Source organism: Gorilla gorilla, chromosome 10 (assembly GCF_029281585.2).
Source record: "Gorilla gorilla gorilla isolate KB3781 chromosome 10, NHGRI_mGorGor1-v2.1_pri, whole genome shotgun sequence".
NCBI classification, from domain to species: Eukaryota; Metazoa; Chordata; class Mammalia; order Primates; family Hominidae; genus Gorilla; species Gorilla gorilla.
Window position 1 is genome coordinate 45104066 of NC_073234.2, and position 114728 is coordinate 45218793.

The 114728-nt window shown below is 50.3% G+C and overlaps 7 protein-coding genes and 1 non-coding gene across 34 annotated transcripts; 3 read left to right on the plus strand and 5 right to left on the minus strand.

Annotated features, from left to right (window-relative positions):
- Positions 1-4389: 4389 nt before the first annotated feature.
- On the plus strand, positions 4390-25437 carry ANKRD52 (ankyrin repeat domain 52). 3 transcript variants are annotated; one of them, XM_055359372.2, is made up of 29 exons: positions 4390-4567; positions 4899-4982; positions 5449-5527; positions 5725-5795; positions 6829-7029; positions 7869-7956; positions 8101-8243; positions 8542-8754; positions 9021-9099; positions 9419-9533; positions 9735-9817; positions 9924-10041; positions 10251-10319; positions 10506-10646; positions 10726-10806; positions 13950-14061; positions 14254-14325; positions 14595-14796; positions 15045-15132; positions 15209-15326; positions 17180-17399; positions 17586-17673; positions 17784-17867; positions 17976-18121; positions 18338-18420; positions 18640-18722; positions 18897-18988; positions 19381-19535; positions 24803-25437. In XM_055359372.2, exons 1-29 carry the CDS (start codon positions 4541-4543, stop codon positions 25064-25066), a joined length of 3399 nt encoding a protein of 1132 aa, XP_055215347.1. In that variant the 5' UTR covers positions 4390-4540; the 3' UTR covers positions 25067-25437. The 3 variants fall into 3 exon arrangements, with proteins under 3 accessions (XP_055215347.1, XP_030856457.1, XP_063549960.1); XM_031000597.3 differs by having other exon boundaries at positions 4393-4567; positions 19381-24964; XM_063693890.1 differs by lacking the exons at positions 4390-4567; positions 4899-4982 and adding an exon at positions 4993-5291.
- Positions 24925-32697, minus strand: SLC39A5 (solute carrier family 39 member 5). 2 transcript variants are annotated; one of them, XM_063693891.1, is made up of 12 exons: positions 32605-32697; positions 31854-32487; positions 31165-31522; positions 29865-30048; positions 27785-27947; positions 27445-27614; positions 27071-27211; positions 26279-26375; positions 26025-26189; positions 25760-25840; positions 25431-25621; positions 24925-25183 (listed from the first exon to the last, which is right to left on the minus strand). In XM_063693891.1, exons 3-12 carry the CDS (start codon positions 31449-31451, stop codon positions 25040-25042), a joined length of 1623 nt encoding a protein of 540 aa, XP_063549961.1. In that variant the 5' UTR covers positions 31452-31522; positions 31854-32487; positions 32605-32697; the 3' UTR covers positions 24925-25039. The 2 variants fall into 2 exon arrangements, with proteins under 2 accessions (XP_063549961.1, XP_018893760.1); XM_019038215.3 differs by lacking the exon at positions 31854-32487 and having other exon boundaries at positions 25040-25183; positions 32605-32691.
- Positions 32698-32872: 175 nt separating this feature from the next.
- NABP2 (nucleic acid binding protein 2) lies at positions 32873-40736 on the minus strand. Of its 4 annotated transcripts, XM_055359376.2 has the most exons (8): positions 40534-40702; positions 39138-39158; positions 37808-37909; positions 37228-37366; positions 37042-37113; positions 36469-36550; positions 36310-36373; positions 32873-33707 (listed from the first exon to the last, which is right to left on the minus strand). In XM_055359376.2, the coding sequence occupies exons 3-8, from the start codon at positions 37884-37886 to the stop codon at positions 33508-33510; spliced, it is 636 nt and encodes a 211-aa protein (XP_055215351.1). In that variant the 5' UTR covers positions 37887-37909; positions 39138-39158; positions 40534-40702; the 3' UTR covers positions 32873-33507. The 4 variants fall into 4 exon arrangements, with proteins under 4 accessions (XP_055215351.1, XP_018893766.1, XP_055215350.1 ...); XM_019038221.3 differs by lacking the exon at positions 39138-39158 and having other exon boundaries at positions 40534-40736; XM_055359375.1 differs by lacking the exon at positions 40534-40702 and having other exon boundaries at positions 39030-39158.
- A 19-nt stretch (positions 40737-40755) lies between these two features.
- Positions 40756-58153, plus strand: RNF41 (ring finger protein 41). 4 transcript variants are annotated; one of them, XM_004053361.4, is made up of 7 exons: positions 40756-40830; positions 46157-46341; positions 48699-48811; positions 52072-52343; positions 54355-54490; positions 54904-55007; positions 55855-58153. In XM_004053361.4, the coding sequence occupies exons 3-7, from the start codon at positions 48722-48724 to the stop codon at positions 56204-56206; spliced, it is 954 nt and encodes a 317-aa protein (XP_004053409.1). In that variant the 5' UTR covers positions 40756-40830; positions 46157-46341; positions 48699-48721; the 3' UTR covers positions 56207-58153. The 4 variants fall into 4 exon arrangements, with proteins under 4 accessions (XP_004053409.1, XP_004053410.1, XP_055215349.1 ...); XM_004053362.5 differs by having other exon boundaries at positions 40769-40973; XM_055359373.1 differs by lacking the exon at positions 40756-40830 and adding an exon at positions 41031-41141.
- Positions 58154-72215: 14062 nt separating this feature from the next.
- On the minus strand, positions 72216-72297 carry TRNAS-CGA (transfer RNA serine (anticodon CGA)). The gene has a single exon. It is a non-coding gene; the product is annotated as a tRNA-Ser (tRNA).
- Positions 72298-73093: 796 nt separating this feature from the next.
- Positions 73094-99383, plus strand: SMARCC2 (SWI/SNF related BAF chromatin remodeling complex subunit C2). 14 transcript variants are annotated; one of them, XM_019038289.4, is made up of 30 exons: positions 73098-73309; positions 75357-75476; positions 76422-76507; positions 77546-77627; positions 77725-77817; positions 78417-78486; positions 78731-78800; positions 80585-80660; positions 80829-80960; positions 81067-81182; positions 81563-81687; positions 83309-83368; positions 83518-83555; positions 83831-83961; positions 84272-84343; positions 87602-87715; positions 88512-88665; positions 89331-89423; positions 89659-89775; positions 89870-89932; positions 90423-90681; positions 90928-91089; positions 92163-92227; positions 92460-92595; positions 92678-92844; positions 94184-94318; positions 96668-97049; positions 97632-97715; positions 97995-98060; positions 98598-99383. In XM_019038289.4, the coding sequence occupies exons 1-30, from the start codon at positions 73199-73201 to the stop codon at positions 98672-98674; spliced, it is 3456 nt and encodes a 1151-aa protein (XP_018893834.2). In that variant the 5' UTR covers positions 73098-73198; the 3' UTR covers positions 98675-99383. The 14 variants fall into 14 exon arrangements, with proteins under 14 accessions (XP_063549963.1, XP_063549962.1, XP_063549965.1 ...); XM_019038288.4 differs by having other exon boundaries at positions 73099-73309; positions 89656-89775; XM_019038286.4 differs by having other exon boundaries at positions 73097-73309; positions 89656-89775; positions 97632-98060.
- Positions 99384-100791: 1408 nt separating this feature from the next.
- On the minus strand, positions 100792-104285 carry MYL6 (myosin light chain 6). Of its 4 annotated transcripts, none has more exons than XM_004053355.5 (7): positions 103946-104164; positions 103653-103680; positions 102636-102779; positions 102218-102391; positions 102046-102123; positions 101696-101740; positions 100792-100979 (listed from the first exon to the last, which is right to left on the minus strand). In XM_004053355.5, exons 1-6 carry the CDS (start codon positions 103946-103948, stop codon positions 101712-101714), a joined length of 456 nt encoding a protein of 151 aa, XP_004053403.1. In that variant the 5' UTR covers positions 103949-104164; the 3' UTR covers positions 100792-100979; positions 101696-101711. The 4 variants fall into 4 exon arrangements, with proteins under 4 accessions (XP_004053403.1, XP_055215366.1, XP_004053404.1 ...); XM_055359391.2 differs by lacking the exon at positions 101696-101740 and adding an exon at positions 103444-103462 and having other exon boundaries at positions 103946-103986; XM_004053356.5 differs by lacking the exon at positions 101696-101740 and having other exon boundaries at positions 103946-104285.
- Positions 104286-104323: 38 nt separating this feature from the next.
- MYL6B (myosin light chain 6B) lies at positions 104324-110038 on the minus strand. 2 transcript variants are annotated; one of them, XM_004053353.5, is made up of 8 exons: positions 109708-110038; positions 108236-108455; positions 107488-107515; positions 107130-107273; positions 106736-106909; positions 104766-104843; positions 104576-104613; positions 104324-104429 (listed from the first exon to the last, which is right to left on the minus strand). In XM_004053353.5, exons 2-7 carry the CDS (start codon positions 108407-108409, stop codon positions 104585-104587), a joined length of 627 nt encoding a protein of 208 aa, XP_004053401.1. In that variant the 5' UTR covers positions 108410-108455; positions 109708-110038; the 3' UTR covers positions 104324-104429; positions 104576-104584. The 2 variants fall into 2 exon arrangements, with proteins under 2 accessions (XP_004053401.1, XP_063549967.1); XM_063693897.1 differs by having other exon boundaries at positions 108236-108842; positions 109708-109726.
- Positions 110039-114728: the final 4690 nt, after the last annotated feature.

The following is a 114728-nucleotide window of genomic DNA, read 5'->3' on the forward strand; positions in this document are numbered from 1 at the left end:
CAAGTGATATTCCCACCTCAGCCTCCCAAATAGCTGCGACCACAGGGGCACACTACCACATTTTTGGTAGAGACAGGGTTTCATCATCTTGCCCAGGTTGGTCTCGAACTCCTGAACTCAAGCAATATGTCCACGTTGGCCTTCCAAAGTGCTGGGATTACAGGCATGAGCCACCATGCCTGGACTATAAATGTGTTTTGTCAACTTTTCTTTTTTTTTTTAATTTTTTTTTTTTTTTTTAATTTTGAGACAGAGTTTCGCTCTTGTTGCCCATGCTGGAGTGCAATGGCACGATCTCGGCTCACTGCAACCTCAGCCTCCTAGGTTCAAGCGATTCTCCTACCTCAGCCTCCCAAGTAGTTGGGATTACAGGCATGCACCACCACACCCGGCTAATTTTGTATTTTTAGTAGAGACGGGGTTTCTCCATGTTGATCAGGCTGGTCTCAAACTCCCAACCTCAGGTGATCCACCTGCTTGGTCTCCCAAAGTGCTGGGATTACAGGCATGAGCCACCGTGCCCGGCCGCCACCTTTCCGTTTATCCTCTTCCGTGAAACCCCAAGTTGGGTGATGATCTCACTTATTTTCTTTCCTAACATCTCTTCTTTTCGCCTCTGCACTCCAGAGAGAGTCTGTTAAAATGTCCACATCCCCCAGTCCTCCTTTCCACTACTGTAGTACAGTGCCTCCTTCCAGTTCACAAATGGTAATCTGGAGCCACCTTCAGATGGGCACTTGACCTTAAAGGACAGATTTACTCTTTCCAATTCCACTCTCTTGTCCAGCCCCACCCGCCTCTGACTAAGGGCTTATACATGTGAGACAGCTGCTTTGAATGAGGAGTAAGGATCTGGTTGGTTAAAAGACAGAAATTAACAGGGATACATAACTGAACTGTGACCTCATTATCACTCTGCCTTAACCAAGTTGACTGCTACAGAATCCCCAAGGTCCAATAGGCCTACCAAGCCAATTTGCTTACTGTCCCCTACTAGTTTAACTAATTACTGCCATTTAAACTTTCCTAGTTTAGTCCCTATACTTGAAACAACCGATTTCTTCCCATGTCTCCACCATTCTACATCAATAACTTCCTTCAAGTACTGACTCAAAACACACCTCCTCCAGGAAGACCCCCTTGACTGAACCCTTCCTTCAACATTACTCTGAACACATAATGCCATGTAATCTAGCATGTATCCTATATTGTGTAGTTGTTTCACATGTATATGTATGTTCATCTACTAAGTTATAAGCTCCTCATAAAGAGACACCATTACTTCTAATTTTTGACCTCCCGACCAGTTAGTACAGGGCTGTACATCGGGTGAGTCCTCACATTTAGTCAGAAGAAGGAAAACTGAGGCTTAAAAATAGGCAGCCATCTGTCTAGAGTTACCCAAATATGAATGCTTGTAGTTCAATCCAGAGGGACTGTCCATATAAGAAGGTTTTATCACCACTTCTGGCCTCCTCCTCCCATACCCTGTGTGTCTCCCTGAGCCCTGAAAGTATCAGTGTTCCCTACATCAAATCCCTTTTTTTCCTACTGGGAAATCCTCTTTTGATGCTCTAAATAATATTAAAAATAACTCTTCTAGCCCGTCCTCCTCCCTCCAATTGCCCTGAGAACCAGGCTGGCAACCTCTCTTGTTCACCTCCATCCCCTAGCCAGAACCGGGCACGTGACCCCAGCTCAACCCCTGACTCCAATTCCTCAGGTTACCTAGAGTTATTTTGGGCAATGGATACCATGTATGCCCCTCCTCCTTATCCTCTGGGCCATATCCTAGTTTAGCCCTTCCTGGAAGGCCCATCATACCCAATAGCCAAGTCCCAACACCCATATCCATTTGATCCTTTGCTACCTTTGGTTTCTGCTGCTGCTTCATCATCATCATCAATCATCAAATATTAAATGCCTGTTTCTCTATACTGATATTCTGGAGTTTAAAAAAAACTATACCTGGCTGGGCACGGTGGCTCACGCCTGTAATCCCAGCACTTTGGGAGGCCGAGGCGGGCGGATCACGAGGTCAGCAGATTGAAACCTCCTGGCTAACATGGTGAAACCCCATCTCTACTCAAAGTTAGCCGGGCATGGTGGCAGCACCTGTAGTCCCAGCTATTGGGGAGGCTGAGGCAGGAGAATGGCATGAACCCCAGAGGCGGAGCTTGCAGTGAGCCGAGATCCCGCCACAGCACTCCAGCCTGGGCGGCGACAGAGCGACACTCGTCTCCAAAAAAAAAGGTGAAATGAGAAACAAAGGTGTACAATTTAACCAGATTGTGGCAGTATAAACTAAGTATGTAAGTGTTAAGGAGAACTAACAAAAGGAAAAGAGCCTATTAGCCAGAGGAGACTTCCTGGAAGAGGTAAGTTTAAATTTCTTCATGATTTTTGTGTGTGCATGGAATCACGGAGTGATTGCTCCTAAGCAATATTTTAACTTTTATTTTCAATATGGTAAAAATTTTAAAAATTCTAAAAGGTATATAGTGATAGGTAAATTTCTCTCATTCCTTATTTCCTGTACCCCAGTTTTTCTTTCCGGGAAAAAAGGACTGTTACTAGTGTCTTAAGTATCTTTCTAGCAGGAAGGCAAGGGAAGGCTTTTTTTTTTTTTTTGACACGGAGTCTGGCTCTGTCACCCAGGCTGGAGAGTAGTGGCTCCATCTCGGCTCACTGCAACCTCCTCCTCCCTGGTTCAAGTGATTCTCCTGCCTCAGCCTCTCCAGTAGCTGGGATTACAGGCGCGCACCACCACACCAGGCTACTTTTTTATATTTTTGGTAGAGATGGGGTTTCACCATGTTGGCTGGGAAGGCTTTTTTTTTTTTTTTTTTTTTTGAGACGGAGTCTCGCTCTGTCGCCCAGGCTGGAGTGCAGTGGCGCAATCTCGGCTCACTGCAAGCTCCACCTCCCGGGTTCACGCCATTCTCCTGCCTCAGCCTCCCAAGCAGCTGGGACTACAGGCGCCCGCCACCCTGCCCGGCTAATTTTTGTATTTTAGTAGAGACGGGGTTTCGCCGTGTTAGCCAGGATGGTCTCGATCTCCTGACCTCGTGATCCACCCCCCTCGGACTCCCAAAGTGCTGGGATTACAGGCGTGAGCCACCGCGCCCGGCCGGGAAGCCTTTTTTGAAATGTATTTTCGCCGGGGGCGGTGGCTCACGCCGGTAATCCTAGCTCTTTGGGATGCCGTGGCAGGTGGATCACCTGAGGTCAGGAGTTCGAGACCAGCCTGACCAACATGGTGAAACCCCGTCTCTACTAAAATACAAAAATTGGCCGGGCAGGGTGGCGGGCGCCTGTATTCTCAGCTACTTGGGAGTCTGAGACAGGATAATCACTGAACCCGGGAGGCGGAGGTTGCAGTGAGCCGAGATCGTGCCACCGCACTCCAGCCTGGGGGACGAGAGTGAAACTCCGTCTCAAAAAATAAAATAACATGTACTTTTATTTTTTAATTTTTTTCCTCTCCCCGCAAGGGAGGATTTTTATATATAAAGGCTTGACAGGACGCCAGCATGCTGCACTTCGTCCATTTCGTGTTCTCTTCAATGTGTATTGAGTTGTGAAACTCTGAACAGGACCCTGGATCACCTTTTATAAATTGTATCAATTTTTCAATCTCCACTTTTCGTCTTCCTCCTTTTTCCGTTTCTAGGTTGAGATAACCTCCATTCATTTCTTCTCTAATTGTCGACTCTCTGGCCTCTCCATTGGAGGAGGGGAAGCGCCACAGGCTGTTCTGGGGAGAAATTGTTGAGTGTTTTCCACTTTAACCTTGCAATGGAATCAGTAAGGAGTTGGAAAATGCCCCTTCTGTTGGTCTTGGCGGCCTTTTCCAGCTGCCAGTTGTCATGGCCTCTTTGTGGGTGTTTTCTGCAGTAGAATCCTCCTTGGGGTTTCTCTGCAGTTTGAGCACTTTTGCTATTTCTTCTCTACCGAACTCACGCCTCCGCCAGTGGAGATACACGCTTTCTCTCCCTCTGGGGCTATTGCCATACATAATTCCCAGTTCTCCACCCGCCAGTTCCCCCTAGTCTGTGGGGGATTTCGGGGTGTGGAATCGCTGACGGGAGGAGTTAGCTCGGGCGGGAGCATTGTGGGCTGGGTAAGATCTGGCCAGCCGTTCGGTCCTCAGTTTGGGAAGTACCGCGGGACCAAGGCCCAGGTTTCCGCTAGGGTCTTGTGGGGAACCCTTTGGGCCGCCAGACTGGAGCGGAGAGCACAGCGCGGCCAGCTGCGTGAGCCGGGGAGCCGGCGCGCGAGTTCGGGGGTGCAGGGGCTGCTGGGGCCGCCAGGGTGGGGCGGAGGGCGCTGCGGCCGGGGTCCGTTTGCGCGGGGAGCGCCGGGACCAGGACGGCCGCCAGGGAGCGCTGCGGCCTCCAACTCGCCCGCCCCCCGGTAGGCGGGGCCGCGCTCTCCCTGCAGCCGCCGCCGCAGCCGCCGCCTGGGCCGCTCCGTGTCCCCGCTGGAGCCGCCGCCGCCGCCGCCGGGAGCTCGATGCGGACGGAGCCCGGGCCGAGCCATGGGGATCCTCAGCATCACGGACCAGGTCAGCCCTCCTGCCCTTTCCCGCTTCCTCCTTCCAGGGCTCGGCGCTGCCGTCACGCGAGCCCGGGGATGTGCGGCCTAGGCTGGGCCTGAGCCCGGGGCTCCCGCAGCTCCCGCCCCGCCCCATGCCGCGCTCCCCTCAACCAAGCCGGTGTCCTTGGGGACCTGGCAACCGGCGGAGGCACCGCGGGAGCCCGCTCCAGCCAGAATCCCTAGAGTGGAGACCCTCCACGGACGCCCCCCACTCAAACCTAGGTGCTCCCCCACCCCCACCCCCACACCGGTTTCGCTCCGGCTCCAGCCCGCTCTCAGAATGCCGGTTCTCTCTGCAGCCGCCCCTGGTCCAGGCCATCTTTAGCCGAGATGTGGAGGAAGTGCGTTCCCTACTCTCGCAGAAGGAGAACATCAATGTGCTGGTGAGTTGGGAGCAGGGAGGATGGCGAGACCGGAATCCTGGCTCCCGTGTTCTGGACCCCTCCCCACCGGTGGGGCGGCTCCGTGTCTCCTCTGCTCAGATGAGGCCGCAGTTCTTTCCATCCTGGAGTGAAAGCCTACTCTGCATTTGGGGATGGAGAGCAGGTCAGGCTTGAAGCCCAGATCACTTGGGCTGTGAATGCCCAGGAACGTTGTTCTCTTCTCAACCTCCGGAGTCTGCAGCGCCCCCACCCCTCCGGGAAAAAGGAGCCGGCTTCTCAGCCCATTGGCCCTGACTCCACCCTCCCTAGGTGCTTGCCTTTGACTCCCAGTACCGGGACTTAGGACGCTGCAGAAACTATGGGAAGAGGTTGTGGGGAAGGGCCTGGAGCTCTGAGGCTTGGGCTGGGGTCCTTGATAGCCCCCTTACCCCGCGCCCATAGTCCCTGCTCTTTTTTGCCTTCCCAGGACCAAGAGAGGCGAACTCCATTGCATGCTGCTGCCTACGTAGGCGATGTCCCCATCCTCCAGTTGCTACTGATGTCAGGTGAAAGTGGGGAGCTGGAAGGTGTGGCACATAGGGAGCGAAGGGAGGGGAGGAGTCTTTTTTGATATTCAAGGATTGCTCTCCCGGGCTTGGTCCAGGCGAGGCTCCAGCTCCATTCAGATTTCCTGGCCTGATTACTGGCTTCCTTCATACCTCCTCCCCACCTTCCATCAAAATAGGAAATTATATCCCCACAGGTGCTAATGTCAATGCTAAGGACACACTGTGGCTGACCCCTCTTCATCGTGCTGCTGCCTCCCGAAACGAGGTATGCACCCCCACCTTCTTTTACCCTTTCAAAAAGGATAAGTTGCTTAAAGGTGGAGGTTAAGGGTTAAGGAGCCTCAGTCCTCAGCCCTACAAGCTGTTCTACCCCAGGTAGTGAGGAGATCAAATCTTGGCCCCTTCCTCCTACCCCTAGAACTGGCCGGTAAGGGGGCTGAGTGCTGCCAGCTGATGTGACTCAGGAAGAGCTTAACACTGGGCTGGCAGACTGCGGGGGCCCTGCTGCCAGGCCTGAGTGACTCATCCCTCCCTGGGGGGCCACCTTGAGTCTGATCCCCCTCTGGGCACTGAGATTTCTTTTCCTTGTGATGGAGGATGGGTATAGTAATCTGTTGCATCCTTGGTCCTCAAGCAGCTTGAAAGTTGACAGCACAGGGGCCAAACATATTTCATCAGCTGGGTCCTTTATCCTATTCCCATCAGCCCTGAAGACAGGGAAAGGGGGACCTCCTCCTCAGTTCATCAGTTCCCTGGCTGCAGCCACCAGGGGGAGGGGCCGAGGCCAGTGGGAATGAGGTGGGTGGTGGTTAGGAGGGGCATTTTAGCTCGGGTTTTGCAAAGGAACCAGTATCTGTTTGCTTATTGAGATACTGAAAATAATTTTGGTGCCTATGAGAAGGCTAAAGAGGGTGTTCAGGGCAAGATGTAGCAAGAGCATTTAGTTTTCCTAGAAGTAGTGGGGGGTTGGGATGTGTGGATCTCCACGTGTGGATTTGTTTGGGAATGGATGTATGTGTGAGTGAAGATTTTCAGGGTCTAAGTTGGCGAGTCAGGTGGCTTGAAGAAGAGCAAAGGGTCCTTGTTTTAATCAGCAAGGTAAGGAAGAGCTTAAGTTCTAAGAAGATCCAGAAGATGGAAAGTAGGTATTCAGAGGCTAGGTATGTTGGAAAAATGAGAAGAGACTCTGTGCTGGGGAAAACAGGGCTGTAGATGCTATGCTGACCTATTCCTCCTTCCATTTCCTGTTGTTTTACCTCCTGCTCCCACTCTCTCTTTTGTCCCCTGCCCCTCAACAGAAGGTGCTGGGGCTGCTGCTGGCACATTCAGCAGATGTGAATGCCCGGGACAAGCTGTGGCAGACACCACTGCATGTGGCTGCTGCCAACCGGGCCACCAAGTGTGCTGAGGCTCTGGCACCCCTGTTGAGCAGCCTCAACGTGGCTGACAGGAGCGGGCGCAGTGCTCTGCACCATGCAGTGCATAGTGGGCATCTTGAGGTGAGGACTGTTCCCATCCAGGCCCAGCTGGGGCTTTCCCTTTTCTTACCTTCCTACTCACGTTTCCCTGCTTCTGGGCCCTCAAGCCTGAAGGAGAAGCAGCCCGGATGGTTATATAAACACTTAAGCTGAAGCACTAAATGAATGGTCAGACTAGATTAAAATTCTTAACTTGGACTTCAGGAGGTTGATAAAACCTTGGATTTTGCGTGGAAAATATTTGCATACACGCCTTTCTGAAGAGAGTCCATGTCTTTCAGCACATTTGCAAAGACTTACAAGAGTTTAAGAACCGGCCGGGCACAGCAGCTCACGCCTGTAATCCCAGCACTTTGGGAGGCTAAGGCGGGTGGATCATGAGATCAGGAGATCGAGATCATCCTGGCTAACATGGTGAAACCCCGTCTCTACTAAAAATACAAAAAATTAGCCGGGCGTGGTGGCGGCCGCCTGTAGTCCCAGCTACTCGGGAGGCTGAGGCAGGAGAATGGCGTGAACCCGGGAGGCGGAGCTCGCAATGAGCCAAAATCATGCCACTGAACTCCAGCCTGGGTAACAGAGCGAGACTCTGTCTCAAACAAAAAAAAAAAAAAAAAAAGAGTTTAAGAACCACCAGATCACCTGAAGAGACTCCCTTGTTTCCCTTAAAGTTCCAAATCTCTCCAGTATCTCCTCCTTAGTGCCTGCTTCTGCTGTTCCCTCGAGTCCTCCAGGTTGTTTTGCTCATGGAAAAAGGCATTAGGCTGCCTCAGCCTTTTCAGGAGATGAGGCCTCTGCTCTTAGGTAGGTTGAGGGCACGAATCTGGCTCTGAACAGGTGTCTTTCATATCCTGATACAGACGGTGAACCTGCTCCTCAACAAGGGAGCCAGCCTGAATGTCTGTGACAAAAAGGAGCGGCAGCCTCTGCATTGGGCAGCTTTTCTAGGTGAGAGAGAATACACGGGAAAATCAGAAATTTGACATTTAGGATTCCTAGGGCAGGGATGTGGGGTTGCAGCCTTTGAAGAGAGGAGTGTAGGGCCTTAGAGTTTACCTTCTACTTCCTTTAGAGTGTCTTCTCTTTTCTCAGGGCACTTGGAGGTCCTAAAACTGCTGGTGGCACGGGGAGCAGACCTCGGCTGCAAGGACCGCAAGGGCTATGGGCTGCTCCATACAGCTGCTGCCAGTGGCCAGATTGAAGTGGTGAAGTACCTGCTTCGGATGGGAGCAGAGGTCAGGGCTTTGAGCTCTGGGGTTGGGAACTATGGGCAGCAAGTAGGAGATTATAGTCTGTTACGGAGATATGAGGTATTGGGATGTTGGTATAGTTTTGGGAAGTTGGAAGGACGTGGTAGAGAGGGTCTGAATAATGCTTACCTTAGCCATAGTGCCCTTAGTACCTTAGTACCTTGGGTCATAAACCCGAGAGGAAATGAGGCAGTCGTTGGATTTCTGGGATCTGTAGGCTACATGTGCTGGCTTCTACTTTGTTTAAACTGATACCACCTTACTCTCACCCCTGAATATCCAGATCGATGAGCCCAACGCTTTTGGAAACACAGCTTTGCACATCGCCTGCTACCTGGGCCAGGATGCTGTGGCTATTGAGCTGGTGAATGCCGGAGCCAATGTCAACCAGCCGAATGACAAGGGCTTCACGCCACTGCATGTGGCTGCAGTCTCCACCAATGGCGCTCTCTGCTTGGAGCTACTGGTTAATAATGGGGCTGACGTCAACTACCAGGTGCCTGAAGGGATAAGGCTTAGACCAGTGGGGAGCGAAACTTGGATCTAGGGGTCCTGACTGTATCTGGATAGCTCTCTTGGGGAATTATCCACTTGCTTCCTAGGGTAATCAGACCTTGCCAGGGACTCAGGAAAGAGTGGGCTAAGAAGGTGCCATATGACCCTTTTGTCCTTAGAGATATGTCCTTGGAAGGGAGGTAGGGCATTCTCTGTGCTTTGCACTGGAAAAAAAAACAAAAACAAAAACCCACCATGTTTCCACAGAGCAAAGAAGGGAAAAGTCCTCTGCACATGGCTGCAATCCATGGCCGTTTCACACGCTCCCAGATCCTCATCCAGAATGGTATGGACCTGGGAGACTTTGTGCTCTCATCCCCTCCTCCCCCAAGGAACTCATTTCTAGAATCTAGGGAGGTTCCTAACTTCCTTCTCCTGCCCTCTTCCAGTAGGATAGGCCCTTGGAACTCTGACCAAGGGACCTGTGGAAATGGCCCTGCTCTGCCCTGCCCAGTCTCCTAAGGCCTAGAAACAGGATAAAACACGTAGAATCCTGGGCCTGGCACCTGATGCATACATAGTAGGCACTCAAATCGTGGCTAGCTCGCAAAAGTGGTCTTAAGCCTGAGGTCTGCCTGAGCTTGTGTGTGTGCATCCCCTCACAGGCAGCGAGATTGATTGTGCCGACAAATTTGGGAACACGCCACTGCATGTGGCTGCTCGCTATGGACACGAGCTGCTCATCAGCACCCTCATGACCAATGGCGCAGATACCGCCCGGTGAGTCAGGGCCCCGACTCCACTTCTGGGCTGCCCAGATCTGCACAGACTGCTCACATCAACCATGGAGGCACAGATAAGCTTGCCAAAGGGCACCTTGGAGAACCTCCTACCCTGACTCTAGGGTGGTGGTAGGTCACAGAAGAGGTCTTACTTGGTCCCTCCTTGACCCAAGGACTGAGTCCCTCAACTTCTCTCTAGGCGTGGCATCCATGACATGTTCCCCCTGCACTTAGCTGTTCTCTTTGGATTCTCTGACTGTTGTCGTAAGCTTCTTTCCTCAGGTATGTGCTGATGGGCTGGGGATTGGCAGGTGTATAGGAGAGCAAAGGCCTTTCCCTCCCTGCTGAACACTCTCAGATGTGACCTGTGGCTGTTCTGTGCCTCCAGGTCAGTTGTACAGCATTGTGTCTTCACTCAGCAATGAGCATGTGCTTTCAGCTGGGTTTGACATCAATACACCTGACAACCTTGGCCGTACCTGTCTTCATGCTGCTGCTTCCGGAGGGTGAGTTCTCTTTCTCTCTCCCATGCTTTGAGCAGGGAGCTGGGCAAAGGTCTGGGCCCCTCATTCTTGCCTGTCCAGATCTATTCCCCCTCTCACAATGAAAGCAGTCACAGAAGAAAGGGCTTGCTAGTTCCATCCTTCCTTAGCCCCACTCTGGGCCTGTGGCTTCCCTTTGAGGCTGTAACTCTCTTAACACATCTTTCTTTTAGGAATGTTGAATGTCTTAATTTGCTGTTGAGCAGTGGAGCTGACTTGAGGAGGAGGGACAAATTTGGCAGGTATGCTAATATGCAGGGGTAAACATAGGGAATATCTGATTAGAGAAACAAATGGTAGAGGGAGGAAGGGTTGAGATTGGAGAGTTAAATAAGGAGAATGTTACAAAGCAGCATTTGGCTGCACATCTGATTGCATTCGTATCTGTCTCTGATTCTCTTCCCCACCCTCCTTCACTTCTTCCCCAGGACCCCACTGCACTATGCAGCTGCTAACGGTAGCTACCAGTGTGCAGTAACATTGGTGACTGCTGGGGCAGGTGTCAACGAGGCCGACTGTAAAGGCTGCTCTCCCCTCCATTACGCTGCCGCTTCCGACACTTACAGGAGGTGAGGCTACCAGTCTGGTCCTTCTCAGCCCCATTCACCTCCTTGAGCCTGGCCCTAACTTTCTCTCTCTCTTCCCCAGAGCGGAACCCCATACACCTTCCAGCCATGATGCCGAAGAGGACGAGCCACTGAAGGAGTCCCGCAGGAAGGAGGCCTTCTTGTGAGTAGCAGAGAGGGCCCCTGGGATGTGCTTTCCCCAACCCATGCAAGCTCTGGCCCTACTGTCCTCCTACCTAATCTGAACCTCTACCCTATACTGCTGCTGTCCTGCCGGTCAGCCAGCAGTGTGTCTTGAGCCCTCTGGGTGTAGTCCATAGTGGGCAAAGACAAAAGTATGAGATTGAAGCTCAGGAGCTTCAGGGGGAAAAAAAAAAACCCCAAAGTATGAGACATAGTTCCTTCCCTAAAGGAATGGATTTTTTTTTTTTTTTTTTTTTTTGGAGACAGAGTCTCATTCTGTTGCCCAGGCTGGAATGCAGTGGTGTGATCTCAGCTCACCGTGCCCGGCTGGTCTTCTTGAGAGGATTAGAAAAGCTAAATGTACAAAATAATTTGTTTATTCCGCAAGCATTAATTAAATATTTACTTACTAGGTTCCAAGCACTGTGCTAGATACTAAGGATAAAAGATGAGGCTGGGCGTAGTGGCTCAAGCTTGTAATCCTAGCACTTTGGGAGGCTGAGGTAGGCAGATCACCTGAAGTTAGGAGTTCAAGACCAGCTTGACCAACATGGTGAAACCCCGTCTCTACTAAAAATACAAAAAATTAACCAGGTGTGGTGGCACACGCCTGTAATCCCAGCTACTCAGGAGGCCGAGGCAGAGAATTGCTTGAACCAGGGAGGTGGAGGTTGTAGTGAGCCGAGATCACGCCACTGCACTCCAGCCTGGGCAACCGAACAAGACTCTGTCTCAAAAAAATTAAAATTAAAAATAGGCCGGGTGCGGTGGTTCACGCCTATAATCCCAGCACTTTGGGAGGCAGAGGCAGGCAGATCATCTGAGGTCAAGAGTTCAAGACCAGCCTGGCCAACGTGGTGAAACCCCGTCTCTACTAAAAATATAAAAATTAGCCGGTCATGGTGGCAGGCACCTGTAATCCCAGCTACTCGGGTGGCTGAGGCAGGAGAATCACTTGAACCAGGGAGGTGGAGGTTGCAGTGAGTCAAGATCACGCCAATCCACTCCAACCTGGGCGACAGAGTGAGACTCTGTCTCCAAAAAAACAAATAAATAAATAAAATTAAATAAAAATTTAAAAAGGATGAATTGTCCCAAATTTCTGTCTTTTGAAAGCTAATAATCTATTGGGAAAGATAAATAAAAGGACACTTATGCATACTAATGTAAGATGTTAATGACGGGGAACTAGGTATAGGTTATGTGAGAACTCCCTGTACTATCTTCACAATTTCTCTTTTTCTTTCTTTTTTTTTTTTTAATTAATTTATTTTGTAGGTCAGGGATCTCTCTGTGTTGCCCACACTGGTCTCGAACTCCTGGGCTCAAGCAATCCTCCTACCTTAGACTCCCAAAGTGCTGGGATTACAGATATGAGCCACCACACCTAGCCCACAATTTTTCTATAAATCTAATAATATTCTAAAACAAAAAGTTTATTTTTTGCTGGGCACGGTGGCACATGCATATATTCCCAGTTATTCAGGAGGCAGGTGCAGGTAAGGCAAGAGGACCATGCAAACCCAGGAGTTTGAGGCTGTAGTGCACTATGATCATGTCTATGAATAGCCACTGCACCCCAGCCTGGGCAGCATAGTGAGACCCCGTCTCTAAAAAAAAAAACCCACAAAAATCAGGTAGGCACAGTGACTCATGCCTGTAATTCCAGCACTGAGGTGGGAGGATTGCTTGAGCCCAGGAGTATGAGACCAGCCTGGCTAACACATAATGAGAACTCATCTCTATTTTATTTAATTAAATTAATTAATTAATTCATTAATTAATTTATTTATTTGAGATGGAGTCTTGCTCTGTCACCCAGGCTCTAGTGCAGTTGCGTGATCTCAGCTCACTGCAACCTCTACCTCCGGGGTTCAAGCGATTCTCCTGCCTCTTCCTCCTGAGTAGCTGGGATTACAGGTGCCTACCACCATGCCCAGCTAATTGTTTTTTTGAAGACCAAGTCTCACTCTGTTGCCCAGGCTGGAGTGCAGTGGCATGAACTTGGCTCACTGCAACCTCCACCTCCTGGGTTCAAGCAATTCTGCCTCAGCCTCCTGAGTAGCTGGGACTACTGGTGCATGCTGCCACGCCTGGCTAATTTTTTGTATTTTAGTACAGACGGGGTTTCACCATGTTGCCCAGGCTGGTCTTGAACTCCTGAGCTCAGGCGATCCACCTGCCTTGGCCTCCCAAAGTGCTAGGATTGCAGGCGTGAGCCACCACGCCCAGCCTAATTTTTGTATTTTTAGTAGAGACAGGGTTTCTCCATGTTGGCGAGGCTGGCCACGAACTCCTGACTGCGGGTGATCTGCCCACCTCAGCCTCCCAAAGTGCTGGAATTACAGATGTGAGCAACCGAGCCAGGTCCCTGTCTCCATTTAAAATAAGTAAATTAAATAATTTTTTTTTTAAGATTTATTTTTTTAAAAAGGACACTAAAATCCAAGAGGCTCAGCTATTACCTTCAGCAAGTTACTTCTCTATGCCTCAATTTCATCACCCACAGTAAGGATAAAAATAGTATCTACTTCATGGGATCTTTATGAGGATTAAATTATTTAATATACATGAAGTACTTAGAACTGTGCTTGACAGTAAGTGCTACTTTATTATTATTACTACTACAACTACTACTAAGGTATGAGAAGACTGCCAAGGGAGCACAGAGGAAGAGGCATCTTCCCCAGGGAAGGCTGGGAAAGGCCCCACAGAGGAGAGAAGCTGGGACTGAGTTTGAGATGAACAGGACTTATTCGGGTGGGCTGGGAGGAGAAAGCATCCTAGGGCAGGGGTTGACGTGCCTGGAGGTGGGGAAAGCATGTTGGTCAGGAGAAGGCTGATAACTGAACATCATGCTCTAGGTTCTCTAGGAGAGCATTCAGAGGATAAAGGAGGGCATTGAAGCCAGAGGGGTTCAGGGCAGACCTTGAGAAGGTAAAGTGGGTCTGGAGCTGGCATTGAAGAATGGGTAGGATTTAGAGAACCTACCGAGAGCTGAAGACGGGTGGCGGCCAGGTAGGCCTGGAGGGGTTCCCTTGGTCCTCTCCTCTGGCCCTCCCAGAACTGTGCCCTCCTGGGCTGGGCCTGTCCCTGTCTCACAGTCTACCCCCGGCTCCCCAGCTGTCTGGAGTTCTTACTGGATAACGGTGCAGACCCCTCCCTGCGGGACAGGCAGGGCTACACAGCTGTGCACTATGCAGCCGCCTATGGCAACAGACAGAACCTCGAACTGGTATGTGTTGGGGCCCGGCCTACAGGAGGGGAGGCAGGGGCAGGGCACAGGGTTTGTGGATTCCAAAACTAAGGGTTCAATCAAATGTGGTCTTTAGATCCAGAGGCTTAGTGGGGATTACTGCGAGTCGGGGACTGGGGTACTATCTTGGGAGTTCCAGAGTCTCAGCACCTACTTTCCTGTCCTTTGCAGCTCTTAGAAATGTCCTTTAACTGCCTGGAGGATGTGGAGAGCACCATTCCAGTCAGCCCTTTGCACTTAGCTGTGAGTCCCACGTCTTTTTCTGTTGCCTTCCTTGTCCTACCTGTTCCCAGGCCCTAACAAAGGTGCCAGCACTTGTGAAGTTATCCTTCCTTCTGCCTTTTTGTGGGAGAGGGGATAAGCACAGTGCAGGGTAGGAAGCCTTAAGGGGCCCAAGGAGCTTGTCAAGGACTAAGACCTTGAGCTTCCCAGGGACCCCAAGAGCAGAGAAGGGGAAGGGAGGAGCAGGGAAGGTCCCGAGCTGTGTGCACTGGTTGCCTGCACCTTGCCAGGCCTACAACGGTCACTGTGAAGCCTTGAAGACGCTGGCGGAGACGCTGGTGAATCTGGACGTAAGGGACCACAAGGGCCGGACCGCACTCTTCCTGGCCACGGAGCGCGGCTCTACTGAGTGTGTGGAGGTGCTTACAGCCCACGGCGCCTCTGCCCTCATCAAGGAGCGCAAGCGCAAGTGGACGCCCCTGCACGCTGCTGGTTAGTGCCCACTTTAGGCTGCTGCCCTACCCTTGCCATGCCAGATCCCTCCTGGATGGGAATGGGGCTGGAAAGTGGAGTGGGGTGAGGAGAATGGAGACTTCAAGCCCTGATTCATAGCTTCCTATCCTCAGAGATTTCTCCCTGGCCCAGGTCTTTCTGTAACATTGACCCCAAGTCCTTTAGGCTTGACCTTGCCTCCCTTCTTCCTCCTGGCCCTGCCCTGACACGGGGTCCCTTTCCCCTAGCTGCCTCTGGCCACACTGACTCCCTGCACTTGCTGATCGACAGTGGGGAACGAGCTGACATCACAGATGTCATGGATGCCTATGGACAGTGAGTGTGGGCCAGGGTGGGGTGCAGGTTTTCCAGTCCTTGCGGGATCCTCACTCCTCCTCCTGCCCTTCTGTAGGACCCCACTGATGCTGGCCATCATGAATGGCCATGTGGACTGTGTACATCTGCTGCTAGAGAAAGGATCCACAGCTGATGCTGCTGACCTCCGGGGCCGCACTGCCCTCCACCGCGGGGTGAGTGAGCTTCTGGGGGGATTGTTTGCACATGGGCCTCAGTGTGGGAGCATGGGACTCACCAGCAGTAGGGAATTCAATTGTCTAGGAGGCAAGCTAGGATTTTGTGCCGTCTTTTTTCTTTTTCTTTTTTTTTTTTTTTTGAGACAGGGTCTCACTCCCATTGCCCAGGTTAGAGTGCAGTGACACTATCACAGCTCACTGCAGCCTTGACTTCCTGGGCTCAGGTGATTCTCACATCTCAGCCTCCTAAGTAGCTGAAACTATAGGCACATGCCATCATGGCCAGCTAATTTTTGTATTTTTTGTAGATATGGGGGTCTTACCATCTTGCCCAAGCTGGTCTTGAACTCCTGGGTTCAAGTGATCCCCCCACCTTGGCCTCCCAAAGTGCTGGGATTACAGGCACGAGCCACCAGACCCACGCTGTGCCCAGGATCTTATTGAGCTTTGTGCTTGCTCCAGGATGAGTCCCTGACGTCCCCAGCTGATTTCCCTGATATCTGTGCTTTGTTTATTATTAATTATTATTATTATTATTTTGAGATAGAGTCTCGCTCTGTCGCCCAGGCTGGAGTGCAGTGGCGTGATCTCGGCTCACTGCAACCTCCGCCTCCTGGGTTCAAGCGATTCTCCTGCCTCAGCCTCCCGAGTAGCTGGGATTACAGGCGTCTGCCACCACGCCTGGCTAATTTTTGTATTTTTAGTAGAGACAGGGTTTCACTGTGTTAGCCAGGGTAGTCTCAATCTCCTGATGATGAGATCCACCCACCTTGGCCTCCCAAAGGGTTGGGATTACAGGCGTGAGCCACTGTGCCTGGCCAATATCTGCTTTGTAATCACGTACAACTGAGTGCTCACCACCCAGACTCTACCTGGGATACCCTGCTGGCCCCAACCCATCGCATAATGTCGCCACAACCTAGATCCTCTTCCGTGACCACCTGTCCTAAGCTGCCTCCTCCTCACATAAGATTTTTTGATCCCTTAGTCTCCTTCTCTCCATTTAGTCTTTCCAGTATTAACTCCAGAGCTCCAGTATTAACTCTTAGTATCCTGATTGTCTGCTGGCATAGAGAGAGTCAAGGAGGGAGATGTGGGTCCCTAATACTTAGAATTGTTGTTGTAAAGGGCCGGGCATGGTGGCTCACGTCTGTAATCCCAGCACTTTGGAAGGCCAAGGCAGGCAGATCACCTGAAGTCAGGAGTTTGAGACCAGCCTGGCCAACATGGTGAAACTTCGCCTCTACTAAAAATACAAAAATTAATTGGGCGTGGTGGTGCATGCCTATAATCCCAGCTACTTGGGAGGCTGAGACAGGAGAATTGCTGGAACCTGGGAGGCAGAGGTTGCAGTGAGCCAAGATCGCACCATTGCACTCCAGCCTGGGTGACAGAGTGAGACTCCGTCTCAAAAAAAAACAAGAATTATTGTTGTAAAGACAAGGATTGAGGCCAGTGGCTCATGCCTGTAATCCCAGCACTTTGGGAGGCCGAGGCAGGCGGATCACGAGGTGAGGAGATCAAGACCATCCTGGCTAACATGGTGAAACCCTGTCTCTACTAAAAATACAAAAAAATTAGCCGGGCATGGTGGCACCTGCCTGTAATCCCAGCTACTTGGGAGGCTGAGGCAGGAGAATCGCTTGAACCGGGGAGGCAGAGGTTGCAGTGAGCCGAGATTACGCCACTGCACTCCAGCCTGGGCGACAGAGCAAGACTCCGACTCCAAAAAAAAAAAAAAAAAAGACAAGGATTGGAGCCCTGCAAGTGGTTCTTACTCCTGAGCCAGCAACAGGCTAGTGGAAAAGGAGGAGCTTTTCATCCCCCTCACACCCCCATGTTACTCACAGGCAGTGACTGGCTGTGAGGACTGCCTGGCTGCCCTGCTGGACCACGACGCATTTGTGCTGTGCCGAGACTTTAAGGGCCGCACACCCATTCACCTGGCCTCAGCCTGTGGCCACACTGCAGTACTGCGGACCCTGCTGCAGGCTGCCCTTTCCACAGATCCCCTGGATGCCGGGGTGGATTACAGCGGATACTCACCCATGCACTGGGCCTCCTACACTGGTACTAGACTGGGGCCTCCACAGGCACAGGAGTGTGTGTTGGAGTGTGTGTAGAGGAGGACAGGTGGGTTGTTGGGGGGGACCTGGGTTGATCTGAATCTGGAAGTGGAATGGAGTGTCAAGACACAGGACAGACAGGGAACCTTGCCGTTTTTCTCCATCACTACTCTTCCTTCCTCGTGCCCAGGACATGAAGATTGTCTGGAGTTGTTACTTGAACACAGCCCGTTTTCATACTTGGAAGGAAACCCCTTCACTCCTTTGCACTGTGCAGTGTAAGTCCCTTTTGCTGCATCAGCCCTTCTCGCGAGGGCCCATGACTTGAGCTTAGGACAGGTAGTCTACTTCCCTTGTCCTTCCTGATGACCCCTCTTCCCTCTTCTAGGATTAATAACCAAGACAGCACCACAGAGATGCTGCTGGGAGCTCTGGGTGCCAAGATTGTGAACAGCCGAGATGCCAAAGGACGGTGAGTGATGGAAGACTTGGGAAGAATCCCAGTTGCCTCTGGCTTCCCCTTTCTGCTTGGGCAGTATACTCTTCCCTATTTTAATCTACCCTGATCCCTGCCTTACAGGACCCCCCTTCACGCCGCTGCCTTCGCGGACAATGTCTCTGGGCTCCGGATGCTGCTGCAGCATCAAGCCGAGGTGAACGCCACTGACCACACTGGCCGCACTGCGCTCATGACGGCGGCTGAGAACGGGCAGACCGCTGCTGTGGGTGTGTAGGGGCCACTTGTGGAAGGGAGGAGCTCCCCTGGGGCATTTGCAGGATGGGTCAGCCCTGCCTGTGGAGGCTAGCTGGGGCTGGGGTTCAGAAAGCAGGAGGGTTGTCTTTGGATATCTCGCCATCTGCAGACGGGATGCAAAGTGGAGAGCCAGGATGGCTGCTGCTCTGGTGGGAGGGGTCAGTCCCTCTATCACATTTCTCTTGTAGAATTTCTGCTGTATCGAGGGAAGGCAGACCTTACTGTGTTGGATGAGAACAAGAACACGGCCCTCCACTTGGCTTGTAGCAAGGTACTTACCTGAAGTGATTGGGGGACTGCATAAGGGGCAGAGCTTGATGAAGAGAGGTAGGTCTCGGTTGCAGAGGGTACTGGGGCAGAAGTGAGGATTGTCCAGCCTATCCGACTGGTTGGGCAGCTATTTGTCCTCCTGTTACTCTCCCCAACTCCTGCCCTGCACCCTGCCACATTTCTACTTCACAAGTCTCCACTCTCTGTTCCCCTCCCTCAGGGCCATGAGAAATGTGCCCTCATTATCCTGGCAGAAACCCAAGACCTTGGCCTTATCAATGCTACCAACAGTGCGCTGCAGATGTGAGTGCCTGGGGAAGGGGGCTCCTGGCTGGGGGAGGCCAGTGGGTGATGAAAGAGTGGCCGCTGTTTAGAGGCTCTCTGGAGCCCATTGTATTTGTTCAGCACCCTTGCCACCCTGTCTGGAGGTGGAAGGGCAGCTTAGCATCAAGCTCCTTCTTTTTCCTTTTTTCCAAGGCCACTCCACATTGCTGCCCGGAATGGTCTAGCTTCTGTGGTACAGGCCCTGCTGAGTCGTGGGGCCACAGTGCTGGCTGTGGATGAAGAAGGTGGGTGGGGTCTGGGGCCCCATGCCTGTCTTGGGTTTGGGGTCAGGGACATTCTTCAGGAGGTGACTTCTTAATCTTGCTATACATGGGATTTTCTTCCCAAGGGAACTCTTCAGAGAAGGGAGCCCACACCAGTACTCTGGAGTCTCAGAGGGGAGCCTGCAGGGTCAGGAGGACTCCACACCCTAGGCTTTGACTCCCATGCCCGCCCTTTAACCCGTACTTAGAGAATCTGCCTGTCAGCCTTCCTGGGCCCTCGTCACCCTTGGATTCTGCCGCTGCTGGGTACCTGCCTGCCTTGGCTCCCTCCACAGAGAAGAGACTTCAGGGCTTGGGGGAGGCTAGCTAGGATACAGGACTCTATGCCTCAGTTCTCCCCCTTGGCCCTGCAGGTCACACCCCAGCACTGGCCTGTGCCCCCAACAAAGATGTGGCAGACTGCCTGGCCTTGATCCTTTCCACCATGAAGCCTTTCCCACCCAAGGACGCCGTCAGTCCTTTCAGCTTCAGCCTGCTCAAGAACTGCAGCATTGCAGCCGCCAAGACGGTGGGTGGCTGCGGCGCCCTGCCCCATGGGGCCTCCTGCCCCTACAGCCAGGAGCGGCCCGGCGCCATTGGGTTAGATGGCTGCTACTCTGAGTAGCCCCCTCCAGTGTCCCTCCCCCGCCGGTGGCTTGATATCTAATTCTATTTATTTAGAAAAAGTCTAAACATTTAGGGCACTTTAAAGGAGAACACGACTGGGTGGAGGGGGCGGAGGGGAAGGAAGCCCTGGGGAGCAGCTGCTCTCACCCCTTTGCCACACCATCTTGGCCTGGCAGGGGTCTGGGACTGACAGGGAGCACCCCAGGCCCTTGGTACCCCCAGGGCGACCCCTTCTGCCAAGTGTCCCAAAATGATTGCTAAATGCCTGGCTCCCCTACTCTTTGACTCCATCTCTTGGTTCCCTCTTTCTGCTGCCAGCTCCCCTGACTCTTCCCTGGGGACTCCTCTCTGTGTCCCCCTTCTCCCCTGCCCCTACTGCCAGGCAGATCCCCTCTTCTTCCATACCCATCACTGCCTCCCTGCTCGGCCGGTCCCTCCATCCCCGCAGCAGTGAGAAGCCTTAATTTCTGGTACTGTGTGAGCACTCTGGGGGTGTCCCCCTCCCCCTTCAGGGGCAGCTAGAGGATGAGGGGGGAGGATATTTAGCACTGGGGCCTGGAGCTTTTTCCCCACTTCTGTACCCTATCACCCCTAAAGTTCAAATGCAAAACACTTGAAGCAGCAACTACTGTACCTGGGCCCCAATCCTGCACTCTCCCCTGGCTCCTCATATGCAAATCAAGGGCTGGTTCTGCCCCCACAGCCTGCCCCCTCCCCATTCCCTCCCACTCCTAGCCTGGCCCCTAACCACGCACTTTAACCTTGCTTCTTTCTTTTATCTTCTTTTGGGAGGGCAGAGCCTGTGGTCATTCCTGCCCTGGCTCTCCTTCCCTTGAACTTTGAGGCTTGTCATGAATTTTTAAGTAAGCGTTTTATCCTTTAGGGGAAGAAACAAATTAATTTCCTGCCCATTTCAAAACCACAGCCCTAGTATGTCCACTGTGTTTCAGGCATGTGTTTGCATGTATATGGAGGGAGGGACCATGTTCTTCCTCCTGTGCCAAGCCCATAGTTTATCTGTGCTCCCTATCTGCCTCCGCCTTCCGTTATGTCCAAGAGTACCCACTGCCCCAGTCACTCCTGATCTGAAGCCAAAGATGGTAGGAGGGGCAGGGCCGACAAGGGACCGTAGCTACTCGGGACCCAGGCTTCCCCTCCAGTGTGAGGAAGAAGCTCTGACCTAGAGAGAGATGAATAGGTACTGGGGCTTGGTCCCTGCCTTCCCAGCAGGGAGGAAAGATGGGATTGAGCTGGGGGCTGCACTGATAAGATTTCTAAAGTCGCACCCCAAAAGCCAAACTGGGCTGGAGTGAAGAGGGGGCAGTTTTCTCTCTAAATGTAGCATTGAATTTGGCCCTGGTCCCTTTAAGTGCTCTGTCCACCCATCTCCTAGTGCAGCCTCCTGGACAGTTGGACCCACTCCTGCAGCCCAGTGTTCCCTTCCTCACACTCAATACCTCAGCCAGGGGCCAAGACACAGAACTTGAATAGAGGTCATGCCCCCTCCGCCCCCACACTGCATCCTTGCCCAGTTTGGCTGCCATCAGTATTGTCCCCTGAGAACTGGACAGGCTTCGTTTACACAGTACAGGGTCTCCCCTGAGGGGGGATCCTTCAGCCTCCCTCCCCTACTCAAGTTTGCTTTATTCACAGTCTTACCCATCTTTTAGTTGTATACCCTGAATGTCTCGCCACCCTTGTCAAGGGTGGGCTGAGGGGAGGGGGGCGTCCCAGGGACCCCCTCCCTCCCCAACGGATACCTTTAACCATACCTCATGCTGGTTTCCAGAAGCCTGGGGTGTTGTCCAAGTCCTTATCTTTTCATGGTCCCTTTTGATCCCCTGTCTCTCTGTGTTTTGCTTCTCCCAACCCTCAGTTCCTAAATCATTTCAAGGCTTCCAAATGACCATTATTGATGAGAAGGATTGTGCAGCTTTTAGTTTTTATTTTTATTTTCAAAGCCAAAGGGCCTTGTGACGCCCCTCTTGCCCACCTCCCTCCACACCGTGTCCTCCCCTATATGACAATCAATGTGACCTCTCTTAAGGGCTGCAGCCCCCATCCCCAACCCTGCTGGCTCTGCAAAGCTTGCCTTCCCTTCAATTCTCTCTCCTGAAATCTTCCTATTCCACCCCCTCCCTCTCATCTTGGTGCTGGGAATTAGGTGGTGGGGGGCAAGGGGAGTGAGAAGATGGGTCCTCCAGAGAGAACTTGCGGGGTGTGAGTCGTGTTCTCCTTTCGTGATGTTTGGTGATGGCGGGAAGCATCTGAGTGTCAGAGCCCCGTTGTCTTGCTAGATGAGATTTCTGGGGGCTGTCTGCGCCCTGCTGCCCTCAGCGCACTGTCAGCAGTGCTGGGAGGTGGTGGGGAGTCCTCTGTCCCTCCATATGTGGCTGTGAGGAAGCCTGGGGGACAAGCAGCCTCCTCTCCTTATGCCAAAGGAAACCCCATGCCCCACCCTGGGCTCCCCAGCCCTAGTGTTTTTTGAAGCATTTTGACCATTCTCATGGCCACTGCGTATTTATTTTAATGTTAAGATTTTTTTTAAACCTCTTTGACTTAAACGGGTGTGGAGAAGTAAAACAGGCAGAATGCCCCCCAGTCTTCATGGGGGAGGGCGGGGAGGGAACAGCGCCTTCCCTTTGCCCTCCCCCTCCCCCCTCTCCCCACCGCAGCCCTAAAGCACTTGCTTCAAGTAATAAGCACTTTTGTGAAAAGGCCTATTTTAAGCGAGGACCCTGGGAGCAGCCCCAGGTCCCAGCAAAGGAAACAGAGCGAGGGCGACATAGGAGACAGGGAAACAGATGTGTGAATCAGAGGGTGAGATGGAAAGAGCCAGTTTTTAGTTTCTGATTTTGGGGGAGCTATTTCTGATTGGGCGGTGGCTCTGGTAGGGTCATATACTATCCTTCAGAAAAACGAATGGCACAAACTGTGGGTCCCAGGAAGGACCAATAGACCCGGGTCACTGCCACTGTCCACTGAGACTGACGGGCCACCTCCCCTGCCCCGTGGCCCCCTGAGCCATAGGACTGCTGAAAACCACTGAATGTACAGCCCAGGTTGGGGTGGGGAGCAGCCCCTGGGGGAGGGGGCTTCTCCTTTTGTTTGGTGCTGTGGGGCGTGGGAGAGAAAAGACTGAGGGACTGCCACCCCACGTAGATGTGTTTCTTGGGGTGGAGGGGCTGAGGAGGGCCTACCTCCCTCTCCAACCCCAGCCATGGCCCCTCTTCCTTCCTCACCCCTATCCGTTTTGACTGTAAGTCCAGCTCACCTTTGCCTTCAATATGTAACCAAAGGAAAACTCAATACTGTTTCCACCACTGTCTGCCCACCCGAGCACCTTCTTACTCCCTGGACCTAGAAGGGGAGAAGAGGCTGGGGGTGGGGTGGATGGGGCCAGAGTGAACGGTTCTACAGCTGTATCCCCAGAACCTCCTCCAGGGTCTTGGAAGGAGTCCTGAGAGGTGGGATTGGGGCCGGGCTGGCAGGGCTGAGTTTGCGCACTGTGTATCTTATGCACATGAGTGTTTTTGTCTAAATGACTCCAGTGACTGCTCCAGCAGGGAGGCCCCTTCCTCCTTCCCTCTCAGCCATTTCTCACCCACTTCCCATACCCAGTGTTCATCCCCTACCTCCCCTTCCCACCGCAAAGGAAAATAGCCTTACAGACCCTAGCCCAGAAACCCTACTCCTGGGGCAAACCAGTATGGGCCCCCATCCCGCCTAGTTTGAACCCTACCTTTTAAGAAGGAGGGATAAGGAACAAAGCAGCCCCTTCCCCTCTAATTGTGGTGGCTCCAGCCTTCTGCAGCCTTGACCCAGGTTGGGCAAGGGCGGAGGTGAGGAATCTTTGAGGACCAAGCCCAGTGATCTGGGAATCGGGAGGTAGAGAGGGAAGGGTCTGCCTTGGGGGCTCCCTCCTCCCAACCCAACCCCTAGAGAAGCGACCAAATCCCAGAGATGGGGTGAAGCTGGGGTGGGGAGGGTCTGCTCTTTGAATTACTTGAAGGTACTGACTCCAAGGCTGCTGTTGCCCACTTAGGTGTGAGGGGGACACTGTCACTGCATTTGGGAGGGCAGAGGGTGGCGGGTAACCAGAGGATCCACCTTGGCCCTCACCCACTCCTGCTAGGCCCTTTCCCTGGGGAATCTGGAAGCCTGACTTTGCCCCCAGGGAAGTTGGGGACCGCCTTCCCTCCCTTCTCCACCTCTCACTCTGGGCACCCTCTCCAATTGCACTAAAGTAGCTGTTGTGCCAGTCTGCCCCCCACAAGGGGGGAGGTCTCTGCTTCCAGTCTTCTTCCCCTGCTGCCTCCACTCCCACCCTGGACAATCTCCTTGTTTCCCTTGTGTTCCTGGATAGCTCAGCTTTGTATGTGTGTTTGGGGGGTGGGGGTGGGTTCTGGCTTGAGTGGGTTTGGCAGGGGTTTGGGAAGGGTTAGGGGAGGATGGAGGATGAAGTCTCCTACCCCCTTCTCCAGCTCCAGGCCACAGAAGCCTGGGAAGGGAGGGTGCCTACTCTCGCTGCTGTGTGTCTTGCAGATGTGCCAAAATGGGGGTGGGTGGGAGGGGAGGGTGCCTGGCAGAGCAGCCCCTGGGGTGGCTCTCTCAAAGCAATATAGTTCCCCTGCGGGGGACAGCAAGACAGGGGAGAGGGTTGGGGTGGGGACCTGGGGGTTCCCCATGTACAGCTATGTATATTCAGGGGTGTTCTCCGTCTGGTACCCGCTGTGGGCATCTATGTGTGTGTGAACCTCCCTTTCCCCATGCCCTGCATGACCTGTGATGCTGCAGACACCACCATCCTGTGTGCAGGTGTGTGTTGGGGGGCACGGAGGGGCATGTTCCATGTCCTGTTGCACCCTCCACCCTGTGACCCATGTACTCGGTTGTAGGAAGTAAAGAGAACTGAGCACAATTCACTGGATTCTAGTGGAATCTTTCTCTAAGCAATTTTCCCATTCCTGCCTCTCCCTGCCCCGGAACCACCTGTGGTGCTAGTGTTGGGATTGGGGGCGTTTAACGCTGGTGGGCAGCAATAAGGGGCAGATGTGCCCAGATGCCTGCATCCTCAGGGTGCCGAGGGCAGCAGGAAAAAGTGGGGACCTCGGTGCATTTGCCCCACCCCTCCCCTCCCTGGGCTAAAGCACAATGTTCTCCCCGCAGATTAATGACCCTGCACCCTCCAGGCCCCTACTCGCATCCTCCCCCAACCGGCTTCGGGTCCTCCCACCACACTCTGGTTTTCTATGCTGTTTTGGTGCAAGTACAACTGTCGTAGTCATGGCTTTGGGATGGGTTCTGTTTATTAAAATCCTATTGCTCCTACTGGCCCTGTGTCCCGCCTCCATTCCTGTGGTTGGGGGGAAGGAAGGGCAACCCAACCCCTTTCCACTGGCCCCGTCAGCCCTCAGTGGTCACGGGCAGTAGCCGCTCCTCCAGCAGGGTTATGGCAAGCATGAGGCCGCCCCCCAGCAGCAGCCCCAGCCCCTGCAGGAGCACATGGGGCGTAGGCAGGGGCTCCGGAGGACGAAGCAGGGCTGGTAGCTGAAAGAAAAAGAGGATGTCAGGATTCTGGCCTTGCCCCTGACCTCTCAACTCCAGAGGAAGGGTGTCAGAAAGCATCAGCAGCCCCCACCCAAACACCTTAGTCCCTTGTTTCTCAGACTTTTGTGGGCCTATGGTCTGACGCCCTTCCAGGAGCTAATGGTAGAGGCGGAGGGACTGCTACCTCCCTCTCCACTCCCGCCTCCCCACTGCCCTTGATTTCTCTGCTCTACCCGACATCTCTCACCATGTCCACAAGGGCCACATAGAGGAAGACCCCAGCAGTGACCCCAAACACCCAGGGAGTGAGGGGGACAGGGCCCAGGCTGAGCCCCACCCCCAGGACTGCACCCCCCAATCCCAGGGCTCCAGACACGAGACTCAGCAGCAGCAGCCGCCGAAAGGACAGCCCTGACTGGAGCAGCATGGCAAAGTCACCTATTGGAGACAGAGGACAGGATGGGAGGGAGTAAGCTGGGGTGCCCCTCATCCATGCCACCCACCAGCCTCCAAGCTCTACCCCTTGGAGCTATCTCCTTTCTGGAGTCCACCCCACCCTGCTCCTGCCATTCCTACCCAGTTCGTGGGGCAGCTCATGGCAGAAGACCGCTAAGGTGGTACTGAGGCCACTGGAGAAGCCATCAGAGAAGGCAGCACCTGGGGCCAGCAGGGTCGGAAGTTGTCGGTCCAGAAGAAAAGTCTCCTCAGAAGCAGGTTCCTGTGTTCCGTGGTCCTCCCGTCCTCTCCCCATCTTCCTGACGGCCCTCTCCTAGCCCCAGCTGATAACTAGGAGCCCTGGCCTCCCCTCGGACCTGCTTCCCTCCGTTCCCACCCCTCACACCTATGGCCAGCCCGTCAGTGAGGTTGTGTAGACCATCTCCCAGGAGGACCATCCACGTGATATCAGCGCCACCCTGGTGCCCATGACTGTGGCCTTGGTGCCCAGGAGGGGCCAGAGCTGGTGGATGCTGGCTGTTCTGCTCCCTCTGGCCCTGAGCCCCTGGCTCTGCGGGAAGAAGCACAGGACAGTGTTGGTGGCTGCAAGTAAGGACTGTGAGCTTGGAACCTACTCTTCAAATTTTCTCCTCTAGTCACCTGGAGCTGCCTGTAGGGGCTGAAGGGCCATCCCACTGCCATTCTCCGGATCCAAGTTGCGTGTTTCGAGATTCCTTCGTTTTCGCCTGCAGCATCTCTGAAATAGGAGGGCATCCCTCCTGGTGGAGGAGGCAGCAGAGCCAGGGACTAAGGGGAAGCCAGGCCACAAGCTGGGAAGATGAACACCTGGTTCCACCTCTGGCACCTGGGATGTTCTTTGGCCTCTACCTTCTTCCCAAGTTGTCACCTCCCCTCTGTTTCTTGTTGACTTGAGCTCAGAATAGGATGCCATTTGGCCAGAAGTCCTGGGTCTGTGCTTAAGGAGCCCCTACCCACTCCCTGTTAGCCGATAGGTCCTGCACACCAGGCAAATGTCAGAGATCCAGGAGCACACACTGCTCCTCATCTCTTGGCTTTTTGGCCCAGTTTTGTTGTTGTTGTTGTTGTTTTTGAGATGGAGTCTCGCTCTGTCACCTGGGCTGGAGTGCACTGGTGCCATCTCAGCTCGCTGCAAACTCCACCTCCCAAGTCAAGCGATTCTCCTGCTTCAGCCTCCTGAGTAGCTGGGATTACAGGCACGCACCACCACGCCCAGCTAATTTTTGTATTTTTAGTAGAGACAGGGTTTCACCATGTTGGTCAGGCTGGACTCAAACTCCTGACCTTGTGATCTGCCCGCCTTGGGCTCCCAAAGTGCTGGGATTACAGGCGTGAGCCACCGCGCCCGGCCTGGCCCAGTTCTTGACTGGGACTCTGGTCTCAGCAGAAGGAGGAGAAAAGGGTATCACTCACTGGCCTGAGCCCTCGGTGCCGCAAAAGCCCCAGCATGTTCTCCAGCACAAAGAGCAGGAAGAGGCCTCCGAGCACTGACAACCCCGGGCCCAGGTCCTTCTCTGGTAGTCCGCCAGGTCCTGCGTGCCGCCCTTCTTGTGCCTGACAGAGAGAAGGTCAGGGCAGACTCTGGAAGCCCCTATACCCAACAACATCCCCTTGCATGGATGGTGGCAAGTCTTCGCTCATATGCTCTACTAGAAGGCAGCTGTGGGCTGAAGCCAGGATCTGGGAGTAGGATGTGGGAGCTGATGGAAAGGCGGAGGGGATGTCCTATGGCTGGGGACACCTTAGATCCATGGAGGCCAGGGGTACAAGGAAGGGGCTTCACATACATGCGGTAGCAGATGTAGCAGTGCATCCCCACAAAGAGTGCCCACGGCCAGGGCCCCCAGGAAGCCCAGCAAGGGCCGTAGTAGACGAGGTCCCAGGAGCCGCAGCAGCAGCAGGGATAGGGGAGAAGGGAGGCTGAGCAACAGGACTGCCAGGGCACTCTGAAGCAGGGCTGGGGAGAATCAGGGGCTGAAGTTAGTTCAGGGCAGGAGGAGGGTCCCACACGTAAGGTGGAGCAGAGAGAACACTACAAGGAGAGGCAGGACCCCAGTGAGCCTCCTTTTTGGCATGGGCCCCACTTCCAGGATTCAGGGTGTCCCCCACCCACTCCTACTTGCTGACCAGATAGTAGATCCCCTGGGGGTGCAGGGGCCGGAGCGCCGATGCAGACGCGGCTGTCGATCTGATAAAGCAGGGCTGGGCACAGCAGAGCAAACTGACGAGGGGTCAGAGGAGCAGCGGGGCTCAAGCCAAAATTGACCAGCAGCTGGGAGCCGTTCAGACACTGGAGAGTTGAGGGTCATACATTGGAGAATCACCAGGAACTATGACTCAGATCTTTAACACCTGGCCAGGTGTAGTGGCTCACACCTATAATCCCAGCCCTTGAGAGGCCTAGGCGGGTGGATCATCTGAGGTCAGGAGTTTGAGACCAACCTGGCCAACATAGTGAAACCCTGTCTCTACTAAAAATACAAAAATTAGCTGGGGATGAGCTGGGTGCGGTGGCTCACGCCTGTAATCCCAGCATTTTGGGAGGCTGAGGTGGGTAGATTGCCTGAGCTCAGGAGTTCGAGACCAGCCTGGGCAACATGGTGAAACCCTGTCTCTACTAAAATACAAAAAGTTAGCTGGGCATGGTGGCATGCACCTGTGATCCCAGCTACTCAGGAGGCTGAGACAGGAGAATCGCTTGAACCCAGGAGGCAGAGGTTGCAGTGAGCCGAGATTGCGCCAGTGCACTCCAGCCTGGGCGACAGAGTGAGACTCCATCTCAAAAAAAAAAAAAAATTAGATGGGGATAGTAGTGAACACCTATAATCCCAGCTACTCGGGAGGCTGAGGCAGGAGAATTGCTTTAACCCAGGAGGTGGAGGTTGCAGTGAGCCAAGATCATGCCATTGCACTCCAGCCTGGGTGACAGAGTCAGACTCTGCCTCAAAAAAAAAAAAAAAATTATATTTAACAACTGTCCTTCCATTGCATAGACTCCTGGGTCTCTCCCAGGGTCCCCTTTGCTCCTACTGGCAGGTACCTTGGGGACTGGGGCCAAGGGTACTTATAATCAATGTGTATTATTAGTGAATATTCAGTCCAATGCAGGTATTCAATTTGATGCAAACTGGGTGCTAGTGAGCATTGTCATCATCTTCCCTGCAAACTCTGATCATTTCAATCATTTTGTTGATTTGATAAATGAAGCTGGTTGGAAAACTAGAGCTCTCCATGCCAGAATTTTAAAAGGGAAAAGACCCTGAAATGCCATCTAACCTCCCTCTCAACAGCCCTGTCGATGTTCATCCAGCCTCAGCTTGAATGCTTCCTGCAATGGGCACTCACTAGACCTCCATCAGGGTTAGGCAGCTTTGTCTGCCCTCTGGTGTAAGTGGAATATATTCTCTGTCTTTCTGGATGAAGACAGCCATCCATTCCCTGCAGGTCTCCTCTCCAGGTGACGATCCAGATCCTACCCTGGGCTGCTTCTCTAGATTCTCTGCTTTGCCATCTATTCCCCTCAACTGAGTCTTGGAGCTCTGGATATGGGCTCACCTGCTCTGATCCCAGAGGGAACATAGTTCACTATTGAAATAACATCCCCTAAGACCACAGTGAGATATATTTTTTTTATTTTTATTTTTTGAGACAGAGTCTCGCTGTGTTACCCAGGCTGGAGTGCAGTGGTGCGATCTCGGCTGACTGCAATCTCCGCATCCTGGGTTCAAGTGATTTTCCTGCCTCAGCCTTCTGAGTAACTGGGATTACAGGCATGTGCCACCACGCCCAGCTTTTTTTTTTTTTTTTTTTTTTTTTAGACAGAGTTTCCCTCTTGTTGCCCAGGCTGTAGTGCAAATGGCGCCATCTCGGCTCACTGCAACCTCTGCCTCGCAGGTTCAAGCAATTTTCTCACCTCAGCCTCCTGAGTAGCTAGGATTACACACACCTGTTACCACACCCGGCTAATTTTTGTATTTTTTAGTAGAGATGGGGTTTCACCATGTTAGCCAGGCTGGTCTCGAGCTCCTGACCTCAGGTGATCCACCCACCTCGGCCTCCCAAAGTGTTGGGATTACAGGCGTGAGCCACCACGCTTGGTCCACGTTGGGATTTAAAAACAAAACAAAGCAAAAAACTACTGATTATTTAAACATTTCAGGCCATCTAATCCCATGGCTCCTTCCCCTCTAGAGACCGTCAGACTCACATCCTCATTCAGGTGGTCAGCCAATGAGTGGTCCAGCAACAGAAGCCTGTGAAAGAGGTCCAGGCCCGAGGAGGCTGGCCCACGGGGTAGGTGAGGGGCCTTTGACTCTTCCAGGTCACCCCACCCTGAGGGACCCAGAGGCATCCCTGCCCAGACATCCACACTCAGCTCAGGGTTCTGTGGCCTGGAATGGATGAGACAGCAAGTCAGCCTCCCTTGTGTTCTCTATCAACCCGCTTTGAGAGGCTCCCAGGGATTTTAGGGGGAATGGGGGGACTAGCCACTGACTGGAGATCCTGGGACCCAGAAACCATGGAATGTCATTCTTAGGAAGATCTGTGAGTTGCCCATTTTCTGCCACTGGGGGGGACAGAAAAAAAAGGACGACAACCAAAAGGGCTACGAATGGCTGGGCATGGTGGCTCACGCCTGTAATCCCAGCACTTTGGGAGGCTGAGGTGGGTGGATCACCTGAGGTTGGAAGTTCGAGACCAGCCTGACCAATATGGTGAAACCCCGTCTCTACTAAAATTGCAAAAATTAGCCCGGCGTGGTGGTGTGTGCCTGTAATCCCAGCTACTCAGGAGGCCGAGGCAGGAGAATCGCTTGAACCAGGGAGGCGGAGGTTACAGTGAGCCAAGATCACACCACTGCACTCCAGCCTGGGCGACAGAGTGAGACTCCATCTCAAAAAAAAAAAAAAAAGAAAAGAAAAAAGAAGGCTACGAATTTGGAGCCAAATCAGCCGAGAGACACTGAACAGTGATACTAAGAGCAAGAAATTTAAGGGCTTAGAGATTTGGAGGAGGAGAGAATTAGAAGGCAACGGAGGGCTAGGGTGGTAGTTCACATCTGTAGTCCCAGCACTTTGGGAAGCTGAGGCAGGCAGATCGCTGAGCTGAGCCCAGGAGTTTGAGACCAGCCTGGGCAACACAGCGAAACCCTTGTCTCTGTAAAAAATTTTAAAAATTAGCCAGCTGTGGTGGTGTGTGCCTGTGGTCCCAGCTGCTCAGGAGGCTGAGGTGGGAGGATGGCTTCAGCCTGGTAAGCAGAGGTTGCAGTGAGCCGTGAATGTGTCACTGCACTTTAGCCTGGGTGACAAAGCGAGACCCCCAGTCTCAAGAAAAGAGAGAGAAGGCAATAGAAGCATGAGAGGTTTTGAAGAGATACCAAGGAGCTCGGTTCTGAAGAATTTGTAACTCCAGGGATCTCGTGAGGAAGCCAGAACGAGGCAACTGGGGGCAAGCACTGAGAGGACCTGGGAGATGTGGCCCTGTGGAGTGGAGGAAGGGGTCAGTACCTGTGTGTGGAATTGTCTGCAGCTGGGGATGCAGCCCGTCCAGTCAGAGGCACATGCTGTCCCAGGCGAAGCCCCTGAACTCGGCCTAGCCCCAGGCTGTGGAGAAGCCGCGCCAAGCCCCCTGCAGTCAGCGTCCCATTCTCTCCGTACAGGCCAAACAGCTGGGCCAGGTAATGGTTCTGCTCCTGCTCAGCAGGGCCCAGGTTGGGGACTGAGCCCCCTACCCAGCCCAAGACGACCCACACATAGAAGCCGGCCAGCAGATGACTCACTGGGGACCCCATCATTGGTGAGGGGAATGGCTTAGGGGCTCAGGTTCTGGCTCCTATTCTCCCCGAAACATCCTGAGGACTGTGCCCTGGAAGAACGAGGAATGGGCTGGAGCTGCTGCTCTGCTCTCCAGCTCAGGTCCATGGGGGAGCCAGAGCTCCTTGCACCTGCTCCCCACCGAGTCCAGCAGCAGCCCCTACTGCAGCCTTCTTTCTCCCTTCACACTGCCTCCTGCGGGAGCAGCCTCTTGTTTGCCGGTTCCTGGGTCACCTCCCTGAGTCAGAGCTCTCCTCATACTTCATCCAGAGCTGACCGTCCATTCCTTGTCCCCTAAACCCCACCCCTCAACTTTGCCCCACCTCTTTATCCCCCCTCAATCCCCAGGGCCTCACCCCTACTGGCAACATAAGAGCTGTCACCTCAGGTCCCTTATTAGGCCTTGCTGTGGACGTTAAGCAGTTCCTGAGTCAGGGAAGGGGGAATCCAGGCTTAGCCTCCAGGTGTCCAGGTGGATCGGAGGCCACGTCACATAGAAGGCTGAGATGGACACGCACCCCCTCCTAGCCCACCTGCCTTGGGGCGGGGCCAGGGGTGGGGCCAGTGTGTGAAGGCTCACATAAGAGAGGAGTTAATGGTTCACTGGTCTCTGGGGTGGGGGTCAAAAGTCAGTCTCTGCTGGGCCCCTGGGTAGGGAGGGGCCACCCTCTGCCCTGGGAAAGCCACATGGCTAAGGAGAACCTGGGCCTAGTCTTTTTCCTCTTAAATAATTCACCCTATCCTTAACACCGTTAGTACCATTTTAGCCCTTTCCTGCATGTACTTCCACCCCACCTACCTTACAGTCTAGCACTAAACTTCATCTCCAACCCCCATCCCCATATTCCTTGGGAAGGTTGGACCCAGGTGTCCCTAACCTGGGGAGGAGGGGGGAAAAGGCAGATCAGTGGCAAGCCCAGATGCATGCATGGGAAATAAACTGTTCTTAGCAATTTCTCACCCCAAGAAGAGAAAGAGCCAGAGCTCTAGGGATCGATGACCAAGAAAGGGGAAGCCCTGCGGGGGGAGAGGAAACAAGGATCTGGGCTCTCCTCTGATGTCTGACCTGGCCTAAAATCAGGCAAGCAAAGTCTGATTGGGGTGACTGGTCCAGGGGGTTGAGGTTGGCATTACCTGATAGCAGGAGACAAGGACACCCAGAGGAAGGGGGACACAACCTTCTTGGTTCCAGCTGGGGGGGCAGGCAGGCAGGCGGGCAAGGGTCACCTGCAGGGAGGGGGTAGGGGAGGGACACTACCTTAAAGGGGCAGGTCTGCTTTGCCTGGGCCTCCTTACCTGTAACCTATCTTCCTTCCACCTTCTAGGGACACCCCACCTTCCCAAATGCCTAGTTGCTAACCTCTTCCTTTTCCCACAAAAAGCAAAGGAGTCCAACACAGAGTAGAGTGGTAACATTTATTAGGAAGGAGAGACTTCAGTTAGACTCCCATGTCTCACACAGAAGAAACAGATGGTAACTGCCATTTCTTTCTTTCTTTCTTTCTTTCTTTTTTTTGAGATGGAGTTTCGCTCTTATTGCCCAGGCTGGAGTGCAATGGTGCAATTTTGGCTCACCTCAACCTCCGCCTCCCGGTTTCAAGAGATTCTCCTGGCTCAGCCTCCTAAGTAGCTGGGATTACAGGCATACGCCACCATGCCTGGCTAATTCTGTATTTTTAGTAGAGACGGGGTTTCTCCATGTTGGTCAGGCTGGTCTTGAACTCCCGACCTCAGGTGATCCGCCCACCTCGGCTTCCCAAAGTGCTGGGATTACAAGCGTGAGCCACTGCGCCCAGCCAGTAACTGCCATTTCTAAAGAGGAAAGAGAGCAGGCAGAGGGTCCTGACTCCCAGGGGACAGGTAGTTCAGCTGGACAATGAGGGAGTATGAGATTAGGGTGTATAAGGACACTGCTCACCACCCTCCACTGAAGTTCAGTGGCTAAAATACTGCTACACCAGCCAGCCAGTGGAAGGCTATCTTGCTCTCCAGGAGACACTTGGGATGTGGTTGGTGGCAGGAAGAAAGAATGTCATGCTATCTCTTGCTGCTCCTCCGGGTTTCTTTGCCGTTACTAACAGGGTTGCTGGAAGGGCCAGGCGGGCCTGCAGGTGTGTGGTTGGGCTGGCTTCGAGTGATTCGGGTGCTGGGTGGGTGGGAGGGAGTATGAGGGGGATGTGGGCCACCACCGGGACCTGGTGGGGCACTCAGTCCATTCCCATTCTGGTTCTCAGAGGCTAATTGTGGGAGGAGAAGAAACAAAGGAATTAGTTAACATAGGAGAGGGGTCCATCCCAAGGCCTGTCTCCATGCCCCAAAGAGTGGCACAGTCTTCACCATGCACAACTGCATCTTAATGCCAACTGGACCAAATGCAAAAGACTGTGGGCTGCGAGTATGAATGGAGCTCCAGAGAAGACTTACACGATCATTTAGGAAGTTGCTACATGAACCTCGGTACGGTACTTTTCTCTTGTAGTTATCTCACTATTATTGGGAATCAGACCTAGAATTAGCTGTTTAGTTCTAGGCACAGGGACCTCTGACAAAAATGCCCCTTTACTGGGCCAGGCGTGGTGGCTCACACCTGTAATCTCAGTATGGTGGGAGGCTGATGCGGGTGGATTACGAGGTCAGGCATTCGAGACCAGCCTGGCCAACATAGTGAAACCCCGTCTCTACTAAAAATACAAAAAATTAGCTAGGTGTGGTGGCAGGCGCCTGTAATCCCAGATACTCAGGAGGCTGAGGCAGGAGGGTCGCCTAAACCTGGGAGGTGGAGGTTGCAGTGAGTCGAGATTGCACCATTGCACTCCAGCCTGGGCGACAGTGTGAGACTCCTTCTCAATTAAAAAAAAAAAAAGGCCCCTTTACCAAAAGTGATTATAAAACTGGAGAACCATGCATGGCAAGGGGAAGGGCCTGAAGTCTCTGCGTTAAAATATGAGGCACTTAAAAAAAAGGTGTGTATGCGTGTACCATAATGATAATGTTCATTTTAGAAAATATAGATAAGCATCAGTGAAAAGATTATTATTATTTTTTATTTATTTATTTTTTTGAGACGGAGTTTCGCTCTTGTTGCCCAAGCTGGAGTGCAATGGAGCGATCCCAGCTCACTACAACCTCCGCCTCCCAGGTTCAAGCAATTCTCCTGCCTCAGCCTCCTGAGTAGCTGGGATTACAGGCATGAGCCACCACGCCTGGCTAATTTTGTATTTTTAGTAGAGATGGGGTTTCTCCATGTTGGTCAGGCTGGTCTTGAACTCCCAGCCTCAGGTGATCCACCCACCTCGGCCTCCCAAAGTGCTGGGATTACAGGCGTGAGCCACTGCGCCCGGCTAGTGAAAAGATTATTACACGTAATCTTACCCACCAAAGCTAATAACAAGTCACATTTTTGTGTATATAAATATTTATTTTTTAATTTTTACTGTTTTAGAGATGAGGTCTCACTTTGTCACTCAGGCTGGAGTGTAGTGGTGTGATCATAGCTCACTGCAGCCTCAAACTCCTTGCTCAAGCAATGCTCCTGCCTCAGCCTCCCAAGTAGCTAGGATGATGGGTGTGCACCACTGCGTCTGGCTTATATTTTCAATGTTTGAAGCCAGGTGTGTGGGATGATTTGTTTGAGCTCTCACAACTCTGGACATACTACTGTCATTGAACTTAACCATGGCGTATTATAATCATTATCTCTCTCCTGTATAAACCACAAGCCCCTAAAGGCAGGTAGTGTGTTTTATTCCATGGCAAATAGTAGGTGCTCTAGAAACATTTGTTATATGAAGGCAGAGGTTTGCTTCTTGCATACAGTAGGGACTATGAACCCTAAATGGCATGGAAGTTATAGCCTAGTGGTTCTTTTTTTTTTTTTTTTTTGAGAAGGTCTCACTGTCGCGCAAGCTGGAGTGCAGTGGCATGATCTCAGCTCACTGCAACCTCCGCTTCCCAGGTTCAAGCCATTCTCCTGCCTCGGCCTCCCAAGTAGCTGGGATTACAGGCTCCTGCCACCACATCTGGCTAATTTTTGTATTTTTAATAGAGATGGGGTTTCGCCACGTTGGCCATGGCTGGTCTTGAACTCCTGACCTCAGGTGATCTGCCGGCCTTGGCCTCCCAAAGTGCTGAGATTACAGGCGTGAGCCACTGCGCCCAGCCAGTCTAGTTCTTAAACCATATCTCTACTGAACCTTGCTGCTCCACTGGACTAAGATATCTGCAGCCCATGGCTGGGTGCGGTGGCTCACGCCTGTAATCCCAGCACTTTGGGAGGCTGAGGTGGGTAGATCGCCTGAGCTCAGGAGTTCGAGACCAGCCTGGGCAACATGGTGAAACCCCGTCTCTACTAAAATACAAAAAATTAGCCGGGCATGGTGGTGTGCACCTGTGATCCCAGCTACTCAGGAGGCCGAGACAGGAGAATCGCTTGAACCTGGGAGGCAGAGGTTGAAGTGAGCCGAGGTCACACCATTGCACTCCAGCCTGGGTAACAGAGACTCCATTTCAAAATAAAAAAAAAAAAATTAGCCGGGCATGGTGGCAGGTGCCTGTAGTCCTAGTTACTTGGGAGGCTGAGGCAGGAGAATCACTTGAACCTGGGAGGCGGAGGTTGCAGTGAGCCGAGATCACACCATTGCACTCCAGCCTGGTTGACAAGAGCGAGACTTCATCTCAAAAAAAAAAAAAAAAAAAAAAAGAGGGGTCTGGGAGAATTGGGTGAAGGAGGATACACTGAGAAAAGAGAGATTTGGAAAAGGAATGAGGGAAATGCATCTTTCTAGGCTGAGGAGAGTGGGAGAGCTAGGAGGACCAGTGGATGGAAGGGAACAGATTTACCTGGAGAGGCAGCAGAGGGTCCAGTGGTAGGCTGGGAAGCTGACGGGTTGCTGTCATTCTGCACCTGAAGGCACAGATTACATATTCAGATCCTGCTCCCTCCCATGCTTCTTGTCTTGATCTGCCCTCCTTTCCCACCATTGTGGCCACAGGACTCACCGCCTTGTTGGGTGCCTGCTGGGTGCTATACTCTGGGTTTGGCTCACTGAAGTTAGGAACCTCAGAATAAACCATACAGAATCTGCAAGGGAAGAAAGTAGCTAAAGCCTTGAATTCATCCTCTGGGCCACTGCTGGAGGCCTCAGAAAAGTCCAGATAGGTTCGGTGTGGTCACTCACACCTGTAATCCTAGCACTTTGGGAGGCAGAAGCGGGAGGATCACTTCAGCCCAGGAGTTTGGGACCAGCCTGAGCAACATGGCGAAACCCCATCCCTATAAAAAATACAAAAAAATTAGCTGGGTGTGGTGAAGCAAGCCTGTAGTCTCAGCTACTTGGGAGGCTGATGTGGGAGGATCACCTGACCCCGGGAGGTCAAGGCTACAGTGAGCCGAGATCATGCCACTGTACTCCAGCCTGAGCGACAGAGACTGTTTCTCAAAACAAACAAACAAACAAACAAACAAACAGAAAAAGTCCAGAAATGAGGCTTGGACTGCACACCCTATGCTGCCTCCTTGCAAACCCCTTTGCCCTGGTGCTGCTTCATCCCAATCCCCAAGACAGCACTTACTCTCCAATCTTCTGCAGATCACCCCCACGGCCAGTATATAGTGTCAGACAACCTTTGAAAACTGAAGCGTACCTATGGGAGGCAAAAAAAGCAAAATTCAGAGTACTCAGAAGTGTTATAGGGACTGTTAACCCCACTCTTGATTGTTGTTGCCTTTGGAAGGCCAGAAGTCACCAGCTGACTTACCCTTTGGTGAGCCGGATAATGTCCCCAGGCTGGATCAGATTGCCAACATCGTCCCAGACAGAGATATTGATGCTGCCTGTTTTGTCCGCCACTTTGCAGGTCCGAACCTCATGCCCGTCCTTTGTCTTGGTCACTCGGCCTGAACGGAACAGATAAATCGAGGTGGGAGGATGGTCAAATAAATGGAGTGGTATCTCTCAGAAGGATGAGATGTGGATATTGGTGGAATGAGGGAAAAGGTGTACAAACAGGGGAAAGCCCAAATCCCTGGGGCATAAAGGGTTGGGATTGTGGAAGGGGTGGTGGAGGGTGGAGGTGGGAGTTCAGGGGCCAGCACCATGGAGAGGGCCCTGAGTGGAAAGAGGCCCGCGTCGCACAGGAGGTCTAGGTCTGGCAAGAGTTCTATCTACCCTATACCTGACTGCAACTTTCTGTCCCAGGGTCGAAGAGAGAGATTGGGAGTGAGGAGTGTCTTGCAGCTTGCCTTGCCATCCCCATAGCAAGTTAAGAACGCAGACAGCGTTCTTCCCCTCCTGCCCCCCACCCCCATCCCGCGAACGCGCCATCCCAGTATAGACACCTGTCTCCAGCACAATGAAGATAAGGTTCAGATTCTTGAGCCCAGGCTTGATATCCTTCACAAAGGTCTCCGTCGTCATGCTGCCTGAGCCTCAGCACCCCACTGGATGGGGAATAGAGGATGAAGGCTCAATGCTTGGATCCTTTGCCCCCATGCTCCACTTCCCAAGGCCTACCTACCCCATTAGGCTGGGGTCAGGCAGCCTCAACCCCTCTAACCCTTCTAAAAGATTGAAAAAGAACATCCCCGGAGGCCTCCAACTTCAGGATCAGAATTTGGGGGTCTCTGGACAGGCTGCTTTGGGGCTGGAAGGCCCCCTGCCGGGATGCTCTTTTAGTCTCAAGCCGCGAAGTGGCGGAGCCGACGTAGACAGGGGTAGGGAACCCGGTGCACAGCCAGGGAGTAGAATCTTACTGGTCAGACCTTCCCGAACCCTCATCCCGACAACCCGGGACTCGGTCCATCCCCTCCCCTACCCGCAGCCCACCACCCACCCAAGCCAGCCGGCAGGACTGTGCACGCCGCTGAGCAGCCCGCAGGGGGAGCCACAGGCTCCGCTGCCGCCGGATGCTGCCCTGTGGAACGCGGGAGTGCGGACATTCCCGGAAGTTTCCCCCGGCTGGCCTCCTCCGGCCAATCAGCACCGCCCGGGCGCGCCCTGCGTCCCGCCGCCTGCCCTGCCCAGCCAATCGGGATCAGAGACTCGTGCGCCGCGAAGGGGGCGAATTTCAGGTATTAAAGGAACCTTGAAGATAGTTGGCTCTGTAGGGGGAAAAATCCACCACTAGAAGGCGCACGGGGCCCCCAATTTTCCTTAACTTGGCTAGCGAGAATGCACTTAGGTTCTAAGACGTTTCTTTCCAAAGAGCGACACAATGGGAAAAGGATCAAGGGCTTCGGAATCTGGCGGACAAAAGTTTGAATCCTGGCTCAATGCTTCACTTCATTTCTCGACTATTTAAACATATGTAATTCCAATTCCGCTAGGCGCGGTGGCTCACGCCTGTAATCCCAGCACGCAGGGAGGCATAGGCTGGAGGATAGCATGAGTCCAGGAGTTCCAGACCTGCCTGGGCAATATAACGAGACCCCATTCTCCACAAAAAGGGAAAAAAAGACAAAAATATGTAATTCCATCTTACGAGAAAACGGAAGTTATATTTAAAAAAGTGCCTTGCACACAGTAGGCACACACGGTTTCCTCCCTTTTTATTGCTCTAACCGTTATCTTTGTTCCTGATTTGGGGTTCTCATCTTTAATGCACTACCCAGCTTGGTCAAGGTCTCTGGGAAAAGTGGCATTTACACCAGAGACAAAAGGCAGGCTCACCCTTCTTGGAAGAAATGGAACCTGCGACAAAGAGAGAAACATTGTTAGTCCCTTTTTTTTTTTTTTTTTTTTTTTTGGAAACAGGGTCTCGCTGTGTAACCCAGGCTGGAGTGTAGTGGTGCAATCTTGGCTTACTGCAACCTCCCACCACAGCCTCCGTAGTAGCTGGTACTACAGGTTCGCACTACCACCCTCGGCTAATTTCTGTATTTTTTTTGTAGAGACAGTTTCGCCATGTTTCCCAGGCTGGTCTCGGACTCATGACCTCAAGGGATCCGCCCACCTCGTCCTCCCAAAGTGCTAGGATTACAGGCGTGAGCCGCTGCACCTGGCCATACTACTCTTCCCCGCCCCGCCCCACCGCTCCACCCCGGCAAAGGAGTCTTGCTCTGTCGCCCAGGTTGGAGTGCAGTGGCGCGATCTCGGCTCACTGCAATGCAACCTCTGCCTCCCCGGTTCAAGCGATTCTCCTGTCTCAGCCTCCCGAGTAGCTGGGATTACAGGCGCCCGCCACCACGCCCGGCTACTTTTTTTGTATTTTTAGTAGAGACAGGGTTTCACCACGTTGGCCAGCCTGGGCTCAAACTCCTGACCTCGTGATCCACCAGCCTCAGTCTCCCAAAGTGTTGGGATTAAAGGCATGAACTACTGCGCCCGGCCATACTACTCTTATCTTACTTATCTCAGAGTCCCACTAGAAGACAGCAGAAAGGAGGCCTGAAACTTTAGTTCCTTTTGGGACCTGTCAAATTGTCCACAAAAGGTAGCTAGCTCTGTATTGTTGTGTATAAACAAATTACATAAAGATATGTGTGTATTAATGTGCATTAGCATTTGCTTAGCCAATGTCCACAATAAATACCATACTGTTTAATACCAGATTCGTCTAGGAAGTCATGTAATTGTAATGCCTTGGTTTGCTTAATTAATCCCTTATCTGCTCACGGAGCTCTTTAGGCTCCACATTGACTTCCCTTGGATCCCACGTTCTCTACCGCCCACATCCCCAACACCACGGTGTTGTAAGCTAAGGAAATCAAACCCCAACTCAGGAAGAGGGAAATTTTTTCTCCCTTCCTTCCTCTTAGGTGTTTCAGGGAACTCCACAAGTGTTCGGGGAGCCATCGTGGATACGGCAGGGGAGAGAGGCAGACAACCCGTTGAACAACCCAGATCTAAGCTTTGCGGTCAGACTCCCTCACTCCCCACCCCGCGGCCGCCTTGTTAACTGTAATATCCATTCCCATGACAGGAGTCAAGGGGTTACGAAGCTCTGGGATGCTGACCAGGGCTCTGGAAAAGGGAGAGGGGCCGGACCCGCAGCAGGTCACGCTGCAGGCCTGCCTCTCCGCAATGATCTCGCAACAATCTGCGTCAGCTCTAAGACACAAGTCACCTGCACCCCTCCAAAGCGAAGCGTGGCCGGCCAGGCCCACACGTTTTTGCCGGGAAGAACATAGAGTTCTCCCTCCCAAATGGCTATATAGTCCTGGCTGGGACTATATAGACTCTAGACTAGACTTCCTGTCTAGAGTGGAGGCCTGGCCAGCCTTCGTCCCTCCTCGTAGGCAGCTCTTGGCTGCTGGTGTAGGGGCTGAGTTAAACAAAGAGGCGGGGTTTGGTGACGAGCTTCCGCCGGGTTGCGTAGCAGCGGTGGGCGGGGCAAAGGATCCGTCTGAGGCGGCGACGAGTGGTAGGAGTCTTCTTTCCCCTCCTTCCCCTTTCCCTTCCCTTCCCGGGAGAGGCTGGGACCCGGCACCAGGGCAGTACTGTGGCCGCTGCGGCCTCAGCTCCGACTGGGTCAGGCTGCGGAGACTCCAGGCCGCTTCCAGGGCGGTGCGTACTGCGCCTGCGCGATCTTCCACCTAAAAGAGGGTGTGGGAGGGGAGGAGGTGATGTCCCAGGGGTATTGGGGCGGGGGGTTGAAATACTGGGGTTGAGGAGGAGGGATGGTGGTAGAGATAAAAATGTGAGAAGGGAGCAGCACTGGCGAGGAGTCGGGAGGTGAGAAGGGGGCTCTGGAGAACGGGTTGTTGGGGAAGGTCCATTGGAATAGGGGAGCTTTGAGAAGTGCGGGAGGGGGCCGGGGCTAGCTGGAGGACCGGCACCTGCAGACCTGGGGGAACAGCGTGGTGTTTAAATGGGCAATGATTGACGGGCCAGAAGGGGAGGAAGGGAGCATTCCGGGGGGCCAGCCTGGGCAGGGGCGGTGGAACCTAAACCCCCGCCCTCGAAGCGCCATAGCTTGGCTCCTCTCCCATGCCTTGTCTTTGGCAGCCTTGTCCTCTCATTCCTTCCCCGCTCCTCACCCCCTCCCAGCCCTCCATGAAGGAATCTCACATTCTTCACATCCCTGCGCTTGGTTTGCAGCCTGGCTCTCTGGCAGGGTTCACACACCACACACTGGAAGGCCTTCCCTAACTCAGGACTTTGGGAAATTGGGTAGTGGGGAGGAGGGGGCTAGAGGAAGAGCAGAAAGCCAGGAGGGGTGAAGGCGTTTTGCTTGAGGGATTGACAGACTGCTTCCCCATTCAGAAACTTCATTTCATTTAATAGCAAGTGGGGCTGTTAATGAGGCCACTGTTCTTGGGGACTGGCCCGTGATAGTGTTATCCCTTTCTATACAGGGGTTTTAGAGTCTGACAATAGGGCAAGAGCCTGATAGTGTTGTTGGCTGATAGTTTTGCCCCAAATAAGAATGTAGTGGACTAGTGGTAGGGAATGTGAGTGATGCAATGTTAAGCCGACCGACCTGTGGCTAGGCCTGCCTTCTAGTAAAAAGAAGGAACAAGCTTCTTTCAAGCGTTTCCTCTCCGACTCTCAGTACTCTAAATTTATTTTGCATTCTTTTTTTTTTTTTTTGAAACGGAGTCTCACTCTGTCACCCACGCTGGAGTGCAGTGGCACAATCTCGGCTCAGTGCCACCTCCTTCTGGGTTCAAGCGATTCTCCTGCCTCAGCCTCTTGAATAGCTGGGATTACAGGTACCTGCCACCATGCCTGGCTAATTTTTTGTATTTTTAGTTGAGATGGGGTTTCACCATGTTGGCCAGGCTGGTCTCAAACCTCTGACCGTAGCCGGGCGCGGTGGCTCACGCCTGTAATCCTAGCACTTTGGGAGGCCGAGGCGGGCGGATTGCCTGAGCTCAAGAGTTCGAGACCAGCCTGGGCAACACGGTGAAACCCCGTCTCTACTAAAAATATAAAAAATTAGCCGGGCATTGCTGCATGCACCTGTAGTCCCAGCTACTTGGGAAGCTGAGGCAGGAGAATTGCTTGAACCCAGGAGGCAGAGGTTGCAGTGAGCTGAGATTCCACCACTGAACTCCAGCCTGGGCAACAGAGTGAGACTCTGTCTCCCCACACCCCCCACCAAAAAAAAAAAAAAAAAAAAAACCCTGACCTCAGGTGATTGGTCCACCTCGGCTTCCCAAAGTGCTAGGATTACAGGCATGAGCCACTGCACCCAGCCTGATTTTGTATTCTGTTGCTACAAATAATCTTACTTGAGGATAACAGTATTCAGTATCCTTTCATATTTATTTATTTATTTATTTATTTTTGAGACAGCGTCTCACTCTGTCACCCAGGCCGGAGTGCGGTGCTGCGATCTCTGCTCACTGCAACCTCTGCCTCCTCGGCTCAGTTGACCTTCCCCCTTCAGCCTCCTCAGTAGCCGGGACTACAGGCACTCACACCATCATGCCCGGCTAATTTTTGTATTTTTTGTAGAGACAAGGTTTCACTCTGTTGCCCAGGCTGGTCTCAAACTCTTGGACTCAGGTGATCCACCCACTTTGGCCTCCCAAAGTGCTGGGATTACGGGTGTGAGCCACTGCGTCCAGCCTCCTTTCGTATTTATTATTTCATTTGATTTGCAGACAGTATGTATAAGGGGTGCGCGTGTGTGTGTGCGTGTATATATATGTGTATACACACACACACATATATACACCTTATATTACGCCAGGCGCAGTGGCTCACGCCTGTAATCCCAGCACTTTGGGAGGCCAAAGGTGGTGGATCATATGAGTCCAAGAGTTTGAGACCAGCCTGGCCAACATGTTGAAACCCCGTCTCTACTAAAATATAAAAATTGGCTGGGCGCGGTGGCTCACGCCTGTAATCGCAGCACTTTGGGAGGCCGAGGCAGGCAAATCACGAGGTCAGGAGATCAAGATCATCCTGGCTAACGTGGTGAAACCCTGTCTCTACTAAAAATAAAAAAAAAATTAGCTGGGCGTCCTGGCGGGCGCCTGTAGTCCCAGCTACTTGGGAGGCTGGGGCAGGAGAATGGTGTGAACCTGGGAGGCGGAGCTTGCAGTGAGCCGAGATCGCGCCACTGCACTCCAGCCTGGGTGACAGAGCCAGACTCCGTCTCAAAAAAATAAATAAATAAATAAATAAATAAATAAATAAATAAATAAATAAAACAAAAATTAGCCTGGCATGGTGACACATGCCTGTGATCCCAGCTACTCAGGAGGCTGAGGCAGGAGAATTGTTTGAACCTGGGAAGCGGAGGTTGGAGTGAGCCGAGGAGATCGCATCACTGCACTCCATCCTGAGCGACAGAGCAAGACTCCATCTCCAAAAAAAAAAAAGAAAAATAGTCCAAGCATGGTGGCTCACGCCTATAATCCCAGCACTTTGGGAGGCCGAGGCGGGCGGATCACAAGGTCAGGAGATTGAGACCATCCTGGCCAACATGGTGCAACCCCGTCTCTACTAAAAATACAAAAATTAGCTCAGCATGGTGGCACATGCCTGTAGTCCCAGCTACTTGGGAGGATGAGGCAGGAGAATCGCTTGAACCCGGGAGGCAGAGGTTGCAGTGAGCCAAGATCGTGCCACTGTACTCCAGCCTGGTGACAGAGCAACACTTTGTCTCAAAAAAAAATAACATATATATATATAATAAATATGTATATATTATATATACCTTATATTAATATATAAGGCAGGTATCATTTTCCCTACTTGACAGTTGAAGCAACAGAAAAACTACAGCAGGGTTACTTGACTTGTTTAAATGTGTAGATTTGGGGGTGGGCGCAGTGGCTGGTGCCTGTAATCCCAGCACTTTAGGAGGCTGAGGTGGGAGGATTGCTGGAGCCTGCCCAGGAGTTCAAGACCAGCCTGGGCAACATGGCAAAATCCCATCTCTACCAAAAATACAAAAATTAGCCGGGCATGGTGGTATGTGCTTGTGGTCCCAGCTATCTGGGAAACTGAGGTGGGAGGATTGCTGGAGCCTGGGAAGGCGAGGCTGTAGTGAGCTATGATCATGCCACTGTACTCCAGCCTGGGCAATAGAGCAAGACCCTATCTCAAAAAAATATATAATAATTTATGTGGGCCAGGTGCGGTGGCTCACACTTGTAATCCCAGCATTTTGGGAGGCTGAGGCAGGTGGATCACCTGAGGTCAGGAGTTCGAGACCAGCCTGGCCAACATGGTGAAACCCCATCTCTACTAAAAATACAAAAATTAGCCGGGCATGGTGGTGGGTGCCTGTAATCCTAGCTACTCTGGAGGCTGAGGTAGGAGAATCACTTGAACTTGGGAGGCCAAGGCTTCAGTGAGCCAAGATCGCGCCATTGCACTCTAGCCTAGGTGACAGAGCGAGACTCTCTCTCAAAATAATAATAATAATTTATGTGAAAGCACTTGGGAAACATTAAAGCAGCATCCCCAGCCTTTTTGTGGAAGATAGTTTTTCCACAGACGGTGGGCGAGGGGATGGTTTTGTGATGGAACTCTACCACCTCAGATCATCAGGCATTAGATTCTCATAGGGAGTGGGCAACCTAGATCCCTCGCATGGGCAGTTCACAATAGGGTTCGTGCTCCAATGAGAATCAAATGCCGCTGCTGATCTGACAGGACATGGAGCTCAGGCCTTAATGCTCGCTTGTTTCCTGCTCACCTCCTGCTGTACGACCCGGTTCCTGATAGGCCACAGTCTGGTACTGGTCCATCTGGGGATTTGGGGACCTCTGCATTAAAGCATCATCCTGTACACATAATGTGTTATGGATCTATGCATTTTGCTTTTTTTTTTTTTTTTTTTTTTGAGTCAGAGTCTTGCTCTGTCGCCTAGGCTGGAGTGCAGTGGCGCGATCTCGGCTCACTGCAACCTCCGCCTCCTGGGTTCAAGCAATTCTCCCTGCCTCAGCCTCCTGAGTAGCTGGGATTACAGGCATCTGCCACCATACCTGGCTAATTTTTATATTTTTAGTAGAGATGGGGTTTCGCCATGTTGGCCAGGCTCATCTCCGACTCCTGACCTCAGGTGATCCACCCGCCTCGGCCTCCCAAAGTGCTGGGATCACAGGCGTGAGCCATCGCAACCTGGATCTATGCATTTTGTAGTCACAGATTTGGAATCATTATTACTGGTAGTTATGTGCACTGAATAAAAGAATCTTAAATCTCCAACAACTCCTCTTCTCTACTTTTCCTCTTGTCCTTTTTTTTTTTTTTTTTTTTAAGACGGAGTCTCGCTGTGTCGCCCAGGCTGGAGTGCGGTGGTGCGGTCTTGGCTCACTTGCAAGCTGCAGCTCCCAGGTTCATGCCATTCTCCTGCCTCAGCCTCCCGAGTAGCTGGGACTACAGGCACCTGCCACCTCGCCCAGCTAATTTTTTGTATTTTTAGTAGAGACGGGGTTTCACCGTGTTAGCCAGGACGGTCTTGATCTCCTGACCTCATGATCCACCCGCCTTGGCCTCCCTAAGAGCTGGGATTACAGGCGTGAGCCACCACGCCTGGCCTCTCTTGTCCTTTTCTTTCCCCCTCCCAGCTATGTTCAAATCTACTGGACCCTGTGTGTGTGCTTCCTTAGCTGGTGAGTTCCCTCCTTAGAAGGCAGTCTTATTTGCCTAGCACTGAAAACTGTAGTGCTTAATGGAGTTGTCTCATCCTCCCCAACCAACTGCCAGATCCATCTGTCCAGTCTCCTTGCCAAGTGGAGGTAGTTCTCCTGACTCTCCTTTCTCTTCCTTGTTCCTATTACTAGAGTACTCCTGATTGTGACATCACATTCATCCCCTGGGCGATGGAGCTTGTCACTGGGAAGGAATACTCAGTTGGAGAATAGCCAACAAGATGGGTTACTGGGAGAATCTCTTCAGTGGCACTGAGTGGAGGCATCAGGGGGTTGGAGCCTTGTGAACAGGGAACCTGCCCCCCAACACTTGGAAGGTAAAGAGCTTTGATTCAGAATCCCATTCCAGGCTTCAACCCTCTTCTCTGTCTCTCGGGATTCCTTCTGCCCTTGAAAGTCCAGTTCTTAAAACTTCTTTCTGCAGAAAGCTTTCTGTGATTAATCTGTACCATTTGTTCTTTTTTGTATATTTACAACTTACATAAATTATTAACTTTTACTTGTTAATAATTTGCTTAATACGTTTATGTGTTTTTATGTGTTTTTTTTCCTATGTACTCATTGGGCTCAAGCCTACACCTTAGTTTGAGGACAAGGATTATGTGTCTCTTCTTTTTTTTTTTTTTGAGACAGAGTCTTGCTCTGTCGCCTAGGCTGGAGTGCAGTGGCATGATCTCAGCTCACTGCAAACTTCACCTCCTGGGTTCAAGCAATTCTCCTGCCTCACCCTCCCAAGTAGCTGGGATTACAGGTGCCCACCACCACGCCCGGCTAATTTTTGTATTTTTAGTAGAGATGGGGTTTCACCATGTTGGCCAGGCTGGTCTTGAACTCCTGACCACAGGTGATCCACCCACCTCGGCCTCCCAAAGTGCTGGGATTACAGGCGTGAGTCACCGCGCCCGGCCAGTTGTTTACTGACCTCTTCTTTGGGTTTGACCTTTGGGAGCCCAAAGAAGGGGCATGGCGCCATTGCTGCTGTTTGAGTCCTTGCTCTTTTGGACCTCTCTCTTTTTTTTTTTTTTTTTTTGAGACGGAGTCGTGCTCTGTCACTGGGCTAGAATGCACTGGGCTCACTGCAACCTCCACCTCCTGGGTTCAAGCGATTCTCCTGCCTCAGCCTCCCGAGTAGCTGGGACTACAGGTGCGCACCACCACGCCTGGCTAATTTTTGTATTTTTAGTAGAGACGGGGTTTCGCCATGTTGGCCAGGATGGTGTTGATCTCTTGACCTCATGATCCGTCTGCCTCAGCCTCCCAAAGTGCTGGGATTACAGGCATGAGCCACCATGCCCGGCCCTCTCTTCTCTTCTTTATCCCCATCACCACCACCACCTAAGTTCAGACTCTTACCGTCACTCTTCTGACTTAGATGTTCTTCCGGTCTCCAGTTTCTCCCCTGTTAACATACTGATTCTAAAATGGAACTATTATCACATTCTTTTTTAAGTCCTTCAGTGGCTCTCTCATACCCTTCAGAATAAAGTCCAAAATCCTCACAGACTTTTCACAGCATGGCCCTTGCTTGCCTCTCCAGCCTTGTCTCTTGACAGGCCCTCCCTCCCACCTCTCAGGTCAGCCTTTTCTTGAATCACTTGAAATTCTCTGAACCTATCATATGCCCTCTTCTGGGCATTTGGATATGCTATTTTATGTGCATAACACCCTAATGCCCTGCTCCCCCAACATTTAGCTGACTCTTGCCCTACAGGACACATTTCTGGTGACGCCCAGTCCTGGAAAACTTGTCAAAACCACCCTCTGCTTTCAGCCTGGGTTAGGTATTCATGTCTCTTGTCCTCATAAGGTCCTGTGTCTACTCTGAGTATTTATCACTTTATATTTTAAATGTGTGCTTATATAATGTCTTCCCCCATTAGAATTACATTTCTTTTCTTTTTTTTTTTTTTTTTTTTAAGGCAGAGTCTTACTCTGTTGCCTAGGCTAGAGAGCTGTGGTGCAATCTCAGCTCACTGCAGCCTCTGCCTCCTGGGTTCAAGTGATTCTTGTGCCTCAGCCTTCCAAGTAGCTGGGATTACAGATGTGCATCACCACACCCAGCTAATTTTTGTATTTTTAGTAGAGCTGGGTTTTCATCATGTTGGCCAGGCTGGTCTTGAACTCCTGACCTCAGGTCATCTGCCTGTCCCGGCCTCCCAAAGTGCTGGGATTACAGGCGTAAGCCACTGTGCCAGGCCTTAGAATTAATTTTTTTTTTTTTTTTTAGAGACTGAGGCTCGCTCTGTTCCCCAGGCTGGAGTGCAGTGGCGCGATCTCGGCTCACTGCAACCTCTGCCTCCTGGGTTCAAATGCTTCTTCTGCCTCAGCCTCCCGAGTGGCTGGGATTACAGGTGCGCATACCACACCCAGCTAATTTTTGTATTTTTAGTAGAGACAGGGTTTCACCATGTTGGCTAGGTTGGTCTTGAACTCCTGACCTCAGGTGATCCGCCTGCCTCGGCCTCCCAAAGTGTTGGGATTACAGGCGTGAGCCACTACGCCTGGCCAGAATTAAATTTCTTGAGTCAGCTTCCACCGAGCCAAATGACTGCTGCATAGTAGACTCCCAGTAAATATTTGTTGGATAAATGAATGGATCTTGGCAATGAGTGTATGTTTGTCACATATTTGTGGCTTCTTCTGAACTGGCCTCTTTTTCCTGTTGTCCTTTCAGGACCTGGGTTTCAGTGATGAGACATGGGGTATGATGTAACCCGTTTCCAGGGGGATGTTGATGAAGATCTTATCTGCCCTATTTGCAGTGGAGTCTTGGAGGAGCCAGTACAGGTGAGTTGGTCTGATGGCAGGTTTGGTGGGGCAACAGGTAGCAGTGGAACTAGTAGAAAATATTCATGGGCAGCGAGACCCATGGTGAAGTCACTGTGTTCTTCTCTCCACCCTCACCCAATAGAGATTTAGGTCAAAGGAGTAATGGTGACTACAAGAATAAGGCCTTCCAGAATCAATCTAGAGGTGGATGCCACAGAGATCCAGTGGTTCAGATTTTTTTCTGAGGTCACTCTGAAAGATTTCTCCTGTAAAACAGTCAGCTGCTTGTTTCTGTCTTGTGATAGTAGCTGGGTAGCTTCCTTTCCTCTACAGGAACTCTTACTAGGTTCCATCTTCCTGTCCGTGATTGAACTTCTGGACTCTCCTAATAAGTTCTCTCTGCATTTTTATGATGTAGTGCTTCAGGTAATCAGCCAGGCTCCCTGCAGGCCTCTTCCACCTGCCTACTGTCTAACAAATAGGAAGGCTGGGCACAGTGGCTCACACCTGTAATCCCAGCACTTTGGGAGGCCAAGGTGGGTGGATCACGAGGTCAAGAGCCATCCTGGCCAACATGGTGAAACCCCGTCTCTACTAAAAATACAAAAATTAGCTGGGCGTGGTGGCACACACCTGTAGTCCCAGCTACTCAGGAGGCTAGACAGGAGAATTGCTTGAACCCGGGAGTAGGAGGTTGCAGTGAGCCGAGATTGCGCCACTGCACTCCAGCCTGGGCGACAGAGTGAGACTCCATCTCAAAAAAAAAACCAAAAACAAATAGGAAGTTGGGAACTGTATGTACTGACCTATTTTTTTCCTGGGATCTACTGAAAAGACCAGCTTTTGATGCAGCCATGCACTCTGCATTTTGATGTGAAAGCTGCCACCTTCAATAGGTCATTTCTCTGCCAGCCTTGCCAGACCAGAGTCAGTTGTATCATCCCGGGGCAAGTATGAGGAGAAGCTCACGATTACCAGGCAAGTACAATGAGTGAGGTGAATCCTTAAGAGTTGTATTCATGGAACAGCATCCTCCAGGATCCTTATTGCCCTCATTCTGTAAATACCAATTAATCCTTTCTCTTCCCTGGCTATCTAGAGATTATCACATTTTCCAAACCAGGACACTAGGCAATGAGGTTTCATGGCCCTTCCCCCATTCACTGCTCACCTAACTCCCAGGGGCTCCCCTTGAGCCTTTATTTTTTCTCCCAGTACTCCAAAAGGAGTACTGATGCCTTGAGCTGAATAAAATTCAGACTGCATTCCAATGGCAACCAACTCTGGACCTGTCTTCTTTCTAGGCCTTTGCAGTCTGCTGCCATTAGAGGCATATTAGATGGGTGTGGAGCAAGTCATCAAGTAGTAGTGTCAAGAGGTCACAGGGTGTGTCAGGTTCCCTCCTCACCCTGGCAGGGCCTTGTCTCTTTTCTGGCACTATCATTTTAGGCAAGTCACTTATGGAAAGGTGAGTCGTAGTTGGTGACAGTCTAGTCAGAAGCCACCCATCTACCTCCAGGCTTTATCTTCTGAGGAGCAGAGCAGGCAACCCTCATGATGCCAGGTTCCCAGACACATTTCTAAGGTTAGAAGGCTCCTGCTAGGGATGCTGATTTCCCCACATCATAATTATTTATTTTTTGAATAGGTGAAAAATGAACATAGTTCAGAAATCAAAAGGTATACAGTGAGAATTCTCACTTCCGTCTTTATTACTGTGCACCTAATTCCCCCACAGATAACTGTTTTTATTAGTTTATTTGGTATCCTTCCAGTGTGTCTTAAGGCAGATATAAGCAAATATGAATAGATGTCTGCATATATATGTATTTGTGTATACATATGTATATATGAATATATCTGTGTTTCACCATGTTGGCCAGTCTGGTCTTGACCTCCTGATCTCAAGTGATCTGCCTGCCTTGGCGTCCCAAAGTGCTGGGATTACAGGCATGAGCCACCGTGCCCGGCCTTATTTAGCTTTGTTTTGTTTTGTTTTTTTGAGATGGAGTCTCACACTTTAGCCTAGGCTGGAGTGCAGTGGCATGATCTTGGCTCACTGCAAGCTCTGCCTCCCGGGTTCACGCCATTCTCCTGCCTCAGCCTCCTAAATAGCTGAGACTACAGGTACCCGCCACCACGCCTGGCTAATTTTTTGTATTTTTAGTAGAGACAGGGTTTCACTATGTTAGCCAGGATGGTCTCAATCTCCTGACCTCATGATCCGCCCACCTCAGCCTCCCAAAGTGCTGGGATTACAGGCGTCATCCACCATGCCTGGCCTAGCTTTCTTACATTGAATTTTTGCCAGTAAATATGTCCTCCTCCTCTCTAAATCTATCATCTGAATTATCCTTCAAGACCCATATCAAATTCTGTCCTCTTCATAAATACCTGCCGTGATTGAGCTAGCCTGAAAAGACCTCACCCTCCTCTGGACATTTTTGGCAATTATTGTGTATGCAATCCAGATGACAATTAATAATTGGCTGCCTTGTGTCATCTGTCCTATTGTCCTAGAATATCATTTGTATCTTAGTGTTATATAACTTTTTACTCGTTTGTCTTGTTTCACAACTCATTTTTAATCTTGAGCACAGGGAATATATATATATATATATATTCATATATATTTATTTATTTATTTATTTATTTTGAAACAGGTCCTGGCTCTGTCACCCAGGCTGAAGTGCAGTGGTGCAGTCTTGGTTCACTGCAACCTCCGCCTTATGGGCTCAAGCCATCCTCCATCCTCCCACCTCAGCCTCCTGGCTAGCTGGGACTATAGGCACGTGCCACCAGGCCCAGCTTTTTTTTTTTTGAGATGTGTTGCCCAGGCTGGAGTGCAGTGGCGTGATCTCGGCTCACTGCAACCTCCACCTCCTGGGTTCAAGCTATTCTCCTGCCTTAGCCTCCTGAGTAGCTGTGATTACAGGCATGCGCCGCCACCCCTGGCTAATTTTTGTATTTTTAGTAGAGACAGGGTTTCACCACGTTGGTCAGGCTGGTCTTGAACTCCTGACCTCATGATCCGCCTGCCTCGGCCTCCCAAAGTGCTGAGATTACAGGCATGAGCCACCGTGCCCAGCAGGAAACGTATCTTAAGCCTGTCCCCTACAATGCCTTGCCCGTAGTAGATCTATACTTTGCTGTGACCCAATGGACCTCTTGTTGTAGAGGCTGCTCAAAGGCTTGATTGGCTTTGTAGAGTTATCATATCCAGGCTCTTAGGTCCTGCTAATTCCCTTGTGCCCCTTTTGCCTTGTTCTCTCTTCTAGGCACCTCATTGCGAACATGCTTTCTGCAACGCCTGCATCACCCAGTGGTTCTCTCAGCAACAGACATGTCCAGTGGACCGTAGTGTTGTGACGGTCGCCCATCTGCGCCCAGTACCTCGGATCATGCGGAACATGTTGTCAAAGCTGCAGATTGCCTGTGACAACGCTGTGTTTGGCTGTAGTGCCGTTGTCCGGCTTGACAACCTCATGTCTCACCTCAGCGACTGTGAGCACAACCCGAAGCGGCCTGTGACCTGTGAACAGGGCTGTGGGTGAGATTTGTTCCCTTCTGCCCCACATGGATAAGGGCCATCTCATTTATGCCCCTGTCTCTGGCTGCCCTCCTCACTAGCTGAGGAGGTCTCTTTGCCATGTTGGCAAGGAGTATTCTTAGCCTCCTTGGCTTCCTGCTCTAAGATCTTACTTTCTTGCTGCTTTTCCAACTATAATCATTTTGCTCTTGCTTTAACAAAAGAAGGGGCACAGCAATTTAGTAAATTTGTGTAATAACATTAAAGGTTGATTGACTCTATTCTTCCCTTTCAGTCCAATACTACTTTCCGTTTGTCAGGTTGACTGCTATAATTGCCAGCCTTCTCATATTTCCTCTTGCCCTATTTTTTTATTTCTGTGGGTTATGAAATATTTGACTAAATGTTGATAGCTGAAGGGCATGTTAGCTCACACCTGTAATCCTAGCACTTTGGGAGGCCGAAGTGGGCAAGTCACTTCAGGCCAGGAGTTCAAGACCAACCTGGCCAACATGGCAAAACCTTGTCTCTACTAAAAATACAAAAATTAGCTAGGTGTGGGGCCGGGCATGGTGGCTCACGCCTGTAATCCCAGCACTTTGGGAGGCCAAGGCGGGTGGATCACGAGGTCAGGAGATTGAGACCATCCTGGCTAACACATTGAAACCCCGTCTCTACTAAAAATACAAAAAACTAGCCAGGCGTGGTGGCGGGCGCCTGTAGTCCCAGCTACTTGGGAGGCTGAGGTAGGAGAACAGCATGAACCTGGGAGGGGGAGCTTGCAGTGAGCAGAGATTGAGCCACTGCACTCCAGCCTGGGCAACAGAGCGAGACTCCGTCACAAAAAAAAAAAAAAAAAATTTAGCCAAGTGTGGTGGTGCATGCCTGTAATCCCAGCTACTCAGGAGGCTGAGGCATGAGAATCGCTTAAAACCAGAGGTAGAGGTTGTAGTGAGCTGAGATCGCGCCATTGCACTCCAGCCTGGGTGACAGAATGAGACTCTGTTCCCCCTAACTAAAAAATAAAAAGAATGTTGATAGCTGGGGCTGTGAATATAGGGCTTCTCTGAAGGAATAAGTGCACAGGCAGAATCTGTAGGAGGAAAAGGAGAGCTGTGCAGTAGATAAAAACAGTGTGTCAAAATAAATAAATAGGCCCCGTGCGGTGGCTCACGCCTGTAATCCCAGCACTTTGGGAGGACGAGGCGGGCGGATCACCTGAGGTCAGGAGTTCAAGACCAGCGTGGCCAACATGGTGAAACCCCATCTCTACTAAAAATATAAAAATTAGCCAGGTGTGGTGGTGGGCACCTGTAATCCCAGCTACTCGGGAGGCTGAGGCACAAGAATTACTTGAACCCATGAGGCGGAGGTTGCAGTGAGCTGAGACCGTGCCATTGCACTCCAGCCTGGGTGACAAGAGTGAAACTCGGTCTCGAAAAAAAAAAAAAAAAGTAAAATAAGAGGCCAGGCGCGGTGGCTCACGCCTGTAATCCCAACACTTTGGGAGGCCGAGGGGGGCAGATCACGTGAGGCCAGGAGTTTGAGACCAGCCTGGCTAACATGGAGAAACCCCATTTCTACTAAAAATACAAAAAGTTAGCTGGCCATGGTGGCGCGCACCTGTAATCCCAGCTACTCGGGAGGCTGAGGCAGGAGAATCGCTTGAACCTGGGAGGCAGAGGTTGTGCTGAGCTGAGATTATGCCATCGCACTCCAGTTTGGGCAACAAGAGCGAAACTCCGTGTCAAAAAAAATAATAAAAATACAAAATAAAATAAATTTAAAAAATAGATAAAACACTGTGTCTTGATTGGGGAAAGAAATTTAAGGAAAATAGACAGCAAAGGGGCAAGTAGGAAGCTTGGACGAAGAAAATGAAGGGAATAAACAAGAGGGAGGCCTGAAATGAATGTTAGAAATTTTGGGTAGGACAAAATCTACTTAGCAGTTATCTGCCACAGAATAGGCCATTTGCATACATGTCCCAGGGATCACCTCTGTTCTGCTCTTTCCCCACCCTGGTCTGCAGCCTGGAGATGCCCAAAGATGAGCTGCCCAACCATAACTGCATTAAGCACCTGCGCTCAGTGGTACAGCAGCAGCAGACACGCATCGCAGAGCTGGAGAAGACGTCAGCTGAACACAAACACCAGCTGGCGGAGCAGGTAGGCCCCAAGACACGGGGGAGAACATATCCCTCATATGCAGATAACTGCCTGCCTGTGGGTAATAAAAACCAGTTGTGAACACACAGACCAGTGCTTACACTTGTGAGCCTAGATGAGTGGATATTCTGCCTGTGGCTTAGCAGGGAATCAGATTGGAGCTCTCCTTGACTTTTCTTCATCCCATTCATAGCATTAATTCACCTAACAGTTATCAGATGCCTCCTCTGTGAAGGCACATTTGTAAGTACTAAGGAGACAGCTGTGAGTGAGACAGTCTTATCCCTGTCTTCCTGAAGCTTACAAACTGGTTGTTCTTCAGATCTCTCAGTTGCCCTCATTCTTGGATAAACTTTTGTCTTTTTTCTGCTGTCTGCCTTAACCATTATTCCTGTTCTTCTTCCCCACAACAGAAGCGAGACATCCAGCTGCTAAAGGCATACATGCGTGCAATCCGCAGTGTCAACCCCAACCTTCAGAACCTGGAGGAGACAATTGAATACAACGAGATCCTAGAGTGAGTGTCACTCAGGACGTGGAGTGATTTCACGTCCTGACAACAAGGCCTGAAAGGAGGAAGAGCAGGAGAGTAGCAGAAGGAGGGCATTGGAGAGCTGGGCTGGGGGCCACTGCTTCTCAGATATTGGCATTAAGGACAGGGGCAGAGGAGAAGAGGATAACCCTTAGCTCCACTACAGGATGTCTTATGCGTTTGGGTGGATGGAGGGAAAGCCTGCCCAAGGATGCACTTTATCCAGAATTAGGTGAGTACCCATGTACAAAGCCCTGTATTAAAGGCTGTGGAGTGCTAGGAGGGCCAAAAAGAAATAGAAGATATCGTCCTGTCTTCAGGTAGCTTACAACCCAGAGAAGAGGAGGCAGAGTGCAAGTCCAGGAAAGTGATCTCTAAAATGCAGCAAAAACAAGCGAAGTATACAAGTGAAGTCTAAGATCTCTTTCAGTTCTGGAGTCCTATACAGTTCATAGACTAAACTGTAAGTGTGAATCAATATATACAGGGCAAATAGTGCTGAGTGGGACATAGGATAGAGGAATAATTGTTTTATTCACTAAACATAGAGCACTAACTGTGTTAGGCGCTATATGTGCTAAGTATTGGAATTTCAAAGAAAAGTAACAGAGACAGAGTGCAGACTTGTGGAATTTAATCTGGTGAGTAACATGTGGTGACTCAGTTGGGACCAAGTGGGGAAAGATTTGGGGTTTCTGAGCCAATGATGGAAGGAAAGAAGGAAGAATAGGTAAGCTGAGTGCAGAGTGGGTAGTTATTTCTATTAGCAGAAAAAGCCAATACAGAGAAAGGAGATGAGCTGGAATGACCATCTTTAACCACCTCCACACAGGTGGGTGAACTCCCTTCAGCCAGCAAGAGTGACCCGCTGGGGAGGGATGATCTCAACTCCTGATGCTGTGCTCCAGGCTGTAATCAAGCGCTCCCTGGTGGAGAGTGGCTGTCCTGCTTCTATTGTCAACGAGCTGATTGAAAATGCCCATGAGCGTAGCTGGCCCCAGGGTCTGGCCACACTAGAGACTAGACAGATGAACCGACGCTACTATGAGAACTACGTGGCCAAGCGCATCCCTGGCAAGCAGGCTGTTGTCGTGATGGCCTGTGAGAACCAGCACATGGGGGATGACATGGTGCAAGAGCCAGGCCTTGTCATGATATTTGCGCATGGCGTAGAAGAGATATAGGAGAACTCGACTGGCTATCAGGAAGAGATGGAAATCAGAAAATCCCATCACTCCAGCAGCTGGGACCTGAGTCCTACCCACCATTCTTAATACTGTGGCTTATACCTGAGCCACACATCTCTCTGCCCTTCTGGCACTGAAGGGCCTTGGGGTAGTTTGCTCAGCCTTTCAGGTGGGAAACCCAGATTTCCTCCCTTTGCCATATTCCCCTAAAATGTCTATAAATTATCAGTCTGGGTGGGAAAGCCCCCACCTCCATCCATTTTCCTGCTTAGGGTCCCTGGTTCCAGTTATTTTCAGAAAGCACAAAGAGATTCAATTTCCCTGGAGGATCAGGACAGAGGAAGGAATCTCTAATTGTCCCTCTCCTCCAAAACCAGGGAATCAGAGCAGTCAGGCCTGTTGACTCTAAGCAGCAGACATCCTGAAGAAATGGTAAGGGTGGAGCCAAATCTCTAGAAATAAGTAGTGAGGCCGTTAATTGGCCATCACTGATGGCCCTTAGGGAAAGACTGGACCTCTGTGCCAAGCAGTATCCCTGTTCAGCCCACCTTAAAGGTGTAGGCACCCACTGGGTCTACCAGTATGCAGGTTGGGATACTGAAAATTTCCACATGAGCTCTTCTTTCCTACAAGTTTTCATAATTAGGGAATGCCAGGGTTTAGGGTAGGGGTTAATCTGTTGGGGGTTGATGTGTTTAGCAAGAAGCTACTCCTAGCTTTTGCTAAAATATGGTTGGCACTGCCTCTTGTGGCACAGGCCATAATTGTTCCATAGACCCCTCTCTAGCCCTGTGACTGTAGTTAGTTACTTTGATAATTTTCTTTGGCCATTGTTTGTTTATATTTCACAAACTCCACCTACTGCCCCCCCCCCCCTTTTTTTTAAGAATGGCCTGATCATGGCTATCTCAGCCATATTGTTGGCAATTTAATTTATTTACTTCCTTTTTTTTTTTTTTAAGAAAGGAAAAAAGAAAAAAAAATCAAACTTGAAACTTTTCTTTTGATGTTCCTATTGTGGGGGTTCTGGATAGGGTGGGACAGGGATGGGGGTGTGTTTTATATTTTTTCCTTTTCAGCACAACCTTTGGCTTTAATATAGGAAGAGCCAAGGGAGTCCTCGGCTGAACTTACGATATCTGCCCCAAACCTCTGTAACCCCAACTGAAATGAGGAGCTTCCTCTCTTCCTGTGAAGGATATGACAGTCCAGCATCGATGCCTGTGCCCTCTGGAAAAATTTCCTCCTAGCCCTTCCAGGGCCTTATCATAAAACTCTGGATTTAGAGTATTCATTTTGAAGGCAACTCCCCCTTCCCCAAGTTTCCTTGGAGCTGTATAGCTGGGTTCTAAGCTTCACCATGCAAATCAGAAATTTTATCTCTAAGTACAGGCTGTGCCGTGTCTCACCCACACCCCCCTGGAGACTTCAGTTCCATTTCAGGTTACCTGGGGTATACCTTGATCCCTAGAGTGACTGGCAGAGTAAGAGAAGGGGAGAGATAATAGGTGTGATTATTTTAATATGGAGGTGGGAGTGTGGTTGGAGATAGAAAGGCTCCTCCCCACCATGTAATGGCTTCCTCTCAGAATTTTATTCCAGGCTAGCTTGCTGCAGGTCTGGGTAGTTGGATCATGGCTCCACTGGGATTGGGGTGGAAAGCTTGAGGGGAGTAGGGTTCCAGCTCCGGGACATTGTGCTCAGGAATTTGAAAACGCTGCTATACTTACTCTGGTTACTACATTTCTTCCACTCCCCTTTCCCCTACCTGCCTTAACCAAGGCTCATACTGTCCTGTCCTTACCCTCAGATGGAGCCAGGGAGCTCAGTGAAAGGCTTCCCTACCCTTTGCACTAGTGTCTCTGCAGGTTGCTGGTTGTGTTGTATGTGCTGTTCCATGGTGTTGACTGCACTAATAATAAACCTTTTACTCAACTCTCTAAATTCTTCAGCATTACTCCCTTTCTTGAGAAGGTTTCCCCTCTGCTTTTGCCTTTCTCTCACCTTAATTCCCTTTCTTCCTTACTTTGTTACCTACCCTTATCTTAGTGCTAACTTCTCTTTCAGGAGGATGTCTGGGAGTAGTGTGCACTTCACAGCTGCTTTCCCATGTACCCTCCTGCATTCCTCCCTCCTATCTCCTGTTCTGTAGCAGCCAAAGCTCTCTCTCTAGTGATCTGAACTGTGTGCTTCCCAGGGTCTGCCTTTATCCTAAATTCCATGTCTTCCCTGAGTGGTCCTGAGTTTTTGGGATAATTTCTGCAGAAGATATGTATATATCTTTTTCCTTTGTCCCACAAGCAACTTTGCTTTAGAATCTAGAATTCCTTCGCAGGCAGAGAAGTCTCTACCCCCCAGTGTTTCCTAGCTAAGAATGTAAATGTGAGGAGGGAAATGTACTTGCAGAGGTTTCATATTATTTACTTATAAAAATAGTCTTCGTAGCCGGGCGCGGTGGCTCACGCCTGTAATCCCAGCACTTTGGGAGGCCGAGGTGGGTGGATCACAAGGTCAGGAGTTCGAGACCATCCTGGCTAACACAGTGAAACCCCGTCTCTACTAAAAATACAAAAAATTAGCCGGGCGTGGTGGCGGGCACCTGTAGTCCCAGCTACTTAGGAGGCTGAGGCAGGAGAATGGCGTGAACCCGGGAGGCAGAGCTTGCAGTGAGCAGAGATTAGGCCACTGCATTCCAGCCTGGGCGACAGAGCGAGGCTCCGTCTAAAAAATAAATAAATAAATAGTCTTCATAGGCCGGGCACGGTGGCTCACGTCTGTAATCCCAGCACTTTGGGAGGCCGAGGTGGGTGGATCACAACGTCAGGAGATGGAGACCATCCTGGCTAACATGGTGAAACCCTGTCTCTACTAAAAATATAAATAAATTAGCCGGACAGGCGCCTGTCCTCCCAGCTGAGGCAGGAGAATGGTGTGAACCTGGGAGGCGGAGCTTGCAGTGAGCTGAGATCACGCCACTGCACTCCAGCCTGGGCAACAGAGCAAGACTCCGTCTCAAAAAAAAAAAAACAAAAAACAGTCTTCATAAGTATTTGCTGCTACCTTTCCCTGTCATAAGAAAAAGGATAGCCAGACATGGTGGGACGCCACTATGATCCCAGCTCCTTGGAAGGCTAAGGCACAAGAATCGCTTGAACCTGGGAGGTGGAGGTTGCAGTGAGCTGAGATCATGCCACTGCACTCCAGCCTGGTGACAGAGCAAGAGCCTGTCTCAAAAAAAAAAAAGAAAAAGGGATATCTTTTCCCGCTCCCAGAAGTTTGTTTTAAATGTGTTGAGCATTTATCATGCACCTGATGTAAACCTAATAGTACTCTTGATACTCTAGTGGCTTGAAAAAAAAAAAAAAAGGCATTTCTGTGCTCACTGAGTCTGCGCTTCTCTGCACACAAGGTATGATTATAAAATACTGATAAGCATGTCACAGTATAGAGCATAAGAGGCAATGTATGTATCCTAGTGACATTAGCAGTGCTTTTCCCCCCTTAAACTCCTTTAAAATTACCTTTAGAACTTGCTGCTCATTCTTGTGAATGTTATGAATGGTGTCATATTGTCCTTTTACAGTAGATACAATTTTTAGAAACAAATATTCATTGAATGTCTGCCCTGTGAGATACTCACTAGAGTGAACATGAGGCTTATGTAGCAAAATGGCACCTACCTGCAAAGAACTTAGTCCCTAATGGAGATGAATATATAATAAGGGATCATAAATGTGCTAAGTGGATTTACTAGTAATATGTGAGCCAAGGACGATAAAGCTCCTGATTCTGATGGGTATCAGGAAAGGCTTTTCAGGAAGTGTTACTTGTTCTAGGTCAAAGGTCAGCAAACTACAGGTTACAACCCCACTGCCTGCTTTTGTAAAAAACTATTGGAATACAGTTATGCCCACTTGTTTATATATTGTCTGTGGCTGCTTTCACATTACAACAGCAGGGTTAAGTAGCTGGAACAAAGCCTAAAATACTTGGTCTTTTACAGAAAAAAATTTGCCAACCTGTTCTAAACTTTTAAGGTCAGGAGAACTGGGGGAAGGAGGGAGTAGAAAGAACACTGTCACCCAGACTGGAGTGCAGTGGCACCATCATATAGCTCACTGCAGCCTCAAACTCCTGGGCTCTAGTGGTCTTCCCACTTCAGCTTCTGGAGTAGCTGGGGCTACTGCACCTGGAATTGTCTTAATCTGTTTTAATACTATTAAAATTTTTTTTGTTTCATCTCTTTCAGTGACTTTGATACATTGTCTTAATTTTTTTTTTTTTTTTTTTTTTTTTAGATAGGGTCTGGCTCTGTAGCTGAGGCTGGAGTGCATGATGTAATTTTGGCTCACTATAACCTCCACCTCCCAGGCTCAAGTGATCCTCCTACCTCAGCCTCTTAGGTAGCTGGGACCACAGGCATGCGCCACCACACCGGGCTAATTTTTTGTATTTTTTGTAGAGACGGGGTTTCACCATGTTGCTGAGGCTGGTCTCAAACTCCTGAGCTCAAGGAATCCACCTGCCTTGGCCTCCCAAAGTGCTGGGATTACAAGTGTGAGCCACTGCACCTGGCTTCATTGTCTTAATTTTTTACTTCAGTATATACATTGGAAAAATAAAAATATTTTTGACATTACCTAAATAACAAGTGTTTACAATTAACAATGTATAATGAATAATCTACTACAAACCCATGTTTACATTACCCTAATTGTCCCAAGAAAAGTCTTTTTATTTTTTTGACACAGGATCTCACTCTTGTCACCTAGGCTAGAGTGCAGTGGCACAATCACAACTCACTACAGCTCACTATAGCCTTGACCTCCTGCTGGGCTCAAGCAGTCCTCCCATCTCAGCCTCCCAAGCAGCTGGGACCACAGATGTGCACCACCATGCCCAGCTGATTTGCTTCTTGTATATTTTGTAGAGACAGGGTTTCACCATGTTGCCCAGGTTGGTCTCAAACTCCTGAGCTCAAGTGATCTGCCCACCTCAGCCTCCCAAAGTGTTGGGATTACAAGTGTGAGCCATTGCACCTGTCTGAAAAGTCCTTTTGTAGCTAATTTTTGTCTAAACCTGGGTCCAATCCAGGACCATGAATTACATCAGGTTATTTCTCTTTTACCCTCTTTATCTGGGTTCATGAAACAACCTTTTTTTGTGTAACCCTAATTTGTTGAAAAGATTGGCCGGGCGCGGTGGCTCATGCCTGTAATCCCAGCACTTTGGGAGGCCGAGGCGGGCGGATCACAAGGTCATGAGATCGAGACCATCCTGGCTAACATGGTGAAACCCCGTCTCTGCTAAAAATATACAAAAAAAATTAGCCGGGCGTGGTGGCGGGTGCCTGTAGTCCCAGCTACTCGGGAGGCTGAGGCAGGAGAATTGTGTGAACCCAGGAGGCGGAGCTTGCAGTGAGCCGAGATCGTGCCACCGCACTCCAGCCTGGGAGACAGAGCAAGACTCCGTCTCAAAGAAAAGAAAAGATTGAGCCAGTTTTCTGGAGAATGGTCGTTTGAACTTGACTGCTTTTTTTCTTTTCAGATGGGGTCTCGCTTTGTCCCCCAGGCAGGAGTGCAGTGGCACGATCTCAGCTCACTGCAACCTCCACCTCCTGGGTTCAAGTGATTCTCTTGCCTCATCAGCCTCCCAAGTAGCTGGGACTACAGGCACGTGCCACCATGCCCGGCTAATTTTTGTATTTTTAGTAGAGACGGGGTTTTACTATGTTGGGCCAGCTGGTCTTGAACTCCTGACCTCAACTGATCCACCCGCCTTGGCCTCCCAAAGTGCTTGGATTACAGGCATGAGCCACCGCGCCTGGCCTAGCCCCTGTTTTACTAAACAAAATTAGATAGGGCCTTGAGAGATTCAAGTTAGACAGTTCTGGGGTAGAACACATCACAGGAGAGAGATGTTCTTCATTTTGTAACATTAGGAGATATGCCCTATTGCCCCATCATTAGCCTGATCTTTTTTTTTTTTTTTTTTGAGACCGAGTTTTGCTCTTGTTGCCCAGGCTGGAGTGCAATGGTGCTCACTGCAACCTCTGCCTCCCTGGTTCAAGTGATTCTCCTGCCTCAGCCTCCCGAGTAGCTGGGATTACAGGCACCCACCACCATGCCCAGTTAGTTTTTGTATTTTTAGTCGAGACAGGGTTTCACCACATTGGCCAGGCTGGTCTCGAACTCCTGACCTCAGGTGGTCTACCTGCCTCGGCCTCCCAAAGTGCTGGGATTACAGGTGTGAGCCACCGTGCCTGGCTCTGCTAAATTTCACAGCTTTTAAGTGCTGGCTCAAATTTGAAAAAAAAAAGAAAAAGAAAAAGCTTGTGGGCCAGGCACAGTGGCTCATGCCTGTAATCCTAGCACTTTGGGAGGCTGAGGTGGGAGGACCATTTGAGCCCAAGAGTTCAAGACCAGCCTACAAAATACAGTGAGCCTTCGTCTCTACAAAAAGAATTTTTAAAAAATTAGCCAAGTGTGGTGGCATGTGCCTGTAGTCCCAGCTGCTTGAGAGGCTGAGGTGGGAGGATCCTTGAGCCCAGGAGTTGAAGGATACAGAGAGCTGTGATTGCACCACTGCACTCCAGCCTGGGTGAGAGACTGAGATCTCGTCTCCTTTTTTTTGAGACAGGGTCCCACTCTGTTACCCAGGCTGGAGTGCAGTGGTGTGATGTTGGCTCACTGCCACCGCCCTGTCCTGAGACCTCATCTGCTTAAAATGCTTGTGGGCAAAAAACAAAAAGTAAGGTCCACCAATATGCACTTTAAGTTGAGATCCCAGCATGAATAAAAACAAATAAGAGGGCTGGGTGCAGTGGCTCACACCTGTAATCCCAGCACTTTGGGAGGCTGAGGCGGGTGGATCACCTGAGGTCAGGAGTTCGAGACCAGCCTGACCAACATGGAGAAACCCCATCTCTACTAAATATACAAAAAAATTTAGCTGGGCGCGGTGGTGCATGTAATCCCAGCTACTCGGAAGGCTAAAGCAGGAGAATCACTTGAACCTGGGAGGCAGAGATTGAGGTGAGCCGAGATCGCACCATTGCACTCCAGCCTGAGCAACAAGAGTGAAACTGTCTCAAATAAAAGAAAAAAAAAGGGTGAAGAAAATGTTGAAGAAGGCAGAGACTAATGTAATCTGGAGCACAGAGTTTATTGGAAGACGAATAATGAAGGGAAATAATGGAAGATAAGACTAGAAGTAATTTGGGGCCAATTATTGGAAGGCCTTGAATGCATGCTAGGGAATTTGGACTTTACCGGTAAGTTTTTGAGAAGAGGAATGACTTCCAACCCATTACTCTGGAAAGAATGCAAGAAACTGAGAGAATGCAAGAATGGGAAGAATGTAAGAAACTGGTGTCGGCAGTGTTAGTGAGCTTTGTAGTAATTCAAGGAAGCAGAGGATAAGGGCTTGAAATACTGCAGGAAAGAGAGAATGACATTTGGGAAGAAAAATTGACAGGTTTTAGTAACTGATTAGATTCAGCCAACATTTATGGTGTACCTGTCATGTGTTAGACATAGTACCAAGCATTTAAGATGTATAAATAATTGAGAAATAAGACTTTAAAGGGGCCAGTGCCTCACGCCTGTAATCTCAGCACTTTGGGGTCCAAGGTGGGAGGATTCCTTGAGCCCAGGAGTTTGCGAACAGCTTGGGCAACATGGCAAGACCCTGTCTCTATGGAAAAAAAAAATGCCATGGTGGCACATGCCTGTGGTCCCAGCTACTTGGGAGGCTAAGGTGGGAGGATCTCTTGAGCCTGGCAGATTGAGGCTGCAGTGAGCTGTGTTTGCGCCGCTGCACTCTAGCCTGAGTGCCAAGAATGAGACCCTGTCTCAGAAAAAAAATAAGAATAGACTTTAAAGGAACTTGCAGCATTGTAGGTGACACACACTAGAACAACAAATAATGGGAAATATAGAATAGTATGTTGCTAATAGATAGGGACTAAGTAAAATGGGACAATGAGGAGGAAAGGGGCCAACTACATATCTGGTGGAATGTGGGAAGGAAGGCTTCGTAAAGGAATCATCAGGGCTAAGTTCTGAACAGGACTGGACACTGGCAATAAAGAAATGTAATGGCCAGGTTATTTACTGTGAGGCACTATTGTAAACATTAAACATTAATTTAGTCATCCTAACAACTTTTAATAAAAAGACACTATTGCTGGGCATGGTAGTGCATGACTGTAGTACTAGCTACTTGGAAGACTGAGGCAGGAGGATTGCTTGAGCCCAGAGGCTATGGTGAGCCAATAGAGTAAGACCCATCTCTTAAAAAACAGGCCAGGCGCGGTGGGTCATGCCTGTAATCTCGGCACTTTGGGATGCCGAGGTGGGTGGATCACCTGAGGTCAGGAGTTTGAGACCAGCCTGGCCAATATGGTGAAACCCCGTCTCTATTAAAAATACAAATATTAGCTGGGCGTGCTTGTGCACACCTGTAATCCCAGCTACTTGGGAGGCTGAGGCAGAATTGCTTGAACCTGGGAGGCGGAGGTTGCAGTGAGCCGAGATCACACCATTCCACTCCAGCCTGGGCGACAGAGTGAGACTCTTCTCAAAAACAAAAAACAAACAAACAAACAAAAAACATGGACAAGTAACCAAAAATGAGTCACAGATAAAGATGGAGATTTCCAGACTGTGGATGAGAACATGGTATCATTAGCCTAAATAGGGAGTAGAAGAGGATGAGCAGGTTTTGGGGGTGAAGAAATGAGTTCATCTGGGGAACATTGGGTTGGGAGTGCCCCCACATAGATGTGTTTAGTCAGGAAATGGAAACATGGTCTGGAGTTTAAGAACAAGAAGCTAGGGGCCAGGTGCAATGGCTCACGCCTGTGATCCCAGCACTTTGGAAGGCTGAGGTGGGTGGATCACCTGAGGCCAGGAGTTCGAGACCAGCCTGGTCAACATGGCGAAACCCCATCTCTACTAAAAATAATAAAAATTAGCTGGGCGTGGTGGTGCATGCCTATAATCCCAGCGACTTGGGAGGCTGAGGCAGGAGAATCACTTGAACCCAGGAGGCAGAGGTTGCAGTGAGATGAGATCACCGCCATTGCACTCCAGCCTGGGCGACAAGAGTGAGGCTCCGTCTCAAAAAAAACAAAACAAAACAAGAAGCTAGGGCTAAAGATGTGTATGGAGTAGTTATCTGCCCAGAAGAGATCAAGAAATGCTAGGAATGCATGCAAACACTTAAGAACAGGAAGAAGGCTAAGAATGGGACTTCTTAGCTATCTGGAATGAGGAATTCCAGATAAAATCTGGAACAAAATCTGGCAAATAGATGCATAATAAAGTCGGCTAATTTTTTAAAAGTAATTTTGAAGTAATGAGTCACTTAAATGTGGCTCATAAACTAGCTGTGAAGGAGTTCCAGAAATGTTTTGTGCCATGAGAGCATCCCTGATGCAAGTGTAGGATGAGGTCATTTCAGCCCAAGTCTTAAAATGATTTGCTTTACTGGATAAACTGCAGAGACCCGCTGGGCACAGTGGCTCATGCCCGTAATCCCAGCACTTTGGAAGGCCGAGGCGGGCAGATCACTGGAGGTCGGGAGTTCAAAACCAGCCTGACCAACATGGAGAAACCCCATCTCTACTAAAAATACAAAATTAGCCGGGTGTGGTGGCACATGCCTGTAATCCCAGCTACTCAGGAGGCTGAGGCAGGAGAATCGCTTGAACCTGGGAGGCAGAGGTTGCGGTGAGCCAAGATCGCACCATTGCACTCCAGCCTGGGCAACAAGAGCAAAACTCCGTCTCAAAAAAAAAAAAAAAAAAAAAAAAAAAACTGCAGAGACCCAAGCCTCGTAGAATTTGGAACAAGTCGACAACTTGAAAGAGGATAATACTAAGTTATTGCTGGGTGCAGTGGTTCGTGCCTGTAATCCCAGCACTTTGGGAGGCCAAGGTGGGTGGATTGCTTGAGCCCAAGAGTTCAAGACCAGCCTGGGCAATATGGTGAAACTGTGTCTTTATAAAAAATTTAAAAGTTCATTGGGTGTGGTGGTGCATGCCTGTAGTCCCCAGCTACTGGGGAGACTGAGGTGGGAGGATCGCATGAGCCCGGGAGATGGAGGTCACAGTGAGCCAAGATCGTGCCACCACACTCCAGCCTTGGCAACAGAGCAAGATCCTATCTCAAATCTTATATATAGTTCTTCCCCAACTTTAGCTTTAAAAAACATTACTAGCCGGGCGCGGTGGCTCACGCCTGTAATCCCAGCACTTTGGGAGGCCAAGGCGGGCGGATCACAAGGTCAGGAGATTGAGACCATCCTGGCTAACACGGTGAAACCCCGTCTCTACTAAAAATACAAAAAAATTAGCCGGGCGTGGCGGCATGCGCCTGTAGTCCCAGCTGCTGGGGAGGCTGAGACAGGAGAATGGCGTGAACCCAGGAGGTGGAGCTTGCAGTGAGCCAAGATCGCGCCACTGCACTCCAGCCTGGGTGACAGAGCAAGACTCTGTCTCAAAAAAAAAAAAAAAAGAAAACATTACCAGCCGGCGCGGTGGCTCACGCCTGTAATCCCAGCACTTTGGGAGGCCGAGGCAGGTGGATCACGAGGTTAAGAGAGTGAGACCATCCTGCCCAACATGGTAAAACCTCATCTCTACTAAAAATACAAAAATTAGCTGGGCGTGGTAGCATGTGCCTATAGTCCCAGCTACTCCGGAGGCTGAGACAGGAGAATCACTTGAATCCAGGAGGCGGAGGTTGCAGTGAGCCGAGATCGCGCCACGGCACTCCAGCCTGGAGACAGAGTGAGACTCTGTCTCAAAAAAAAAAAAAAAAAGAAAGTTAGTTACATAAAAATAATTTTAAGTCCAGGCCCAGTGGCTCATGCCTGTAATCCCAGCACTTTGGGAAGCCAAGGCGAGCAGATCACTTGAGGTCAGGAGTTCATGACCAGCCTGGCAGCACGGTAAAACCCTGTCTCTACAATGCAAAAATAAGCCGGTGTGGTGGCGTGCGCCTATAATCCTAGCTACTCGGGAGGCTGAGGCAGGAGAATCCCTTGACCCTGGGAGGCAGAGGTTATACAGTGAGCCATGATCGCACCACTGCACTCCAGCCTGGGCGACAGAGTGAGACTAATTTTTTTTTTTGAGACGAAGTCTCACTCTGTCGCCCAGGCTGGAGTGCAGTGGTGCGATCACAGCTCACTACAACCTCCGCCTCCCGGGTTCAAGCAATTCTCGTGCCGCAGCCTCCTGAGTAGCTAGGATTACAGGCATGCGCCACTATGCCCGGATAATTTTTTTATTTTTAGTAGAGACGGGGTTTCACCATGTTGGCCAGGCTGGTCTCAAACTCCTGACCTCAGGTGATCCACCCGCCTCGGCCTCCCAAAGTGCTGGAATTACAGGCGTGAGCCACCGTGTCCAGGCAAAATAATAATACTTTTAAGATCTAAGAATTTATTGCTGAAAAGATCATTATATGGTGAGACTACCTAGTTAGTAAAGAGAAGGAACTTCATGAGGGATGGCAGGGGTTGGGCTGTCACACAGAGATGACCAGCCAGATTAGATGGAAGGTATCTTAGTGGAAAGATGTAAGGGTAAGAAAAACGGGCAATTTAGGCAGGGTATGTTGATAATAGGATCATGTGTTTGTTTAGATGGGGAACTGAGGTTCCTGGACAGGGGAATAATATGATGAAAGCAGTGTAATGACACTAATATAGGGTGGATTTCAGTGTGGTGAAACTATGGCACCTTGAAGGCCATTGTTAACAGGCATGAATTAAGATGATGTGCTTGGGGAAGCAACTGATGAATCAGTGTGATGGGCTTGGGAGAAAACAAACTTCAGATAATTAATTCTTAGAGCTGGAAATGAAGGAATTCAGTGAATAGTGGTATCAACAAAAGTGGGAAAAGTTCAGAACGATGATTGTGGGAGAGGAAGAGAAGCTTTGTTTGCATATTAGGTGACACTAGGCCAGCTGTGCAGAGATGTGAACAGCTGGAGATAAAGGACCATGGTTTAGCTGAGGAGATACCTGGAAAGGTGGCTCTGAGATTTTGTCTTGGGAGAATGAAGCTTTGGTGGAAATTCCACAGGAGGAAGAAGAAAGCAAATGAGGTGGAGAAGCAGTATACTGAGAAGGAGAAAAACAATAAGTGTTTCTGAAGGCCAGTAAGAAATCAATGTTGTTTCAAACACAGAAAGGATGGAGACTGAGAAGAGATTATTAAATTTGTCCAGTGGTTTCTATTAACGTCTAAAAAACTTCAGGAGGCCGGGCGCGGTGGCTCACACCTGTAATCTCAGCACTTGGGGAGGCTGAGGCAGGTGGATCACTTGAGGTCAGGAGTTCAAAACCAGCCTGGTCAACATAGCAAAACCCCGTCCCTACTAAAAAATACAAAAAAAAAAAATTAGCCAGGCGCATGGTAACAGGGACCTGTAATACCAGCTACTTGGGAGGCTGAGGCAGGAGAATTGCTTGAACCTGGGAGGTAGTGGTTGCAGTAAGCCGAGCTTGTGCCACTGCACTCCAGCCTAGGTGAGAGCAAGACTCTGTCTCAAAAAAAAATAAAAAGTAAAAAAGTAAAAAAGAAAAAAAAAACCAAAACACTTCAGGAGGCAGAAACCAGATGACAGGGTATCTGATAGTATGAAACTGGAGGCAGAAAGGTATACATTTTATTCGAAAAATAAAATGAAGTAGAAAACAATGTGGAAATTTGAAAGTGTCAAATGAAGGTGGGGTTTTGTTTGTTCTGAATTCATGAAGGATTGATCCAGTGGAGTAGAGGAATTTGAAGGTGTTATGGAAGGATATTTATGGAAGGTTCCTTAGGAGGTTTAAATGAGTGGGACTACAGGCCTAAGTGGAGAAGGTTACTTCAGGGAAAATATGCAAGGCCACATACTGTAGCAGGAACTAAAGAATGCCAGTGGGTGATATGTAAATACGTAAGAATGGTGAGAGAGAGGGGGCCAGATCATGCAAGGTAAAGAAAGGTAAAAGAATAGATAGGATTTGTTGGAGTGGAAGAGGAAGGGTGAAGGAATTGGGGAGATGGGGTGGGTACATGGGGATGGCAGAAATTTAAAATGATCTATTGTATATGAAGGTTTGAAGCCTTGGCCTCTCACCCACAAAAGTTACAAGAGAAGCATTTGAGAGTAAAAGGGATGAACTTCAAGTAGCAAACTACCTCTGCCATATTTCCCTTCTTGGTCCAGATCCTCCATTTTGTAAACCATGGAGCCTTCTTCCCTTCACAACATAGTTGTTGGTTGCCCTCTGCTGGTCAATTCTGGTCTTGGCTCTCCAGATATTTAAATATGAGAACCTGTGCAAATTGGGATTTGGTAGGAAGGAGAATCATGAGCCTATGAGATTTTATAAATTCATTCAACACATAGTTGATCACATCTATAAGGCCTTGTAGAGAAGATACAAATAAATAAAATACACAGCCCTAACTCTCAAGAAGCTTATATACCAGTCTAAAGATTAAAACATGTACACGTAACTACTGTAAAAAACACCCATTTATGCAAAAAAATTTTAAAAACTGACTGGCTTATCTGTGTTTAATGTGTTTATATGCCACAGGGGAAGAAAGACTTCACATAATAAGTTGAGAGCATAGGATGTGGTAGGCAACAAGTGGTCAGAGAAAACTCCACAGGAGAACCAATATTTAGGTGGAGAATGAGTAGAAAGTGTGGAAGAGAAAGATTATTCCAGGCAGAGAACACCATGAGCAAGGCTAAATAACTACCAGGAAGAACTAAAAGAATGCCAGTGGACAGATGTAGTGAATATGGAAGAGTGGTGAGAGAAAAGGGGTCATATCCTGCAACACAGAAAGCAGCCATAGAAGGGTTTAAGGTCCCGGACTGCAGTGTGGATGCTTTAGTGCAGCTTTCTATATATTACCTCGTATGGTGCTCACAAATACCACTACCTTCCAAATGAAGGCTCTAGCTCAGCCTGCACTCACCCCTGAGAAAAGTGAGCATATTTGAGACATATTTAGAAGGTAAAATAAATGGAACATGTTTCTATTTTATTTTTATTTTATTTTATTTGAGACAGTCTTGCTGCATCACCCAAGCTGGAGTGCAGTGGCACGATCTTGGCTCACTGCAACCTCTGCCTCTTGGGTTCAAGTGATTTCTCCTGCCTCAGCCTCCCAAGTAGCTGGGATTACAGGCGCCCGCCAACCACACCCAGCTAATTTTTGCATTTTTAGTAGAGATGGGGTTTCACTACATTGGCCAGGCTGGTCTTGAACTCCTGACCTCATGATCCGCCTGCCTCAGCCTCCCAAAGTGCTGGGATTACAGGGGTGAGCCACCACACCCACCCCTGTTTTTATTTTATTTTTATGTTAGCATATCAAGGGAGAAGCCCTTGCATGCAATTTAGTGAATGGTGGTGGTGGTAGACTGACAGGTAGCTGGAGTGATCAAGAGCATCAAAGAGGAGGGGCCTAAAGAATTTTGGAAAGTGTTAATGGTGAGGGACAGGGAGGCAATGTGAGGGTCATGCTGGAAATAACAGCCTGAGCAGTGGTATGAAGGTGGGAAACTCTAAGGTATAAATGTGTAGAAAGCTCTATGTATTACCCTAGAGCCCCCTGCCCTTTGGGATTCCTTTTGGACAAAAGGCTGTGCAAGAAATACAAAAAGAACATCCTTGGCCAGACACAGTGGCTCACACCTGTAATCCCACCACTTTGGGAGGCTGAGGCAGGCGGATTGCTTGAGTCCAGGAGTTTGAGACCAGTCTGGGCAACATGGCGAAATCCCGGAACCCCGTCTCTACTAAAAATACAAAAAGTTAGCTGGGCGTGGTGGTGCATGCCTGTAGTCCCAGCTACTGAGGAGGGAGGATTGCTTGGGCCTGGGAGTTTGAGGTTGCAGTGAACTGAGATCGCACCAATGCACTCCAGCCTGGGCGACAGAGCGGGACCCTGTCTCAAAAACCACCCCCCAAAACAAACAACAAAATCCTCAACAAGCAGCCTAGATCCTCCCCACAATCAGAAATTAGGGGATAGGAAAAATGGGGTGAGATGAGTATAGGAGGGTTAAAGGTTAAAGATGAGATTAATTTCCTTGCTTGGTTAATACACATAGATAATTTAAAACAGTACCTGGCACATAATAAGCACTCAATAAAAAGTGAGAATTATCTTCCCATACCTTGGCTCTAACTGGATCTGCAATGATGTTTCAATAGGCTACTCCCTTCTAGCCCTGTACACCTCAAGGAAATCCAGATGAGAGAATCCTGTTTCCTGGGTCTTCGGTGTAATCAGACCTACAAGGTGTGACTTCTGGTCATGAAATTTAGAGGAAACTCTAAGTTTGACTAATATTGCAAAACAGCCACTCACATTCCCAAAATGTAACCCTTCAACCAAATCCTTCCCTATGCCCTCAAAAGAATGAGACGTGCCAAAGCTCTCCCAGCAAGCCTGAAGTTACAAAATTCTGAAAATGCCTCACAGTCTAGCAGCCAATACAGTCGTGCATAATTAAACTTCCCAAGATCACTCCCATCCTCCCAAATCCAGGGGTTAAGACCTTTTGGCGGCTTCCCTTTTGGAGAGAGAAAGTGCACGAAAGAAACGTGTGAGAACTGGGGTTACCTTTATGTGTTGTGAAAGGGGTTAAAAAAGTCGCCGTCAGGCCGGGCGCGGTGCTCACGCCTGTAATCCCAGCACTTTGGGAGGCCGAGGCGGGCAGATAACCTGAGGTCAGGAGTTTGAGACCAGCCTGGCCAATATGGTGAACCTGTCTCTACTAAAAATACAAAAATGAGCCAGGTGTGGTGGCGCATGCCTGTGGTCCCAGCTACTCGGGAAGCTAAGGCAGGAGAATTGCTTGAACCCGGGAAGCGGAGGTTGCGGTGAGCCGAGATCGCGCCACTGCACTCCAGCCTGAGCAACAGAGCGAGACTCCCTTTCAATAATAAGAAGAGGAAAAAAAAAAAAAAAACCCGTCACGAACAGGATTCGAACCTGTGCGGGGAAACCCCATTGGATTTCGAGTCCAACGCCTTAACCACTCGGCCACCGTGACTTCCAAAACCGCACTTTATCGCGCGCTTACAGAAGGGGTCCGCACTGCAATCCGGGAATGCGTGCGGGAACCGGAAGCAGGGTACCGGCCCCGACACACACACACCTGAGGACTCCCCCACCCCTCGGTTCCTTACTTCCTATCTAGGCCACCCAAAGAAAAAGAGTCGGATGAACCGGGTGACCCAGGGAGGGAGGGTCTCCTCCCTAGCGAAGAGTCGGGGTCTCGAGTAGGAGCTCACACCTACTTAGGAGGCGACAGCGAGGCCTGCGGAGGAAGCAGTTGAGGGAAGGCACTGGGCCGCCAGGGTGGCGACTAGGGGACTTTTGGGTTAACAAGTGAGGGGGGTGCTGGGTGGACAAGGCGCGAGGGGTGAGGAAGACTGAAAAGTTTAAATGGGGAGCTGCTGTGAATGGATGGAAGGAAGGAACTTCTTGGTGAAAGGGGTTTGGGGTTTTGGGGGACGAGGGGCTTCGTCGGGTTAGGAATGCGCAAGGTGAGGGCCACTCGGGTCTACGGGTTGGGGCTGCTCCAGCGACTGGCGGCCGCCTGGAGTGGGATAGCGAGGTGACACTCCCGAGCTCAGGCAAAAAGAGGGAAAGGGCTTCGCGTCTGGTAAGAGCGATCTCAGGAGAATGGCGCCCCCTCCAGGAAGCGTCCTTCTCCCCGGAGGCTCCCGCCGCCGCTGCCGGGGAGGCCGCCAGGGTCGGCCCGCGCCTGGAGCTCCGCCGCCGCGCCCGGCCTGCCGGCAGGGGGCGCAGCGTGGACCGGGGCCGGCCCAGGCGGCGGGAGGCGGCGGCCGCGGCGGCGGGAGGCGGCGGGAGGCGGGCGGAGGAGGAGGCGGAGGAGGCGGGAGCTGAGCTGAGTGGGGCGGGCGGCGGCGGGGCACCAGCCGGAGAAGATGGCGGTGCGGAAGAAGGACGGCGGCCCCAACGTGAAGTACTACGAGGCCGCGGACACCGTGACCCAGTTCGACAACGTGCGGCTGTGGCTCGGCAAGAACTACAAGAAGGTACGCGGGCCGGGCCGGGCCGCGCGGGGACCGGGGGCGGGACAAAGGGACCGCGGCCCTGCAGCCCCGGGATCCTGCCTACCCTCCAGGCGCCCCAGCCCCTCCCCCGCGGCCTCCCGAGCAGCCCCCTGCGCGCCCTCCCGCGCTCCCGCGCCCCTCCCCCAGCCTCCCTCTCCCCGCACCCCCAGCCTCTGAGCCCAGCCCCCGCCCCCACTGCTGCGCCCTCTGCCCCTTGTTTTTCTCTACTGCCCGGCGGGCCCCGGTGCCATTAGCCCACCTTCCCCTCAGCCATCATCGCCCTCCTGGCTTTTCTGGGAGAGGCGGCCGGCCGGGTGTGGACAGGGTGCCCAATGGGCTCCCCCGCAACCCGGAGCGTGCCCGCCAGAGCTCCCCACGGAGCCAGGTACCAGCGGGGCTGAGGCCTCTCCGGTGCTTTGTGTATGTTCAGAAAGAGAGAATGGAAAGCAGGAGGGTAAAGAGTCACAGAGCAAGCCGTTGGCTGCTCATCAGCCTGAAAAAGGTCCCCACCCAGGGATCACCTGTCTCCGCCGCTCATCCCCCACCTTCATCTAAGGGGCAACAGAATCTCTCAGGGAGCCGGGGTATAGGAGTTCCTGGGTAGCGGCCCCTTCCGAAACCTTTCCTCGATTTTACAATGAAGTCACCCTGCAACCTAGATTTGCAGTACCCTGGGTTTGGGGTCGAGAGGTTAGGGTGAGCTTCCTATCTCTAGCCCCTCACCCCCAAACCCCATAACTGGAGATCATAAGGTGGTGAACAAAAGGTTCAAGAATCCTTACCTGTCTTTTCTACCAAACCTGTTCCTGGTGTCGTCTTTGTCTCTAGGCCTGGTTTTCTCTGGAAATGGTCTGCCTCTCTTTTTCTCACTACCCTCAGAGAGGGATTCTCTTTATGGCTTTCTTTCAGCTCCCCAGTTCTTCCTGCCAGCTTTGCAGCTCGTTAGAAGTGTGCTTAGTGGCTTAGGAGAACTTCCTACTGATGCTGGTTGTGAGCCTGGCCCTGCCCTTGGGGTCTCTCTGGGTGTGAGAATCCTGACAAATAGCTGCTATTTCTATGGCATGTCTCTACGCCTGTGAGAGGCTCTTATTCCCAGGCTTCTACCTTTGACCTTTTGCAGGGAGATCAGGCTAGGGGCTTAGCCTCCGGCCTTGGGGGAATTGACAGTTGTGACCTGGTTCAGCTTCCATGCTCTTAGCTCTTTGTCATTTACCTTTCCCTTCACAGATCTATCTCTTCTCACCTCTCACTGAGAGGCACTGTCTTCTTTGTGATGAGTGGGGAGAAAACGGGTCAAAAAGTAAAAAGAAAGTCTCCTGGCTCAGGTTCAAATTAGAATGGAAGGCTAGGATGCTACTAGGTAGCAGAGTGTGGAAACATAGAAGTAGGGCCAGGGTTACTTGTCTCAGATACAGTTTCCTCGGACAGGGTAGATGTTGTCTTGCTCTTCTGCATCAGGCTGAGTAGTGGATGGCCCTTCCTGTCTAGGAGGGCCTATGAAGACATTTATACCCAGTCTTTAGAAGCAAAATGCACAAGCTCACTCAGTCAGCTTGCCCTCCTTCACTTCCTTGTACCTTTTCTTGTTAGGCTACATTATAGGGGGAATCATGGCTTTACAGAGTTCCCCTAAGAAATGTCTCTCTTAGAGCCCCAGAGGTATTGCTTCCATGACCTGAACTTTATAAACCTCCAGAATTTTACAACCCTCAGTGCTGTTGGTTAAAGATGAGGTGCCAAGGTAATAGGGTCCTGCAACTCCAATTTCAGAGTATAACTGAGGAAGAGTAGTAAGCTTCCCTGTTCCCCCCAACACTGGCCACCTGGGCTGGTGGCAGCAGGATTTCAGCTTCCTGGTTGGGGTGTCCAGGGCCTCCCTTTTGCCATTTTCTTTATAGAGACTAAATGGGGAGAAGGGCACTATTTTCTTTGCTCCACATGCTTCCAGAGCCCCTGGGGGAGAAATATGGGAGATAGTGGACAATTTATCTGAGATCTATTTTTCTTTCCTTTCCCTCTTTTTCCTTAGTATATACAAGCTGAACCACCCACCAACAAGTCCCTGTCTAGCCTGGTTGTACAGTTGCTACAATTTCAGGAAGAAGTTTTTGGCAAACATGTCAGCAATGCACCGCTCACTAAACTGCCGGTGAGTGCAGAAGTAGCAGGGAGGGTGGGGGGTGGTGGTGGTGAATCCTTCAAACTGAAGAGTTGTATTTTAAAAAAAGATTTGTGAAATTTGTAATTTTTGAAATTTGGGTTATTTTCCACCATCCCTATCCCTGATCAGGGCATTATTGGCTTGGCCTAGTCTCTAGTTTACCATTCTTTTTGTCTTAGTGATATTTTGTGCAACAAATTATTTCAGAGTACCTGGGATCAGTCCACAGGTCTCTCATGGCATGGTTAAAAGGGGACTTGAAATTTGGATTTGCGCAGGCTTGTGTTCAAATCCTGGCTTTGCCATTGGATGGCTCTGTGATCTTGGGCAACACTCATGAGTCTTGGTTCCTTCATCTCTAGATGGGATTAGTAAACCTACCTTGTAGAGTTTCTATAATGGTACCTGAGGTAATCCAGTAAAGTGTTAGCACAAGGTGGTGCTTTCTGTATGTTGGTTTCTTTCACTCCCCTCTTCCAGGCCACATGATGCAATGGCACAAGGGTTAAAGAATTTCAGCTTTGAGGCCGGGCGTGGTGGCTCACGCCTGTAATCCCAGCACTTTGGGAGGCCAAGGCGGGCAGATCACCTGAGGTCTGGAGTTGGAGACCAGCCTGACCAACACGGAGAAACCCCGTCTCTACTAAAAATACAAAATTAGCCGGGTGTGGTGGCTCATGCCTGTAATGCCAGCTACTCAGGAGGCTGAGACAGGAGAATTGCTTGAACCTGGGAGGCAGAGGTTGCAGTGAGCCAAGATCGCGCCATTGCACTCTAGCCTGGGCAACAAGAGTGAAACTCCGTCTCAAAAAAAAAAAAAAAGAGGGAGATCAGTTCAGCATGGGATTTTGTGAAAGGATTATTAGATTATTAAGTGATGAGAGAATTTACAGTGGAACCTTGACATGCTTCTTCCGTATCTTGATTTTGTAGATCAAATGTTTCCTAGATTTCAAAGCGGGAGGCTCCTTGTGCCACATTCTTGCAGCTGCCTACAAATTCAAGAGTGACCAGGGATGGTGAGATGATTCTCTCTATTCTTCTTACATTTAGTTTAGAGGAAATCCCCCTTTTTGATTCCCTGGGATCTTTCTGGGGTAGAAATTCTTGTGAGTCTCTTTATTTTGCTGGGTCAGTAGACCTGACTTACCAGGTCAGAAAAATGGTTGGGAGTCAGAGCCAAAACAGTCTCCAAGAGTGAGTGTGTGAGTACCACTGTGTGTTTTGTAGAGGAAAAGAGATTCTTAGGTTGGCATCTCAAACCTTTTTTTGTCGCTTTGGAGTAAGCACAGAGAGTGATTCATGGAGTTGAGATCAGTGAACCTCAGATCCCAGGTGATTTTTGGCAATAGCTGTGAGCAAGCTTGCCTCCTAATTTCCCATATTAAGAAGTCATGGCTGGGCGCAGTGGCTCACGCCTGTAATCCCAGCACTTTGGGAGGCTGAGGTGGGTGGATCATATGAGGTCAGGAGTTTGAGACCAGCCTGGCCAACTTGGCAAAACCCCATCTCTACTAAAATACAAAAATTAGCCGGGCATGGTGGCAGGCACCTGTAATCTCAGCTACTTGGGAGGCTGAGGCAGGAGAATGGCTTGCACACAGGAGGCAGAGGTTGCAGCTGGCCAAGATCGCGCCAGTGCACTGCAGCCTGGGCAACAGAGCGGGACTCCCTCTCAAAAAAAAAAAAAGGCCGGGTGTGGTGGCTCATGCCTGTAATCCCAGCACTTTGGGAGGCCGAGGCAGGTGGATCACCTGAGGTCAGGAGTTCAAGACCAGTTTGACCAATATGGTGAAACCTCGTCTCTACTAAAAATACAAAAATTAGCCACGTGAGGTGGTGTGTGCCTATAGTCCCAGCTACTGGGGAGGCTGAGACAGGAGAATTGCTTGAACCTGGGAGGCAGAGGTTGCAGTGAGCTGGGATCGCGCCACTGCACTCCAGTCTAGGTGACAGAGCAAGACTCCATCTCAAAAAACAAACAAAAAAGTCACATGCCCTCACCTCATCTGCAGACCTGAGCTATTCCACTCACTAGATTATTGCCTCTTCACAAGGCGGCGTTACGATTTCCAGAATCCATCACGCATGGACCGCAATGTGGAAATGTTTATGACCATTGAGAAGTCCTTGGTGCAGGTAATAGGCATATACCCTATTTATCTCCCTTCCCTCAGTGAGAATCTAAAACACCCCTTTCCTATAATCTCATTCTGTCTATTTCTTCTCTCCACAGAATAATTGCCTGTCTCGACCTAACATTTTTCTGTGCCCAGAAATTGAGCCCAAACTACTAGGGAAATTAAAGGACATTATCAAGAGACACCAGGTAAATGGTCTGGTGAGGAGAGGTTTCAGAAACTCCATGACTGTTTTCCCAATGTTTTCTATACCAAGCAGCAGCCCTGAATTACCATGTTTTCTGCTTCAGAGGTGGCTCTGTCTACTTGGAAAAAGACTTGAGTTAAAGCCTTGAGTCTGTCTTTTTCTGTCTGCTTCTCCCATTTTTCAGTCCTGACAGGTTTGCATTACTGTTCTAGAGACTATGTTGGCCTGGGGAAAAATAGTATCCACTTCTACTGAGCTAGAGATTGCGTGATCTCAGATAAATGAAATTCCTGCTCTTTGGAGCTTTATAATAATAAATAGATGTCATTGATAAGGATGTACAGTTGACTTTAAATTTCCCATGTATAGATTATCTGTTCAGAAGATTATTTGTGGCAATTTTTAATTCTTTGACTTTTCTCCATTATTAGCACAATCCCAGCTGTTTCCCTCTGCCACTTAGCTGGTGTGTGCTTAGAGAATACAAACTAACTTTAATACTATTATAAGCAAAATATGGTTAGGAAGGCAGCTCTGTGGCTAATCCTTGAGTAATTCAGAGGGGACCATAATTTACCCGCTTCTCCTTTTACTATCCAGGGAACAGTCACTGAGGATAAGAACAATGCCTCCCATGTTGTGTATCCTGTCCCGGGGAATCTAGAAGAAGGTGAGACCTGGGTTTTCCTGTCCACTTGAGTGGATGGTTTGGACTAGGAGGCAGAGGACTAAGATCACCATTCAGTACCTGGGCTCCTCCTCTTCTTTCAATCTTGAATCCTCCTACCACCTTAAGTTCCTATTACCAAGTCCCCTGCTACAACAGGAGAGTGCATTAGTTAGGGCTTTTGTACAGTATTTTTTTTGTGTCCCCCTTTAGCTTATATCTCTCCCTTCTCTTCCTCTATCCCCAGAGGAATGGGTACGACCAGTCATGAAGAGGGATAAGCAGGTTCTTCTGCACTGGGGCTACTATCCTGACAGGTGAGGATGGGTTCCTGGGGCAGGTTTAAGTATAAGAGCCAGACCCAGAAGCCCTAGGACATCTAGCAGAGCAAGAGGCCACTCTTTCAGAGTTATTTTTAGATCACTTAATTTGTTTTCCTCTCATCTAGTAAGTGAACCTCTGTCTTGGGGGAGGTTTGGACTTAGTGGACAAGCCTTGGGCTAAAAGGATTGAGGCTTTATGTGTGAATTGATTATCCCAGCATCATTTTCGATAAGTAAATGTTAGAAACAATCTAAATGTCTAACAGTAGGAAAATGTTTCAGTAAATTTGTATATCTACTCAGTGGACTATTATGCAGTCTTTAAAGTGATATAACATGGATAATTTATAAGTGAATATTATTAATAATTGCAAAACGTAGCATGTAGGCCTGGCATGGTGGCTCACGCCTGTAGTCCCAGCACTTTGGGAGGCCAAGGCAGGCGGATCACCTGAGGTTAGGAGTTCGAGACCAGCCTGGCCAACATGGTGAAACTCCGTCTCTACTAAAAATACAAAAAAAAAAAAAAAATTAGCAGGGCATGGTGGCACACGCCTGTAGTTTTAGCTACTTGGGAGGCTGAGAAGCAGGATAATCGCTTGAACCGGGGCAGCAGAGGTTGCAGTGAGCCAAGATCACACCACTGCACTCTAGCCTGGGCGACAGAGCGAGACTCTGTCTCAACAAAACAAAACAAAACAAAAAATAGCACGTAGGCTGGGTGCAGTGGCTAATGCCTGTAATCCCAGCACTTGGGGAGGCTGAGGCGGGCAGATTGCTTGAGCCCAGGAGTTTGAGACCAGCCTAGGCAACATGGTGAAACCCTGTCTTTACAAAAAAAAAAAAATACAGAAATTAGCTGGGCATGGTGGCACGCACCTGTAGTCCTAGCTACTTGGGGGGCTGAGGTGGGAGGATTGCTTGAGCCCAGGAGGTTGAGTCTGCATTGTGCCGTGATTGCACCACTGCACTTCAACCTGGGCAATAGAGCAAGACCCTGTCTCAAAAAAAAAAAAAGCATGTAAAATATCATCTAGTATGGTTATGATTATGTAAAAACATCATCTAGTATGGTTATGATTATGTAAAAACAAAATTGTGGACCAGGCACAGTAGCTCACTCCTATAATACTAGCACTTTGGGAAGCCAAGGCAGGAGGATCGCTAAAGGCTGGAAGTTCAAGACCAGCCTAGGCAGCAAAGTGAGACCCTGTCTTTAACAAAAACAAAAACCCCAGCTGGACGCGGTGTCTCATGCCTGTAATCCCAGCACTTTGAGAGGCCGAGGTGGGTGGATCACGAGGTCAGGAGTTTGAGACCAGCCTGGCCAAGATGGTGAAACCCCGTCTGTACTAAAAATATAAAAATTAGCCGGGTGCGGTGGCAGGCACCTGTAATCCCAGCTACTCGGGAGGCTGAGGCAGGAGAATCGCTTGAACCCGGGAGGCGGAGGTTGCAGTGAGCCGAGATCGCGCCACTGCACTCCAACCTGGGCGACAGAGCCAGAGCAAGACTCTGTATCAAAAAAAAAAAAATTACTGTGGAGGAAAAACAGATATACAAGTATCAAGAGTAGTTACGTAAGGGTGATTCTTTTTGTTCTCTATTTTTGAAATGTTTCGTGATGTGCTTTTACTACTTTATAATGAATAGAATACAAAAAAAAATAAGCCAAGAACCCAACACTTTCTGTAAATGGAAAGGGTAAAAGATCTGCACTTTACTTTTCCACAATTCTATCCCATTGATTCTACTGTGTGCTCAATTTCCCATGGCAGTTATGACACATGGATCCCAGCGAGTGAAATTGAAGCATCTGTGGAAGATGCTCCAACTCCTGAGAAACCTAGGAAGGTGAGCTTTTCTTGTATCCCCTCTTCCCCAAAAAGAATTCCAGGACCAGTCTACCCTTTGGAAGTGAAACAGAGGCTTGTGTGCTCTTGAGCTTTTTCTGTTAAGGGTCCCCAGACAGAGCTGTGGCTTCCAGGCTTCTCTGCAGCATGATCTGCCTTTGTACTTTAGGTTCATGCAAAGTGGATCCTGGACACCGACACCTTCAATGAATGGATGAATGAGGAAGACTACGAAGTAAATGATGACAAAAACCCTGTCTCCCGCCGAAAGAAGATTTCAGCCAAGACACTGACAGATGAGGTGACAAATCCTGTTCTTTTTTTCCTGGCGCCCTTAGCATAAGTCTCAGAACAAATCTTCAGTGGGGATTGTAGGCTGACATTTGTCCTGATTCTCCATCCTATAGGTGAACAGCCCAGATTCAGATCGACGGGACAAGAAGGGGGGAAACTATAAGAAGAGGAAGCGCTCCCCCTCTCCTTCACCAACCCCAGAAGCGAAGAAGAAAAATGCTAAGAAAGGGTGTGCTAGCCCATAGCCTGCCCCCATGTTCACCATTCTCTCCACATCATGTTGAAGGAAGGAAAGACAAATCCCTTCCTATAACCACCTGGCCCTGACCTGGGTGTGCCATAATACTGCAGGTGTCCTGAGAGGGAAGATGAGGAGATCTTTAGCTGCTCAGTTGTTAGTTCTGGTTTTGGCCCCACTAGTAAATTTAAAGAGAGCTTTATCAAGTGAAAAGCCTTTGCCACTTCCCATTACTGTGTGATTACTGGTTTCTGTTTGTACTCAGCTCTACCCTTGGAATTCTCTGTCACTTCCCTTCCCTTGAACTTCAACTTCCAGGGACTTCTTGTCCAAGGATGACTGGGTTCTCTTTCACTCTCTTTCCTTCCCAGTCCCTCAACACCTTACACTAAGTCAAAGCGTGGCCACAGAGAAGAGGAGCAAGAAGACCTGACAAAGGACATGGACGAGCCCTCACCAGTCCCCAATGTAGAAGAGGTGACACTTCCCAAAACAGGTACAGGCCAGGCTGAGCTCCTGGGATCCACCCCCACTCCCCGTCTTGACTCTCCTTTGCCAAACCCCAAGTGAGCTGATTTCTCAGGTCCACCTCCCAGTCTACAGGATCTTTTCCTTAAATTTAACTGGTTATTGGAATTACGGTCATTACCCTGGAAAATCCTCTAACTTTATATTCATATCTGAGTTGTGGACTGTGCTTTGTGCCTGATAGTAGTTGTCTCCAAACTCTTTGATTATGTGTTTCTGACAGTAAAATATATTTGAGCATGGCCAGGCACGGTGGCTTATGACTGTAATCCCAGCATTTTGGGAGGCCGAGGCGGGAGGATCACCTGAGGTCAGGAATTCGAGACCAGCCTGGCCAACATGGTGAAACCCTGTCTATACCAAAAATACAAAAAAATTAGCTGAGCGTAGTGGCGGGTGCCTGTAGTCCCAGCTACTCAGGAGGCTGAGGCAGGAGAATGGCGTGAACCTGGGAGGCGGAGCTTGCAGTGAGCTGAGATCACGCCACTGCACTCCAGCCTGGGCAACAGGGCGAGACTCCATCTCAAATAAAAAAGAAAAAAAATATGTGTATATGCATTAATTATGTACATGTACTGTTAAGCCACTACCATGGGAATGTTTTAAAACACAAACATACCTAAAAAATTGAAAAATGTAAAGAATGATAAAAACAAACATGAAGAATCAGGGCGCGGTGGCTTACGCCTGTAATCCCAGCACTTTGGGAGGCCAAGGCAGGCAGATCACGAGGTCCAGAGATCAAGACCATCCTGGCTAACACGGTGAAACCCCGTCTTTACTAAAAATATAAAAATTTGCCAGGCGTGGTCGTGGGCGCCTGTAATCCTAGCTATTCGGGAGGCTGAGGCAGGAGAATCACTTGAACCTGGGAGGTGGAGGTTGCAGTGAGCCGAGATCGCGCCACTGCACTCCAGCCTGGGCGACAGAGCGAGACTCCGTCTCAAAAAAACAAAACAAAAAACATGAAGAGAAGTTCTGTATTCTCTCCCTGAGTTGCAGTGGATCATCTTTTGCGTCCTATGTTAGAACCCCACTTTGGAGACATTGCTCCACCAATACTGGTTTACAGTCTGTATTCTGTAGACTCACCCCAGGTATTCCAGAAGTATATTTCAGGGGTAGGATTAGGGCTGCCACCAAGAAGAGTTCTGGCTTCTACCTCCTCATCAATCAGCTCTCTTCTCTATGTTTGCTCCTGAGCATATGTATATGAATTCAGTTGAGGAAAGTATCCTCTGCTTTCAAAAATGTTTAACACTTAACCATTCCTCCACAGAGTGATTTGGTCAGATTCAGTATCAGACCATTAAAAGCTTACGGATACATAGATGGAGATGAAGGCCTGTCAAAGACAAGAATCATTTATGAATGTACATAGAGAAATAAGTTAAATTAATTTTTGGTTGGAGAAGTGGGGAAAGTAGCAAGAAGTTTGAAGCCCTAGAATAATTGTGACTGGAGAGAATTACTATATTTTGCAATCAGGTGGAGACAATTTTTGGAGAAAGTAGGATCTCTGGAACTATTAAATTGAAGGCTTGAATTAGGCAAAATATGTCTGATAAAATGACTCTCTGTTTTCGCAGTCAACACAAAGAAAGACTCAGAGTCGGCCCCAGTCAAAGGCGGCACCATGACTGACCTGGGTAAGACAGGAGCCTCTTGGGCACGGGAGTCAGAGCCAAGGGAAGGGGAGGGCTCAGCTGCCCCCTTTTCGCTAGCCTGATGGGCTTTTGGTAGGGCTTTCTTGCCCCTCAGGAGGCTCCAGCCTTACATCTTGGTCTTTCTCTTTCAGATGAACAGGAAGATGAAAGCATGGAGACGACGGGCAAGGTGGAGCCAGTTTAGAGAGGCCCTACCTCTCTATGTGATTCTGATTTGTGATTATAAAGTTCATTCTGCCCAAACTTTTCACTGCCCAGACTTTACCCACCGTAGACTAATTCCAGCTTTGTTCAAAACTCTGACCCTTTCAGAGTCCTGGGGCCCATGACTGCTCAGTCCCATCACCCATCTTTAGTGTCCACATTCCTGGGGTGTGGGAGAGGCAGAGGGTTGCTAGGGAGGAAACAGGAATGCTGAGTGTCCAGCAGCCTCCATACTTGTAGGATGAGGATGAGAACAGTACGGGGAACAAGGGAGAGCAGACCAAGAATCCAGACCTGCATGAGGACAATGTGACTGAACAGACCCACCACATCATCATTCCCAGCTACGCTGCCTGGTTTGACTACAATAGGTATGGTTGTCCCCAACTTCTCACTGAGTCCTTATTTCCCTGCCTCCAGGGGTCAACAGGCTGTTCTTCTCCCTGCCTCCTCCAAATAAGTTATTTTTTCCTCACCCAAATAGACCAGAGTACACTTTAGTTTTAGGGGAGCTCCTCGTGTCCTTTTGAGTCTTACAGCCTGTGGGATGTTCTCCCCAAGCTTCTAACTTCAGCAATTTCGAGCTCTTTTCCTTCTTTGCCTTCTAGGCTTTTCCTCCCTTTGGGGCCCCCATCCCTTCACCAATGCCTTCTTCTGAAACCATTCTGGCTTTTCTTGCAGCGTTCATGCCATTGAGCGGAGGGCTCTCCCCGAGTTCTTCAACGGCAAGAACAAGTCCAAGACTCCAGAGATGTAAGGAAATCTCATCTCATGATTCTCCTTCTCCCTCCTGTCCCCACATTGACCCTTCCTGATCCAGTAACATTCAGTTTAGCAAACATTTCTTGAGCATCTTCCATGAGCCAGGCACTATGCTAGGCTTACAATATCTGCCTTTAGGCAGCCCTGGCCTAGCATGTAGACACATGTTCTTTAGGATTTGCCCAAGGGTGATATTAAGCATGTTCTATACATAACAAGTACCTACTCCAGTGCCTCAACTTCTTTTTAACAGGGTATAGAGCCTTTAAATCCATATTACTGATATCGTCTATACTGCAGATATTCCTAGCACAAAAGCTTTGATTAAAGTGTAAATTACTATTACCAGGCTGATTCCTGAGAGTAGGTTTTAATAGAAAAACAAGAGAAGGAACTAATAGAAGACCAGTTTATATAAATTAAGGGATGGAGAGGGCTCTCTGGGAAAGAAGTGTAAGAGCCACGGTGGCTCACGACTGTAAATCATCCCAGCTACTTGGGACACTGAGACAGAAGGATTCCTTGAGGCCAGGAGTTCAAGAATAGCATGAGCAACATAGCAAGACTCCCATCTCTAAAGAAGTGAAAAAAAATTAGCTGGGCCTGGTGGGGCATACCTGTGGTCCCAGCTAGTTCGGAAGCTGAAATGGGAAGATTGCTTGAGCCCAGGAGTTTGAGGCTGCAGTGAGCCATGATCACACCACTGCTCTCCAGCCTGGCTGACACGGCAAGACCCCGTATCTAAAAAAATTAATGAACAAGGCTGGGTGTGGTGGCTCATGCCTGTAATCCCAGCACTTTGGAAGGCCGAGGCGGGCGGATCACAAGGTCAGGAGATCGCGACCATGCTGGCTAACATGATGAAACCCCATCTCTACTAAAAAGACCAGGCGCGGTGGCTCATGCCTGTAATCCCAGCAATTCGGGAGGCCGAGGCGGGCGGATCACCCGAGGTCAGGAGTTCGAGCTCAGCCTGACCAACATGGAGAAACCCCGTCTCTACTAAAAATACAAAACTAGCTGGGCGTGGTGGCACGTGCCTATAATGCCAACTACTAGGGAGGCTGAGGCAGGAGAATCGCTTGAACCCGGGAGGCGGAGGTTGCAGTGAGCCGAGATCGCGCCATTGCACTCCAGCCTGGGCAACAAGAGTGAAACTCCGTCTCAAAAAAAACAAAAAAACAAAAACAAAAAAAATTAGCCAGGCGTGGTGGCATGCATCTGTAGTCCCAGCTAGTCTGGAGGCTGAGGCAGGAGAATCACTTGAACCTGAGAGGCAGAGGTTGCAGTGAGCCGAGATCACGCTACTGCACTCCAGCTGGGGTGACAGAGCGAGACTCCGTCTCAAAAAAAAAAAAAAAAAATAGCTGGGCGTGGTGGCAGGCGCCTGTAGTTCCAGCTACTTGGGAGGCTGAGGCAGGAGAATGGCGTGAACCTGGGAGACAGAGCTTGCAGTGAGCCGAGATTGTGCCACTGCACTCCAGCCTGGGCGACAGAGCAAGACTCCGTCTCAAGAAAAAAAAAAAAAAAAGATTTTGCCTCAGGCCAAACCTGCTTGGCTTTGGATAAGACATGGCAATCTTTGGTTAGGAATACTTCAGGATAACCACATTGATGAGGTGGGTGAGACTGAGAACTGAACAAGTTTTCTTCCCAGCTATTCCACAGCTTCCCCTCTCTGGGGGTCCCTCCGTGTTTTTTCTTCATAGCTTGCTATGGTTCTCTCTTCCTTCTCTTCCTGGAGAAAGCAGTATGTGTGAAAAGAAAGTAGTGATCAGGTGAAATGAATTCAACATGACATGCAGGCAGGGTTGGAGTAGGAACTGAACTCTTGGTATAAAATAGTAAATGATGGGCTGGGCATGGTGGCTCACGCCTGTAATTCCAGCACTTTGGGAGGCCCAGGCGGGCAGATCACGAGGTCAGGAGTTCGAGACCAGCCAGGCCAACATGGTGAAACCCCGTCTCTACTAAAAATACAAAAATTAGCTGGGTGTGGAGGCACGCACCTGTAATCCCAGCTACTTGGGAGGCTGAGGCAGGAGAATCACTTGAGCCCGGGAGGTGGAGGTTGCAGTGAGCCAAGATCGCATCATTGTACTCCAGCCTGGGCAGCAAGAGTGAAACTCCATCTCAGAAAAAAAAAAAATAGTAAATCATGATAATTGCCTACATCTATTGAGAGCTTAGTATCTCCCAGGCACTATACTAAATGTCCAACCTACATTGAGTAATTTAATCTTTACATCAACCTTAGAGGTAGATATCATCTTCAATTGACAGATAGGGTATAGAGGAGTCAAGTCACCTGCATAAAGTCACAGAGCTAGTAAATAAAAACCAGGATCTGAATCCTTTAATCTGGCCCATGATCTGAAACTTTACACTGTACCACATGATAGCTGCCATTTTTTTGAGCCCCTACAATGCGCCAGGCACTATACTAGTACTTTATAGACCTCTCAACAGACATTCCATTTTACAAATGAGGAAACTGAGGTTTAAAAATTCAAAGTAAATTGCCAAGGTCCTCATGGTAGAACTGGGATTTGAACTTAGATCTTTTCAACTTCAAAACATACGTTTTTTACCATGGTATGCTGACTAGCTATATGCATGAATAAGGACTTTCTTTTAACATCTGAGTTTGGAAATGAGTATTTTCTTAACTTCTAATTCCTTGTTTAAAAATTGTATAAAATGGCTAGGTGCAGTGGCTCATGCCTGTAATCCCAGCACTTTGGGAGGCTGAGGCAGGAGGCTCGCCTGAGGTCAGGAGTTTGAGACCAGCCTGACCAACATGGAGAAACCCTGTCTCTACTAAAAATACAAAATTAGCCGGCCGTGGTGGCACATGCCTGTAATCAGAGCTACCGAGGAGGCTGAGGCAGGAGAATCTCTTGAACCCAGGAGGCGGAAGTTGCCATGAGCCAAGATCATGCCATTGCATTCCAGCCTGGGCAACAAGAGGGAAACTCCATCTCAAAAAAAAAAAATTGTATGAAATATCCATAAGTATAGCCAAGGAGATAATTCATTTAAAGAAAACCCCATCAAGGAAAAGTAAGACATATTTGAAACCCTTTCATCTAGCACATAGCAGGCACTCAGCATGTAGAGTCAAATAATCTACTTTTTTCCATCTTTATCATGCAGGAGAAGTCATTAGCTCTCTTACCATTTTTTCCTTTAGCCCTTTAACAAATATTTATTTTTATTCTTCTTGTTTCTCTCTCTCTTTCTTCTAAGCTACCTGGCCTATCGAAACTTTATGATTGACACTTACCGACTGAACCCCCAAGAGTATCTTACCTCTACCGCCTGCCGCCGAAACCTAGCGGGTGATGTCTGTGCCATCATGAGGTGGGTCTTGTGGCTGAGGGGAAGGGGGTACATGAGGATGCCTGCCTATGGATGTGTTTTGGCAACAGTAGAGATGCCAGCAAGGAACACAGAGGAGCAGACAGAAAAAAGCACCTCTAGAGAAAGGTGAAGTACAGGTTTGGGGAATGAATGACTTGAGGGATTAGCAATGGCATTCTCTGAAGTGTAGAATATAGGACAAAGAAGGAGCACGTCTGTAATTGAAAGATACTGGTTCAGGCCAGGTGTGGTGGCTCATGCCTATAATCCAGACATTTTGGGAGACCAAGGTGGGAGGATCGCTGCAGAAGTTCGAGACCAGCCTGGACAAAATGGCGAAACCCCATCTCTAGAGAAAATGCAAAAAAATTAGCTAGGCATGGTGGCACGTGCCTGTGGTCTTAGTGACTCAGGAGGCTGAGGTGGGAGGATCACCTGAGCCCTGGAGGTGGAGGCTGCAGTGAGCGGTGATCACACCACTGCACTTCAGTCTCTCTTAGGGAAAAAAAGAAAGAAACTGGTTCAGTTTTACTAGCTATTCAGGAAGAAATGTTCAGTAGGTAGGTAGATATAGAGATTGGCCCAGGCTGGAGATGTAGACTTGGGTGTCACTGGCATTTAGGTGATAAATGAACAACTGGAGTAGGTGAGATTTCTTAAGGAGTACAGTGAACAGAGGAAAAGGCCGGGGTTGGGTGGGGAGGGGGTTTATGCCCCTTCTACCCCCCACTTTTCCTCTTCCTCGTGCACCTTTCTGGCTATCCGTGTGACCCTGTCTCTGCCTCTCTCTGCACAGGGTCCATGCCTTCCTAGAACAGTGGGGTCTTATTAACTACCAGGTGGATGCTGAGAGTCGACCAACCCCAATGGGGCCTCCGCCTACCTCTCACTTCCATGTCTTGGCTGACACACCATCAGGGCTGGTGCCTCTGCAGCCCAAGACACCTCAGGTAGGGTAAGGTGCTATGGGGATGGGGCGGGTTGGGAAGATTGGGCTTCTTTGAACTTTTCTTTTTCTGGTTTTTGGGTAATGGTTCAGGAGTGTTTTGAGGCTTCTTCCTTTTCCATGGGATGCAAAGGGTCACGGGAATCAGCCCCATGTGTTTAGCATCCTCTCTCAGCCTTTGTACCTAAGGCTGTAATTGCTGAGGGAGAAGAGATTATCCTTTTACTCAAGGAGTAGACAGGCTAATGTAGGGGAGTCAATAGAGAAAAATGGCTTAAAATTAACTTGCATGAAATTTTTAAACTTTGTCATCTTTGCCACATTTTTTCATTTTTGCCTCATAATTATCATCTTCATTTTTTTTTCCATTTCCACTTCATCCATTACAAAAATTAGGAAGAAGGTTATGTGGCTTGCCCAAGGTCACAGAGTACCAAATCTAGGATTAGAACCTAATTGTCCAGCTCCTAAGAGAACCTATAAAGATAATGTGAATATGTATGGATATCATGCCAATGACATGTCTTACTAATCATGAAGGGAACATGGAACAGTGGCATGAGTGCCCCCAGAGCTTGTGGGCCGCCCAGCATATGGTCTTGAGGCCTCCAGGGCCTTGGCCTGGTCATTTCCTGCCCAGCCTCCATGACGCCAAGCTCTGTCCCCCAGGGCCGCCAGGTTGATGCTGATACCAAGGCTGGGCGAAAGGGCAAAGAGCTGGATGACCTGGTGCCAGAGACGGCTAAGGGCAAGCCAGAGCTGGTAGGTGGGGTGCAGACCCTGCTGGGCTGCTCATTTTCCCCTTTATTGGGGGGCCCCTGCCCGGGAAGAAGAGACATGAGAGCAGAGGAACTACAGCAGTAAGGGAGGAAGTCCCACCCAGGGGTGTCCCTGGCTTTGGGAAAGAAGCTCCTTCTGTCTGTTTTTTCTCTCTGTCAGCCCCTGGCTCCCAGTGGTCACTTGTACTCACCTGTTTCTTTCCCTCCACAAATAGCAGACCTCTGCTTCCCAACAAATGCTCAACTTTCCTGACAAAGGCAAAGAGAAACCAACAGACATGCAAAACTTTGGGCTGCGCACAGACATGTACACAAAAAAGAATGTTCCCTCCAAGGTAGGAGGTGCGGGCCGACTCTAGGGGTAGAGAATGTTCGCTCCTCAGAGGTCACAGGCTGCTTTCTTCTCACCTGCCTGTGTTTCCCCTGCAGAGCAAGGCTGCAGCCAGTGCCACTCGTGAGTGGACAGAACAGGAAACCCTGCTTCTCCTGGAGGTAATTGGGGCAAAGAAAAGAGAGTTTTTCTCTGAAAACAGAAGTGGGCTCCGTGTAGAGGCTCACGCCTGTAATCCCAGCACTTTGGGAGGCCAAGGCAGGAGGATCACTTGAGTCCAGGAGTTCGAGATGAGCCTGGGCAACATAGTGAGACTCCGTCTCTACGAAAAATTTTAAAAATTAGCCAGGTGTGGTGGCACACACCTGTGGTCCCAGCTACTCAGGAGGCTAAGTGGGAGGATTGCTTGAACCTAGGAGGTCAAGGCTCCAGTGAGCTTCAGGACCAGCTCCAGGCTGGGGATTTGGGCCATTTCATTAACTTCATATCCTTTCTTAGTGCTACTTCAAGATCCCCCTTGGACCTAGCAGAGTACACAAATACCAGAACATAGAGAACTTTGAAACCAGCTGCCCTTAGTAGGATGGGGGGAGTCAGCCTTCGAGAAAAGTGGCTAAGTAAGCGGAGTTATGTCTCCACCACTACCACCAGGCACTGGAAATGTACAAAGATGACTGGAACAAAGTGTCCGAGCATGTGGGAAGCCGCACACAGGACGAGTGCATCTTGCATTTTCTTCGTCTTCCCATTGAAGACCCATACCTGGAGGACTCAGAGGCCTCCCTAGGCCCCCTGGCCTACCAACCCATCCCCTTCAGTCAGTCGGGCAACCCTGTTATGAGCACTGTTGCCTTCCTGGCCTCTGTCGTCGATCCCCGAGTCGCCTCTGCTGCTGCAAAGTCAGCCCTAGGTAATGGGGGTGGGTGGTTCCACCTGGCCTTCTTAGTTTGCTTTTGAAGGGCTAGTTACTCAGACTGTGAATCCTCTCAAGTTTGGCTGCCCTGCTGGCCTTGTCTGTGCGGGCCTCAGCTCGGGCACCTGTCTAGGCTCCATACTAGCTTAGATGAAGACATGGGCTTGTGAGTAAGCTTTTGCAGGGATTGCCAGAACTGTTCCACTGTGCCGCTCCCAGCCTCATCCTTTCTGGGTCTTGCAGAGGAGTTCTCCAAAATGAAGGAAGAGGTACCCACGGCCTTGGTGGAGGCCCATGTTCGAAAAGTGGAAGAAGCAGCCAAAGTAACAGGCAAGGCGGACCCTGCCTTCGGTCTGGAAAGCAGTGGCATTGCAGGAACCACCTCTGATGAGCCTGAGCGGATTGGTAAGGCCAGGCAGGTTCCCAGATTTCTTGCCTTTCACAAGATCCAGAGCTACCTGGCCTCCTGTGCCATTTCTGCCTCAAGTTGGCATTAGAGCACAACATGAATGAGAAAATTGGTAGGGTTTTTATTTTCCCCATGAGTTTACCTCAGGGGCTCTGGAGCCCTACTAGTCCTCTCATGAAGATTTTGGGTAGAAAAATCTTTGCTTGTAGAAGGGGCTGTTAGAAAAGTCTTGTGAAGGCCAGGCGCGGTGGCTCACGCCTGTAATCTCAGCACTTTGGGAGGCCGAGGTGGGTGGATCACGAGGTCAGGAGTTCAAGACCAGCCTGGCCAAGATGCTGAAACCCTGTCTCTACTAAATATACAAAAATTAGCTGGGCGTGGTGGCACGCGCCTGTAATCCCAGCTACTTCAGAGGCTGAGGCAGGAGAATCGCTTAAACCTGGGTGCCAGAGGTTGCAGTGAGCCAAGATCAAGCCACTGCACTCCAGCCTGGGCAACAGAGCAAGACTTTGTCTCTCAAAAAACAAACAAACAAACAAAAAAAGTCTTGTGAAGGCTGGGCGCAGTGGCTTATGCCTGTAATCCCAGTACTTTGGGAGGCTGAGGTGGGCAGATCGTTTGAGACCAGTCTGGGCAACATGGCAAAATCCCGTCTCTACAAAAAATACCAAAAAAGTTAGCCAGGCATGGTGGCATGCGCCTGTAGCCCCAGATACACAGGAGGCTGAGGTGAGAGAACCACTTGAGCCTGGGAAATCAAGGCTGCAGTGAGCCATGATTGCTACTGCACTCCAGCCTGGGCGACAAGAGTGAGACCCTGTCACAAAAAAACAAAAAACAAAAACAAAAACAAAAAAACAGGTGTTATGGAGAAGCTGGGTGCAACGGCTCACACCCATAGTCCAAGCTGCTCAGGAGGCTGAGGTGGGAGGATTGCGTGGGCCTAGGAGTTTGAGACCAACCTGGGCAACACAGCAAGAACCTGTCTCTTAAAAAAAAAGAAAAGTGTTAGACACAGACGACTGTGTATTAGACATTTCCTGTTTTCTTTCTTTTCTCATGGGCCCAGAGGAGAGCGGGAATGACGAGGCTCGGGTGGAAGGCCAGGCCACAGATGAGAAGAAGGAGCCCAAGGTATAGAGGGATTTCTGGGAGCTGCAGGGGCTGCGTGCAGCACTGTGGTGATGGGGGAGTTGGCCTTGTTCAGCTTAGGTGGGCAAGGGCTGGTTTTGGACAGGGTTGTCTCCTAGAATGAGATCACCTCCAAAGTAAGAGGAATAAATTTAGTTCCCCGTCTGGCCCGTCTGTGTGAGAACTAATCACCCTAATCCCTGATAACTCTCCTCTTCTATCACTGGAATTTCAGGAACCCCGAGAAGGAGGGGGTGCTATAGAGGAGGAAGCAAAAGAGAAAACCAGCGAGGCTCCCAAGAAGGATGAGGAGAAAGGGAAAGAAGGCGACAGTGAGAAGGAGTCCGAGAAGAGTGATGGAGACCCAATAGGTGAGCCTCCCACAAGGGTAGGTGGGGGTGCAGGAAAGAGAGGTGAAGCTGTGGGGCTAACTCAACCCTTGTCCTGGCCCAGTCGATCCTGAGAAGGAGAAGGAGCCAAAGGAAGGGCAGGAGGAAGTGCTGAAGGAAGTGGTGGAGTCTGAGGGGGAAAGGAAGACAAAGGTGGAGCGGGACATTGGCGAGGGCAACCTCTCCACCGCTGCTGCTGCCGCCCTGGCCGCCGCCGCAGTGAAAGCCAAGGTGAGGCCAGACCTTGAAGACCTCAGGGAAGAAAATGTCCACTTCTCTAATCTCATCTCACTTAGAGGAAATCTTTCCTCATTCACACCTTAAATAATGCTGACCTATTTATTTTTTATTTTTATCTCAGGAGGAGGTAAAGTTAGTCATCCCTTCTCTAAGCTTTAAAAAATATATCACCATTGGGCCTGTTTTCAACCCTGTCAGTATTTGACTCCATGTTACCCTTTGCCACACTATCTCCATGTTCTTCTTTTGAGACGGAGTCTTGCTCTGTCAGATCTCGGCTCACTGCAGCCTCCACCTCCCAAGTTCAAGTGATTCTCCTGCCTCAGCCTCCCGAGTAGCTGGGACTACAGGTGTGCTACACCACGCCTGGCTTACTCTTTGTATTTTTAGTAGAGATGGGGTTTCACCGTGTTGGCCAGGCTGGTCTTGAACTCCTAACCTCAGGTGATCCACCTGCTTTGGCCTCCCAAACTGCTGGAATTACAGGCGTGAGCCACCGTGCCCAGCCTCCATGCTCGTTTATTTATTTATTTATTTATGTATTTTTTGAGATGGAGTCTCACTCTGTTGCCCAGGCTGGAGTGCAGTGGCACAATCTCGGCTCACTGCAACCTCCACCTCCCAGGTTCAAGCGATTCTCCCACCTCAGCCTCCCGAGTAGCTAGGATTACAGGCACGTGCCATCATGCCCGGTTAATTTTTGTATTTTTAGCGGAGATGGGGTTTCACCCTGTTGCCCCAGGCTGGTCTCAAACTCCTGGACTCAAGTGATCGGCTCGCCTCAGCCTCCCAAAGCGCTGGGATTACAGGCATGAGCCATCGCACCTGGCCAAAATAATTTAATTTTTTAAAAAGGCTGGGCGCAGTGGCTCACGCGTGTAATCCCAGGACTTTGGGAGGCTGAGGCGGTTGGATCACCTGAGGTTGGAAGTTTGAGACCAGCCTGGCCAACATGGTGAAACCCCATCTCTACTAAAAACACAGAAATTAGCCGGCGCGGTGGCGCATGTCTGTAATCCCAGGTACTGGGGAGGCAAAGGCACGAGAATTGCTTGAACCCAGGAGGTGGAGGTTACAGTGAGCTGAGATCATGCCACCGCACTCCAGCCTGGGCAACAGAGTGAGACTGTCTCAAAAAAAAAAAAAAAAAGAAAAAAGACACGGTGGCTCACGCCTATAATCCCAGCACAAAAAAGTCAAGCCCTTTCACCATGGGTTGTGACCGCAGCAAGTTTGTTCTTATACCTGCCAGCATCCACCCTACCTTTCTTCTGTATTGTCTTCAGTTGGGTCCTCCCACTGATGTGCTGTCTCACCCCTCCTTCCCTAGCACTTGGCTGCTGTTGAGGAAAGGAAGATCAAATCTTTGGTGGCCTTGCTGGTGGAGACCCAGATGAAAAAGTTGGAGATCAAACTTCGGCACTTTGAGGAGCTGGAGACTATCATGGACCGGGAGCGAGAAGCAGTGAGTAGCAGGAGCCCTGGAACCCTGCTGCGCTGTGCCTCAGTTTAAAATCGGAGGGGCGTGTGTGTGTGTGTTTCAGTGAAAGATAAGCAACAGTGGGGAAAGCCTGAGTGTGTGTGTGTGTGTGTGTGTGTGTGTGTGTGTGTGTGTGTGTGTTTCAGTGAAAGATAAGCAACAGTGGGGAAAGCCTGAGACAGACAGGGCTTCAAAGCAGAGCAGGGCAGGAACAGGGCAGGAGTAGGGCAGCCAGTTAGAGACAGTTAAGTGGTCTCACAAGTGAAGTCTGGGGACTGAAGTCCCACAGAAGGTCAGCTCCATGAGGCAGGGACTCTAGTTGGTTGTTTTGATTGCTGCATCTCCAGGTCCTTGAACAGTGCTTGGCCCATAGTAGACTCAAATAGTGATTGAGTGAATGGGCGTAACGGATGATGAGAGAGAGGGTAAGGGCCTGAGATCCAGGAGGTGAACTTGGAAAGGGAATGGGACCGACACAGTGTTGAACCATTTTGTCTTTGGAGGACATAAAAAGAAATAGACAATAGGGACTGGGCACAGTGGTCCACATTTGTAATCCTAGTACTTTGGTAGGCTGAGGCAGATGGATCACTTGAGCCTAGGAGTTCAAGACCAGCCTGGGTAACATAGTGAGATCTCTGTCTGAACAATTTTATTTATTTATTTATTTATTTATTTATTTGAGACAGAGTTTCGCTCTTGTTGCCCAGGCTGGAGTGCAATGGTGTGATCTTCGCTCACCACAACCTCCGCCTCCTGGGAAGCGATTCTCCTGCCTCAGCCTCCCCAGTAGCTGGGATTACAGGCATGTGCCACCATGCCCAGCTAATTTTGTATTTTTAGTAGAGATGGGGTTTCTCTATGTTGGTCAGACTGGTCTCGAACTCCCGATCTCAGGTGATCAGCCCATCTCTGCTTCCCAAAGTGCCGGATTACAGGTGAGTCATCACGCTTTTTTTTTTTTTTTTGAGATGGAGTCTTACTCTTTCACCCAGGCTGGAGGGAGTGCAGTGGTGCAATCACGGCTCACTGCAACCTCCGCCTCCTGGGTTCAAGCGATTCTCCTGCCTCACCTCCCGAGTAGCTGGGATTACAGGCACATGCCACCATGACCAGCTAATTTTTGTGTTTTTAGTAGAGACAGGGTTTCACCATGTTGGCCAGGCCGGTCTCAAACTCCTGACCTCAGGTGATCCGCCCACCTCAGCCTCCCAAAGCGCTGGGATTACAGGCATGAGCCACCGTGCCCAGCCCAAAAATTTTAAAAAAATAAACAAATTAGCCGGGCGTGGTGGTGCGAGCCTGTGGTCCCAGCTACTCAGGAAGCTGAGGTGGGGATCGTTTGAGCCCAGGAGGTCAAGGCTGCACTGAGCCATGTTTGCCCCATTGCACTCCAGCCTGGGTGACAGAGTGAGACCCTATCTCAAAAACAAAAAAAAAGAAGAAAAAGAAATAGAAGATAGGGACCTCAGAGAACTTAAGGTTTAATGGGAGACATCAAATGAACATACAATATGGAGACATCAGAAACAGTTAAGAAGGTTTAAAGTATCTGACAAATTCACATTAAGAGATTGCACATCAGCCGGGCGCGGTGGCTCACACCTGTAATTCCAGCACTTTGGGAGGCTGAGGCGGGTGGATCACAAGGTCAAGGAGATCGAGACCATCCTGGCTAACATGGTGAAACCCCGTCTCTACTAAAGAATAAAAAAATACAAAAAATTAGCCCAGCATGCTGGCACGCACCTGTAATCCCAGCTACTCGGGAGGCTGAGGCAGGAGAATTGCTTGAACTGGGGAGGCGGAGGTTGCAGTGAGCTGAGATCACGCTACTGTACTCCAGCCTGGGCGACAGAGTGAGACTCAGTCTCAAAAAAATAAAGAGATTGCACATCAAGTTTCTAAGTCCTGAGATCATAGAATAAAGCTAAAGCTCAGAGGCAAATGAATTGATCTGGGATAGCTTCCTAAGAATAGTGACTTTTTAGTGAATTTTGAAGTAAGAAAAGAACTTGAATTGACAAAAGGAACTGGAAGCATTTTCCAAATCAAGGTAATGGCAAGTTCAAAGCTTTGTAGCTGAAGTGAGCTTGGGCCAGATTAAAGTCATTGCAATAAGAAACCATGTGGGCACCCAGGAGACATAAAGGTCATGGGAATTTGCACGAAATGGGGTGGGGAGGACAGAGGAAGCGCAAGCGCAAGATGTAGATTTTGGGAACCTTCTGATTGAGAGGCGGGCTCTTTCAGAAGAAGACAAAGCAGGGGTTGAGGCATTTGCCTTTGGGATCTGCTGAAAATTGGATAACAATACTCAATTGGCACTGGCAGCTGGAGTATCAGAGGCAGCAGCTCCTGGCCGACAGACAAGCCTTCCACATGGAGCAGCTGAAGTATGCGGAGATGAGGGCTCGGCAGCAGCACTTCCAACAGATGCACCAACAGCAGCAGCAGCCACCACCAGCCCTGCCCCCAGGCTCCCAGCCTATCCCCCCGACAGGGGCTGCTGGGCCACCCGCAGTCCATGGCTTGGCTGTGGCTTCAGCCTCTGTAGTCCCTGCTCCTGCTGGCAGTGGGGCCCCTCCAGGAAGCTTGGGCCCTTCTGAACAGATTGGGCAGGCAGGGTCAACTGCAGGGCCACAGCAGCAGCAACCAGCTGGAGCGCCCCAGCCTGGGGCAGTCCCACCAGGGATTCCCCCCCCTGGACCCCATGGTAAGTGTTATGTTCCAGAACTTTTGTTGGCTAGAGGAATCCAGGTGAATGTCCCAGTTCTCAAAGGGGATACAAGATGAGTCTGGAAATGAGGTTAGCCTCAATTTCTATAGATGGGCCCATCTCTCTTAGGCCCCTAAATCAGCAGGAATCCTTCCCCAAACTCAAGAGCTTTGGAATTTTATTCACTTACTCTAGTGTCAGAAAAGGGGAAGATAGTGCCAAGGAATGGCTAGATTATCCTTGTTTGTAAAAGTGAGTTATTCTTTGGGAGGCCGAAGTGGGTGGATCACGAGGTCAAGAGATCGAGACCATCCTGGCCAACATGGTGAAACCCCGTCTCTAGTAAAAATACAAAAATTAGCTGGGTGTGGTGGTGCGTACGTGTAGTACCAGCTACTCAGGAGGCTGAGGCAGGAGATTGCTTAAACCCGGGAGGCGGAGGTTGCAGTGAGCCAAGATCGTGCCACTGCACTCCAGCCTGGTGACAGAGCGAGACTCCGTCTAAAAAAAAATAGAAAAGGTGAGTTGTTAAGCAAAATTTTATACCTAATTTTCTCCATCTCTCATCTTTATTCTCAGGCCCCTCACCGTTCCCCAACCAACAAACTCCTCCCTCAATGATGCCAGGGGCAGTGCCAGGCAGCGGGCACCCAGGCGTGGCGGGTAATGCTCCTTTGGGTTTGCCTTTTGGCATGCCGCCTCCTCCTCCTCCTCCTGCTCCATCCATCATCCCATTTGGTAGTCTAGCTGACTCCATCAGTATTAACCTCCCCGCTCCTCCTAACCTGCATGGGCATCACCACCATCTCCCGTTCGCCCCGGGCACTCTCCCCCCACCTAACCTGCCTGTGTCCATGGCGAACCCTCTACATCCTAACCTGCCGGCGACCACCACCATGCCATCTTCCTTGCCTCTCGGGCCGGGGCTCGGATCCGCCGCAGCCCAAAGCCCTGCCATTGTGGCAGCTGTTCAGGGCAACCTCCTGCCCAGTGCCAGCCCACTGCCAGGTGAGAAGGGGCCAAGAGGGGAGAAGGGTGAGGGAGAGGGGTCCACCTGGAGGGAGGGTGAGCGGGCAGGTGGGGAAGAGGTCAGGTATTAGAGTTTCCACAATCCTTTTTGAACACTCTGGTAAAATTAGAATACAGGAGGAAGGGCCTCTCTGGCCATCCTCCACCATTCCCCAGCCTGGCAGCTGCCATCTTTGGGATGATGTTGGGGCCTTTCACTGGTGGGTCATGGAGCAATCCTGTGGCAGAGAGCATCTCAGTTGTAAATTTGAAAAGCAGCTGTTTGCATGATGATTGAGTGGCATCCCTTTGCTTATTCCTATCGCGTTCAAATGCCCCATATAGGGAGTCTTTCTATATGTTTTTCTGAGTATGAGGTAGAAAAGAGTGTTGGGAACAGAAGTTGAACATTATGGGTACCTCATTCATCCACCCAGCCACTGCATGCCATGCCCGGTTCTGTCTGTCTGTGGTGGTCTGGGTCTGGAGCCATCTCTCCGGCGTACTCTAACTGATTTATCTTCCTTTTCTCCACAGACCCAGGCACCCCCCTGCCTCCAGACCCCACAGCCCCGAGCCCAGGCACGGTCACCCCTGTGCCACCTCCACAGTGAGGAGCCAGCCAGACATCTCTCCCCCTCACCCCCTGTGGAGATCACGGTTCCAGGAACAGCCCTTCCCCCACCACTGGGACCCTCCCCAGCCTGGAGAGTTCATCACTACGTAAGGAAAGCTCCTTCCGCCCCTCCAAAGCCCTCACCGTGCCTAACAGAGGCATGCATTTTTATATCAGATTATTCAAGGACTTCTGTTTAAAAGATGTTTCTAATGTCTGGGAGAGAGGATAGGATGGGAATGCTGCCCTAAAGGAAGGGCTGGTGAAAGGTGTTTATACAAGGTTCTATTAACCACTTCTAAGGGTACACCTCCCTCCAAACTACTGCATTTTCTATGGATTAAAAAAAAAAAAAAGTAGATTTTAAAAAGCCACATTGGAGCTCCCTTCTACCCACTAAAAAATAACCAATTTTTACATTTTTTGAGGGGGAGTGAGTTTTAGGAAAGGGGAATTAAGATTCCAGGGAGAGCTCTGGGGATAGAACAGGGTGCAGATTCCATCTCTCCCCAAGCCCCTTTTTAGTGACTAAGTCAAGGCCCCAACTCCCCTCCCCCACCCTACGCCGAGCTTATTCGAGTTCATTCATACTAATAATCCCTCCTGCGGCTTCCTCGTTGTTGCTGTTTTAGGCCACCCCCGCTCAGCCAATGATTCCTTTCCCTCTGAATGTCAGTTTTGTTTTTAAAAGTCACTTGCTTAGTTGATGTCAGCGTATGTGTATTTGGTGGGGAAAACCTAATTTTGGGGATTTCTGTGGTAGGTAATAGGAGAAGAAAGGGCACTGGGGGCTGTTCTCCTTCCTTCCCTGGGCTGTATCCATGGACTCCTGGAAGGCACAGAGAAGGGAGCTATAAGAGGATGTGAAGTTTTAAAACCTGAAATTGTTTTTTAAAGCACTTAAGCACCTCCATATTATGACTTGGTGGGTCACCCCTTAGCCTCCTCCGTCTCCCGCCAAGACTGTGAGAACTTCAGCTGATAGCTGGGGGCTCCCCAGATGAGGATGCAGGGATTTGGGAGCAGTGGAAGAGGGTGCCCAACCTTGGGTTGGACCAACCCTTGGCTCGCAGCTCAACTCTGCTTCCCGCATTCCTGCTGCACGTCCCAGCTTCTCCCCTGTGACCGGAAGGCAGGTGTGACTCCAGGCTCTGCACTGGTTCTTCTTGGTTCCTCCCGCCAGGCCCTTTGTTCCTTATGTCCCCATGTTTCTCTCCCTCTGCGTCTTAGCACCTTTCTTCTGTTCAAAGTTTTCTGTAAATTTTCTCTTTTTTTCTTTCTTTTTTTTTTTTTTTTTTTTTTTTTTTATAAATTAATTTGCTTTCAGTTCCATCTTGTGGGTGCATTCTGTGTTCTTACCTGTGGCTGTCAGGCAGGGGGATTGTGATGGGAGCAGCTTTCCTGGAGTCCTTCACAGCGGCGTTTACCTGGGCCGAAAGACACTCTGCAAGCCACACGGCCTACAGACACTGCGCCTCCCCACAAAACACAAACAGCAGCACAACTGTCGAGACTGTGTGCTGGTATAGGAGCAGAGGCTCTCACCTGCCCTAAAAGCTGTTTAAGACTTGGAAGGACATTCCCACAACATGGAATTTTGTATTTCTGTCCCTTCAGAAGTAGTGGTTTCACTCCTTCCCTTATTAGAGAGGAGGCAAGCCCCTTACCTACTTTTGTTATAATTGGCCCTTCACCCTGCTGAGGTGATGGACAGGCTTAGGCAGTGCTAATAATGGCCTGGCTTTAGCTCCAATAAACACTCCACAGGCTTCCCCACAAAAGGCCTTATTGGGAGCTTGGGAGGGCGGGGGCCAGATTTAAGGAGCTGGAAGGCTAGGAGAAGACAGCCTGATATGGAATGGAACAGGGATGGCCAGCCTTAGTCCTACTGGGATCTATGGCTTTCCTAATCTCCCAAGAGGTAGCTTGTGTAAGATGGATGAATGGGGCCAGTAGTTTTTAAATGAAGCCCAGATGGCTAGTACAGGGCCTTCCCCAGCTTTCCTCAACCCCTGCACCATTGATTGACCTTGGACTCTGCCTCAGGGCAGAAATCATCACCACCTCACCTTCTTCCCCTTTACCCTGTTCAGGAAAGAAAGAACCGAACCGAGGGCCCAGAGAGCAAGTTTATTTGGTGAATGCTGACGGCAAACATCATCCAAGAGAGACGAGATGGAAAGTTGCTGAGACAAGAAAGCCTAGGGAAACTTTAGGCTAGATACAAAATTCACACAGGGAAAGGCACGGACTCTGGGGAGACTGGGAAGGTCCTCAGCCATTCAGCACCATGCGGACGAGCTCTGTGGAAAGGAAAGATGGGATGAGCCAGGGAACAGGGCTGTGGAGGGGTACGCCAAGGGCCAGGGGACTACCAGACTGCAAAGGTAGCATAAGCGGGAACATGCCCACAGCAACCAACCCTGGGGTCAGTTTGCAGAGGAGCCACCTTGAGTCTGACCAGTTCTCCATGCCCCTAGCTCCCCTCCCACCAGCTGTTAGTCCCCCACCCAAACCTGAGCAGCAAGAACACAGCAGAGGCAGAAAAGTTCTCCACTACACCTACAGCTACTGTCAGCCACTGGCAGGAGGAGAGGACAGAGTTTTGGGTTAGGGTACCTCCAAGCTGCCCAGCGAGGGAAGGGGAAAGGACTGTTCAGCTATAGCAGCAGAATGGGGCAGGCAACCCATACCCCTCTATGCCAGCTACCCATGCTCCAGGGCCAGAAGGTCACCCTAAAGCAAGACTGGTATACAGGCTGGTGAGAGTTCCCAGACACCAGCACCCAGGGCCCTATAAGTAAAACCTCAGGGCCCATTCTAGAGGTAAGGAGGTACTGTACCCCCAGGTTGTCTTCCTTTTTGAGGAATCCCTCCCCTCCCTAGTCAGCTCCATGCAGAAACATGCCAGGAGGAAGTCAGATGGTAGTAGGGTAAGGGCAGGGGATAAAGAGCACAGGTTGGGGAAAAAAGAAACACTGGGGAGATCAACTAGAGGAGAGGCTGGGAGGAGCCGTACCCGCCCCATGGGCCCGTCACCCCGACAGGATATGCCTCACAAATGCTGCAGGAAGGAAGAGACATTCATGGTGAAGACAAGACAAAGACATGGGGTGAGGGGTCAGGCAGTGGGGACAGACATTCCATTATTTCACTTCTCATTCCTTCCCACCCTCTACAATACTACCCCCTTCCTTTCCTGTTATACCGCCCTGACCTCCCACTCCTGGGCTGGGCTGGGCAGGGCCCTGCACCTTGCCTCCCGGCTCTTTTTGGAGCCCAAGTCCAGGGATAGGGAAAGCCCCAGACACTATACTTGACCTGCCCCATATGGCTGCTTTCTCTGAGAAAGCGCAGTTCACCTCTTACCTTCATAGTTGATACAACCATTGCTGTCCTCATGCCCTGCCACCAGCATCTCTACTTCTTCCTCTGTCATCTTCTCACCTGCAGGGGGAAAGAAAGCAGTTTTGGAATTGGGTGACAAGTGAGGTACCTCAGGGTGCCATCTCAGCTCAAGGACAAGGACACAGAACCTTACCCAGTGTGACAAGAACATGCCGGATTTCAGCACCCATGACGGTGCCATTTCCTTCCTTGTCAAACACCCGAAGTCCTTCGACATAATCCTCATAGGTGCCCTGGTCCTTGTTCTTGGCCACTGTCTGCAGCATGGGCAGAAAGTGCTCAAAGTCCAGCACCTTCACATTCATCTCTGCCATAAAGGAGGTGGAAGTGTCAGGCCAGAGAAGTAACACAAGTTCTCAGGACAGGGGATTATAGAGACCTCAGCTGAACAGAGAGATGACAGATGACTCCCCACTAAAAGCAAGGAAATCCATGGGATTTGCTAATCCAGACTTGCTTGAGTTTGGGGCCTATGAAGATAAAGGGAAGCTCTTAGCTGAAGAACTGTGGGCCCATGACCACACTGAGGAGTTGTTCTTTAGGCCCCTCACCATCACTCTTGGGGTTCCCCAGGACCTTGAGCACCTCGGCGTTGGTAGGGTTCTGGCCCAGGGCCCTCATCACATCCCCACACTGGCTGTACAGGATCTTGCCATCACCTGTTCGGTCAAACAGCTGGAAGGCCTCCTTGAACTCTGAGGATTCAGATGAATGTCAACACAGGATTTGAGGGTTAATCCAAACCCTACCTCAGAGCTCTGCTGCCCATTCAACTTTGATCATGCTGAGGAAACCAGATATCTGCACCAAACTGTACACCAAAGTCTACTTAAGAGGGCTCTATTTCTCTTCCTCCCAACTCAAGTGTCCTATATAGAGGCTTCCTCCCCCTCTGGCAGCCTGGTAACATCCATTTACACACCCCCTCTGCCTGCGGCAGGCCTGCCAATCTCCACTGCTGCTACTACACTTAGGGCAGGAATTCGCCACCGCCCAGTCTCAGTCCTGTCCTTATAAGGAAGTGGGAGCAGCAGCCTGGGACTAGGGTCATCCCAACCTGCCACTTCGCACCCCTCCAAGTACAAAGAGAACTTCCAGAGGGTATAGCTACAGTCATATCCTTAGCAAACTCCCCTGTCTTGTCCCCATCTGCACAGAATATCAGGTCACTGCTCTACAATCTTCACAACTGCAAGCTGGGAGGGCGGGGACAGTTATCACAGGAGAAGAAAAGAGGCAGAAGTAGCTGATTAAAGGACAAAGGAAAGCAGGCAGCTTTATACACCCTCCCGAGACCCCACACACAGCAGGCATTAGGTGACCAAGTTTTTTCACATACCCACACCACCTAAAACTCACCCAGTGCTTGGGATCAGATCTAGAGTGGAAGGGGAGGGAGGAAGAAAGTGAGAAAAGAAAATGGAGGATCCAGAAGAAGAGAAAATAATCCAGGGGGTAATCTCATGGGGGTGCTAAAGAGATGACAGATTAAGATTAGAGGATAGGTGCTGGGGGGAGGGTGTCCCTCTCCCTAAGGGTGACCTCGGTAGGGATCAGAGATAACCTACCTGCGGTCTGGTCTTCGGTGAAGTCACACTGCTCAGAGAAGAGGGAAGTGGTCAGCATCTGAACGCCAATCCCCCGAGTTTCTATCCCAGCCCCACAAACTCTGACCCACAAACTCCTGTTTCAGGCTGCAGACTCGCTTCCCCGCAGGGCCCCAGGCTTTCCAACCCCACCTCCAACCTTTCGGGTCCTCAGGTTCCCTTTGACTCCTACCCCTGCCTTCTCCTCGCCCCCCACCCGTCTCTTCCCGCCTCTCGTCCCCAATCCTGCCCGTCTCCCAAGACCTGGGCCCCACCATCTTGACTGCTCAGCTCTGCGGGACCTTTTCCTGCAGTAATGGCTCCGACTCTCGGCCCAACCCTAGTCTTAGTACGTCCCGATGACGTCACCCCCAGCAGACTCAGCCAATAGGAACCGTGGCCTGGGTTTATGCAGATGATTGCTACATTAGTAATGACTTGGGCGGGGTCCGCTGTTCCTTTCTCCAGCGCCACCTGGGCACAGAACCCGCTCGGAGGTGGAGGGGCGTGGGCTGGGGCACAATGAATCTACACCTCCCAACAGCAGGAAGATCAGAGGATTGGAAGAGGAGAGAGCCCTCTTTTCCCGCCCTCTCCTCCTAGCACCCTCCCCGTCTCCCGCTGCTCCCCCAACCATGAAAAAAATAGCAGTCTGAAACCAAGAGAGGAACCCAGTCTTTATTTTGAAACAATAGGTGGCCTCCTGGTGGCTGGAACGTGCTTTCGCCTGCGGGGGCCAGTGTCCGGACCCCACTGGATCTGTGGGAAAAAACCAAAGTTGCGAAGCGCTGGAGCCCGTGCAGCAACCGGACAGCAGAATGAACTCCGCTGCTTTTCTATGCTGGCTGAGAGAAGGGGGGGAGACTTGCCTCGTAAGGCGCGGTGAAGGGGTGGGAGGGCCCTACCTGCAGCACTCAGACGCTTAGGATGTGTTTCAAGAAGGCTGCAGAGAGAGGAGGCAAGAGGGGCTTCAGAAGCAGGCCTTTGGATAATACATCTGACTCTAGGTAATCCAGGGGTGCCCCCGCCCACACGCGGCAAGACGCCAGGCTGCCCTCCTCCCTCGGCCTCGCTCCCGCTTTTTTGTCCCCTCACCCTCGTAGTTGATGCAGCCGTTGCTGTCCTCGTGTCCTGCCAGAACGGTCTCCACCTCCTCCTCAGTCATCTTCTCTCCTGAATCCCAGACACAACGTCTGAGGCCCTCCTTTCCCTCCTTCACTCACCCAGGCCACGCTTTTCCTTTTTTTTTGAGACGGAGTTTCGCTCCTGTCGCCCAGGCTGGAGTGCAGTGGAGCGGAGCGATCTCGGCTCACTGCAACCTCCGCCTCCCGTGTTCACGCGATTCTCCTGCCTCACCCTCCCGAGTAGCTGGGATTACAGGCGCCCGGCTAATTTTTTATATTTTTGGTAGAGACAAGGTTTCGCCATGTTGGGCAGGCTGCTCTCAAACTCTTGACCTCAGGTCATACACCTGCCTCGGCCTCCCAAAGTGCTAGGATTACAGGCGTTAGCACCGCGCCTGGCTTTTTCCATATATTTTTGTAAACAACAATATAAACATAACAATTGTAAATTTTTTTTTTTTTTTTTTTTTTTTAAGATAGGGTCTCCCTCTGTCACCCAGGCTGGAGTGCAGTGACATCATCATGGCTCACTGCAACTTCCACCTCCTGGGCTCCAGTGATTCACATCGGCCTTCAAAGTAGCTGGGACTACAAGCGTGCACCACCACGCCTGGCTAATTTTTAAATTTTTTTGTAGAGACATGGTTTTGCCATGTTGCTCAGGCTGGTCTCGAACTCCTGAGCTCAAATGATCTGCCCATCTCGGCCTCCCAAAATGCTGAGATTACAGGTGTGAGCCACCACGCCCAGCCTTGTACTTTTTTTTTTTTTTAATAGAGATAGAATCTCACTACGTTGCCCAGGCTGGTCTTGAACTCCTGGGCTCAAGCGATCCTCCTGCCTTGGCCTCCCAAAGTGCTAGGATTACAGGAGTGAGCCACTGCTCCCGGCCAGCCCATGCTGTTTTGCTTTTTTTTAAACTGAGTCTTGCTCTATCGCCCAGGCTGGAGTACAGTGGCACGCTCTCGGCTCACCGCAACCTCCACCTCCCGGGTTAAAGCGATTCTCCTGCCTTAGCCTACCAAGTAGCTGGGATTACAGGCACCCGCCATCATGCCTGGCTAATTTTTGTGTTTTTAGTAGAGACAAGGTTTCATCATGTTGGCCAGGCTGGTATTGAACTCCTGATCCCAAGTGATCCGCCTGCCTCGGCTTCCCAAAGTGCTGGGATTACAGGCTTGAGCCACCGTGTCTGGCCTTTTTTTTTTTTTTTTTTTTGAGACAGAACCTTGCTCTGTCCCCCAGGCTGGAGTACAGTGGCGTGATCTCAGCTCACTGCAACCTCAGACTCCCGGGTTCCAGCGATTCTCCTGCCTCAGCCTCCTGGGTAGCTGGGACTATAGGCGCGTGCCACCATGCCCGCCTAATTTTTATATTACTAATAGAGATGGGGTTTTACCATGTTGGCCAGGCCGGTCTCAAACTCCCGAGCTCAGGTGATCCGCCCGCCTTGGTCTCCCAAAATGCTGGGATTACAGGCGTGAGCCACCATACCCGGCCAGGCCACGCTCTTTAGAGTGGTACCTCTTCTTCTCCCATAGCCTCAGTCCTCAAGGGAATCCTCCCCTGGTCATGGATGCCTCTTGCTTTCCATTTCACCCTAGTACTGCTGAAAGTATTGACCCACAAGGAAACAATCCCAGGAGGTTACGAGACTTGTACCAGAACACACAACCCACACGTCTCTTCCAAAATGAAAATTCAGGTTTCCCGCCTCATCCCTTTTCCTCTGCCCTCCGGAAGGCACTTTAGCCTCTGGAAGAGCGAGTCCTTCAGATTCTACCCCCATAGCTCTGACCTTCTCAGTCTCCTGCCGACAACCGACAACCTGCAGGACAGTAATCCTCCTGCTAGCTCTGCTTATCTGTCCAGTCTTTTTTCTGGCCCACCCCATCCCCCTCTCCACTCTAAAGGAGTTCTGGTCCCCCTTGCCTGCCTCACCAAGGGTGGTGAGAACATGTCTGAGCTCTGCTCCCATGACTTTGCCGTTCCCCTCCTTGTCAAACACACGAAGCCCCTCCAAGTAGTCCTCATATGTGCCTTGGCCTCGGTTCTTGGCCACTGCCTGGAGCATAGGCAGGAAAGTCTCAAAGTCCACACGCCGGGACTTCAGCTCTGGAGGTTGGAGAGAGGTAAAGGAGAGGTCACTGTAGTATTACATAGGACCCAGCTCCCAACCCTACCACAATGCTTTCATCCTATTCAGCATTTAGGATATTTTCCTGCTTCTGTGTTTGACAGTTTTTGAAGTCCTGAGATCCACCTCATTCTTTTTGTTACCAACATCCAACTTTTGAAAACTAAAAACCCAAATTGTTCCCAAGGGTCCCCTCACCATCACTCTTGGGGTTCCCCAGGACCTTGAGCACCTCGGCGTTGGTGGGGTTCTGGCCCAGGGCCCTCATCACGTCCCCACACTGGCTGTACAGGATCTTGCCATCCCCCACTCGGTCAAACAGCTCGAAGGCCTCCTTGAACTCTAAAGTATAAGGAAGGGTCAGTGTAGACACTGACTACGGTTCCCATCACCCCCAGACAGGAGGGAATTTCAGAAACTATGTGAACAGAACAAGGGAGGAAAAGAGGACTAGTATGGGAGGGTTCAAGGTCAGGACTGGGGTTAGGAGAATAGAAAGAGAATCTGACCAGGGGATTGGGGATGGGACAGTGGCCTTAGACGAGCTTCTCCTCACCCTCCAGCTGGTCCTTGTTAAACTCGATCTGTGGAAGAAAAAAGCAGGTGGGGAGAGATGAGAGTTTATTCAATCCCTCTCCCGCACTCCTCCCAACCAACTGGCAGCCACTTCTGAGGAGGGGCCCAAAGGGACCAGGCTGGAAGCCCAGCCACCTCAGTCCCATTCCCAGCTCTGGGCCTTGGGAGAATCCCAAGAAGAGGAATTACAGTGGGGAGGGTTTCCTGGGAACAGGGTTAATCCCATGCCACCTGTTTCCCTCCCTCCATTGCCCTGAGCCCTGCATCCCTCACATAACTGGGGGCTGAACAAAGGCTAAATTTACCCCTGGCCCCCAGCTGTGATTGTCTAACAAGTCTGTCCTCTTCAGCCTCCCCTCCTGGAGTTCAGAGCTGCAGGCCTTTTGAACTGAACCACCAGCCAGGGGCAGGCAACAGCTCTCTTCCCTTCACCTTGAAACTGTCCTCAGAACCCAGATGTTCCCCATCTAAGAGTCCCTGCCTCCAGCAGGGGGTAAGTGAGTGTGTATGTGCTGTACACACATGATTATAGGTTAGAGGGAGAGAACAGCAAAGACAACAGCAGAGTCATAAGACTGGATGCTTCCAAATGGGGGACTAAGGGAAAGCCCCAATCTCATTCCAGGGCTCACTGATTCCCTACCTTCTAGATACCCCCTAATCCCCTAGGCTGTATCCCACCCTCAAACCACCCCCTCCAATTCTATCTTCACTTTCCAGAGACTCACCACCACTTTGGAGAGATCGACTGGAGGCTCCTGGGTTTTCTGAGGGGCCTGGGGGACAGCTGGCTCAGCTTTGGTCTTGGCTGGAGGAGCCCCTGCTGCTGCTGGCTTAGCAGCAGGTTTGGAGATGGAGGGCCCTGCTGGTTTCTTCACGGGAACATCCTTCTTGGGAGGCATGATGTCCGGTGGCCAAAGGACAGTGTGCGGATGGGGGCACCCATCTCTGTTTAAATAGGCAGGGAGTCTGGGATGTCAAGGGGCGGGGGCAGGGGCAGGGAGCCAGTTGGCTGTGGCAAGGATGAGGTAGAGGAGAGATATAACTGCCTGCCCTCACTCCCCTGGCCTCCTATGGTTCAGGACTCCTGCCCCAAGGTCTTCTTCCCTCTGTCCCCTTATCCCCAAAGGCTGACCAGAAAAGAACAATGTTTCCTTTAGGGGTAGGGGAGGAAGCCAGAGACTGCCCAGAATGAGGTAGTTAACCTCCAGGGTGAGGATAGGATGCTTGCCAGTGGCACTGAGATGGGGGTGGTGAGGCAAAGCAGGTGATCCAGCAGCTTTAGTCTTCTTGAAGGGTGGGTTGAGGGGTAGCAGCCAGGGAGGCTTGTGTGAACTGGAACAAGTTAAAGTGTGGTCTGGGAGCAATGACAAAAACAAGAAGCCCATCTGCCCAGCCCCTCCACTCTCTTCTGACGACCATGGCTTTGTAAAGAGCAGGGGTAGTTAACCTTAGAGTCTAATGATCCCTAATACTTGTAGTTCCTGAGCCCCCACCCAGCCAAGAACTGGAACTATTCACAGTATAAAGGAAGAATAGTCATAAAAACAGGAGTATGACATCCCTCATTGTCTCCTGTGTCCAGTGTTGTTTTAGGGGCAGGAGTGGGGGCAAAGATCAGGTTTAACATCTGCTACCCATTCTTCCATGGAAGAAACCTTCTTCCACAAGCCCACGGTCATTCAAGACAAACAAAAGGTAGGGTGCTTGCTGAACCTGTGGGGACCCTTTGGTGGCACCTGAGGAGAAGGGCAGGCTCTGGGAGACGGCTTAAATTCCCTAATCCAAGAGGATGTGGGCGCTCCTATGGCTCCATGAGTATTCACCCCACAACCAGGGGTATAATAAAAATCCTGACTCAGGGGCCAGGTCACAAACCTTGCCGGGGGCGCTGGGAGAGAGTCCAAGTTGGGGGCGTTTGGGAGTGGGGAGGGGTTGCAGGCTACTTTTGTTCTGGGGTAAATTAGGAAAGGATTTAGGTAGCATTCTGAGGAAGATAGCAGCGATTCCACTTAGGCCCTGGGGTGGATGCTGGGTCTCCCATTCGCAAAACAGCGTCTGAATCTCATGACTGCAAATTGTCCCATTTTTACAAAATACATCACACACACACGACACACAGACACACACACACACACACACTCACGCACCCCCACTAAATCTTAAAGAAAGTGGCCCTCCTCAGCCCCCAAAAACTCACCCTGCGGGGTCCGTGTCTGGGGCTGGGGAGGGGGCGGGGCATAGCGCGGCCCCCAACCCTGAAGGGTTAATTCCGATGGCCGCGGAGCATGCCGGGAGTCGTAGTTCCCCGCGGGCTCACGGGATGCGCCGCGCTCTAGATTGCAGTTGACGCGAGGGCGGTGGCTTCCGGCCCATGGCGGTGGTTGGAGACTCAGTGTCCTTCCAGCGCGCTTTATGTCCCGGAACTGAAAGGCAATGAACAATTTCCAATCCACCCCAACCCTAAAAACCCTGCGGGGCCCGTAGGGTATCCCTCCTACTTAGCCCTGGCGGGCTCCTAGTCTCGGGAGGTGGAGGTGGAGGTGGAGGTGGAGGTGGAGGTGGAGGTGGAGGTGGAGGTGGAGGGGGCGGGGCGGCTGTTTTCCTGGACCTACTGCTGAAAGAACTCAGAACCTGGGGAAAGGTTGAGGCTGCAGCAGGCAGCGTGGAAGTCAGATAGCTGGAAGCACTTAACGGCCCCGGGGAGAACCGCTGCACTCTCTTTTGCTTCCTCTCGCGGTTTGGTAGAAAAAAAAGAGGCCTCAGAGTAGTTTGTTTTTAATGAGCCGGTTGCTGAAGTAAATGTTAAAATTTGCAATTAAGCCCAGTCACCTGCCCCAGCCTTCTCTGATCGAGGTTTCCATCCTGCGGCAGCATATGCGCCATCCTCCTCGGTCTTCACAGGTCTCTGAGCGGAGGGCTGGGCTTTCCAGCCCTACTTTCTGAAACACTTATGGTCAGCATTGGAGTTCACTGGTTCCCCTAGGCGTTGATCAGAGGATGGGAACCAGCCCGGCCGGGCCCACCTTCACTCACTGCATCAGTAAATACCCTGGCGGTGCACCTGGTGTTGGAAGCTGGGGCTGCACAGGCGTGTGAGGATTAGATCAGAGCAGAAAACTCGGGCGATGGCAGGGTGGTGAGGCACAGGTGAACTTTATGGGCAGTAAGTGAGGTTCACTGGTTGGGGAAAGTTTATTGGAAAGGTAGAAATGAATTGTACGACAGAAATAACGATAATAGTAAGTTAGCAACCATTTCTGGAGGCCGCCATAGATCTCGTACCGGTGAAGGGGCTAAATTATCTCAGAGGGTGCTCAAGTGGATGGGGTTCAGACAGCCTACTCAGATTTAAATCCTGGTTCTACCAGGTCCTGGTTAGTGACCCTCAGCAGGTTTAGTTATCTCTCCTGGGCCTCAGTTCCTCATCTGTAAAATAATGATAATGGTACCTACCTCATAGGGCTCTTAGGAGGATTCGAAGTGTTATTATTGGTAAAATAGGGCCGGGCTTGGTGGCTCACACCTCCCAGCACTTTGGGAGGCGAGGCAGGCTTGTCACCTGAGGTCAGGAGTTCGAGACCAGCCTGGCCGACATGGTGAAACCCTGTCACTACTAAAAATACCAAAAAAAAAAAATAGCCGGGCGTGGTGGCGGGCGCCTGTAATCTCAGTTACTTGGGAGGCTGAGGTCGGAGAATCACTTGAACCCGGGAGGTTGCAGTGAGCCGAGATCGCACCACCGCACTCCAGCCTGGGTGACAGAGTGAGACTCCAACTCAAAAAAAAAAAAAAAAAGTGTAAAATAGAATAGGCCTGGCACAGCATAAGTGCTGTATAAGTTTTTGTTAAATAACTTTCATTTAATCTTCCCAAGGTATGAGGTCGCTGATATTTTCCCCATTTTACATCAATGAAGTAAGGATCAATAGGTGTTGTGAAGAGACGGAGAGGAAGAAGGAATACATTTTTAAGTGGTTATAAGACTGGGAAAGGGCCACATTATAGATACCTTTGTGTGGCTTTCATTACTTTTGCAGACATTGATTTCAAAATATGTCTCTTGTAATTTTTTTTCTTTCCTTTTCCCATTTTTGGCATTTTGCCAAGTATGAGTGGTTATGGCATCATCTGACTTTCTAGCATTTTCTATAGAGAAGTAGTACAGGGAAAAAACGTTAAGACCCTTGCAGAGATTGGAAGGCTATCCTTCATTTTCTGTGCCATCCCTGTCTTGATCATAAATAACAGGAACTGGACGAAACATGGTCTTAACTGGGCATAGGGTGATTATATATGTGAATTATCTGTGAGAAATGCCTGTCTCTCCTCTCTCCTCTCCCTGCTTAGCACGTGATTTGTATATTCTTATTTTTCTTTGATTTTGTTTTTTTCTAGAAATGAGGTCTCACTGTGTTACCCAGTCTCAAACTGAGCTCAAGTGATCTTCCAATCTCAGGTGCCTCCCACAGTGCTGGGATTATAGGTATGACCTACCTTGACTAGCCTGTATATTCTTAGAGATTGCATTTTGTGGGCAGGGAGGGAGGTGAGTCCGAAGCTTGCTTGCCTTCCCTAGGCATGCCGTCCTCCAGGAACCTCCACATGTTCAGCTGTCCAGAGTGGCCCATTAGATTGAAAGAATATGGAAAGCCATTGGGGAGCTGTTCCGCAGTGCACAGGTCTATGCACACTTACCCCCAAAGTCCAAGGAAGCTAAGAGGTTGAGGAAGGAGGCTGACAAATCCAGTTTCTTAGAAATATTTAATAGGAATTTATGAACAGAAGCCATGTCTGTGTCTTGGGTAGTGGTGAGACACGATGGTGGATCCCCAGGACATTATCCCCTGGAGTAAGTCCTGACCCCAGGACTTACTACAGGGAAGGAACCTCTAGGACAATTGAAGTCTACCCTGCGGGGAAAGGCAAGAATACTCAGTAAGGCCAGGATTTATGATCAAGATTGTTTTGATCTAAGGAGAAATTATGGCAAGTACATGCTCTTACACAAGGAACAGTAGATAAAATAGAAATCTTAGAGGCATTCCCAAAACTGGGGTTAATCAGACATGAACATTTCCAGCACTTCGGGAGTCCAAAGTGGGAAGATCACTTGAGCCCAGAAATTCAAGACCAGCCATGGCAACATAGCAAGAGACCCCAACTCTACGAAAAAAATTCAAAAATTAGCCAGGCATGGTGGCACATGTGCCTCTGATCCCAGCTATTCAGGAGCCTGAGGTGGGAGGATCACTTGGGCCCAGTAGGTCAAGGCTGCAGTGAGCCACGTTTGTGCCACTGCCCTCCAGCCTGGGCAACAGAGTGAGACCCTGTCCTTAAAAAATTTTTTAAAAAAAGCAGGCCGGGCGCAGTGGCTCATTCCTGTAATCCTAACACTTTGGGAGGCCAAGGAAGGTGGATCACCTGAGGTCAGGAGTTTGAGACCAGCGTGGCCAACATGGTGAAACCCTGTCTCTACTAAAAATACAAAAATTAGCCAGGCGTGGTGGCAGGCGCCTGTAATCTCAGCTACTTGGGAGCCTGAGGCATGAGAATCCCAGGAGGCGGAGGTTACAGTGAGCTGAGATTGTGCCACTGCACTCCAGCCTGGGCAACAGAGGGTGACTCCATCTAAAAAAAAAAGAGAAAGGCTGAGCACGGTGGCTCATGCCTGTAATCCCAGCACTTTGGGAGGCCGAGGCGGGCGGATCATCTGAGGTCGGGAGTTCAAGACAAGCCTGACCAACATGGAGAAACCCCATCTCTACTAAAAATACAAAATTAGCCAGACGTGGTGGTGTATGCCTGTAATCCCAGCTACTCAGGAAGGCTGAAGCAGGAGATTCGCTTGAACCCGGGAGGCGGAGGTTGCGGTGAGCCGAGATCATGCCATTACACTCCAGCCTGGGCAACAAGAGTGAAATTCTGTACCCCCCTCAAAAAAAAAAAAAAAAAAAAAAAAGAAAGGTGGAATGGGTGGGAAGTGTTATGTGGAAATAGGCTCCCAGAGAGCACAGTGGAAAAGGTTGAGAGGAAGAGAAGCAGAAGGAGATTGTATTAGGGCCCTTTAGCTGCTCTCTTCAAGCACGTTTATTCAGTATACATTCCTTTTTGTGTTTTGTTTGGGAGACAAGAGTCTTGCTCTGTGGCCCAGGCTGGAGTGCAGTGGTGCATCTTAGCTCACTGCAACCTCCACCTCCTGGTTTCAAGTGATTCTCATGCCTCAGCCTCCCAAGTAGCTGGGATTACAGGTGTGTGCCACCATACCTGGCTAATTTTTTTTTTGTATTGTTAGTAGGGATAAGGTTTTGCCATGTTGGCCAAGCTGGTCTCGAACTCCTGACCTCAGGTGAGCCACCGCCTTGGCCTCCCAAAGTGCTGGAATTATAGGCATGAGCCATTGCGCCCGGCTTCTGTATACATTTCCTTTCCTCTCCCCCGAGAAACAGGGGCTTGCTCTGTTGCCCAGGCTCTGGATGCAGTGGCACAATCATAGCTCACTGCAACCTCAAATTCGTGCGCCACCGTACCTGGCTATTTCTTATATTTAGTTGTTATAGTTTTTGTTTGTTTGTTTGTTTTTTGAGACAGAGTCTCACTCTTGTCACCCAGGCTGGAGTGCAGTGGTGCAATCTCGGCTCACTGCAAGCTCTGCCTCCCGGGTTCATGCCATTCTCCTGCCTCAGCCTCCCAAGTAGCTGGGACTACAGGCGTCCCACACCCAGGTAATTTTTTGTATTTTTTAGTAGAGACAGGGTTTCACTGTGTTAGCCAGGATGGTCTCAATCTCCTGACCTTGTGATCTGCCCGCCTCGGCCTCCCAAAGTGCTGGGATTACAGGTGTGAGCCACCACGCCCGGCAATTTTTGTCTTTTTAGTACAGACAGGGTTTCATTATGTTGGCCAGGCTGGTCTTGAACTCCTGACCTCGTGATCCGCTGGCCTCCGCCTCCCAAAGTGCTGGGATTATAGTGTTGGAATTACAGGTGTAAACCACAGCGCCTGGCCCCACTTCAGGAAATAATGTGAGATGTATATAAATATCTTCATGGCCAGGCGCAATGGCTCATGTCTGTAATCCCAGCACTTTGGGAGGCCGAGGCAGACGGATCACCTGAGGTCAGTTCGAGACCAGCCTGGACAACATGGTGAAACGCCATCTCTACTGAAAATACAAAAATTAGCCCAGCGTTTTGGCGGGCATTTGTAGTCCCAGCTACT

Bases quoted from the DNA above. Each gene is read 5' to 3' on its own strand.
- ANKRD52 (XM_055359372.2), top strand. From the start codon at position 4,541: ATGGGGATCCTCAGCATCACGGACCAG. The intron at 4,983-5,448 runs GTGAGTTGGGAG...TTGCCTTCCCAG, and splicing joins AGGAGAACATCAATGTGCTG to GACCAAGAGAGGCGAACTCC. The intron at 14,062-14,253 runs GTATGTGTTGGG...TGTCCTTTGCAG, and splicing joins ACAGACAGAACCTCGAACTG to CTCTTAGAAATGTCCTTTAA.
- SLC39A5 (XM_063693891.1), bottom strand. From the start codon at position 31,451: ATGATGGGGTCCCCAGTGAGTCATCTGCTGGCCGGCTTCTATGTGTGG. The intron at 30,049-31,164 runs GTACTGACCCCT...CATCCATTCCAG, and splicing joins GCAGACAATTCCACACACAG to GCCACAGAACCCTGAGCTGA. The intron at 26,190-26,278 runs GTGACTAGAGGA...TTCTTCCCGCAG, and splicing joins GCCCCTACAGGCAGCTCCAG to AGCCAGGGGCTCAGGGCCAG.
- NABP2 (XM_019038221.3), bottom strand. From the start codon at position 37,886: ATGACGACGGAGACCTTTGTGAAGGATATCAAGCCTGGGCTCAAGAAT. The intron at 36,551-37,041 runs GTAAGTGCTGTC...CTTCCCTTGCAG, and splicing joins GATCTGCAGAAGATTGGAGA to ATTCTGTATGGTTTATTCTG. The intron at 36,374-36,468 runs GTGAGTCCTGTG...CTGTGCCTTCAG, and splicing joins AGCAGGCACCCAACAAGGCG to GTGCAGAATGACAGCAACCC.
- RNF41 (XM_004053361.4), top strand. From the start codon at position 48,722: ATGGGGTATGATGTAACCCGTTTCCAGGGGGATGTTGATGAAGATCTT. The intron at 48,812-52,071 runs GTGAGTTGGTCT...TCTCTCTTCTAG, and splicing joins TCTTGGAGGAGCCAGTACAG to GCACCTCATTGCGAACATGC. The intron at 55,008-55,854 runs GTGAGTGTCACT...ACCTCCACACAG, and splicing joins GAATACAACGAGATCCTAGA to GTGGGTGAACTCCCTTCAGC.
- SMARCC2 (XM_063693892.1), top strand. From the start codon at position 73,199: ATGGCGGTGCGGAAGAAGGACGGCGGCCCCAACGTGAAGTACTACGAG. The intron at 89,424-89,655 runs GTAGGTGGGGTG...CTCCACAAATAG, and splicing joins CTAAGGGCAAGCCAGAGCTG to CAGACCTCTGCTTCCCAACA. The intron at 92,596-92,677 runs GTGAGCCTCCCA...GTCCTGGCCCAG, and splicing joins GAGTGATGGAGACCCAATAG to TCGATCCTGAGAAGGAGAAG.
- MYL6 (XM_004053356.5), bottom strand. The intron at 102,780-103,652 runs GTAGGTTATCTC...CTGAATCCTCAG, and splicing joins CACCGAAGACCAGACCGCAG to AGTTCAAGGAGGCCTTCCAG. The intron at 102,392-102,635 runs GTGAGGGGCCTA...CCTTTATGGCAG, and splicing joins GGGGAACCCCAAGAGTGATG to AGATGAATGTGAAGGTGCTG.
- MYL6B (XM_004053353.5), bottom strand. From the start codon at position 108,409: ATGCCTCCCAAGAAGGATGTTCCCGTGAAGAAACCAGCAGGGCCCTCC. The intron at 106,910-107,129 runs GTGAGGGGACCC...TCCAACCTCCAG, and splicing joins GGGGAACCCCAAGAGTGATG to AGCTGAAGTCCCGGCGTGTG. The intron at 104,844-106,735 runs GTGAGGCAGGCA...TCTGGGATTCAG, and splicing joins ACATGTTCTCACCACCCTTG to GAGAGAAGATGACTGAGGAG.